Source organism: Danaus plexippus, chromosome 6 (assembly GCF_018135715.1).
Source record: "Danaus plexippus chromosome 6, MEX_DaPlex, whole genome shotgun sequence".
Taxonomy (NCBI): domain Eukaryota; kingdom Metazoa; phylum Arthropoda; class Insecta; order Lepidoptera; family Nymphalidae; genus Danaus; species Danaus plexippus.
In genome coordinates, this window is record NC_083540.1 from 8,698,916 (window position 1) to 8,843,094 (window position 144,179).

General features: G+C 32.9%; 11 protein-coding genes across 21 annotated transcripts in view; 4 read left to right on the forward strand and 7 right to left on the reverse strand.

Moving 5' to 3' along the window:
* The first annotated feature begins 1,081 nt into the window (after positions 1 to 1,081).
* LOC116778937 (17-beta-hydroxysteroid dehydrogenase 13-like) lies at positions 1,082 to 13,453 on the forward strand. 2 transcript variants are annotated; one of them, XM_032673036.2, is made up of 8 exons: positions 1,082 to 1,223; positions 1,901 to 1,965; positions 10,220 to 10,379; positions 10,707 to 10,858; positions 11,302 to 11,479; positions 11,763 to 11,948; positions 12,317 to 12,499; positions 12,573 to 13,453. In XM_032673036.2, the coding sequence occupies exons 2-8, from the start codon at positions 1,907 to 1,909 to the stop codon at positions 12,645 to 12,647; spliced, it is 993 nt and encodes a 330-aa protein (XP_032528927.1). In that variant the 5' UTR covers positions 1,082 to 1,223; positions 1,901 to 1,906; the 3' UTR covers positions 12,648 to 13,453. The 2 variants fall into 2 exon arrangements, with proteins under 2 accessions (XP_032528927.1, XP_061385650.1); XM_061529666.1 differs by having other exon boundaries at positions 1,122 to 1,227; positions 1,905 to 1,965.
* A 316-nt stretch (positions 13,454 to 13,769) lies between these two features.
* On the reverse strand, positions 13,770 to 27,054 carry LOC116779235 (oxysterol-binding protein-related protein 1). Of its 6 annotated transcripts, none has more exons than XM_032673444.2 (10): positions 26,978 to 27,054; positions 23,194 to 23,340; positions 18,989 to 19,209; positions 17,797 to 17,912; positions 16,964 to 17,106; positions 16,246 to 16,446; positions 15,719 to 15,914; positions 15,422 to 15,538; positions 15,047 to 15,261; positions 13,770 to 14,971 (listed from the first exon to the last, which is right to left on the reverse strand). In XM_032673444.2, exons 2-10 carry the CDS (start codon positions 23,226 to 23,228, stop codon positions 14,863 to 14,865), a joined length of 1,353 nt encoding a protein of 450 aa, XP_032529335.2. In that variant the 5' UTR covers positions 23,229 to 23,340; positions 26,978 to 27,054; the 3' UTR covers positions 13,770 to 14,862. The 6 variants fall into 6 exon arrangements, with proteins under 6 accessions (XP_032529335.2, XP_061385646.1, XP_061385645.1 ...); XM_061529662.1 differs by having other exon boundaries at positions 26,967 to 27,034; XM_061529661.1 differs by having other exon boundaries at positions 23,194 to 23,410; positions 26,978 to 27,026.
* A 510-nt stretch (positions 27,055 to 27,564) lies between these two features.
* On the reverse strand, positions 27,565 to 36,373 carry LOC116779237 (oxysterol-binding protein-related protein 1-like). 3 transcript variants are annotated; one of them, XR_009753944.1, is made up of 14 exons: positions 36,012 to 36,373; positions 35,265 to 35,425; positions 34,629 to 34,826; positions 34,207 to 34,351; positions 33,517 to 33,662; positions 32,692 to 32,907; positions 32,050 to 32,164; positions 31,395 to 31,534; positions 30,875 to 30,985; positions 29,878 to 29,970; positions 29,717 to 29,789; positions 29,240 to 29,356; positions 28,992 to 29,165; positions 27,565 to 28,673 (listed from the first exon to the last, which is right to left on the reverse strand). XR_009753944.1 is itself a non-coding variant. In XM_061529659.1 (14 exons), exons 1-14 carry the CDS (start codon positions 36,151 to 36,153, stop codon positions 28,655 to 28,657), a joined length of 1,857 nt encoding a protein of 618 aa, XP_061385643.1. In that variant the 5' UTR covers positions 36,154 to 36,373; the 3' UTR covers positions 27,565 to 28,654. The 3 variants fall into 3 exon arrangements, 2 of the variants coding, with proteins under 2 accessions (XP_061385643.1, XP_061385644.1); XM_061529659.1 differs by having other exon boundaries at positions 28,992 to 29,172; XM_061529660.1 differs by lacking the exons at positions 27,565 to 28,673; positions 28,992 to 29,165; positions 29,240 to 29,356 and adding an exon at positions 29,421 to 29,458 and having other exon boundaries at positions 36,012 to 36,372.
* A 202-nt stretch (positions 36,374 to 36,575) lies between these two features.
* Positions 36,576 to 39,474, forward strand: LOC116779236 (zinc finger protein 189-like). Of its 2 annotated transcripts, XM_032673447.2 has the most exons (3): positions 36,678 to 36,801; positions 36,891 to 37,723; positions 37,837 to 39,474. In XM_032673447.2, the coding sequence occupies exons 1-3, from the start codon at positions 36,796 to 36,798 to the stop codon at positions 38,141 to 38,143; spliced, it is 1,146 nt and encodes a 381-aa protein (XP_032529338.2). In that variant the 5' UTR covers positions 36,678 to 36,795; the 3' UTR covers positions 38,144 to 39,474. The 2 variants fall into 2 exon arrangements, with proteins under 2 accessions (XP_032529337.2, XP_032529338.2); XM_032673446.2 differs by having other exon boundaries at positions 36,576 to 37,723.
* On the reverse strand, positions 38,836 to 40,665 carry LOC116779238 (17-beta-hydroxysteroid dehydrogenase 13-like). Of its 2 annotated transcripts, none has more exons than XM_032673450.2 (6): positions 40,331 to 40,665; positions 40,129 to 40,266; positions 39,721 to 39,912; positions 39,495 to 39,624; positions 39,245 to 39,421; positions 38,836 to 38,981 (listed from the first exon to the last, which is right to left on the reverse strand). In XM_032673450.2, the coding sequence occupies exons 1-6, from the start codon at positions 40,562 to 40,564 to the stop codon at positions 38,836 to 38,838; spliced, it is 1,017 nt and encodes a 338-aa protein (XP_032529341.2). In that variant the 5' UTR covers positions 40,565 to 40,665. The 2 variants fall into 2 exon arrangements, with proteins under 2 accessions (XP_032529341.2, XP_061385648.1); XM_061529664.1 differs by having other exon boundaries at positions 40,129 to 40,259; positions 40,331 to 40,527.
* A 157-nt stretch (positions 40,666 to 40,822) lies between these two features.
* Positions 40,823 to 47,137, forward strand: LOC116778968 (uncharacterized). The gene is made up of 17 exons (XM_032673080.2): positions 40,823 to 41,050; positions 41,170 to 41,397; positions 41,466 to 41,627; positions 41,774 to 41,998; positions 42,197 to 42,397; positions 42,768 to 42,927; positions 43,007 to 43,156; positions 43,483 to 43,610; positions 43,816 to 43,920; positions 44,299 to 44,420; positions 44,769 to 44,898; positions 45,175 to 45,310; positions 45,426 to 45,546; positions 45,622 to 45,672; positions 45,757 to 45,904; positions 46,201 to 46,371; positions 46,838 to 47,137. The coding sequence occupies exons 1-17, from the start codon at positions 40,907 to 40,909 to the stop codon at positions 47,024 to 47,026; spliced, it is 2,571 nt and encodes an 856-aa protein (XP_032528971.1). The 5' UTR covers positions 40,823 to 40,906; the 3' UTR covers positions 47,027 to 47,137.
* LOC116778969 (cholinesterase) lies at positions 47,120 to 58,432 on the reverse strand. The gene is made up of 14 exons (XM_032673081.2): positions 57,756 to 58,432; positions 57,447 to 57,596; positions 56,809 to 56,946; positions 55,747 to 55,893; positions 53,894 to 54,050; positions 53,304 to 53,515; positions 52,878 to 53,048; positions 52,341 to 52,542; positions 51,420 to 51,607; positions 50,608 to 50,900; positions 50,192 to 50,387; positions 49,805 to 49,920; positions 49,020 to 49,173; positions 47,120 to 48,423 (listed from the first exon to the last, which is right to left on the reverse strand). Exons 1-14 carry the CDS (start codon positions 58,050 to 58,052, stop codon positions 48,280 to 48,282), a joined length of 2,565 nt encoding a protein of 854 aa, XP_032528972.2. The 5' UTR covers positions 58,053 to 58,432; the 3' UTR covers positions 47,120 to 48,279.
* A 17,213-nt stretch (positions 58,433 to 75,645) lies between these two features.
* LOC116778753 (magnetosome-associated protein MamJ-like) lies at positions 75,646 to 76,546 on the reverse strand. Its single transcript, XM_061529784.1, has 2 exons — positions 76,421 to 76,546; positions 75,646 to 76,318 (listed from the first exon to the last, which is right to left on the reverse strand). Exon 2 carries the CDS (start codon positions 76,309 to 76,311, stop codon positions 75,688 to 75,690), a length of 624 nt encoding a protein of 207 aa, XP_061385768.1. The 5' UTR covers positions 76,312 to 76,318; positions 76,421 to 76,546; the 3' UTR covers positions 75,646 to 75,687.
* Positions 76,547 to 80,488: 3,942 nt separating this feature from the next.
* Positions 80,489 to 81,805, reverse strand: LOC133320827 (fibrous sheath CABYR-binding protein-like; the record flags this gene model as incomplete). Its single annotated transcript, XM_061529619.1, has 1 exon — positions 80,489 to 81,805. A coding segment is annotated over one exon (1,269 nt), but the record flags the coding sequence as incomplete, so codon positions are not given.
* Positions 81,806 to 86,643: 4,838 nt separating this feature from the next.
* On the reverse strand, positions 86,644 to 87,382 carry LOC116779029 (uncharacterized). Its single transcript, XM_032673169.2, has 2 exons — positions 87,307 to 87,382; positions 86,644 to 87,179 (listed from the first exon to the last, which is right to left on the reverse strand). Exon 2 carries the CDS (start codon positions 87,170 to 87,172, stop codon positions 86,801 to 86,803), a length of 372 nt encoding a protein of 123 aa, XP_032529060.2. The 5' UTR covers positions 87,173 to 87,179; positions 87,307 to 87,382; the 3' UTR covers positions 86,644 to 86,800.
* Positions 87,383 to 143,214: 55,832 nt separating this feature from the next.
* LOC116779017 (uncharacterized) overlaps positions 143,215 to 144,179 on the forward strand; it is a 1,696-nt gene continuing 731 nt past the window's right edge. Inside the window, exon 1 of the mRNA XM_032673153.2 lies at positions 143,215 to 144,179. This exon is cut by the window's right edge and continues 731 nt beyond it. Within this exon, the coding sequence (XP_032529044.2) occupies positions 143,238 to 144,071 (834 nt within the window). The 5' untranslated portion in view covers positions 143,215 to 143,237 and the 3' untranslated portion in view covers positions 144,072 to 144,179.

The following is a 144,179-nucleotide window of genomic DNA, read 5'->3' on the forward strand; positions in this document are numbered from 1 at the left end:
AACTCTTAAATAACATAAGGCTTATGACCACATAATATTATAATATTCAAAATCACTATTTAATATTATTCGATCAATCTTTTCAATCGTATACGGAAATCAGTGTGTTCATAACAAGTTTGCATTGTCACACAAGGAACGATGACAGTTTTCCGTTCAAAAATCTGAGCACTTTGTAGTAAAAACATAGGTATGTAGCAAAAAATTTAAGCCCTTCATAAAAAATATAAAAGGACAGGTTAAGCATAAATATTAGATATATTCATATGTGAAAGTTCCGAATTAAAGGTATCGTCTAACAATGTATATATAATATTATTAATGTATGAATGAAACAGCCCAAGATTTTAATTCCAAGATAATAAATATAAAGAACATTAACACGTATTTGATTGAATGAGTCTATGAATGTATGATTTTATTGAAAATATTTTTTTATTCTCTATTATTAATTAAAAAACTATTTTGATATATATTATTATTTCCATTTACAATGAGGAACGTAACAATGTTTTACCAACTAAATATAAATATGATAAAATTCCAATTAAGTCTTTAATAACGTTATATTAACAGAAATTATTACATCCTGTATTTGTTTTCCGTTTAAATATATAATCATAAAAGGAAAAGTAGGAACTAAAAGTGGTTTCCATGAATATAGCAACAACATTTAAGTATAAATAATAGTAAAAAAAATATTTTTGCATTAAAACAAATATTAGCCAAATTTTTCAATTAATATTCAAATATATAAAATAAAAAATAATAATAAAATCTGATTACATAATGCAACTTCCTAGTCTTCTTCTTCAGGCCGCTCTGTCAATTATATCTAACTATTTTAATGATAATAGCATAATTATACCATTACATTACACTTGTTTAATTAATTGGAAGGTCAAACGAAAGTATTTTTTTATAATTTTACATAAATACCTAAAAGATAAAAATGGCGATTTATTTCCTTATCGTTTACAACTTGGTGAATAGTGATAAAATACTTATTCTAAAATACAAACAAGTTTTAAGTGATTCACACGAGCTGTATAAAGTTAATACTTCTCAATGGTCGCTCCGACCCAATTACTGAACGCATCGCGAATTTCGAATTCGAACAGTCAGCCGCGGTGTACGTCGCTGAGAAGTCGCGTCGCCAATGCGAACTTGCAGTATTTGTATTTATATTCAGTGTTTTAATTAATTTTATTATATATTAAAAAGTAAGTTTGCACTGCTGTGATTATTAAATATATCTTTAAAATTAAACTACGTTATACATATATAGTAAATACATATACTGTGTTTTTATCATTTAATTTTAATCGTTTAAAGACACCGCGATAATTTTATTCCTAATAATTTTTCATTTCGTATGATCGCAATAATTGTGTTATGAAACGAGTATAGAAAATTGTTAACGAAACTTAAGTTCCACAATAGAGGAAATGTATTTGAAAGTTTCTGATGTTTTAGCGTCTTAAATATATACATATGCTATTTGTTGAGAAGTAATTTTTTATTTCTTAGTAATTAAATATTTTTACATATTTTATGAAAAATTAATAAAGTAGTAAAGTAGTTATAACTAGCGAAATGTATTTTTAATTCTTGTAATGCATATGAAGAAGCAAATATATAAATATATCTTTTTGAAGAATATCCTGTCCACCAACTAATCAAATACTGCAATAAAATCTAAAAATTTAAATTTTTTTTTTTCTAAATTTAAATATTTGAAATCACGATAATTAATTTGTACCTTAAAATAATACCAACGATTTTTAATCAAATTCAATCATTCTCTGCAACTTTTATAGATGTATTAATCGAATTTATAATTATCGGTAAAAAATAAAGATGCATTTTGATTACCTACTTTAAAAAATATTTTTTTCAGGTAGCCATGGCGACGAGTATACAGAAAAACGGCGACAGTCAAAACATACTAGCGAAAGCACCTTGGTACGTCTTAATCTTATTTTTATTATAACTGTATAAACCTAAAATATTTTTTGCTTTAAATATGACTAACCATATTTGTATCAACTGATTTAATGGCGACAGTATAAAATACGATGTTTTTTATTCAGCATAAATATTCATATACACATATATGATTGCTAGTCTGTGACAGTCTGACGTCTTTCGAACTGTCAAACTTGTTCGCGCCGTATCAGATTCCAACTAAAACCGGTTTTTATTTTAAAGATCAAACAAATTCACAGACGTAAAGCGAATTAGCGAATATAAAATGATATCTCACGTTTCGATTTCAAGGTGAATGTCGGTGTAGCTTCCTCCGAGTTATAATTATCCATTATTCTACTAAAACAATTCATTTACGCACATCGAAATTTTATATGAATATTGTATGATTTAAAAAATTTACAAACAATCGTCATTGAAGTTTACAGGGGTTCAAACTTATAAAAACTTGCTTTTTGTTTACGCGGCAATCTGATATAGATTTATATTATATAACCTGTAATAAATAAAATGGTTATTAAAAAAAAATTATACACATAGTTATTCGAAGTTAGAATAGAAATATCCACAGTATTAGATAGTACTACGATATTAATTTACTTTTAAAGACTTGTATGAAAGATAGACTGACTGTTACCATAGTAATCAACATTTTTTATTTGTGTACCACATTAGTACACCATATTAATGAATTTACTGCAATAATTAAGTATGCAATTTAGATATATAATTACAGTAAATATTTTACGACATTTGTAGTGACGAAGCATATTAGTTTTTGTTTCTGTAAGAGAATTATATATTTTTTTTTTATTATACTGTTCTTGATATGCCTTAGCTTCGACACGTTCCGTGATAAAGTTTAGTGGGCTGCCTTTTCGTTTGCGGCAAAGTCGAAGGGCATAAATCTTTAGCATACTCAACCTAAGTAGGTATCCAAATATGAGCTGAGGAACTGAAAATTATTACATATTTTTAATTGGCTATTGTATTACATACTTGAATATTATTGTATTTTTAATAAAACTGTGTTTTAAATTTTAATTCTGTGTATGCAACGAGAAAAGCTCACAGAGAGGTCACTAATCCCAAGGTCAATGATAGTTCTAGTAAAATCTCTATATAAGCCTATATGTGTACATGCGCACGCGCAGTTACTCAAGCTGCAACGTCACGTGTCCGCTATTAACCTTATACGTGATCGTATTGGAGAGGACCTATTACCCGGTTCAAGGGTATATATTATGTTTTTTGTCATTTACAACTTTAAATTATATTTACTTCTAGTGTTATTGTGTTTGATAATTGTATATAATGGGAAGCGCTGAGCCATGTCAGTAGAACAGCTATGTGAGGCTGGCTAGAGCGGTGCAATATACATATACAAATGAATTGAACGGAATTAATATATAAATATATATATAATAAAGTTTCGATCGAAATACATTGTCTCGTAATGTTTTGATAATTGTTTTAATAACTAAATGCTTTTTAAATTATTAGTCGTATCATCCCGACGAACACGTATTATGATATAGTCCCTCAATTTACTTGCACGTTTCAATGAAAGTGAAACGATTAAATTTATGTAACAAAAAAATAATAATGTATGATTTGTAGCTGGATTTTTTAGACCTTGAATATAAGTAACAGTTTTTCTCGTCATAGAACTATCCTCATAGCACTTTGTGTTCCCACACAGGGTACAAACCAAGTAGGTATTTTTAGCTATCGATTTAAAAAAAGTAATGTCTTTTTTTTTGTATTTAACAAACAAAAAATTAATTCCGGTTTAAAAGGTTTTTAAGTATTAATTGGTCGTTAATATATAGACCCAACATTGTGTTGTATTTTGTGTTTAAAGTGTCCATTTAGTTGTGTTTTTATCACGTGCCATATTAATTTACACGTCCGTAATAGTAATAAAGTTGTGAATATTTTTCAATATTTTGTACAGAACAAAATATAGAGAAAAATATGGTTGAGAATTTCATAATACACGTTTAAAATGAAATTGTTTTCGGATTTTATTAACCGAGTCATTACGACTTATTTATCAACAAACAACGTGGGTTGATGTAAAGTAATCGAGACGTCGAGATTTTTTTTTTAATCTAACTCTTGCTGTTTAAATCCTGTTTTTATTTTTTAATATATATTGATATTATAATGTGCATAGATTTAATGAAATTCATTTTATAAAAACCGACATAATTGTCTGTATTTTGTATAACAAAAATGACAAATAATTCAATAATCAACGTTGATTACTATAAGTGTATAACACTTGTAGTAATTAACGTAAGATACAACAGTTATTATGCCATTGTTCTGTTTAAATGTAATTATACTGCCACAGTACTCTTATTTATCGTAAGCCATATTGAATGATATTATCTACGTAGGTACTGGATATTTTATTACAAAAAAAATTGTATTAGTTTCACGTAAAAATAATTTTATGTCATTACAGTACAGCAGTTTTAAGTTACGTTTTCAAAGCACAAGGGATCTTTAGGTCAGCGAATCTATCTTGCACATAATCATCATCATGTAAAAAATCAACAACAAACTGAGAATCGGTAGGCAATATTATATATACACTATTTACATATTCTATTAGAAACATCGGGAGAAACAACAAAGCAAACATTTTTAGGGTAGATCGCGATCCGTCTAGTCTGTGACGTCATAATTCCGTGATAATCAAATGAGCGGAATAAATGTTGCGCAAAAGACAGCTCACATCACATCAGGCGCCGGGTACATAAAACATGTAGCGCTTTGTGCTAGTCTTAATTATGTCGCAACATAGGAAATTAATTACATAATGACTGTTTTATGTAGCAATATAGAAAAACATCACAAATAATTACAACTATTCCTATAATGTTAGATGGTATATAAAACTTAGCGTCTTGTACGTCGCTATATAATAAAAAAAATACTAGAAAATAAATAAAAATAGGTTCATTAAGAGCAAATCGAGAACTTCCTTATTTGGAATCGTTCATCACATGACATTGAAGTTCCACCCAAGGATAGGAAGGTGGCGTCATGTCCAACCAGTCTGGAGTGTAATTTTCTAAGTTTGCGTGTCAGCTGTTACGCGACATGGACAAACCGACGCCTTACACCGGCATTATATAAACAACCTTTATCAACGGGGAAACGAACTTGTGTGACCTAAAACGTGTTTGTTACTGTTGTACTATCAACGCTTTTTATGCTTCATTGTTATAATGTCGTTTTAATGCGTTCATTTTCTCTGTGACTTCATATTATTTAAAAATTAATTCATAGCTTGTAATGTGTATTATTTACATAAATGTTTTTCCGCAAAAAATATGACTGTTACACTAGGAAGATGTTATACGAAATAGTTTTTAATTTACAAAGTAATGAAGCAATAGCATACAGTATACAGCTTGGCATGTTTGTACTAAATAACGGATTTAGGCAAGGATACACAATAAGGACGTCTTATTTTGAAACTTTTCCTTCGATTATACAACTTTGTTGCATTAGTGAAAGTGTTGCGTGGCGGTAGACGGTGATAGAGGGTTTAGTGATGAAGCCGAACGTGGCCATGGTGCAAGCCGGGAAGAATGAAACTGTGCTCTGAGTGAGAGTTTTAATGGCCCGCATTTAATTCGTGTATAAATATCCTTAATATCGTTCATAATTCAAAAAAATAAAAAAAAATATTGTTAGTTCTGTGATGTTGGTGGTTATTAAAAATTTTAGGTGGTCGTATAAAAATCTATGTATGATATTCAAATATTTTTATTACATTGAATTTCTTGAATTAGTAATTGTGGAAAAAACGTACAATTTCTACACAGTTTATAGTTCAGATAATCATAGGATACGAGTAATTAAATAATACTTTATTTTATAATTACCAACAACGATGACATTAAACAACATAAACCATTATTCTACGTTAGTATGAAGAATATTTTATTTTATTTCTAGTGATAAATACTATAATTAAGAACATTCCTGTGGTGGAGTAATTTATGTAATGATTGTTACTTAAACAAAAAAAAAATACATAAATTTTTTTGTTTGTTTTACGCAATTCATCTACAAAATACATACATATAAAGATATTCTTTGTTATATTTTAATATGATATCTCGTAAATCCACACCATTCTCAGTGTTGCCATCTGTAGAAAATTCACAGTGTCTTTATTATTATTATTTCATGAAAATAACTATTAACTACGGAAGAACATTGCTGGTGCATTGATGTAGTTAAAATTATGTTAACAATTATGTACGATAAAATCGATTAAAGTTTATGAATAGTCTTTAGGAATGAAACTTTGGTGCTCTCGTAATATTACGATTTAAAGGCTCTTATACACTACACTTAATGATGTCTGAATGTTTCTCTGAGACTAACACACTATCTCGTCTGTCCGTGATCGTCGCGGTAAAGTAGCCGACATGTCTGGATTGTCTAGATATAAATTAATAAAGGGACCATAGTATCCGAAAAACTTTTTTTCATTTAACTAAAATATTTTTTTTTAATTTTTATGTGCACACCACAGACTATACTCAAATATAATGAAATAAAAAAAAAAACTTCAGCATAGTTAGATTTAATATAAATGGTCGTTTTTCTTAATTAATCTAAATTAATAAAAAAATATACATAAACATGTTTACCTAATTAATAACTTCATTATAGTTCAGGATAGCGAACCGGTTATCTTATTTAATTATACGTAAGAAATAAAACACGGAATTCTGGTTTGTAACTTTTTGTGGACATCGTTATGTTTTTACAGGGTTCAATGTTTCGCAGACAATTAATAATTATTTTTGAATACATTAATATTTTTATATTATAATTTACGAGGGAATGACCTCATAATCATGGAATTGAAACAAAAAAAAAACATCAACAAATTAATTTTTTTTTGGAAAGGTCATTATATATATACATATAAAAATTTTTTTGTCAGATTTAATATCTTAGTATAACTGAGGGTAGTTCTAACGTCGCGTCGCTTGCGTTATCATATTTTGCTACCAATGTAGTTTTTTCGCCCCACATAGACTTCATTATAACAAAGGTCATTTGAAAGTCTTCTAGGTTTTTATAATAAGAAAAGAGTTCTTTCAATAATATCTTCGAATATAATCGTTGTTTTTTTTTAATAATTCTAGGGACATATTTAACCCTAATTGAACGTTCAAAAATAAAATATCGGTTTGAGTAATTGTATTTTAAAATTTAAATTTCATTAAGATAATTAATTAAGAGATAGAATTTAATGAATAGATTGAATTTAATCGAAAGCGAAAATTTACCTTTATATTGAAACTTTTTTCTCCGGAACTATACTAGTGTATCCAGATAGCTCTGTATTGATCTAAGTAACCGGTCCTTAGAGACGAGATGAGTGTGTGGGTCAGATGGTATTAATATCGAAGGCATCATGTTCAAGGTCCTCATGAATACCATGTACTAATTATATATTTTTCTCTATAATGGCATTTCATTAAGGAAATTACCCGTTTCCTTGTACTTATGTTAAACGCGTTAGTTGTGTCCAGAGATATAGTTATTGCATCCTGTATCAAGCATACTATTAATAAAAATTTAATGTCCAAACGGATGTTAAGTATCTCTTATTATAGCGGCTATGTTGTTGATAGTGTATCAAGTCATGAGACAATTGTTGCGTAGACAACAAGCGAATCAGGAATTCAAGTGAACCGGCCTGACTGGCTGACAGTCGATTCACATTATATGATTAAATGAGCCAGACACAATTATTGCTGGATAAAGAACTGGGCAAAAAGCCTAATTATATTAATTCAACACCTTTTTTATGGAACACAGATTATAAATGTGTATTCTAACAAAGTGTTCGTAACGTACTTACATACGAGACGTTTCCCGTTTTTCATTCAACTATCATGCAAGTATACTGATTCAAAGTGAATCAGGGTTGCTCTTATAGCACCATAATATATATGTATCAAATAATAATACACGAGAGAAACATCTTTACGTTTCAAAACATACGGAAGAAGATGTAATAAGTTAGTCTATACCCAATAAATGCGCAAAAACTTCTATATATTATATAATGTCAATGAATAGTTAATATAAATTGGATACACAGACAGACTTTTAATAAATTTGAGTGGTAAATAAAATTCTATTATTTGCTTCAAGCGCAGTAAATATGTTTAAGTAAAAATCTTATCAACCAAGAAGTGACAGACGTGGAAGTTGAAATAACAATTAAACAGATATTTATTTATTTATACATAATAATTAATAGATCAGTTTTATATTTTACAATATTAAACTGAATAAATTATACGCCGATAAGCCGGATAACCTGTGTTTTGTAAGTGATACGTCAAGGCGTTTCCTGGACCATGATTCTCGTGAAGATTGCGGAATAAACCGTTGCAACACAAGATGGCGGAAAAAACACGAGCTCTACATAGTTGTGGTAGTTAGGATTCGATGACATTTATAAAAAAATATAAATGTAAATTATGATTAATTATATGCATTTACCTATTGTTCTCTACCGCTATAAACGAATTTACAAATTATGTTGAAGGTCGCTCGCTAATTTAATCTCCTATCACGTGTTACGAAGTTTTTTTTGGTAACCTCTACGTCATCGTTGAATCGAGTTTAATTCCTCATGTTTTGTTGCCAGCTGTAAATATTCGTATACAAATAGGTCGTAGTGACGATGGGAACGATTTGTCAGTTAATAATTCTGATTGATAGCATCCACTCTGCGATGGAAAGTTCTAGATACAGTTTTTGCATACTGTTTTTATTTATTATATAGTTTCTCATAACACTAATATTTTTTATTTTGTATCTTAACTTCTGCGTTCCCAATTAACACCTTTTTAAAGTATTTGAATTACATGACACATGTATTCAGTATATCTTCAAAGATCTCAATATGTTTTTATTCGTCACTAAATAAAAGAGTAATATTCCGCAACCAAGTATAATCTTTAAATGCTTGTAATTTAAAAAAAAACGTTTTCTAATTTCTAATGATAGATAGTAAAGTAAAGGGTGATAGATAACAAATTAGTTTAAATATTCACAAACATTTTGATATTTTTTTATTATTTATTATTTATTATGTTTCAAAATACTCGATATCACTAACTGACAAAATTAGACAAACAATCTTAAATGAAATCTTCTATTTTTTATATTATACTCGCTTTATTGATGTCAGTTTTTGCTCTTAGCTATCTGAATGTAGGACGCCGTTAAACGAAGGTTGATTATTAAATTATATATCAACCAGAAACAATACATCTAAGTAATAAAGTCATAATATACTTCTAAAATGTGGTTAGACAAATTGATAACATCAAAGCCTTTCTTAATACAGAACAACATTTAAAAATTTAAACGGGTGTTTTGTCTTCCAAAATGCATAAAGGAATTAGTAATAATAGTACATAAAATACGACGCAAAACCTAATTTTGATGAACATTATATCAGCCTCCTAACTTCTGGGATTTCTATTTTAGCTGCTTCCGACGCTATCCGCTAGATCTACCTCCCAGAGACTTATTTGACTCCACCGTTGAGTTGTTCTGATAATATCAATTGTGATATATTTTTAAAAGGAATCTTCAAGTTAATGAACCAACTCACTATACACAAATATAGTATTTTTTGAACATAAAAATCGTATTTTTGAATATAATTTGAATATTATAATTTTTTTGTTCCTTTCCTCTGTCCCAAGGAATCAAAATGCGTCATTTTCCTATCTCTCTTTTAAAAATATCATTCCCTTCTCTGACGTCATTTCATTCAGGTTCATTATAAAGTTTATTTGATCAGAATTTACTGCAATAATTTTTTTTCCTATAAACTGAAGTAAACTAATCACGGTAGACTTCATTTAGCTGCACACATAACTGAGTCGAGCAATATAAGCGATCAAAATAAACAATGGAAAAAACCGTTTAATTATACCACGAGTCTATTAAGTCGCGGTATAAGGCTACCAAAACGAAAGAAAAAAATATCTCAAATATAAAGAAAGGAAGTTCTTTTAGAGTCAGTCACAAAGTCACGAAAATCTGCATTCGTTTGTTAGTTTTAAGCCATTTTTAAATTATATATCAGGTTTATATAAGTACATAAGTTTCCCATTCCATTTTTGCATTGCTGACACTTATAACCCTATCTCTAAAGGACTGACGAGCAAGGTATCGGCATGAAGATCTACGAAGGCGTGGTAGTGACTCTGGAGGTGATCGTTCTCATTATCAAGATGTACGCCACTTGGTTCTACCGAATGTACAAGTTCTTTGTGCCTAACGAACCTAAGAGTGTCAAGGGAGAGATTGTACTGGTAAGGAGTCTGCTTTATGTTACTGAAAGTTTTTTTCATTCCGTTCTACATATATGAATATAAAATAAATATTCCTTATTGCAAATATAGCAGGAATTCCCATTTATATTTGGTCATGATGAGGGATTTTATGGAAAATGTCTGGACGATTATAAGTTACTATTTTTTATTTATAAATTATTTATTCTAGATATTTACAAATGTGTCCTATACTGATAAGATACTGCTTTTTTTTCTAAATTAATTGATATTAATTTTTGAAACCGTTACTGAATATTAAAATTCAGTTTGTTTGACCTTTCAAGACCAAAACATTAAATCTGACAGATCACTGGCGCTGGTCATGGTATGGGCCGGGAGATGGCACTCAGCTTCGCGAAGCTCGGCAGTATAGTGGTATGTGTGGACATCAATCCCACCAGCAACGAGGAGACAGTGAATATGGTCAAGGAAAACAAGGGCCAAGCACATAGCTATCTGTAAGTTGTAATATATTACTCATTTTATATAAGCCACACTAGTGACTCTGACTGATTGCATAAAACGCTGCATATCCATCACAGTAGTATAAAGTTTATAATCTTAATAATGGAAATGTTTATTTTTACACTTGTATTATACTTCCTGTTGCAAAATAAAACTACTAACAGTATTTACGCAGGACACAAAAACTATTTATTTTGTTAAAGGCATATTCTTATGTTAACAACATTTTAAAAATGATTTTTTAATATACATATGTATATGGAAGTCTTGTTCCGCACAAGCAATGACTTCCTAACTATACTTCATACTGAGCCTGTAATTGAATCATCTGGTTATGACGTCACTATCGTCGATATCGCGTTTCCTACATCGAAACTTTCAATACGTCGTGTATAGTGATTATCCCGAACAAGCTTTCCAAACCTTTCTCCATTAGATGTGACGTAACCAACCGGTCAGCCATCAATGAAATGGCAGAAAAAATCCGCAAGGAGGTAGGCGAGGTGTCGATCCTCGTGAACAACGCTGGCATCATGCCTTGCAAGCCGCTCCTCAAACAGACGGAGAAAGAAATTAGGGCTACCTTTGAGGTCAACTGTCTCGCCCACATCTGGGTAAGTTATGGTTCATAATAATCTCTACATCTCTGGTCGATTTATTAAATAAACGAACACGGCGTAGACGCTTTAACTTTAACTGAGCGTACATTATTGCTAGGCGTGATAGATTACATGCAAAGAAATATATATATATATATATATATATATATATATATATATATATATATATATATGTATAGTGTCTGTATATCTTTAGTTTATGTAAGTATACCTAAAACATTAGCTATAGATACATAATTGGGACACGATAGTTATGATCGACGTATTCTTGGTGCAGCTCTTCCAAGCTTTTCTTCCATCAATGATGGAGAGGAACCACGGACATATAGTGGCGATGTCCTCTATGGCGGGGGTGCTTGGACTCAGGAATCTGGTGCCCTATTGCGGTACAAAGTTCGCCGTGAGAGGAATGATGGAGGCCGTGTATGAGGAATTAAGGGAGGATCCCAGAGACTTCAGCGGAGTAAGTGATTATATAGTAGATAATTATTCTCATACTTCCTGAGACTCTTTGTACCTGTTAAGACTAAATCGCTATATATTACCATGCTCTATGAACAGCGAGACTATAATTACGCACCGGTCTAAAGTCTTTCGCAAGGAAACCGATTCTATTTGTTCCTCGACTGAGCAATTTTGACGCCCAAATACTATTTTATTTACAACATCCATAGACCGTTACTGACATTTCTTGCAAGGCATCTGTCAATATTGCTGTAATCAGATTTCAAGGCCGTGTGTACATAGCATTACTTTCGTATACAAAAATTGCAAGAGATTATAGCAATATTTTAACTTTTATAGAGCTACAATGATGACCTTGCTTTCTAGATTAAACTGACTTGCATCTGTCCTTACATTGTGGACACGGGCTTATGCAAGAACCCCAAGATTAAATTCCCCACCCTGATGAAGATCCTGTCGCCCAAGGAGGCGGTGCAGGACATCATAGACGCCGTCAGGAGAGAATATAACGAGATCACTATACCCAGCTCGTTGTATTACACCAATCAGGTACCGACCGTTCCAGTAGACTTTCCCCTTCCATCAGACTTGTTTGTATGTCGTTTGTTTTGAATCGTTTCAGTTCCTGCGGATGTTCCCCCGCGAGGTGCCGCTCCACTTCAAAGACTTCCTGGACTCTGGCTTGGAGGCTGACTAAAATAAACATACCGCACATACAAATACAATATAGGGACCATTTGAAACGTCGATCTGACAAATATCCTGAACACGAAATTGCTAGGCCAATAATAATATTAATATTGTCAAAGAAATGATTGGAACCGTACTATTTTTCTTAAAATATTCTATTTCTCCAAACGACCAACGTCTCGCGTTCTCGTGGACGGGAGTTGTCACGTCATGTAACTAGTTAACTGCTAACAGCTTAGTTGTTTTGTTTATGGAGACTGTAAATAAAAATTAAATAAGCTAAGATTAGAATAGAAAATAAATATTAATTTAAGTTATATATAATTGTATGAAACTTTCTATGTCCGATATTAAACGCATTTAAATACATGTCCGACAAATGCACTGAGTATCTCTTATTACGATCATTGTATTAATATAAAGATGTCATAGACATAGAGTGAGGAAGCATAATAAAAGGTCACAGACAATAAACAAAAGATTTTTTTTCTGTTCAATAAAATATTCTTATGTTAAAAACAATGAAATCAAAAAAAATAATAATGCTAAGTACAAAATATTTTTATCCACTGGCAACAATGTCTTGTTTATTTATGTCGTTAAAGCAACAATATGTAGTGTTGTTGATAATGAACATGAATTCTAAGATTCCTCACTTTATGATCTATTCAATAGAAATCAAACCAGAAATACTTATCTGTTGTCTGAGTTTCACTAACAATCTGATTTTTTTGTAAAATTTTAAATATGGGTGATACTATTATTTAAGGGGTCGCTACTCGCTGAGTGAAATCAAATAAACTTATCAAAGAATCTATGTTTCATTCTTCTAACAGTAATTTCCCACAAAAAAGGTTTGTATCTTTTTTTTTATTATATAAATCAATTTAAAACACATTGTTATACTTTTAACTCACTTTTTTGTTTTTAAATCTTAAATATTACCAAGTTTTTGTGAGTTGCCAGTACAATAAATGTATTAAGAAACATTATTTGCTACATGTATACTAATTTTGAAAATTTAATGCGTAAGAAAAAAACAAGGTAAATACATAAGTTATGAAAGAAAGATAAAAGATATGCATATCTTTTGCATGTAAATGACATGAACATGAAATAAAACTACCAGTCTATTTGAATTCTATTTATTTCGGGTATACAATCAATGAATGGCTATCGTTTATAGAAACTCACATATTACAATTCATTAATAAAACATCTAACACAGACTACATTGATGTTTTGATTCAATATAAACTTTACAACACTTATATACACGAATCACGAATTTTGGCTAAGATCTATGAAATTTTTCACATATTACTATTATAATGCAAAATAATTTCTCTATATTTCTGCATCTATATAATATAAAATAATTTTTTTTTTATTTACAACGCGAAAAAAAAAACACACGTAATGTATATTTATATATTTATTAAACTTTGAACGCAATCAAAAGAACAATAAAATATGATATAAATGGATTCATTATTTAAAATCAGGCGTTAATTAGTTATATTTAAATAAATTAAGCTCATGTCAAACAATAAAGCGAAGTCAATGTGAGGTCATTGTTTTTTAATTTAGTTATAAAATTATTTTACATAAAACGTACTTTTTCATGGGACCGTATTATATTAGATCTACTTAAAGCTAGCGACAACACCCTCTAGATGTCTACAATATTTTCAACTACATGTATACTAACGGTGCAAGTCGGCTATGTTTATATCGGAAGATTAATTGTGTGGAGACATATTTTTAAATAAGAAACGACTCTATTGGAGATCTTGGTTTAAACTATGAGTAAAATAAGTAAAACTTTGTTCTGACTTACGAAGCATGTTATGAATAAAACATGTTGTCGCTTTATTTAAAATCAAATAGCTTACATACTGTTTATGCTCTTGTGCATTTAATTTATTTATTGAGCAGTGCTTTGTGTCTATCCAAAGCATATATCTCGTATAATTTAAACTTTATAGGGTTGCCACCTGAAGATTTACAATATTAGACGATATGGTCTTGGTTTTATAAATTGCCGTGTCCATAGCCTCTGTGGCAAGAAGAATACACGAAACATTAGACCGACTTGACAAATTTAAAAATGTCAGGTGACTAATATTGTAAGTTCCTCCTCCTCCTCCTCCTATTGTAAGTTCCATCAAGTACACGTAATAATTTTCTAAGCAACAATCAATTAAATGGCTATTGAAATATTAAAATATATCGACATCCTTCAGATGCTGATAGTTACGGTCCCAGTAGCCGCCGTTGTAAAGCCAGTCCTCTTGTTTCGTATACGGATTTGTACCTTGACTGAACCACCTATGAAGCCAAGAAGATAACAGCCAATTAACTTGAGTAAAAGTTACTATAATAGAAATCTCAATAGTGACGTACCTCGCCTGCCAGCCGTCAGCGCTCTTTTTAAGCACTTTCCGCGCTGTACGCTGTTTCTCTTCTAGACGAGTCTTCTCCGCTGCAGCGCCGTCAATGTCACCAGCCTCCAACAACCTTATGTCGGGGCGCAGGCGGCTGTCTGTAGGACACAGCTGGCTCTTCATATCGCGCTCCAACTCGTTCAGGGACATTGCGAATTCAGTGAACTGGTAATACTGGAAAGAGGTATTGGTGAGTAAGAAAATGATTAGAAGACGATGCTGCCAGTTAGAGAAACCTTTAAAAATGTAGTTGTACAAAATTCTTTCAATATGTTAACAATCGCGAGGACGAGGAATAATGCTGGTAAGTTGATACGATGTTTTGAAAAGTTACCTGTGCGCTATTGCTTGGTCTGGGACGCGCCTCCCACAACGTGGTGGAACCAGGAATATCAATATTATAAGCTTCATCTGGTTTTGGGACTTCATCAGAGTTTTCAGCCTCGTCGTTCTGAGCAAATGAGATAAATTATAAGAATTAAAACAAATAATTTAATCTGACTTAAAAAGAAATAAAAAGTTATAAAATAAGTGGCTTCATTATTTGTAAGTTAATATTTAAAAAAAATTGAGTTCAAAATAAGTTGACTTTTTGAGAAACTACTGCAACCACCTTACTCAGTCTACTTACGTCTTGTATGGACATAGATCGCAGCGCCCCGACCTTGAAACTGTTCAATTTGGCGAGCACCTTCTTAGGAGTGTGTGAGGGCGTCTGCTGTGTTCCCTCATCACCTCGCTCCCGCGCCCAGGTTTCGTGGGCACTCGCGCTGCATACTTTTATAAACTCCGTCCACTTGCCATACAGGAAGCGAAGCCGCTTTTTGCTTTAGATGTAAACAAACTTATTTGATATACATACATATAAATGATTCAGTAAATAGGTAGGTGTGGAGATTGGATTGCGTATCTCCTTCAATTGTAAGTTAGTAAGGATTGTTAAAATGTGTCGCTAGATACCACTGCCTATATCAGTATAGTTGTCAGCCACAGTTTTTTTGTCATATTTTAAGTATCAACTTTTTCGTGTTTATAATATTTTTAAAATCATATCAAGAATATGATACGTGAATTTTATTAAACATTATTTAATTTAACGAATATCGATAGATTACACATATCTCTGAGCTCTTATAACCGCGGTCTGTTATAACTTACTTCTGGTCCATGATAAATCCGTCAACTCTATGGAGGTCTCGGTTATTGAACCCGGCGGGTTTGAATGAGAGGTTGGCCTTCAGGCCCGCGCCGCCGTGACAAGTGACCTCCATGGCCCCGTACTGTTCGATCCACAGCTTACCGACGATCACATTGTGAACGCAGCAGTTCACGTTCGTCCAGGTATAAGCTTCACCCCATCTGCAGATCCGGTGGAACTAACTTAAAATTAACTCTAAAACCGATCATATTCATATTTGAAATCATTTTATTGCAACAAATAGAAACAATATTTTATATTAATTGAAATTTATTAAGAATATTAACATATATTCCTGGAAGTGCTTAATTGCCATAACTAGTTGGTATGTGGAAATAAAGCCGTGGGTGATGAATGCACTCAGTAATAGTTTGATTGAAAACTGTTCTATTATATTGTCTTCTTTGTTTTATGTTAAACAAACACAGATCATTTCAATTTGAGAATTGATTTTAAATTTATTTGCATGGATAAATTCCAATGCAATGTTTAGAGTTTAAGTAAAGAAATTATTTAATAATAATTGTTGAAATAAATACCTTGTAAAAAATGCTAAGAAAACTGGTCGTGATATTATTGCCTATAAGGATATTTTACAAGAGAAAGCAGAAGAGTTATAAACTATAGACGTGACACTTTTGCAAAACACAATTTTTCAAATATAAAAATTGTACTAACCTCGGAAGTTCCACAGTGACGTGTCCCTTGGGCTGTATTTCCACACTCTTTCCGCAAAACTTCAATTTGGGATGAACTGAGCCGTGGAACACGAAGTGAGGACTGTCAGCGTGGAAGGCGGACACTGGAGGATGATGAGATACCTGCAAGAAATAATATTATTTGCTATTCGTTTAATATCAATTAGTCGTAATGTATAGGTCGATGCCATTTAGTGTGCCGTTCTAAGCTTGACCGACGTTTTCGTCGCCGTAAACTAAATTGTAGATATAAGTCCTTTACTATTTTTGGCTACTCATTTATTACACAAAACTATTTTCGTGGTAATGATTGTGTTTTAGTCGAACAGTTTTGTGAATTAGCAAAAAGCTGTGACCAAAGAGCTTCTATAGCAATTCTATATGAGTCATAAATACTGTTTTCGTTCCCACAAACCTCAGTTGATAGGAAAATTAAGTGAAAAGTTATTTCTAGTGTGCTTGCAGTAATTTGTAAGTTATGAACGTCCAAAGTTACCCTCGCAACTTAGCTCAAGTTCAGAGCACTTAAGGCTCGAGTGTCTCTTCGGAAACTTATAATGAGGGACGAGAAACACTGAAAACCCCTTAAGGATTTTACTTCATTTTATCAACTAATCGCTGCTAAGATAGATTGATAATGTCATGAAAAATTAGTATAGTTGGAATGTTTTTTACGGCGACGTAATCTGGTGTCTCTGATTAAGATTCGTTAGAAAATACCGAAAAAATCTGTGAAAAAAAAAAATCTCTTAAAAAGTTATTTCGTTTTAAAAGTTTTTTTATATTTTTAAACGCTATTTATTAATATAGTACCTGTTCACAAACTGCTCTGAACTCTGGTCTTTCCAATTCGTAGGTCTCTCCCAGGAGAGGGTTGAAAGGTTTACCCAGACGCTCCCAGTTTGATGCCAGAGCACTGACAGCGAAAGCTGAAATTCATGGCAGTTACTCTTTTTAAAACCGGAAAAATTATCAGCAATATAACGCTGGCATGTCATAAACTACTACACCATATCAAAAAAATACAAATAAAAAAATAACAAAGATCCAGCACTAATAAATTTTTCATACAAATCTACGCTACGTTTGAAATATTAAATCGTTCCCTTGAAACCTGAATATTTAAGCTTCTTGTTTATATTTCAAGGACCGCTGAAGATTCAGTTACTTTGTACTGAAAGAAACAAAAACTAAACGTCATATTTTTGCCAGAATATAAAAATATATTTCGAAGGCTTTCCTAATCTACCACTACCAATAAAAGGACTGTAAATTATTCATTACGACAAAAACCTATCAATAGCATTTTAATCAAAATGTATCTTTAAATTAGGTACAGCAGTACAAAGAATTTCGGTCTCTTATTTTTAATTCCAACCTGAGCAAATACAACAGAGAACGAAAAGAAATGGCCGTAAGCAATGAACGGAATATTTTGTTCGTGGAGTAGAATTCATTGCGAGCTCGCCAACTTGTTGAGAGTGAAACTAAATGGGCCTATTGTGCACTGGAACTACTTAACGTAAGGAACATAATTAGGATAGCACAGCGTTTACAGCATTAAATATTAATGAGAATACTTACGCCGAAACAATACGAAATATTATAAAGAGCTCGCACTTAATAACATGGAAGTTTATTATTATATAAAATGTGTTCATTACAATTCAGGTCGAATTTTTTAAGTGAGTAAATGACCAACACACAGTAATGTTTATTTAATTAACCCATTTCGTTCATTAATATAGTTTGATTAGCGTGTTCTTAAACTATACCTGAACTTTTATTAATTTATTGAAAGACAGACAGCGTTCGGTTTCTAAATCAGAATACTTTTTACTTGACCGCGACGGAGTCAATCTTTTCAAACAAAACAATCAAACGAAGATAAAACTTTAATATGAAATTAATATTATGTTCCATCTAAAACTTATGTTTTACTAACAAACTAATACATGGCAGGCAGGACTCGAGTTCTCTGAATATTGTCGCGTATAGGCCTCACCAGCAATATGCTCCATCCGTGCAACAGGGTCAGTTTGCTCCGAGGCCAGCCTCAGCAGGTGCGCGTACTCCAGGTACTCCAGCATCCGCTGCAGGAAAGACAGCGGTTCGTTGAACACCACCGGCATCGTGATCTTGGACAGTTCCTTGCCGACGCAGTTCTTCAAAACCGACCACAGCGAGAAATCACCTCGGCTGAATTGAGCCACTGGTAACGAAGTCCTGCAATGTTGACCCTTATTTCAATACATCATAATTGCGATAATTCCCTCCATCCGATATTTACATAAATGAGTCACATTAATACTTGATTAGCTTGATAATACTATTCCCAACAAAATACTAATGTATTTATTGAAGTCTTAGAAAGATTTTAATCTACATGATAGTCGTACTCAGACAAGTTAAAACGTTTTACATCTTCCGCCGCGAGGATATTGCTTTAATAGCTCTAATAACTCAGTATGCGGTTACAGAAAACCATTTGCAGTGAGAATAAGATTAAAAAAGAGATTGTTCTGTTCAACGATAAAAATACCTTTGACGTTTTTAATTTATTAAAAGTAATTGATAAGAAATTAAATGCAGATTTTTTATTAAGATTAAAGTAAATAACGGGAGTAATTTATTCTTAAAATATAATACTTTTATAAAGAAAAAAATAATTAAAAACTATGCTCAGTTAGAAGACTAGATAAAACTTATTTATAGATTATTTATTTATAACAATATACTATCTCTCCGCGATATATTATTTAAAGGTGCGAAGTTAATTTTAAACCTCCGCATCACATGAATAAGTAATACCGTCCGCGGTCAAACGTTGAACTCCTATAATATAAAACCGTACAACACAAACACAATATTTCCTCTGCATACGAATACGAAAGGTTGAGAAAACTAATGTTACAGAACTGCAATATAAATATTACTTAGGAACATAGCACGACAGCTTTAAGGAGGTGAATCAATAAGAAATTTCCTAGCTACAAGGATCTCTCTGTTTTTCTCATTGTATTTTTCTCGGCTCGTTCAAGGTCGGCCGGGTGCGATCAATACTTCCCTCGCTTTGACGGATCAGTGCTAGCATTATGTACATTGTACAGACTGGGCTGTAACACCGATTGCTGTATTTTAATTTACAATTTGAATAAAGATTCCATTAAATCGTTCTATTACGTGAATTGGTTAAAGTTAGGAAAGAAGATTTTATTATTTTAAGCTAGGTGGAAGCCGGTAAAAATATGAGAGCTTAATTATGATTTATGATAACTTAAAGTTAATCCGATTAACTTTTAACAACTCCAGCCGTTTAATGAAATAGTTTACACTTAATCAATTAAATAATTAGTCTAATAGCGATCCATGGAGCGTTTGTTATTTTCGTCTTATGGGTATATATAGATTGTGAGACGGTTGTACAGTCTTTTATTGTATTAAAATTTTTTACAAACTAGTTAATATTTAGCAAAACGAAAAAAATATATTAGGTAAATAAAAAGTTGGCATCAAATGTCAGACAACTGATACAACTGATTTCAATTATTCGGTAGGCTATTATCAAACAGTATGCAATTTAACACATAATTCATATCATGTTTAAACTCGCCTTAACTTTGTTAGTTTATTTTATCCAAGTCGGGATAAAATTTAACTTATCTAACATCCAGGTTCAAGATTTGAACCATTCCTGTTCTACCAACGAATGAGTCCCATAAAAACATTGAGTAAACTAGCTAGTTTATTAGACCTGGTTTATTAAACCTGGTATATATATATATATATATATACATAATGCACCTCACGCTTTATTACACTATGAGGAAAGCTTTGGAGAGGCGTGCAGTATGTGATTTGAGTAAGGTAGGTCTCATTCACAAAGCGGAAGTTTTGGTATTGATCGTTGTTCACGACCTTGTAACGCGTGAAATTCTCCAATCTGCTAATGTATGTCTGGCGATGTATCTGCGGTGATAAATATCTCTACTATCTCGTTGTCCACATAAATAATTACCAAGTTATGTTTGTTCTAAGCGTAACTATATCAGTATTGATATATGTGTATTTGTTTAATTGGGATTTCGCTATGAATCATGGTTTTCCCTAAAGGTAGCAAAGATCACAAGGATTCTTTTGATAACTTTATGTGTTATTGTATATTTTACAACATTTCAATGTGTGCAATGACGTCGTAAAAAGCTATTTCAGTTGCTTAAACGATTTACGTTGACTTATACGTCTAGCAAAATTTATGTACCATAGATTTATAGCTTCGACCATTCGGCGTCTACAGAAGAGACGAAATTACGTATTTACAACAAATATAACCCAGATTTTAATACATTAGAAGGATAGTAAAATTATATACAACAGATATAATAATGAAAGTTATTCTGACGGCACCTCAATAATTAACAAACATGAAACGTGTGCTGTTTGACGCCAACAAGCACCATTACTAGGAAAACTTATTTAAAATTCCATTTATTTTTAATCATAATCAACAATGTCTACAAGTTTTAACGGAAAGTGTATTTTATCTTAAACAATTTTGTGTCTGTGGTTGTAGAATGTGTTGTGTGTGTGTTTAAATTCTAAAATGTTACTGTAGTTTATATCTTGCCAGTCTCATTTATATATTTCGAAGACAAAAACCTCTAGTTCGCAACTGACACATAATTTGTCTGGATATCTACACGTCTACCACAAATTCACATTGTCATACAACATACGAAGTATTTCTCGCGTCAGATACAATGATATAAATTAATACTGTAATGTGCTGAGATTCTTGAATTTAAAACTATTACCGCTCCGACTTTTGTGTGGTGTTTGAAATTGGGGGTAAGGAGATTGGAAACTTTTTTAGTGTAGACGTTAAATTTCTCTACAGCAGAAAGACAACTTAACTGAACCAAAACTATCTATCAGGTATAATTTAATCTTCAACAAGCTCCATTTTAAGCTAAGATATATTATTTTGTATCAAAATTATGTTACCAAAATATAAGGCACGGAGATCGGAGCCGAGACTGGAAAATGAGATCAATAATGCCTTGCGGTCAACATTGGCATCCGGGACTCAGACCTTGAATAAACATGACCTTACACGCGAGTTACTGGAGTTACTGGATTATATAAACGAAATTATAAAAGATATATATTACAGCGTCCATAACAGGAAACACATTAATGTTAGGAATATTTTAAACTCATTTTAATATCAGTCTGTTGTCAAATTATACGAATTAAAAAAATATAATCAATACAAAATAAATAAAAAAAACACTTATAATATATAAAAAGATTACTGAATATGATTTTTTAAATCTTATTTCAGTTAAAAAGAACAAAATAGAATTCTATAGAAGCACAGATTATATTTCAATTTGCGAAACTGTAATCTCTTTTTACATACGTCTGCCATTAAAAAAAAATCCGTGAATTGCGTAAATGAGGTAGGAAAACGTGTTCATTAATATTTACCGTTTTCGAAAAAAAATATTACAATACATACTGTATATATTATTAACCATTGACTGAAAACAATCCTTAAACAAAACAAATCCTTATCTATTGTATGTATTTATGTATAAAGCCATTTATCACCTGACGCTAGATTACATTTTATTTATGAAATAACTCTACAATTAGATACATATTTGGAAATACGTATACATTATTAAAATGTCACTAAGTTTATGATCGGATTGTGTGCTGATCTACGCATCTACAAATACTTTTACAGTAGCATACAAAACGTTGTTATTACGTTGGTATTATTATCTCTACAAAGTACAAATACCCGTTCAACACATCGCATTCTGTACAACTGATAATACTCACGTGTTTATTACGGTACATTTAATTGAAAAAATGTTGGATTCCGATTGTGCATCAATGTATAGCTAGTTACATCTATTTATTCATACAATAATCGAAAAAAATTCAAGTGTAGCAAGCGCATATTTTGTATTTAATATGTAGTAACAAGTACTCATTGAATTAGGTATTTAGCCGGATAGATTTTCACGCTCCCGTGCCATGATTCGATCAATACAGCTGCAACAAACATGGTCGTCATATTGTAAGTACGACGTATGCTGAAATTTGAAGCATTTAGCTAACATATCTTTGTGCTCATACTACTGCATAGAATAAACTACAAGCGTACACTACAGGCCATCCTTATGTCCACACACTCACCTATATACGTTGGGCCGGTGTTCATTATCTTCCATTTTCCTCCCCACTGCGACCCCGCTCCCTACCCAGCTACACTAAATACCACACAACACTAATGTCTTACTTCCTTTCTCTTGTTACTATATAACATCCATTGTTTTCACACTTCTAGAAGATCATTAACTAACAGATCATGCCTTGTTTGTGCGAGTTTAACCATTGATGGCCATGAAACTTACTAAGCTAGGATGACTTGAGATGCAGTGAAAGTGAAGGTTTTAAATGTTTGTAATGTGATTACAGAAAATAATCTCTTTCTATCTAATTGAAAGTTTATTATTTTTTATAAAGAAAAAAAAATTAAGAGCGATTTACGGGAAAGTTTTAAAAGCTTTGAAAAGTTTTGAAGCTATTGAACCGAATTCTGTCGATCTAAAGAACCAATATCAAATAAGTATTGTTAATACTATTTATTGGATACATCCTTCCTATGATTTTAAGGTACAACATGCTCTACAGTTATAAGTAAAGCGTAAGCCCAAATCCTTCGGGCATAAAACTATGTCATATGTAAAAAAAAACATATTTTTTTATAGTGCCTCCAGACATTGCGACTTCTTTTAAACTTACATATACATTCGATTCTTGTTCGACAGATTAAATACCTACAAAAAGAGCTCACACTAAGGCTAAGCCCCTACCACAATAACTTAAGCCTGACCTAAATTTCAACAGAACAAGAAGGCTTTAAACATCTTGTTTTGCTACACTCCACGATGAATATTTATCAATTTAATGAAAATTTCCCCACAGGTATATTTTTCATTAGGATATTAATTTTAAGCTGACAATTACATAGTTTGTACGTCAATTTCTGTCTTAAACTCGACGTACCAATATGATCTATCTGATTGGAGGGACAGCAATGGCTTGCCGTCGTGGCATTGTTTTGTGAACCCAAAGAATTAGCTCTGATTTATAATTTTTGCGTTGATTTCGAAGACCATCTCCACAGGGTTTTTATTTATTTTTTCTTTAATGATTTTTCTAATAGATTTTCAGAAACAAATCCAGGTGAGATAGCTTTCTTAAGATCACACGGGTCTCATATACAGCTTGAGTAGCTAAGCTCAGTGTTGTGAAAATTACTTGTAGTTGCAAACAGTTTCAGCGGTCGTAGTTGCAATTCGAGAGTTTAGTTTATACGTCTGTCTTTAAACCTCCGACTGGTTGTTCCTTGATAAAAAAAAGTAAAGTCATATTACAAATAAAAATAATATAACATTGTGAAACGAAACAACGAATTTTAATTTTATTTACAGCTGTAGATACTACTAGTATTGATTCAAAAAGTCCGCAGTGATATTTAACTTCAAGTTAATGCACCCGTGTAATTATTTCATGAAGATGAGCCATCGCCATTTTAACGACTAAGTTGCGGGTAGACTTAGTGCGATGTATTATTTTATATAACTGGAACGATCTAAGAGGTGCTTGACTAAAATAATCTAAAAAACACTTTCTAAAAGGAAGGATATAATAGCAAGGGTATAGTATATAAATTTGACTGAAATAAATAAAAAACAAAAATAAACATTAATGAAAGTACGCCTTAAGTGAAAAAATAGGGCTTCAGAGGGTAATATGATAATCCTCGTCTTATAACCATTAGACAAGTCGGTTAAAGAGGGATTACATTTGAATTTTTTTACGTAAATTGAGTTTTAACGCCCAATATTATTATTATATTTGTAATATTTCAGGAGGGTGTTTGCTCATGAAGCTCGTTGCTTCCCACGCTAGACGGTTCGGGTAATTGAAAATTCGTAACTTCGACATTAAAAATGAGCTTTTTAAATGAAAAAAATATCACTCGGCTAAATATAAAAAGGGACTTAAATGTAGGAGTTATTTGAGAGGCATTTTTATTATAATAAAATCTTCAGATTATCTCACTGTGGGATAAGTTTGAACTGACACATAGTGCCGCAAGAATCAAGGTATCGATTAATGCAACAAGTGTAAGCTATCTGTTAACTATTGATTGGTTGCGATAAGTAAAAAAACAGGTATTCAAGACGTAATTCTAAGGCCCCTTTCAGATAGGTATAATAGGTGCCTTAGAATTTTGTACACACATAAGCATGACATTTCCACAATGATTTCAATTATGTTATTATGCTGTGAGTTCTCCTTTTAGTTTCTTAGGAGTTTTACATCGATATTATGAGATGGTATGGCCACGTTGCACGCCGGCCTGAGAACTACGTCGGAAAAATTTGCCTTGACATGTCTGTCCCTGGAGCAAGACCCCCAGGACGCCCAAGAAAGCGATGGCTGGACACCGTGAAGCAGGATATGAGAGCCAATGGACTTACCATCGAGGATGCTAAAGACCGTGGAAAGTGGAGGAGTTTGAGCAGGAAGGCAGACCCTGGCTAATGCTGGGATAAATTGCCAGGAAGAAGAAGAAGATTATGAAATGCGTTTCTAAGATCGATATCAGCGTTATATCTACGTAATTCACAATTTATAAATTTCTATTAATGTCCTTTCCGTCATTTCGAAAACTCTTTGCATATCTACGTATTTTAATATTCTTCAACGCTTCTTCGAATAGAAACTATAAGAACTAAATATGAATAATTTAACAATTTTAAATTGGACTAAGAATAAGTATTTGATGAAGGAAGTGAAGAACGAGTTAATTTAGTTAGTACTTAAAATAGAGGCATAATTATTTACGTAATTCCTACTTACATACCTAGAAAATGTAGAGCATGATAAATGTGGCATTTTCCCATGTAAGTGACATGCTGTCCTCTAAGTTACCTTCAGCAATGTAACTATTGATATTCAAGTGTGGACTTTTATGAAATGGGAGAAAGTTCAATTTTAAGTGTCAAATAAGACGAAAAGCATTTATGTTATGCTCGAAATTGACTATGACATCGACTACACAATATTTTTGATTTAAGTGTCTGTGACATACAATTTTTAATATAATAAAATAAAGTAAAGCTTCTGTTTTAAAATACAGTATTTAAGTCCTAGTGGAGGGCAAAAAATGTTCGGGATGAGAGTTCTTATAGAGCAGTAGTTATACAATATAGACTATAGTTATGTAATTTTAAGAAATACCTAGTGAGCCATCACGTCATATTCAAAGAGTATGTCCTACCACACAGACCTGGTGGGATTTACAGGCTAACCTTTAATTCAAAATCATAATTAATTATATTTTGAAGGATAAAAGTAGAAGAAATCGTCATTTGACCTATTCCAAGTAGACTTTATACAAGTGCAAAAAATAATCTTCATAATTTTTGTACGTTTTCATTAATATTAATTATAATAATAAATCAAGTTTCGGACAAAAGAATAGACAAATGTCGTCAGTGTATACCAGGCGTAGCAATGAAAGAGAATGTGACTCATTTTGTGAATTGCTTTTTAACATTTAATGTTTATGAACATTATTTTTCATCGAAAATTTATAATCATCTCAAAAGCTCTAGCGTATATAATGTAAATTATACCTAAGACGCTACGTCATATTCTCTGGTTTTCCGTTTTCAAGATAAAATATAAGTCCCTAAGCTTAAAGGTACGATTTATTATTATTATTTTATAATGTAATTGAATATTCATTTTTTTTTATTCTAGTACACGTAAGACAATAAGCACACAAAGCTCTCTTAGTGTGACCTATAGAAAGTCGCGCGGTATCGAGAAAGGAAAAAAAAGTAACACATTGACAGGCAACATGTATTAAAAGCTGACGGTCCAATTACATAACACTCACGATCCGACTGGCATCTGTGATAAACGAGATCACGGCACGTGTGCGAGCGGCGAGTGCTGCGGCGCAACTGACGGGTGCTGAGAGACAGTGGGTCGCCAGCCCCCGCCCCTGGCGCCCGACGTGGGGCTAACACTCGCGGTACAATGTTACCACGATAATAAAGGGAAATATCTCCGAGCACTGCACGTCTAGATGTAATATGTATGTAGGCTAACTCCCGGAGGCTCGGATTTATGGACCGTGTATTTGTTCAGGTGAATTTTATCAGAATAACGAACGTCTCTGTCAGGTTTGAGTCGGATATAAATTTTCTTCAGAATATAAATTCCGTACGCGTTTTCTTATAAATTTGTCAATACCTAAATTTTCTTGCACTGTCCTGTATTCTAGATAACATTTATCGTTCCGGAGTTCTGTGTGATTAGTTATAAATTTGTCGTTGAAGGATCTCCCCACATATAGTATAGACGATAGTTATTGAATGAAAAACGGCATACGGTGCGTGCGCCGTGATGATGCAGTCTTAGTATGAGCATACTGGTGTTGTTTTTGGAATAAAAAGGAGGAAATAAAAAAAAAAAAGAAAATAAAATAAACTTTTTAATATAAAACTAAAGTGTCAAAAATAATAATACATCACAAACTTATATATCACATACAGATTATATCACAACGTTTGACATTTTGTACGTAATGAAACGATTTAATTACAGTAACTAAATTAAATCGGTTGACTTATATTTTTTTTTCATTCAAAAAGACGAAAGTTTAAAGTTGCCAGTAAGAAAAAAAAATCGTCTTTTAATATATCCACACTGTATACACAATAAATAAATTACCAGGAATGGATTTAGTTGCAAACTGATGCGTTTTAAATTCTATACAATAATTAATTCAATATCAATAATTTCATATATTAATTTAAATTTAAATATTCATTAATTTTATTCGAATCTTAGTAAAAAGTAAACATAAATATTATTTGAGCTGAAATTGCATTTGAAGGAATCGCGAGATTATTTCATGGAATAATTCTGATAGATATTTCATACAGGTAACACTACGAGGACCGCTGACACGAGTGCTGTGGTTGTATCAGACATCCGCGGCCCAAACGGCGCGTGTTTGGGCTCACAATCTTCTAATGCAAGATATATAAATATTCTCCATCGCATACATTTCTGTTAAAATGTATTTCGATAGTTGGAAATAAATTTAAAAACTTATCCTATGTATGGTTTTGTTAGGCTGAGTACACACCTGCGTCATAATTACCTCTCGTTCTGCAATATTCATAATTCTACATGAAACGTTGAGCGAATATTGTGTCGGCGCTAAAGGTGAATGTATATATTGCTCACTCGTTGCCTTGTGTAATAATGTACGTTGTAGCATAAATATATTATATTTCAAACAATTGATGTTTTTAAACATTTTAAATAGTTCGTCTTTATATATAAATTTTTTGTATATGGCAACATTAAAGATTTCTATTTGTATAAGAGATATGAAAATAAAATCATTCAAGTCTTTGATCGTTGTTATCAGGTGCGTGCAATAAATTGAATATACATCAGACCGACTCGTCACACGAACAACGTTACTTATGTAGATATTTATTAATAAAATTAATATGAGACAGCGTCTGCCGCAGCCGACGAGGACCAGGGGAACAGATTAAAGCGACCACTTAGAACTGAAACAAACATAACATAAAACTCGAATTGAATAAAAAAAAAAAACAACAAAAACTAAAGCAATCCCAACCTAAGAGAAGAAAAGTAGGACTGAATGAAATTTTCAGATTACTTATAATACATTTTTATATGACGACAAGAACTTAGCGCCGAGACGACGCGAGAGCTGACGTGAATAAAAGATATCTGGTGTTGACTTCCGATCGCGCTGAGGTAGAAATAAGAGATCACTTTCCTGTCTTTTCATGTTGTCTTGTTCTAAAAGGACTTGAAAACGAAAGTTCTGTGTGAAAGCGTGTGTGTGTGTGCGTGTGTACCTGGGCGTGTTGGTCCTCCTGTAGGGGCGGGCGTTCCTGTACACGTGTCCCCCCTGAGACACCAGCGTGCCCCGCGAGCTGGCCGGGCTCACCGCCGTGTAGAGCGAGCCCGAGGAGCGCGAGGAGGGGGGCGACAGGGAGCCGCCGTCCAGCACCTCCTCGTTGGTGGGAGTCCTGTCACCTGTGTCACGTCACATCTGATGGAGGGACTCGGGATATTTTCTCGTCATCAATTCAATCGATCTCACCGTCTCCGTCGGGGCTGCCGAGCGGCGACCTCCTCGTGAGGTCCGGACTGCCCCAGGGACTGAGCGCGCCCAGCGGACTCGACAGCCCCGCCGTTATGAGCGTGTCGTCGTCGGAATCTGCGGGTGGGGGAGCGAGCGATGAAGGTGATTTAAGGGCTTCAGTGGCGCGCTACAGGTGTCAGGCGCCCGGTCATTACTACTGTTGGTCGGGTTTTAGTTCTGTCGCGAAATGACGCTTAATTGAATACGTCCAGGTGACATTCTTCATGATACAATCTTATCGCGGAGCTGAGACATTCAATAAATATATACAAAGTACAAACTACACATTATATATATATATATATATACACCATTGTATTGTATTCACATACACCATAGTTTAATACAAAGCTAATTCCTAAGAGGGAACTGTGCAAGAGTACGCGACCGCCCGAGGTGGGCCCGGAGCTGGTCCGTCTAAGGTCAAAGCCTCACCGTCGTCATACACGTCGTAGAAGTTCTCTTTAGATTCGTTCGTCGATTGCGAGATTTTTTTCTTTCGTTTGCTCTGAAAATAAAATATATATTACATATTATTACACAAACACACACACACACACACACACACACACATATATATATAGAACTGATGTTACCTTAGTGAGTTCTTCAGCGACGGACATCTCCAGCGCGTGGTGTGTGCGGGCGAGCGCGGCCAGCGACTCCTCCAACACACGGTTCCTCTCAATCTGTACAACATTATATACACAGTCTCATCATAGACGTTGTTATAAAGACTAATAATATCGAAGTGGAACTTCTTATGCGACTTCCGGCAAGGTTGCGTTAGACGTTTAACGCTGCTGGGGGGATAAAAAGAGACAGAGCGAGAGGGAATGCGTGGCGAAGGCATGCGGGCAATCAATTGTGGCTTACAAGTTACGTTAATAAAGTTTGTCTTGAAGCGACACTGAATCTTTAAAAATCAATGTCTACGCTCCGTCTTCATTTCCTCCGCGGAGGGGACTCCTTACAGAGTATATATTTTTTTAATGTACGCAACATTTATTAGTATTAAAACGCCCACGATAATAATATATACAGCTTATTGTGATGAGCCCTCGTCGATTCCTCCGTGATACCATCGAACCGCCTCCTCCGAGCGCCGCGGACCCGCGGACGGCCAGCACTTTTTTCTAATTTTGTTTACAAGCCAACGAGGTGTCGTCACCGCGCTCGAGAGCTTAGCAACAACTCAATAGCACCAGGCTTATAAAGGATTTTAGATATTATTCTTGTTCCGTCCGCACGCAGGGACTCGCAGCCATTCGGTCTGTGCATCTCCTCGCTCGACCCAACAGCACCATGCGGCACGCCGACTTTTCAATTTATGTGTAAAAATTAACTTTGTATGAACCACCGAAGGCAGTTACTAGAGGAGGTATGTGCGAGATAGCTACTTCCGGTCCACGTCTTGTGGCGGGTCGTTCGCTCGGTGACTGGCAACTAAAACCTTTATGTATGGTACAGTTACAAACCTTGTATTTTTTTTATCACCTCCCCACACAACCAGGCACACACACAAACATACGTCACTCCGTCTACGTGATGTGGGCAGATAGAGCATACATATATCTGTATCTTTGTAGTCACCTGTTGCGCGAGAGCTCTCTTGTCCCGGTCCTGTTGCTGCGCCACAAGCGCCCCGCAGTGCCGAAGCGCTGCAAGCGCTGCCTGCCCCGACCCGCAAGCGTGCTGGAAACGCTGCAGGGTGACAAAAATTTTATTTATTATTTAGTTATTTATGGGAAAACACACAGCTTATATTACAACAAATTATTTCGTTAGGGTGGAAACAGTTTGCCCGAACAGTCTCCGCGGTTATATTGACTCGGAGCGTGTCGCGCCTTACATTAGAAAAAATATACAAGGCCACATACTGTACGTAGTCCAACAACACAAGGTTTGATCTCTTAAGGACGAATGATGAATGTCTTATATACTATAAAATTTAAATATACATAGCACTTGTAACTAAACGCGTGTGTGTATTGGTCAGTTACATCTAAACTCTGTATCGGCTGGAACGATTTTGATGTAACTTTTCTTTGCAGATAGATGATGTGATAACATCCAACTGATATATAACCGCTGCCGTGTTAGCGGCCCTCACCATGTACGCGGAGTGGTGTAATGAGTTTCCCACGTTGACGCTCTTGTCGAGAGCCGCCACTATGGCGGCGCACTCCCTGAGCTGTGTGTCGAGCAGCGCCAGGCTGTTGGTGGCTGCCGTCAGGGCGTCCTGCATCGACCCTGGATGGAGTGGAAGAACGGATGAACACAGTGGATGGACGGATTCATTTGGATGAATTACAATTCGTTAACGGACACTGAACAATATCGTGTTTTATGTAAAAATCAGTACATCTATAGGACATCCGTGCTATCTACTAGAATAATATGAGTTTGAAAAAATTATACAGTCACATAGTGTATGTATTTTTAACTCGATTTAAGTTCGTCAGTCCGACAGTTAACAGCAGGAGACTGGCCAAACAACAAACTAATTATAAATACTTTCTTATTAATATCTGTTAATATCACACGTTCACTCATCGGCTCCCGCACGTAACACCCTGTACACAATAAATCAAGCATCCCTCTAACACCCTGTATAGTCAGTTAAATAAACAGTTTTATTATACGAGATGTATAAAATATTGATAGTTGTCTACGCTCTTGTTATTTATTTCTTAACAAATGATAAGGAGGATTTCACATTAGTACTTATGAAGTGATTATATTCGTAGCTTATATAACGAGCGTACCGAGCGGCTTGCACTCGTCCTCTAAGTCTTCGGTGGCCTCCCGGGCGTTATCAGCGCCCGCCCACAGGTAATGCCCGGAATAGGCGATGTGCTCCTTCAACGCTGTTATCCATGACTACAGACCAGTACACACGTTAGTACTCATAAAACCTTCTCACACACAATAATTACATACAAACATTTTGACGAAACGGTAAAGAGATAACTTGAACATTTTTTAATAATTTTTTTTTTAAATTCTTGGTGAGTATAGAATCGAAGCGGCAAATCTTTACATATATAAGGAAGTCGTGTTAGCCACACTATTTATAACTCGTACATATACTTATATATCTGGGTTTGGCTGGAAATCGGTGGAGAGCAGCTCAGAACAACGGAAAGGACATTGGATACTTATCATACGATTGACAAGGAAAAAAAAAATAAGTTGAACAAATCCAGAATCTTCATATCTACTGTCTTTAAGGAGGAATAGAGTTCGCCCCGTCAGCTATACATTTGTAATACTGAAACTAACTCAGACGAAGTCGGGGGGAAAGCCTAGTAGATTTATTTATATATATATAAATCTACTAATATCTTGCATGAACACATCAAACACACACACAGCCAAACAGAGCTTTATCACACATGAACGTATACCTGTCTGCAAGCAGTCACGTTATCATTCTTATCCCCCTGAGGAACAGCCAGCCGATGGTTCTCTCCGTCACTGAAGTGAACCATGAGCAGCGCTGGTTCCGTGTCCGGTGTCGTCAGTTTGGCGCCGTCGAGGTACTTCCGGTCCCTCGCGCGTCCTTCGCGGGCAGCCTCCGCCCTTGAACCGTAGTACAGTAGCACCCCACGCTGAAGAACCGCCTGACATGCAACATTCAAGGAGGCAGTTTTGGAGGTATGGTGGAACACTTTCTTAATATACAAACATCGTCCTATGTATATATTCAGTATAATATTAAATCTCTGTATAAAGTCTACCCTTATTTTATATTGTAAAATGTATATATATATAATATTCTTTGATATTCGCCGTTCTTATATCTTGTATAGTGCTGGCTGTCTACAGTATGTATATATTGAACACAGTGAGTTCATACCAAGGGAAATGTCTAAAATATAATAAGTAGTTTTCTTAAAAACAACGGAAATTTTCATCTCGTCTGCCCGTGATCACGGTCGCTGCAAAGTAACCGAAACGTCGGGGGAATGTACTTAAAGTAACAGAATAACGCGGAGTAATCCGAAAATATTGGTATTATTTAACTGAACACTCTCGAAAGTTTTAGATCTCGTTAAACGGAAAGACCTGTTAGAGAGAAAACTTTTTCTAAAGCGAACTTATTTTCCAGCATACAATAAAATATATTCCTCCCGGTCAAGCCGATACTTACTCTAACTGATATTCCATTTTAAATAGTTAAGAGAATTGCTAGAAGTACATTATTATAAGGTTTCCAAGGTCCGTCTCACCCATATCGGCCTCCAGCCCAAGAAGCGTGACCTCTTCATTAAGGGCCCCTCGTGTCTCTGTGCTGTTCGCTGCAGTCTTTGGACGGGTCGCACGCTCAGCACCTCTCGCATCTCGTTATCCTTAGACAGATCTATTGCTAGCTGGCCTGCCAACATACAATGTGAATGAGTAAATCGTTTTTACACCCCCCCCCCCCCTCCATGGTCACGATACTTTATAACCTGCCAGCGTTTCCGTCGAGCTGAATAAATATACCACATATATCTATTAGGAGATGTCTAAGTTTAATTTCGGCATAACAAAATAAATAATTATTAGGTTTTATCCTAACCGACTAAACACTCAGCAGTACTGATCTTATTAACTTTTCTAGCCACATTTTTTTATGTTGGGAAAGCGTTCATTTTGCTGCAAACCATAACTCCGTTTATTGGTCTCGTGGTAGGGTATGTCGAACTTTCTGGTATAAGATGGAAACTAACCACTAAATCCCATCAACTACTCTGTTATTCTTAGTGACATTCCACGGGGTCGCCTGAGCATTTGACTATGACATTTGACAGAATCTTAGGAAGTGGATACTCATATGTGGAACGAGAGTATGACCCCAATTTACCTCCAGCCGATTTTCCTGGGCAGGCGAACGAGGCCATCTTTTTATCTCCATACTAACCCCCAACCCCTCTCACCTCTGTTATTCCTCAGTGTAGTGTCGACCCCGTTCTGCAGTAACAGCACAGCGACCCTCGCGTGACCTCTGTACGCTACACAGTGTAGACACGTGTTGCCCTGAGCATCCACACAGTTGATGTTGGGAGGACTCGGGGAACTCAGCTGGAATTTATTAATAAAGAATTAATTAAAGATTATATCTGATTTATTAAGTTATTTTTCGAAATAAAGGTTAAGAAAAATTGCTAACTAATAAGACAATTTAAAGAAAAATAGATAAAACACTTAAAAGAAATGAGCGGCTTTAGTTACTCTTAACCATATTATTAAATGATCGTCCTATTAGAACGGGTCTAGTAGTCTCAGAGGTAGCCAGAAAAACAGACAAAATATTATTTAACTGATACAAACAGATCATCCACTTGTATTTATAACATACCAGTTCCTGAACGTCATCAATCCGTCCCTCCCTGGCAGCATTCAACAGCTTCCGTTCCTTATCCCTCCTCTCGGCCAGACCGGCCGCCTCCAACAATCTCTGAACATCTGGAGTGTTGCACACATCCTCCGCTGTCCTACCTTCACCGTTCATTATATTGACATCGGCTCTATAATTCAAAAGCAGGATCACAAGTTCCTGTAAAACAAAGAATGTCTTGATAATTATTTTTGTAATGCAAAGAATGTTTTGATAATTATTTGTATATATTCAGTGTTATACAATTCATATGCTATTAAAAAAATATATATTTTTTTTATTTCTGTACTATATTATGGCCTGTGATTTCATGAGTGCGGAATTTGAAATCAAAAAGCATAAATCATTACCAACCGGCAGCGCCACCTATTGTCTATGTCATGTGACTTTGCATATACAAAATACAATAGTCATATTGTGTTCTTGCAGGACCGATATAGAATAAGGAGCTAAAGTATAGACGAGTTTTTCTTTGTGAGCCATATAAAAGTAGTTTCAATAAAATTTATTCAAACATTCTGATGTGAAGAAGTTATAAACGTCCCTAGATACAGACTTGAATTTATAAGTAAGAATTATAAAATTTTATCTTCATACCTGGTCTCCAATAAAAGCAGCTTTGTGAAGAGCTGTGTCTCCTGTGTCGTTGACCTCATCGACATTGGCCCCAGCATCCAATAGCACCTCAACCACATCCTTGTGTCGGAAATATGTAGCGAGATGGAGCGGGGTCCATCCTAGGTTGGTTTTGTTTTTACCTGTAAATTATATAAGGTTAAATAGAATATTTGTAACAGAATAACAGAATTATTCTCATTTAATATATAATATTTGGGATGTATCTAAAATATATTGAACTTTGAACAGGTCGATTACATATTAATGAGGCATTTAAATGAGATATAAATATTTTTAGTATATATTAAGTTTTGTAGCATGAAATTAACATAACTTGTTAAGAAACATAATTTTAATCAGTCCTTATAAGTTCTCAGTTTATCAAGGACAGTTTAGTCATCACATGACAAAACATATTTTATTATATACTAATGACCTTAAATATCACTTTGCAATTATATTTCCTTTAAATTTTATTATGTTTCACTTTGATGTAGACACATAGAACTTATAAATAAATAATTCTGGCTTTACCTATGTCGATTTTATTATTAAAATGGATTTTATATCTATATTTCTGGAAAACAGGGTTTAAATAATTTTTTCAAGTTATATAAGGCTGATAACAGTTTTAAATCACAATCATATATATTGATGAAGTGGACGATTATTTAATAAGCTCTTTTTATACTTTTAACTTAGGTATAGTTTTTTTATTAAACTTACCTCTACAATCAATGTTCAGGGTTAGTTTGCCCTCTCGTCTAGCTTCTAACAATGCCTTTACTACTGTAAGTTCGCCGTGTCTTGCTGAATACAGAAGAGATTCTTCAGCCTCTTGGCCAGTGTAATTTTCTTTAGACGACATCTCACTTGTTTATTCAAGAAAAAACTCTTTTAAAGCAAATACATAAGTACAGTATTAAATTAAACGCTGAGGGAAATGTTTATTTAGTCTCGTTTAGCCCAAAGAAAAACTTTAAATATATTTGTGCGATAGTTTAATATTTTTGTGCGAAATAAAATATAAACTGACGGTTATAAGCGCCACTAAAAGCTGTTTCTGATAATTTTTGAAGTTAAATCTGACAATACCGTGACAAACGTCTAATCGTTCAGAAAACGTTATCGTCTTGATGGTTGATTTTCAATCATTCTTTTATAAATAACTTAAACATCACTCCGTCTGATTTTATAACATGTATTTGACGACAATAGTTTAAGTTCAAGCAATTACTTTTCGTTGAATTATGATTAATTATTATCAGTCGATCTATCAAAATTCAAAACACCATATGACAGCTGACATGTTTAAGAAGTTTTTGTAAACAGATAGGTAATCTTGAAAGGTTTTCTAAATTATTTAATACAAATTTTAGAGCGTGTTAATAAATGGAGGATAATATGAATTGTTGTCGCATCTGCCTAGATATGGAAACTCCTCATGTATCAATATTAGAAGATCCGACAATACACCTGCACATCAAATCCTGCCTCCCAATAACTATAAATGCAGGTGATCACCTGCCAAAATCAATTTGTGAATCCTGTATATCGCAATTGAATGATTTTTACAATTTCCAATTAAACGCACGATGTTCGCAGGATTGGTTGGAAACATCGCTTCAAGAAAAGACAAGAAAGACAAACGAAATAAAAACTTATGTACAACCTCTTCCTGACTCAGAATATAATTCTGATTCCCTTCTGGAGTTCCTGAATAACACGGTAAACATTGATGAATATCTAAATAATCTAGGTAAAGAAGACATTCCTGGGATAGTGAATATGTTAGATAGAACTGTCGGCCCGGAGTACAAAATGAATAACAAATTAAACAAGGCACCTAGTCCAAAAAAGAAAGAATCACCAAATAAAACCAAAAAACCTAAAAAAATGGATATAGATATCCTAGACTCTGATATAGAGGTCGTGGAAGAGTTATTAAAGAAGGAAATTGAGCCAAAGAGGAGGAATATAGACAAACAATATTCCTGTTTTGCATGTAAGACCAAAGAGGATAACATAAAGAAACTCTCTCACCATTTAAGTATATGTGACAATGCATTACGTACTTGTGTACACTGTGGTGTTTTATTTGACTCCAAGCAAAAGATGCGCCAACACTTACTGACTCATAGTGTGCTGACACCATTAACATGCAACTGTGGACAACAATTTGATACTAAAGAGAGGCTTTTAGCTCACTGTAGGAAGTGTGAAATAGATCACATTTCCTCTATGGGATTTCTATATTCTTGTAAACAGTGTGGAGAGACATTCAGTGAGAGATTTCCACTTTATAAACATGCAAAAGATCACATACAGAAATCACAAGAGAGAGTTTGTGATGTGTGTGGACACACCTTCATTGGAAATGAGGCTTTGTTTAAGCACAGGAAGGAAGAACATGAGAAAGCTGAGAAGGTTTCCTACAGGTGGATATTGAACATTAAACACTTTAGAGTTATGTTAATTTATATGCAATAAAACTATCACGCAATTTAAAATTAATTTCATTATAGGTAAAATTAAATTATATTCTTTTCAGGTGCAAAGTATGTAGTTTCTCTACAGCGGACCGCAAATCAATTTACAGCCATGTACAGAAGCACACAGAAATAAAAGAGCCTAATCGTCATTTGTGCGAATTGTGCGGCCGGAGGTTTGCCACTCACGCCACATTGCAAAGACACTCGTCAAAACACGCTTCAAATATTTCCAAATGCCACATTTGCCACAAACAGTTTGCAAATTTAAAATCTAAGGAGGAACATTTATTGGAACATACAAAGATTGTGATGTGCGAGAAATGTGGTCAGACTGTTAATAGTCTGGATAAACATCAATGTATGTAAAATAAGTATTAAATGAGATGTTTCACTAATTCTGAATCATCCATCACCATAAGTGATCGCTCGGTGCTGGACGTGGGCCTTTTTCAAACTCTGCTACTTTACTTGGTGTTCTGCCTCCTAAATCCATGATGATTTCGATGCAGTAACTGGGACTATTATTATACTAAGATATATAAGGTCCTCAACCTTTAGGCCCTAGCGATATTCGAAAACTTCTGGGCCCCAGTGGCCATCAGATCTTCGGGCTATATATCCAGCCCACTGCCACTTGTGTTTACTTGTGTTACTTGTGCCGCATTTCTATTTTGATTACGTAGTAATACCATCATAGACTTTAAGTTTCTCAGTAAGAGGCCGCGTTTCTGATACATATGAGATTACTCGCAACAAAAATTACTTGAAATCTTTTGTCTTGAAACACTGCGGAAACTTCGACGAGATTTCTTTTCATTTCTTAAAATCTGAAGTGTAGTGGTTAAATAATTTTCACTACATTCTATTGTCATTTATTTTAAAAGCAAGTTAAATAAATAAAAATCCAAAATGTTTACAGTTTGTTTATAATAAATATGACAAAATAAAGCTTAACGTTCTAAAAGATACATTTAATTAATAAGTGAAAAATCACCAAAATTTTGACAGGTATATGCCGATAAAAAAATAATAGTGATTTTCTTAATATAAAGATTTCCTTAGCAAAAACAAAACCACCCGCGGGATCCGAAATTGAAGAAATCTGTGAAGATAATTCGAACCCTGTAGGGCAATAGGTTGTGTAGATCCAAAAGAAGTTTCAGAAACGTCGGTATGCAGATGCACTTCTTGTTTTTGCGGATGCCTGAAAAAAAACCCGATGTCTACAGGTCCTATAACAACTCTTGTCGCCTAGAGTCAGCCGAATTTTAAGATCAGGATTTCTTTGAGGAACATTTGGACCATGTGAAAGTAAAAAAAATTGTTACGTTAAAAGTAATTTTTTGTAAAAGAATATTTAATTCTTGGATTGTATTCTTCTGTATCTGACTGTATCCACTTAATTATCTCACATTAATAAGATATCATGAACGCTCGCCTAAGATTGTATATGTAAACACTAATGACCTTCTATAATTGTTCTGGCTGCTTTTTCAGCACTTATTTCCGAGTAATAGGATACGAAGCGATGTGAGGGCGTAGGGTACAGTCCTGTGGAAACAGTACCCAAGTACACAGAAGTGGTAGTAATATTTTTTGTCCACGTATCCAAGCGAAGTTCTTCCGACAATGAGTCCATCAAACCTGTATAATAATAGTTATATATAAATATAAATCGCTTGAAACCGAGAACATAACTTTTGCTTTACTCTTTTACCTCGGAGTCCAAATTTAGCAGCGCAGTACGACGTCATATCAGCGCAAGGCATTAAGCCCAAACTTGAGTTAATCGCTATTATGTGCCCTTGACGTCTCTCAATCATGCTCGGCAGAAACGCTTGAATTATCTAAAAGCAATTAGTTACTCATAACATATTGTTGGCTTGATATTATCTGCGTGTGATGATGGTACTGCTGAAGCTATTGTATAGATCCAATCGTACCCAAATATGTGACAATAAGTTGACGTTAATTAGTTTGACAACGGCGTCTGGTCGTAACTGACAAATGGGTGCATAGTTCAAGGCGCCGGCGTTACTTATAACCATCGTCACGTCTGCTAGATGTCGGCGCATGTGTGTCGCTAATGCAGATACTTGATCCCTCATTGTTACGTCAAGCGTGTAGCCATAGCACTGGAAATAGAAAAGGATGCCAAAATAAGGCTTAGGAATTAACTTGTCATATCGTCAAACCCATAATAACTATATCTTATACGAATGTATTTTAGTTGAGATTATTTTAAATACTTTTGGTTGATATTACTAAACGTGTTTCGTCACTCACATTTGTGTAAAACAAAACTTTTCATTAAGGTTGCTACGATATATTATATGTGAAGTATAACTAACATCCCCATCTTTTTTTCTTATTTCCTCAACTAAGGCATTATTTCGTCTCTCATCCTTATCCCAGCATATAATTGTTGCGCCAAGTTCCGCCAGTTGTAGAGCCAGTTCTCGTCCAATACCAGATCCGGCACCTGTTATCTTAAAAATATTTACCTTGATTAATTTTCTGTCGTAAGATTTAGAATTCATTTTATTTCCTTACCAATATCGTTTCCCCGCATAAATTCTTCTTGATCGGTGGTATGATCACTCGGATAATTGCCATTACACATGTCGAGGTCAGCTTTGCAATCAACACGAATATGTCAAAAGTCCAAAGTGGTATTGCCGATATGCAGCCCCCGCAAAACCATGGCAGAATCCAAGCTTCTTGGAATGCCCTGTACTTTCTAGCTAGACTGCCCAACGAACGCGCTAGAATATTTCTTCTACGCATAAAGTTGATATAATTAAACTTAGTAAAAGTCACGTCACAATGAAACAACAACAGTAATGTAATGCATATAACATATTGTCAATGTGTTTTTGAGTTTTTTCGACCAGTATTATGATAATTTTTTTTGACATATTTTTTAAAAGTTTTTGAAGGGATCTTTAAAATAATAATTAAAACTATACGGACTTCAATTGGGAATTATTGTTACTTATAATATAATTATACGAAACCAGATATAAATTAAAAAAAAAACATCACTAGCTAGCGAACTGTGTCAAATTGTCAAACTACGGAATACAAAGACTTTTTTAATAAAGTTATTGGTTAATATATAGTAACAAAATGGCAAAGCCTTTACAAAAGGAAAGAGAAAATAGATCAGCTGAAAAGAAAGATTTATCTTTTCATCCGTATAATATTACACCCGAGAGTGCTCACACGTCTATATTGCTTCTTGAATCTGCGGAGTCCGAAATACTTTGCCAGGTAAACTTTGCGACTCACAAAAATAACACCCGACATAAGTTAATATGTCTTGCGATGCTTGAACTAGCTCAGATCTTTACTAAATTGGATAAAAAAATCATTTAACATATTTTTCACAGACTCTTCGGGCAATTACAAAATTTGCAGCTCAGGAAATGCAAAACCGCTATGTGCTTTTTAATCTAAACGCGATAAAATACATTCTGCCACACGTCGAGCATTCCGAATTAAACATAAGGCGTTTTGCTTTAAAAGCTTTGGCTCAGCTCTGTCAACTGCCACGAGGACCGGAGCAAGTGCTAGATAACTCGCAGAACTTAAGAAAAATTGCTTTTATGTTGGTTAAAGTATGTGTTCATTTACTGATATATTGAAATAAAGGCTACAACAACTAACAAATAATATATTGATGAAGGTTGAAGATGTATTTGTTTTGGAATTTGCGTCACTCGTGTTATCGGAATTGACGAGAGAGCCTCTTGGCTGCGAGCAATTGGTGTCGGCTAACATCCTTAATAGCTTGTGTAACCGGATGAAGAACAGCCTAGATCCTGACGTCCAAAAGAATTGTTTACAGGTTACAACGAGAGTTTAAAACCATAGGATTTACGACATTTTATAATATATTATTATGTAGTCAAGTAAATCACATGTGTACAGCTTTGAATCTGGTTACAATTACAGACAATTTAAACTTATGCTGGAATGTTTGTTTCTGAACAGACATTAAGCAATTTGCTCGAAGATCCAATTTGTGCGTCAGAAGTAACCAAGAACCAACAATTCAGCTGGCCTTCACTGCTGGCTCTCATGCAAAGTAAATACCTCGCAATACAGCACGCGGCGCTCAAAACTGTTGATCAATTAATTTGCAGATATAAAGATCAAAATGTACAAAAGACATTTCGTGCTTCGACCGGAGTTTTGGATCTTTGCGATATTTTAGAGGTAGAAAACATCACTAGTAATACCTACTTTTAAATTGTCATACAATGTTAGAAATATACAAATTAATTTAGAAAATTAACACACATTTGAAACAAATTAAAACCAATATTCTGACTTGAAAATGATTATATCTTGCAAGGATTTCAATGAAATAAATTATATTCAAAAAATATGAAAGTAATAGCTGCCATCACTAAGTCGTACGAGTTCCGAGACGTGCACACGCAAGTACTGGGTGTGTTGCGGAACTACGTGGAGACGGAAGAGAACGCGTCGCATCTGTACCAGTCGGGATGCATCCTGCGGCTGCTGGCCTACCTCGAGATGGCGCTGCCAGCGATGAAGCCGCACTGCCTCGCCGTACTCACGAAAATGTCTTTCACGGCCAACGGGCGCGATGTGAGCTTTACTCTAGTGTTGAATTAATGTTAGATACTCGTATGTCCCGTCCTTAAGGTGTAGTAAATTTTGTAAACGGATACAAATAAAACGAATACTTTCGAATGTACTACGCGTTCGTAATCATTTTAACTACATACTTCCGACGTTTCCATGATGAGAGGAGATGGGCATTTTTTGTTCCAGTGATCACGGCCGAGGTAACCGAAACGTCGAGTTTATCTAGTTAAAATAATTAAAACGCTCGTAGTAAATCCGAAATTAATAGTTTAATTTAAATGAATACTCGCGAGAGAGTGTAAATGCGAAACGGATATAATTTCTGAAGGTTTTTTTTTGCATCTTTTTCTAGTTATATTCGATTTTTCAGGCTTTATTCCAAACGGGCACAGACTTGGTGTTCTGCCACCAACTCTTGAGCTCTAACGGGGAACTACTAGCTGATGCTGCTATGGGCGTTGCCAATATGACCAAGCTTCTACCGGCGGCCGTTCGCATGTCTGATACTAATATTATTGAAGCACTTTGCGGTATACTCACTATCAATAGTTTTCTATAGATTGAACAAAACAAAGCAGTTTTTACTTAACATGCCTGGTTTTTTAACAGCAATCTTAGGGGACGACGCTGCTGTGTGGTTCTATATACGAATTAACGCGTTACGGGCGCTGGCGGAACTTTGTCTCATAATACCCAAAGCTGCTTTTAGCGTCATTGAACCAAAAACGTTCGGAGCTTTGAGAAACATTAATAAAAAATGTAAGTTTGTTACAAGTGGCGCCATCTGTGCCGCACTAATTATACTTTAGTCCTTAGAGTTATTTTGATGACTGATTATAATTACCTATAATAGTGAACCATTGTAAATTTCTAATGGAAACATTTAAGTATTTGGAAACTATAAATACTGGCTTCAGCCATTTTGTAGGACTGAACTGGAAGTAACGCTGAACATTAAAAACCAACACTGAAACTGTGCCCCGAACGAGTTGATTTTAACTCAACAATAATTATTCTAATACAAGTGTTCAGTATTATTTTTAATAGGCTTCAGATGCTGTTATATTAAATTAAATTTCTGACAGTCAAGGATACGCCAATAGAAGCTCAGCGTTTGGCCGTTCAGTGCTACCTCAACCTACAGAGCTACCACGTCAGCACTAAAGCCATGCTAAATGGTGACTTTATGGCGGAACTCTTGAATATATTGCAAGTTAATAAAAACATAATCACACTAAATTATACTTTGCCTTAAGTAACATTGAAATTGAATTTTTAGGGAAGTTGTTGTAAATTTTGTTTAAAACGATGCTTAAATAATTATATAGTGAAAAAAAAACATCGGTGTCATCGTGAATTCCTTCTCTTAATTTGTTTTTACTGTGTCCGAGTTGGTAAATTATAAATCGTTTTTCTAGCGTATCGACATTAGGCTCAAAATTATGACTTGCGGAGTGCTGAGTGGTCTTATGAATGAAGATGATATCGCAAAGGATCTGTTTACTTCTAAGCAGGGAGAACAGGTAGAGCAAATAGCATTAAAAAACTTTTTTTTTCTACCAGTTTAGGTTACGGAACCCGTTCCGTATTATTTTGCGTGAGCAATGGTTTTAGCATAATCTTATATAGACTATAATATGAAACCTTATATTCTCGTATAAAAGATTTAAAAATGCATCAAATTGAAACTATAAATGAAGTAAGTTATCCGGATACGAATGAGAGAATATTGATGTCTTTAGCTTGATGTATTATATTGGCATAAGCTAAATAGCAGGAGGCACTTAAACAGCCACTTAAAAACCGCCTAGTATCCGAAAAACTCAGTTAAATTTAATTCACTGACAGATATTTTATTGATAAGATATATTACGTTCAATTTTATGTTATAATATTTTTAGGTGGTATCGGAAAATTTACACGTGGAACACATAGGGTTGAGGACTGCCCTCTGTCAGTTGATATGTGCCAGCGTGACAGAGGACGGTGCTGATGCGTATCTGGAACTCGGAACTCTACATTAGTTAATATTCCTCCAATTATATTAACAAATTGATAGTTATTTTACGTTATTCAAGAACATATTATTTGCACACTTCTCTTATACTTATCAATTTGGCTTCACTACGGATTGATATCAACAAAATGTGTTGTATAGTTTCTGTAACACTTAATGTTCTTCCAATAACACTTTTAACATTAATGAAATGTTAGGTTTACACCTACATAAACATTCAAGACATAAGCAAGATTCGACGCTACAATCTCCGGAATACCCTGTTTTAGTTTCTTTACAAATTGAAACATCATGGCCCGACTTGAATCGGTTAATAATATTTAATGTTTTTTTTTTGCATTTTATATCTCACAGTATGGTTGAGGACAAACAAGCTCGTTACGTCGTCAGCGCCTGGGAACCGGCTCTAGAGACGATCTTCCGCTATCATCCATCCGCTAAATTCGCTTACACCGGACGTTTGGACATTAACGATTTCACTCAGGTACGCGTGTTCGCGACTAAGGCAAGCAAATACTAAATATACTATATTCAGTGACCACAAATAACGAATTTTAAATATAACTGAATTATCATATTGTCTCCGTATAGGCCACATGCCTGCGACGACGATCTTACGTTTTTTTTTTATATATCATCCAAAGGAGCAAACAGCAAACGTCGTCACATCTGCAACACGAGGGGTGTTGTAGACGCGTCGCCGAACTTGTTACACTTTGATTTCCATCATTATCCAGTCATTATTGTTTTCATGATGCAGGAAGGTTTCTACGTCCAAAAGCGCCTGGGATCGTCTTTCCATACTCTGAAACAGCTGGCCGACAGCCGGGATGCCATCTACACGGTCATGTTCATGCCCGGCGGGGAGAATGAGCCGCTTGATATTAGAACGCCGTGTGAGTCTTTCCGATGTGTGGCGGACGCTATGATCCGCGTCATGACGTGAAGCTCTTGTTTCGTTGGTTCCAGAATCCTAATACCTGTGTCATAAAGGTCATTATTCTGTTTCAGATTACCCCTCCGAGTCTAGGTTGACGATGACACCGTCAAGTAAACTACGTTTTTCCGTTTTTCCCGATGATTCAAATTTGCGTACTTACTTGTTGCGCCTGCGCATATGGTTTGGTGATCCGTAAGTCTTGCGATTTGGAAATTCTCCTCGATAAATATATATGTAGTATTATTGAACGTTATATTTTGTTTTCAGTGCAAAGTCCCTTCATTACTTTGAGATAGAGGATGCGCATTATGAAGTAAGGTTAATATTATGAATTACTCGGAAGTTAGGTAGCTGTTAGGAAATTAGTTTGAATTGCTATTAATAAGAGATGTCCGCGTTAAGATATCGAGAGAAATGTGAAGAAGTATCCACCTCCTTGAAAGGGCGGGCTCGACTCTTGGGAGAGTTTGTAGCGGAGCAGATGAGTGGCGTCAGTCAGGACCGGGATTGTTCCATGCCCAGTGTGAACTTACACATAGCGGATATAATGGTAATTGAAGATTTTAATTTTAACATTCCTTGCGTTTTTTTTATCGTAAGTTGTATTTTTACAAGTTTGCGGTCGCACTACATGTCAAGCGTTAAAAATTTCGATTCAAACATTTTCGCAAATTATAATACTCGCTTTTAGTTTAGATGATTGAATAAGAACGCGGGAAACGCTTCGTGTGTGACAATGCAATCTTTTTCTAAACACACTGAGCTCGTATATTTAAATGCTGTGCTAATTTCCTTCTATAAATAGGAAAGTGCTCTACTCTAATAAACAAATAAACCGTGTACTAGAACGAACTCAAATCCTGTGTCATCGGCTTGGGCTTCATCCGCTGTGGAGGGCCTTTGGAGCGAGCTCTGCTGTATAAGGTGTTGGCTGATAGAGTGGGGCTCCCCTGTGCATTGTACAGAGGTACCAGCGCACACGCCTGGTGTGAGGTCGCGGTGCCGGAGATCGACCCTGTACGTACCCGAAGCTAGTATAACGGTTACCAGGGAACATATACAAACTAGTTTATCCAAACGACTTCGTCAGCATGGCTTCCCGAATTGGGTTCGGAGAGAAATTAATGATGTATTATTATTCTTAAAGAAAGCGCCATCTGTTATCTGTGAAACGTGACTTCATACAAAATACAACTTTATCGAAGTATAGGTCAGGAAGCTATAATGTACTTTAAAAATATATATATTCTGTATCTTATTTTTATATCTGAACTCCTTCACAATCTATCACTTATTAGTGCGATTTAGCACATGTATTAAGACTTCGAAATTCTTTACTAGTTCTTTGTGAATGGTCGTTAGGTTTTTTGGGACGATAAAATAGTTTCAATTTGGGAATATGATTCAGTAAAAAGAAATCTGAAATAATTTAAAAATGAAAGATAGAACTGGAATGCGTTTAATTTTCCGTATAATCTAACAGAACGGGCCGCTGGACAAGGACGAGAGGTTTCCGGCGGGGTTACTCCGAGCCAACTATGTAGTAGACCTCATGGAAAATCCCGGTCGACTGCTACCATTGTCATCGCCCGAGGCAATGAGCGTGTGCGGCGCGAAATGTACGCCGTACACTGCTCGCGCCCTGGACCCGGTGTGCAAGTGCGAACATTGAAAACCGGCAATGGATAGTTTACATAGAAGTTAACATACACCGCAATGTATTTTGAAATAATTTTTAAAACGTTGCGAGGGTTCGGAATAAAGATTTTTTTTGTTTTGTAAATATTTTCTTTATTTCATCTATTACACTGGCAGTGTCATAATTTGTTACTTAGAGAACACATTGTTCCACAATAGTGTACCCGTGGCTCTGTGGACGGACGACAATCACATACATTTACTTAATTTAGCCTAAGCTTATTTATAATATTAATATATCATACTAACTACGTCTACAACCCTAAAAGGGGCGTACGGAAAAAATTAAATATAAAAAAATGTTTTAAAAACAAGTAAAAATTCACAATCTATACAAATAAAAAAAAAATCGACCAAAATACTTTTTACTGTCGACGTAAGACCGACTTGAATATGCGGAATAAAATAAGAATTCACGAAAAATACACGCAGACATGTGAACAGGAGGAAGCTAGGTTAATAATAAAAAAAAAGTTAACGGCGGTCACGTCATACAGCACAGGATATTGATTTTCGAAGAAAAACAATTAACAATTAGTCCCACAGAATTACATTAAATCCATTTCCTTCACACACAGCTGTAGAGAAAACTATCGATAGAGAAAAAAATTGTATTTAATTTTTTAAGTAAACTGCATTTTATTATTTCATTCTTACAAATAAATTACCTAAAATAGCGATATTTTAAATATAAATGCAAGGCTTGTACGTATAGATACAGTTTTATAATAATTTCCAATCAAAGCCTTTAGAATGTTAGATATCATAATTTAAATATAAGACACGCTTTCGAAGCCACATTTCTATAGAGAGTGATTTGCTTCTGTCATTGAGCGGGTATTTTTCTATAGTTTTAGTAACGTCGGAGTCATGTCAAGGCGTGTGGCTATTTGTTGCCTTTCGTATGAACCAGGTCAGTCAGTGTGGGGATGTCCGTATAACATGTCTGAGCCTATACCTTTAAGCAATAGACAAGTGAAGTTGTCTTTATAAATGCTAATGACTTAATCATGTACAATGGGTACATATGTGACAGTTAGACACCGGATCTATATATTTACTACGGATATGAAATAGAAGATCAAAATGCCAATCAATTAATTAATTTTCAATCAATCAATTACTTTTCTAAAGATGTACTTATTAATCGTACTTTAAGATTAATGAATGTGTTGTATTACGAGAGAATCAACGACGAGTAGTGCAAGTAGTGTCTGTACAGTAGTGTTATACAGTAGTTTGAGGCACTCCCCGCACCATTTGTGTGCGTGAGGCGGGTCGCGGCGCCACCTTAGGCGGCTCCTTCAACGACAGACAAGAAGACGAGACCTCCGACGTCGCCGAGGACTGCAGAGTTGCCGGATGACTTATCTGTAATATCAAGGAACGGATAAGAGAGTACAATGTTACAAGTGGCGCCATCTGTGCCGTACTAATTATAATATTGTTGACGAATTAAAGCTATCCCCACCCCAACCGCCATTTCTCCTACTATAAGTAATTCGAGACTATAGTAATGGCTGCAAATTGACGAGAGCTCACTCTATAATTGTCATTAGTTGTATCGAGATCTACTTAGAAGCTTTGTAAAACTTTTTTAGAGTGTTCAGACGATCATTTTACTTATTAATAAATTAATTGTGCGCTAAAAACATACTGCAGTCCTTAGATTTTTTTTACGACAGATTACAATTAATTATAACACTGAACCATTGTAATTTTGTTATGCCTACATTTAAGCCATTTTGTAGGACATAACTGGAAGTAACGCTGAACATTAAAAATCTAGACTGAAACTGTACAACGGACAATAAGGACCTGCAGATATATTGAATCGAGGAATGGGATTATTAAAATAACATAAAGTAATTACGAAACGCCGTCTGTATAAACATTCACGACGCTAGGACTGGCCTATTCATATCAAACGAAACTAAGCTTCTCTATATTTCTCGTTATATACGGACCGTCCTCGTAAAGGTTTGTGGCGTGGCGGGCGACTTGAGTGGCGTGTCACGGTACTCGTAAATATTGTCTCTGGACCTCGTGTTGTTGTCGATGCCGCTCTCCTCCACTTCCGGCACCATGAATATGTCGCCATCGTAGAAGCGATCCGACTCTCTAAAAGTAAGAATTATTTTTGTTACAAACGTGAGGTTCCTTCGAAGCACCTAGAGGCTATGGCTCTATGTGTATGAGCAGATTGAACATTATATATACATGTCAGGAAATAGTTATTATTAAGACAGATCAAAATATTTGTAGCAAGCCATTTATGAAGTATTTCTTATTTCTTGTAGCAATATCGTGCTCATACTATAATATATACGTGCTGTAGTACGGCGGCACATACATGGCGGGTATCAGTTTCCATTTGGGTGGCACAGCCCTGGGGAAGGCGGCTGGTGTTAGTATAGCATTCACAATAATACATGACAAGGAGAAGATAAGATTAAAAATTAATATTCATAAAAGATATTAGTTAGTTAGACATCCACGGGCTGCCCGGTTAATACTGTTTGAGTTATTTAGTTAGGAACAAGCATTAAAATACTCAATTTTGTTTCATTGTTAAAGTTACTTACGTTAATGTTACCTTATAGTGAATGAGACAATATTTAGACAAGTACTATTTAGATATATGTGTGTGTGCGTGTGTGTGTGTGTGTGCGTGTTATTAAGGTTAACACTTTTAGTTTGCCCAAAATAGAACGTGTGATATAAATATGCGTATATATAATCTCGCGTGAACCTCTTAGAGTTCCTCCACAGCATACAACACACGACCAGTAGTACTATGAGCACGAGGCAGGCGCTCGACACCGACCAGAACGCGATCTGGAGAGGCTGCTTGGGCTCCCACCAGTACTGGAAGATAAGGGACACATCGTGAGGCGGAGAAAGAATATTGTGGAGGGTTCTAGTAAGATGTTACGGTATTGCATAGCTGAATAGTTAGATTGATAATGGCAAATATAAGATAATTCAGTCCTATCACCCACACAGTATTACATTTGTTTATATATATATATAGTATTCTTAAATTTAATCGACAAACTTCGTATAAACGGCTGGACGCTAATTTTATTATTGCAGGTACCATGAAATCTACTGTGAAATAATGACAGATACACTATACCTCCGTGATGGGTGGGTATGTAGGCACTAGTCTTCCTATGACCGTGGGCAGGTACACAGTCCAGAAAGCCAGCTCTGTCTGTCGATAGTTGAGTTGTATGGACGAGTTGTATGTAGTGTTCAAGTTGAGGTAGCGGAGCTGACCCGCCTCGGCCACCTCGAAATGCAGGCCCAGGATGCGAGACCGCGTCGGGTTACTTGAAACGATTGCTCGGTTGTAGATATTTGACTCATTTTGACTGAGATATCGATTGGAAATTATGTCCAGGATTAATGGGAATTATAAAATTTAATTTAAATAAGGTAGCGAGCTGGGAAACAATAACGTTATGGTGATTGTGATGACGAATTGTACGCTTATTAGTTTAACGGATCGGAAATGACGCCCCATGTTTAATAAGAGTAAGTGTAGCTCACCCATATCTGGCGAAATCTGAGAAGGCTTTCATGAAGAAGTGGCTCATATTCCTATCATTAGGCGTCCAGGCTTGTCGATCGAGTCTTTGGCTCCAAGGGAAAAACTCCTGGTCCATGAAGGGGGCGCCGGTCAGGAAGAAGTGTTCAGTGTCGTGCGAGTAGCGCCTCCACTCCGGCCAGCTGAACGCCTCCACGGTCGTGTTGAGGACGTACATGTACACTGGCACCTTATTCTCCAGCAGCAACTTCACCATTTTGTCGGTCGGCGCTCGATACAGGAAGTCGGACAGCAGCTGCACGATATAAGAGATTAGCGATAAATTAGAAGGCCTAGCCTTGACACGTGGCGGGCGAGGACTACTGGATACATTATTCAGAAACGACTCGGATTCTTTCCACTATGTAACACAGGTCGCGAAATAAAACAAACTCGGAGGTGAATGACAATAACAGATAGGGTTTTTGAAAGCAATTAAAGATATTAATTCAAATCGGTATCCGAGGACAGGATGCTCATCATACGAAGTTGACTTCAATCGCGTGGTATTCAGGGAGAAGTCACTCAGATAATATAATATATAGATACGTTTTTTAATTCTCAGCGCCATCTGTTGTTTGTGACACGTAAGTTTATACAAAATACAACTTTGTTAACGTATTTTTCGAGGAATGACATGTAATTTTAGATTTAATCCTACACTTTACACTTATATCACGGGAAAGTGTCATTGGAATCGGTTCAGTGGTTATTGCGTGACGTGCGGACGTGCATATGATCAGAGACGTGTATATGAGTGGGTCGAGAGCCTCACATGTATGTATTGATCTCGTATGGCGCTGGCGTTGTGGGGCTCCGGGTGGTAGGTGTACATGTAGCGGACCGCCTCGAACACGCCGCGAGGGTTGAGGGTGTAGTTGTAGCGGAGGACCAGCTCGTTCACCTTCTGGATGAACCAGCGCTCGTCGATCGTGTACGACGGAGCCAGAGACTCGTTCTTATCTGAATCATATCACGTAAACATTAGGGAGAAATATTTTGTAGTTTTTAATGAAGTGTTTTTTGGACCAAGATCGAAGGACATTTTTTTTCTGATAGACAACACATATAATAGGTTAGTATTAGGGAATACATATCTGCTAGCTGATAGCGACGGCTCATTCTCAGTTACCAGGTGCTAAAGGTAAGTAAGAGTTGTACTAACTTTACTTGTAGTCTCAGGTCTGATTTTTATGTATGTTTTAGGGGATATTGTAAACAATTTTAAATGAATTCAGCCAGATACCTTTTGTCGGTATTTTTTTTGGCAGACACTGAGGATAGATAGAAAAAAAAATGGCAATATTCTGGAATCGGTTGGACAATTAGCTGATAATAAATCATTTAAACATTATTAAAAGCTTTTGTAAGTTACAAGTAGACAAATTACAAGATTGTTTCAATGAAACAGCATAAAAAATGCACTTAATTATCATGTATGCTGGATGGGTGGATGACCGGTCCCTGTTACAGGTCCGGCAACTTACAAAACACATTTAAATAGCCCCCTAAATATTAAATATAAAAATCAGATTGTCAGTAAGATTGTGATTTTTACTATCGATATTGAAATATAAAGGTTTCGGTTACTAAAAATCGTAATTTTGAATTAAATTTTGTGACTTTTTTTGGTAAGACATTGATTGTTTACATGTGTACTTAAATTTTCAATTTTTTAATTTATATAAATATTTACATAGCACATAAGCCGCTTCCTGTGTAGTGACTCCGGTCATGTAGCGGAAGTTAGGGCTGTACCGACGCTGTTTCAGCAACGTTTCCGGCGTACTGTCGAGGAACCGCCAGTCCCGAGCGCGCCAACCCTCGTACCACTCGTCGCCAGGAAACGTGAAGTTGTCCTCCAACACGGGACCCCAGGGGATGAACCCCACTTGCGGCTGAAGAACATCGATCATTACGTTACTTAGTGATATTTATTACACATGTATATAAAAAATAGGAAATAAAACTGTTTTTCGACTTCGACTGACTTGATTTGAACTAACGAGATGTTTAAATGTAAATCGATTTATGTATTTTAACGATTCGAAAGATTTAAGACACTCTAATCTCATGTTCCCGTGATCATTGTTTCTGGAAACCGAAAAATCCAGTAATTACGATAAATATAGTATTATTGAGATTACTGAGGTTTATGTTATCGGGCTTTTCTCTGATTATTCACTATTTATATCGGCTATTAATAAAAAATAATTTGGTGAAGTGTCATTACTTGAAATTCAGCGTTCCCAAGTTCGTAGAAGCTCCTGCCCTGTTTCAGACAGTTGACCAGCTTCCACGAGGAGTCTATGGGACAACCCAACAGCCTTCCGAACACCAGAGACGTGTTCTGGACGCGGAATTTATCTTGTATTTGTGCCCAATCTGCTAACGCTGATCCGCTCTGGAGAGTACAAGAAAACGATTTTATTGCGTTAGTCGATCTGTATATAGATATATATATATATATATATATATATATATCTATATATATATATATATCTTATGATATGCATAACCGTGCTGTGATAAAAAAAATACGTTAAACAATCTTAAAGCATTAATTATTTCTGATGAACACATCTAAGTGTTATCCAAGATCTATTTTTTTATGTCACAGTCTAAAATATCCACCGATACCTTAATCAGTGTACCAAACCTGTGCTATCACGCGGCTGACTATATCTCTCGTCTGTGGCGCGACCGCCAGTAGTCCGGCGGAAGCGGCGCCAGCGCCCGGTCCGAACAGCGTTATCGAGGAGGCGTCTCCGTTGAAGGGGCCGATGTTATCACGAACCCACCGCAGCGCCATCACCTGGTCCAAGATGCCGTAGTTCCCGGGAGAGTTTTCATCAGCGGTCGAAAGAAAACCTGTAATTTATCACTTCGATATGATTTTATATGGTTTTAAGCGTATTTTTCTCAGGGATTCTCAGGGAAACCGATTTCCTTTTAAATTTTGCACGACATAAACCATCCTTTGTAATGATATCGTTCTTTTCAATCTGTTAAATATCAGAATGATTACTATAAGGTTATGTTATTTTATAAAACAACCCAAACAGCAAACTAGTCTCGATGACAGACGATCCAAATGCCATACAGATGCAAAAAACAACATATTTAATACATTCCAACCTTTAAAATACTTTTAAAAAAATAATTAAGTATATAACCTAAATAGTTCCTAAGTTATGAGCCCATCGGAGTGTATTTATTGTCTTATAATAGCAATATGTTATCGCTCACCGAGGGCCCCAAGTCTATAGTTTATAGAGACCACGACCACGTTGTAGAAAGCTGCTAGCACGTGTGCGGGGAAGAGATTCGACGCCCCCGACGAAAACTGTCCACCGTGGATGTACACCATCACGGGGTACCTCTGAGCTGTAGCACCCGCCTCCGTCTGATTGAGAGATACGAAATTATCCACGTCACTTCTATTTTCAGCCTAGTTTTTATTGTGTTTTTTTTTAAATGAAACTAATATTTTCGGATTACTACGAAAATATTAGCTTCATTTATGAGAGTTCCGGTTTCCAGACGTTTCGGTTACTTTGCAAGGTTGCTGCACGAAAGTATGTAGTTTTTAAAAGTAACAAGATAACTCTTAGTAATCCGAAAAATATTAGTTTCATTTAAATGAATACTCGCAAAAATTTTAGATATCATTAAATATAACTCTATTCTCGTTTCATATTTAGATTTTTAAAGAGTTTTAGTTCATTTTGCTGTAACGTGTCTTCAAATTATGAAAAATTCAAAATACAGAAGTATATATATATATATATATATATATATATATACATATATATATATTTACTTCTGTGTTTATGACAATGAGTAGGGAGGTATCGCATGCGAGGGCCGAAAACTTTTACCCAACTCTATAAATTTATGATAATAGATTATAATGTAAAGCGTAATCTCATTAAATATAGCTCTATGGTATATTCATGATGAAAAGAAATAGGAGTAGTTAAGATAACTAAAATAAATATATTGTGAGGCTCATGTTGATACATTTATTAATGAACCGGAAAATTCGATGAAAATTCAATTGCGATATTTTTTTTGCGTTATAAGGTACTCAGAGCATAACATAAGCCTATCCGATGTTTTTTTAACAAAACTTTAAACGCTGAATATAAAATAATTTAAATATATAAATAAAATTGATGCAGAAATGCGAAAACACAATCGGAAACAATTTAGTTTGAAATATTTATATTAGGCGTCGTAAAATTTATACTATGATCAATTACGTATTGTTGCCTTATATAAAAACGTCCAAGGACATTTTACTATTCAATTGGACAACAATACAAAATAATATACCGTATATATATATAACCAATCCAATCCTTTGAGAATCATGTCGCGGATCACATAATGTTTCTGACATAAATCTAAATTCCCAGCCTAGGTTGAACGTCGAAGTGATCGTAATTATCTTTGATTAAATTCAACCACAGTTGCTAGCAATTATAGTTCCGGCTTTGACCACTTGAGCTCGCACACTTCAAACGTCGGCGCGTCACGTGACTCGTCAGTGACATGTGATTGGTTCAATTTGAATCTACATTAATTAGTCAAATTTAACTTGTGATCTTAGCGCGCGTGATTAACTAGTGCTATCCAGTTAATGGGCAATTTGTAGGGAAATTATGACCGTTTCTGTTTCAATTATATGATTAAAATATTTTCGCTGAGCTAATGTTAGTGATATAGACATTGTCTGATTTTATGAGATGCCCTGAAAGGTTATTGAAATTTTGCATGATATTTTTGGGCGTAAGATTGTGAGAAGACTATTATTTTAAAATTAAAATCATTTCATATCTATATAAATTTATTATTAATGTTAAGTTATTATTGTTGATATATTATCGAAATTTTATTGAATTTTTAGTTTTTTAATTGATTTTTATAAAGCAACCGATTTCCCAAAAAAAGTGACCACACAAAATTTGTAGTTATGCGTTAAGAAGTGTAGACTATGGACTAGACAATTTTATACTATAGTAAGATTTATTTGGTTATAAGTGTCGGAAGCTTCCCCAGTTCATACATCCCAATAGATATTATTGCAAAAAACTCACGTTAGGCGAGAATATGTTGAGATAGAGGCAGTCCTCGTCCATATCTCTGATGCCCTTAGTGGCGCCGGTGTATCGCACAGGTTGGGGGCATGCGGGACCCCAGTCCACCGCCTGCAACAACTGCCAGCCGGGGTGTTGACGGGGAGGCTGGGGTAACAGGATATACTATACTGAATATATATATACATATAACCTTATGGATGGCATACTGTCACGACGAATAAAGAATGTTTGATTAATTCACGAGTTACAGCACGATAGTTCATTGAAACGAATGTGGAACGCGATGTAGACGAGGTCGCAGATTCGAATCAGACTATCGATTAATTTCATCCTATATTCCCCAATATGAATATTATTTCAAGCGTAAGATCGCAGATTTTATGTAAATAAGATAATCTAACAAGAAGATATAGAAGTTTGAATTTAATATAAATGCTTGCAATGAATATTCATGTATGTACTTATCTTGTAGTCGACATAACTGTATAGGTGTCGGTGGGCTGTTAGTAGCTTAGTTTAAAATACATCTGGTCTACAATGTTCTAAAGGACACATATTAAAGCTGTATGAAGCTGATCACAGACGTAATATAAAATTTAAAGTAGGATTGTAATGTCATTGGAAAAAAGATGTCGGTGAATATATTGGCAGTATTTTCTCTGTAAAGTAATGTTTATTTTTTTTTTAATCCTCATTCATTGTAGAAAATTAGATTTTCGTAACTAAATCCTTGTGATACAAAGTGCTATAGCAATAGTTTTATCAATATGACTTTTCATTATACAGTTGAGTCTAGATATATCATAAAGTAATTCAATATATGTAAAAAAAAAACCTTATTTATTTTTCATATTAAGACATTAATAATATACATTAAAAATTTTATTGTAGTGGATTTATGTTTTTTATGGCATTCTACGTTTGAAATAGAATTAAACACTAATTATGAAAAATTCTTGTTCCTAATACATAAAAACAATATTAATTTTGTTATATGTAAATTGAGTTAGAAAAGAAGCATTCTACAAATAAGCCAAGCCATTAATAGAATTAACTCACCTTGAACCTGCCCTCCAAGACGGGCGGTCTGGCATAAGGTATACCGAGGAACACTGAAACTTCTCCTTGAATCCTCTCAACCGGAGTCAGCCACGGTCGGTAGCCAGAGTTAGGGTCGGGATTGTCATATAGATATACCTACAACAAATATAACATACAAATAAATAAGTATTACATGTTAGTATAAATTACTATATGATATAAATAAGTAAAAAAAAAATTATATAAATTTTAATAACACTTTATATGGGCAGTAAATTTAATAGTAAATAGTTAATAATAGTATGGTATTAAAGATGATATTGTCAGATGTACTATCACTGTTTTTATTATTTTAAACTACATTTTGCCGACACTTCAGTTACTTTGCCAAGACAGACAAGAAGGAGTTCCATTGCCAATGAATCATGAAAATTTCACTGTCATCTCATTTGCCCGTGATTAGTTTCTGCAAAGTAACCGAAATGTCGGTACTTATTTAGTTTAAAAATTTTTTTTTATATGTTTACTGGCAAAAGTTTCACATATAATGTCTTGCTAAGTAATTCAAACTCATTTCATTATTTGTTTAAAAATAAAATATGCAAAATATTGGTAATATGCTGAATAGTTTTAACTGCAGGTTGAAAAGTTATTACCTTAAATCCTTGCACTTGCCCGTAGTTAGTGTTCACAAATATATCTCTCTTAAGCTGTCGGGAATCTCTTCTTTCTTTTCCTTGTAGATCTTCCCTCCAGCCTCCGAGCACACCAGGGAATAGCGCGTCCGGATTGTTTGGGTCTCTGTTCTGTTGTAAATTAAAATAATATCGCTTACTTAATATGGCTTTTTACGTTATGCTCATTGTGTAAAGTTCAATGATGATTAATTAAAGATTTTTTAATACTCGTTACATCTTATAAAGTTTTCCTAAGTTTTATTTATAATTATTAGTTATCACACTTACAGTATTATATTTAAATTGTTCGTCCAATGGGTTAGTGTCAATGGGATTGTATGGGAAGCCTCCTGGCTGATTTATATTGGGATTGTATGGATTGTATCTTGAAGGATCTGTTCCGTATCGTCTGCTGTTGTACACATACGTTCTATAGTCCGTGTCCCCTGGGCTCGGAAGCCTCGATCTCTGTTTGTTTTGTGCTCCATAATATTCATTATTGAACTGACCATTGTACAAATCTTTATTCGATTGAGAATTAACATTCACACAGAATACAATAGTAATAAACACCCTTGTAAACATTTTTATTCACTTTATAGAATGTTTAAATATAATTTCATATTGGTACGCTTTTGAGTGAAATATTTATTAAGTATATTTCTGGTGACTCAAAGTTATTATTTTAAGTATTAATTATTAAGGTAAATCACATTTCACGACAGTATTCGTAATAAATTTAAAAAAGTTAAATCACGAAAGTTTAAAATTCAGTGACAATAACTTTCAAACAAAATGACATATAACCCATTTGTATAGAAACAAATATATAATCTTAAAAAGCAGTGCAATAATGGGGGATGAGTAACTTTATCACGTTATCACAGTATTAATCAATGAATTATCAGTTAAACAATGTGTGGCAACGCCCACAGTGCTCACGGTTTTGTTTATCATTTTCAAGTTTCGACATCAAATAAACGTTCACTTTGAAGTTTGAATTACGTTCGGAAATCAAACATATAATAATGGTATTGATATTAATATATTTTAACAAAAGTTTCTGATGACTATATATTTGTGTTTTAAGTAATGAGATAAATGAACATATTTATTTTCAGTATTTTCAATCAACCTATTATAGATTTAAATTTGGAATATATTGTTATAGTAAACAAAGGTGATTCAAGTAAGGCGCCTGTCGGTTTCATATTTCAATTACGATTATTATGGTACTGTCTATCATTGCACCTTCCACCGATTCTTTATTGTTTAAGCCAAAGAAAAAAACAATGTATAATTTTACATCACTTACCTTAAAGCAATAAATTATTTTTATAATCAGTTTTTCGAACAGCAATAATCACGATTTTTCTTTTTTATTCATTTTCATTTTTTTTTTACTTAATAAAACAGCATGTCCATTTGGATGTACAAAATTCTAAAAGAATATATTACCTTCACTTTATAGCATAAAATTTGATATGTTTGCTACTCAGTAAAGTACATGAAGTTACTTTGACCGTCTAAAATGTAGATTCGGGAGCCCGAAATATATTTTTTCTTCTTTTCTCACGAAACGATTTTAAGCGCGTGCTTATAAGGTCAGTTGAATGGAAACCAAATTTTGTAAATTCTTCACGAAAAAAGATTTTTTAAATAAATTGTACCAACAATTGTTTTCGAATATTATTCTTAATCTATTTAATATTTTTAGAGTTGTGCAGTTAAACTCAATGTTATTTCAGAAGTATATATGTTTTTATACAAAATTTCATTAAAATTTGTTCAGTGGTTTTTCATTTTTGTATGATATATTACCAAACACAGAACATAAAAATTTTTACTATATTAGTAGCTGGGATTATTATGCTGAAATGATGAAACTTATTTGGACAGGTATAGTAAGTATTCAGAAACAAAATAGAGGTTACCGAAGAAAGCCGGGTTAGGACGCTTGTTAATATGAATAAGCTTAAAGCAGTTTATTCTGAATAAAAAAAATAAAGACATAAAACAAAAGCAAGAGAATGTAAATAAAGGTATGTGGCCCTTATTATGCGAGTCAAAGAATACAGACATTTGTATAAAAATATTCGGTTACATTTTTGTCACAAATTATTTTCGTGAGCGCCATCGTCAGCGTGCTGTGAGTTTTTAGTTACGAGGGTGGGGCTGCCAGAGATATAAGAAAACATAGAGCTTTATATGAATTATTTAAATTTAATTCGTTACTTATCATTAGACGTATTATATATAGATTTAAAGAATTCAAACATTTATTTAATAAAAAAATATCAAAGGATTTTTAATATTTTTCTATATTTTTTTGACATGCCAGCAATTTTAATTTTTAATGATTAGTAGTATTTATTTGGTTTCGCAAAAAGTGAAATGTATATGACTTAGGGAGAGTACAATAGTCGTATTCATAATTGAAAGAGGGAAAAAATAATTATTAAATATAAATATTAATAATCTCTAAAGGTGATCAAGCTGCGGCAGATCTAGTCATTACTCCTAAATTTTAATCTTACAATAAGATTATAAACCAATAATAATGAATATGAATTGGAATTATTACAATTTTGCATATTTTGCACGAACTTTTCATCCAGAAAAGTCAGTGACGCAGATAAAACAAATGCTATTTATTTTTTCTTCTATATTATGTTGCTTCATTCAAATTGGTATATCTGTAGCTATAATAGGAAGAAAAGGAATAATTTATATAAAACCAATTTGTATAGAACTTGAGAACAGTTCAATATAAAATTTTTATTATGCAAATAATATCTTTAATTCAACGAACATAGAGTATCTATTGTGTTTAGTACTCTGTGTTCGAGGAAATAATATAAAAGTCTGCGAAATGAATAATTTTACGCGTGTATTATACGAGGGGTGTTTAAATGGTCGCAGAATCGCGGGTTGTTCTTGATACAGCAAGAAGGAAAATATATTAAAATATATATATATATATGAGATCGGATAGTTGGATTAATTTTTTAATATATATAAATTATTTTATTTTCTACTCCGCCGCTCTAAATAAAGCGTGTTAATATAGATGTGGTTGTTATTTTTTTTTTAATCAATAATGTGAAATTAATGTGAAAAGAAAGTTACCAGATTAAAATGCTTCTCATTTAGATTTTAATTGTTTGACAGATATATGGCGTCCATGTTAGTTTTTAGTTTTTACAATAGCATGATGACTTTTTGAATTAGACATTAAACAATTATTAATATAAGAAAAATATCAGCCAACATTCCATATATTATTTTAATTGCAATCTCCTTAAAGAACTTTTATAAGCACTTTTGACACACCATGTGAGCATTATTCTGACAATGTAGTTTATAAACCAAATATTTTGTTCCAACATACAGGAAGACTTTACCAGTGTAAAATATATAAACCGTGGAAAAATACACCGGAGTAAAAAGTAAAAGGGGCACAGTATATTGCGTTGTATGTGCGGCAAATGGGAAATATGTCTCCTTATTCCATCTAAATGCTAAACGCCAATATAGCAAGACTTGAAGTGCGGCGAATAATTGCACATCGTATACACTTACTGTATAATAACATAGGCACTAAATGTATATTCTCAATACTTTATTATAATTTTTGTAGTGGAAAATGGTGAGTAGTAAGAATAAATTTAAACTTCGGATGAACAAAAACGTACAGTGATGTGGTAGAAAAAAAATAGCTTCTTATTAGTAGGTATAATTTGCCTTACTAGAGATAGTATTTACTTCCTTTATAAGAGTATATTTAGGCTGATGGTGCTTAGAATGACGATGAAAATTTGTACTAAGTACATTGGATACAAAGCTTCCGATCGCAGATACGATAAATGTCATATCCGATTAAGGTACAGATAATGACAAGGGTGATTTGCGATATTAAGATTCTTCATAGTTATATTTTCATGTTGTGACGTATGGGTGGCGCGGATGGTTTAGCGTGATAAATTCTGATGGCTATACGTTCAAGCTATAATCAGCTTGGATTTTATGGTTATAGGATTTTTTATGTGCTTTTTTTATGTGTTTAATGTATGTTTTACAGTTGCCAATGGGTATTTCTGATTATGTATGCCATATTTCATAGTTGTTTGTGTTACTATGTTTTATGATATTACTGTTAAAGTTTGGTCGCTTATATATATTCTGTCAGTTTGAAAATATTTTGTGTCCAACCATTTATCACCACATCAGTTCTAATGCTAAACTAGAGTACTAAAATTTATATAGTATAGTTTTAATTAATTCAAATTAGTTCTTATTCCACGTTTCAAATAGGTATATTATGGCTGCACGTCGTACCTGACCTTGAGTGATCGGGATTATACCACTGTCTCCGAGGAGATTTAACTGAAGTAGTTGTTACAGGTGCGTTTAGTGATGAGTGAGTGCTTATAAAACACCTGGAGGCTGGAACGAAAGTTTTGATTCTCCAGTCAATTAATATCGGCTGAACTTTCAGCGACGTATTACGTTATGTTAATAATAATAATGTTTAAAGTATAATTACTTAAACTAAGAATTGTGTACTTATATAGTCTTTATATACCTTTCAAAATATAAAAGATTAAAGTTGTACATAGTTTCGATGATAAAAAGCATCACGTATGTATATAAAATTGAAAGTAGAACTCGGAAGGCGTAATGTTTATATTTTATTTGTAATCTCCGTAGCAAAATACCCGTCCGACACAAAGGTAGACCATACAGAATAAAAAGGTAAAACTATTAATCATACATGAACATCTGCATGAGGTCCAAATATACGAGGTTTGAAAGGCCCTAATAAAATAAAAGTGAATATGAGGTTATAGCTTTCGACAAGGGTCAAATTTACCGAGAGTGGAAAAGTTGACTTTGCGAAGAATATCCTCGTGAAATTGTTTGGAACAGCTATATTTGTTTTGCATAGGGCTTCGTAATAAGTCACGTAAAATTTCTATAGAAAATGGATTTTATGGCCCTAAATATATGTTGTTTTAGACTTCTTAATTTTTTTTTTAATACACAGAAAGCTTGTCATACAATAAGAGGCGAGTAGGTATGTTAAATTTGTAATTTTGTAATAATTTGTCTTTGAAAAATTGCATTAACTAAAATTTATGGTTTCTTTGACTTTATACACAGCGAAAACAAACTAAGTAGTATAAGCAATCCAACATTTTTATGAGCATGAAATGACAATGCCAGTACTTTACAACAATATTAAATCTCAGACAGTCTACGAAGAGTCTTAAGAAATTTTAATTTCGTAGCGAGAAGTGATGAAAATTAGTCTTTATAACTAACATATTTATTATTCAAACGAAAATTTGAAAATATATCTTAATATTTTGAGATTCGATAGTACCTATCCTCTCTATTATTCTCTAATTTGGCTTACCGTTTAGAAAGTGTTTGTTAACTAGCAATAATACTCAAGGATGTTCAAGAGCCTTTTAAAACATTAATAAAATCTTTTCCATTAAATTTATTTTCTTGAAATTTTTACGACGATCCGACGGGATACGGTTATATTAATATTTCCTTTCTTTAACAAGATTTCCCCTCGTAATATCACACGGAGGGGTTTAATATAGCGAGAGCCAATTAGGTAGACGGCGTAAGAGTTATTAAGAAAATTTTAGAATTACATACACTGCAGAGTGGAGAATCTTGTTTGGAGCGGCTTATACTACAGTTGCGATATAAATAAAACTTTTCAAATAGAAATGTATGAAAAATATATTAAGAATTAGGCTTTTGATACATTCTCCTTTCACTCATTGGCTATTTGATTACATTCTCCTTTCACTCATTGGCTATTTGATCAATGTTTTAAGGAAATATAATTTTCATTATAACTCAACTATCTTGTTATTTAAAACACTAGTAGATATGTGTGAGTTACAGATCTGTCTTCTACATTAATCTAACTCTAGACTTAATAACTTCGCCCTAATTAGACAAATCAAATATCAGGTCTAGAGAACAGGTAACTTAAAGAGGATTACAGACAAAGCTAACAATATAGTTAAAGAAATTGTCGACAGTAAACGGCCTGTTTCAAAGTATGTAATGCATTTAATACTTGTTTATTATTCTGTCGTATTCCGATCAACGCTTTAAGGAATTTTATAGAAATAAATGGTTCTGTTTCATTGTAGGTGAATAAATAATTTAAATTGTACATATTTTTCATATATTTTTTTCGTGTTATATTACAAAATCTTTTACGGTTGAAAGTTATATTAAAGTATATCCATAAAATATGAGGATTCGTATTAAATATGGTTATTTAAAGGTAATTATATATATTATATTATCATTAAATTATAATTATTCTTGTTTTTGTGCAAACACTTAAATATTTCAAAGTAATGCTATTTAAATTTAATTCTATGCAGTTCTATTCAAGGTTATTTAACATAAAAAATATTAATATTGTACCAATTTCCGTTTATAAGCCCTCATAGTACAGCAAAAGCCTTTCCGCATCTAATATTCGCTGGCGTCAAGATGAAAGCGGGATCTCAATAATTTAGAGCAACAGAGTGGATTCTTACAAAAGAATATTCTATAACACAAACCTCAAAGCATCGATATAACTAAGTTGACAGTTGCCTTGATATAGCTCCGTGCTACAGCGTGCATTTTAAACCTGACTCCCATTCCAAATCGATCGTTCCATCTAGAATTCCGTTGGGACTACGACAATGTGGGCTTCTGTTGAGTCCCGCTGAATCCCGAATCCCGGAGTACACAGGGCTGTCACTGCCTAAAATTTATGATGACGGATAAACTTCGTTTTTTTTTTTTAAAACCGCTGAATAAGAACCTAAAATGTGCAGGGTTGTTACAATCTATTTTTTATGTTGATAAATAAAGCTGTTAATATATTCAATAGAGAAATCAAAACAGAGCAGGAGTAATGCGATTTAATTGATACACAATAAATAAAACCTATAAACCTTTAATGACCCCTCAACTCCAATTTATACTGAATGAAGGACATTGTTGCTTATAAATTACTATTGAAATCGAATTAACATGAAGGCTTTGTGAGAGAATCATGTTTGAAGCCTATAATTTGCAATTTCAAACTCGATTATAAAAGTAGCACTCTCATAATATATGTATATACGTTTACAGCTGTAAAAGTAATCTGTCAAAAATATTGACATTATTAATTATTATTGTAACCTATTTAAATTTTACTCTTTGATCGTATAAAATATTGTAAATCTTCTTGCAGTCAAATATTTTTCATCTATGTAATCATGTAACGGAGCTGGGAGGGAGATCGTAAATCCCAAGCGTGATGGTTGTTACAATCCCAATTCGATTACAGGAGCGGTCGGTTTCAATACACGAACAGTTTGTAAATTATGCGGTTTAGACTAATAGGGGAGCAGATTATTTGACAACGGCATTATAATAAAATCATTGTGCTGTATAAAATAATATTTTTAATTGGAGGCAACATTCGAAATTTAAATAAATGGTCATTGTAACGATAAGGCGCAAAAGAACTCGTATCCAGAGCCGTAAAAACATTTACAAAAAAAAAAAATAAAAAATAAATGGTGAATTTATTTAAATTTCGAATGTTGCCTCTAGTTCACTTCATGTTGATAGCCCTGGTTTGGGATCAATTTAACTATGACAATGTAGATGCAGATCTCCAATTCTACGAATTTCTCTAATGGAGTAACAGATTAACATTGGAAAGGCTCACTCCGCTAGAATAATTTGAAATAAGTAACGCAATACAAAGTATTTGCATCTTTATTATATTATTAACATTAAACAATTTTCAAATAATATGCCTACTAGTTTTTTCACGTGACTCCGTCTTTGTGAACGTCAGAATTGCTCTCAGAAAGAAATGTAAAGGGTTTTAATACAATAAATACACTTAGCAACCTACATTGAAGCCTTTTCATTTTGAATAATCTAGATACCGACCGCAGCGTCATCTGGCGGGCTGATTTGTAAATCTAAACCATCGGGGGCACCACACGAAAACATTCAAAAAAAAATCATTGAAATCGGTCCAGTCGTTTAGGTGTACTTCAGTGAAATATACAGTATACAAATATACAGTAGAATTGTATAGATACTTATAAAGATGTAACAATATGGTCTTGCCAAATATTACTACTTTTCACCAAAAAGGAAAGAGTCTTTTCAAGTGTTGTATTAATTAGATGCCTTTAAAACATTTTGTATGCGCAAAGAGTTCCTTCTCAAATTAGTTATCAAGTTACTAGCGGTTTGGAAAAAAAAAAATACAGAAAATGAAAGAATTAAATTTTAGACGTGAACAATAACCTTCATTAAAGTTTTAAAATTCAGCAAAATTTATTCTTTTTTCTGAGGTTTTCAGTGTGTTTAACATTCCATTAAATATTCAGCAGGCGATGTAAAATTTTTAAAAACTTATTTTTAAAGGTATCAATGAAATTTAAAAACAAGGTTATGAAACTTTAAATAATGAAAACATCAAGAACAATTTATATGAAAATTGTATGCGAAATCAGACTAAACAAAAAATCACGAGCGTTATCTTAAAATTCTACAAAAAAGCTTTTCAAATTCTTTATTATTGTTTATTTGTTCGAAGCTTATTTGTAATTTATAGTGGTAAATTTAAAGATTCCGTACTCAATGAAATATTCACGCGAAATTATACACCTACATTGTTATCGCTCATAGCAGAGCGCCATTTTATTGAACTTTGGTTCTTGGAGATGAATAATTCTACAGTTACGGATCAGTTCCGACGAACTTAGTTCCAGTGCTATTCGCATTTTAAGAATAGTTTTATTTTATAAGAAAAAAATATATTTTTCACGTCATTCCGAACTTAAAATTAGTACGGTAAATTAAATATGGAAACTACAATGAACAGCATTGTGGTAATATTAATGGTAATTTTATACTAGCGTTATTGTATTTTTATAGAGGACTTTGTGCGTAAAGCGTTTACATGTTATAAAGGCTTTAAGCAATACTATCAGAATGTGAGGCTTTATACAAAATGTGTATGTTAGTTCGCTAAATATTATTGATTTATCTTCTGGTCAAATCTGTTGAACTGTCGAATAATTGAAGCGGAAGCTGTAGCCGGCCATTGCAGCTCCATTAGACTGAACCAAGGATACTCATTTGAACGGAAGAGATTTTAGAATAACATTTTACATATTATTCTAAGCGGCGTCTCTTAATGATCTCATAACAGTTTGTTTTAAATATAAATAACCTAAAGACTTTAATATTGTATAATAAAAATATTGATTCAAAGTGAATAGAGTGAGGGATATATTTGTCTCTTCTGGTGGATCTGTATCTATGACGTCACTTCCGTCGCTGTTCACATCAATTAACTTGCACGGAATTCGATACACTAACACAATCATATTCACTTTTACGTGTTAATATATTGAAAATTTCAAGCTGAATATTGTTGTGTCTTTCATAATATATAAAAATAATGTAAGTGAGATATTTTAAGAAATGCAAAGCATTCTATTCCTGTCTCATAATTCTTGCTAACTCGGTTTTCCTTACACTATATTCTTGGTGATAGCATCGTAACAGGAATGTACGGTATTTATGAGCTCAGGAATCTATTTAATGTAGTTCACTGAGATTTATGAAGCCAGATATATATGTGATACCGAAAACACAAAGCCAGAGGAATATATGAGGTCAGAACGCGAGTCGGTACCCGTTAACACTCAGGCTTGTTTCGATAAAAATCTCATTGACATTGATAGACAGATTTAATTATATAGAGATTTGTCAATTTGTTTTACTAGTGCACATAACAAATAAACTAATGGCTGTTACGTTTTGGTTATTTTTGGTTATAACTGTTGTTGACGTCATTTTTTTTGTTAAAGTTTAAGGGTATATGGAATGGTAGAATTGTGTAGGTGATCTGTAATTCTTACACTGGCTTATGATTACAATATTATCTGCAATAATTTATAGATACGAAACAGTTAGACGGCGCAAAGTAGTATAAAAGATTGAAATGCATTGAAAAGCGAACGGGCAATATCGGGAATCAATTTGTCAAGCTGAGGTAGCAAAGATATAAAAAAAAGTCTTAAAACTTTCCTCAGAAGAACTGAAGAATTATCCAAACGGTCTTATTTTCTTCTTAAGCTACGAGTCTAATTTTTAGTATATCAAGAAATCGGAATGTTAAGTGGGAATTTAATTGTTTCTTTGGGAATTACTGTCCAGCCGAAATGTTCTGGGGATAAGAATATTGTACTTTATAAAGATGTAAAATCTTAAAACTGAGGATTTATCTTCAAAAACATTCAAGGTCTCAGACGCCGTTGGCACTTTATGAAAATATATTATTTAAATAATTTTCACATTGTTCATATACAAAAAGGTTTGTTACAACATAACATAGTAATAAACCAAATTAAAAAAAAAATGATTCAATATATCCAAAAATTAAAACCGTGATGATTACTACCTTATGTAACTAATCGTGAGAGAAATAATGAAATCAAATTTTCCTTGTAATGAACAAAATAAAAACTTCATTCAGACGTTATGAATTCATAAAACGTTCCTCGCAAGGCCGTTTCATTTGCCCGAAGCTTATTTTTGTTAATACACACGGGAGCAAATATCGATTCCGTCCCATACACAACATAATTTAAACAAGCGAATATTTTTTTTTTGACTACCCAAAAAAAAAAAAAAAAAAATTGCCAGTCTCACTACTTTCTCTCTTTATTTAACCATCTTTTATTATACTTCTATTATTGACTACTTTATTAGTCATACGAAATGTTTTAAATTTAATCCGTTCATATAAATTATTAAATAGTCTTTAAAACTGAACAGCAGACTGCTAAATTTATTATATTATTTTTATCCAGCGTATGTTTCCATTCTACTTTATATTACTTGGCTCATTGCTTTACATCTGTCAAATCTTGAAAGGTATTTGCAGGGTGCTTATAATTTAGAAGACTAAATTTACATAAGAGGTGGTTCTAAAAATATTTCAAAATCAGGTGTTTTGATTCTTAAAAAGAATATTGAATTTTTAATTTTGTTTTATTAAGACGAATGTTTGTTTATGCTACAGGTTGTTGGCGTTTGACAAGTTGGTTTCGGGAGACCAAACAAAGGGGTATGATAAGCAACATATCATGGCTTTTTGACATAAATCAAGGCTTAAAGTCAATGTGGGTCGTGTTATCTCAAATGTAAATTGATGCAGAATTTAACTTACAAGTTGTATTTAAAGTAGTCATAGAATTTTTAACAGAAATTATATTGTTTTGTGAAAAACATATTCGATCCATTATAATCACTCGACATAATATTCGACACGTGTTTCACAATTTGCACATGAAAGAAATAAAACATATTTTTTATGGAACGTCGTCACAAAACGATCAAAATGTTTATAATAATTTTTCAGTAAACCTCGTATACAAAACTTGTAAAATCCGTCATTCTGGCGTGTTATTGTATTAGTCACAAAAATATGTGAACGTGGCTAAGTATCACCGCGATAGTTGCATGTTGGATTTATGTCCTGCTGGTTTATTCTTAGTAACTACAAATTTAAAGGCTTCCGTCTGTATTAGTGACTAGTGTCCCCGGGGCTTAATGCGAATATTTTACAATTTACACCATATTTGTTGTTTTTTTTTTAGTTTTTGCAAAATATTTTTGTTTGAACAATGGATACGTCGGATTAAAAATGTCTGGTCAAAGTTTAGATGGGACTTGGCTAGGTTTTTCGGCTCTACTAACATTCATGGCGAGTAATAGAGTCTGGTTGGTGACAACGAAGTTTTTTTGCGCTACATCTGCACTACATACTAACGTCTCAAAGTAATTAACCACTTTAGTGCATTTTTGGAAACTAAGTAAATCTTTTCCTTGTATAAAATGGGGTAAACTCAGAGTACGATATTTTATAAATTAATTAAATTGTAAATATTTATATTTAAGAAAACATAGATTTATATAAAAATACATATTACCTTACAGACTGATAATATTAGTTCTTAACCTTTTTTTCACTATTTGCAATATTAATCCTTTCGTCTTTTTCAATATAATAAGGACAGTCAGTGTTTTATTTTAATATAATAATCAATTTAGGGAATATATTTATGATATTCAAAAACTTCGATTTCAATACAGTTTATTTATTCATATAACATAAAAAATAATACAATATTCAGCCTGTCTTAAAGGCCTACGAACACGGGTTCAACGGAAATGGGAGATTATTTGTCAGTTATAATTGGACTTTGGCTAAGGAAGCCACCGGTTGGAGCGGCCTGAACTAAGGTAATCAAGGGAATCGTTGGAAGCAGTAATTTCATTTTTATCTGTAAGAAAAAAATACAAAAACTTCATAGTGTATAGTGTAATTTGATATCTTATTAGAAAAACCTACTAGTAACGTCTCTTTAAATTTGGAAAATTACACCTCAATATGTTTATGACTTTAACAAATAAATTTATTTTTACTTTATTGTTTTTTATTTATGTCAAAGGTGGCCAACGAGCAGACGGCCTACTTGATGGCATTTAGTCATCGTCGCACATGGACGTTTGCAACATAAGAGATGTTGCGGTTGCGTTGCCAGTCTCAGTAATTGAGGAAGAAAGAAATCGTGGGAATCGGTAGTGGCTAGGAAAGTGCAACCGGCTCTCTCACTCATCGGAAGAAAAGCAGCCATCAAAGACTACTTCACGCCGATCTTCTGTGAGGGGGTGGTACGTCTCCGGTCAAGCCAGCCAATATTTGATCACAATAGCCAATAGCTATCATCACATGTAATTATAATTTTACAATAACAATGTACAATTATAAACTTTAAATTAAATGAAATTAAAATCACTTTACTGAAATAAAACGGGGAAATTAATGGATGAATTCCTCAGTAATAACACACGAGCGCATATCACCGATGAACTTGGAGAAAATGTTTAGGAAAAATACTATTATGATATTGATCAGCATTTGGAAACTCTATTGGCTTAGCGACGCTCATTACGAAAAATCACGAAAGTCATTCATTAAAACACAAAAATTAATATCTCTATAATTTGTTATATTTATTCAAACTGCCATGTTATAGAAAATATTTTTTTGATATCGTAAATTTTGATGATGCATGTTGGCTATGTTAGTGTATCTTCATTTCTTCAAATGAAAACTGCTATTTTAGTCATTCTGAATGTGTAAATATCCTTATGATGACTGTAAAAAAAATCTACAGCCACGCTTTGACTCACACACTTTGACGTTGAACTTAAAGATGTGACCTAAAACATTAAGCAACCGTATAACGAGTAGTAAATGTTGTAGTTAAGAATAATGTTATTACGGAATCGTGATATGCATATGAAGAAAATGTAATTTGGAAACATAATATATGTACGAAAAAAGTATTGAAGTGTTATTGAAAACAGATAATATCTAATAAATAATATTTGATTTTTTTTTTAAAGTTTAATTAAATATGTATTAAATAAGTGTACACATATATATATATATATATATTCTTTAAACAACTGAAGGAAAAAGTCATTTAAAAGGCATATTTATGCAATATAACTTATTAGATTAAAAGAAATTATTTATGAAACAGCAATGACAATTCGCTTCGAATGTTCTGTTACGCAGAAGGTAAAGGTTTTAATTTAGAATTAATATGCTCTTAAGTAATGTTGACATATGTACAGTAAGTTGCTTTGAAATGAGGAAGTTAGAAAGGTTGATGTTTATTATAGTTTTTATTTAAGTAGATATTATTTGGCCTCTTTGGTATCTTTTACTGGTAAGTAAAGAAAATATATTTTTTAATTACTTTAACGTTTTGATATTCTAGGTTAATTTTTTTTTAACAAATTTAAATACGTAGTCCGAAACTGTTTTTAAGATAGACACGTTAGAATGCAATCTTTTGGAATACAATGTATTCAATCTTAAAGGCTGATTTCATTACATTTCTATCCAACATAGTATTGCTATTTTATTCATTTTTATGCAGTATTACACCCCCCTTTTTGGGTCGGAACCTAAAAATAAATTAAATCGTGGGCTTTAGCATAAGTAAAGATGTAAATATTATTTATGTAAGTATATAATAAACAGTGCTGTGATATTTCAACAATACCTGGATCGTCCCACAAGGACACATATTTTGTTATTTTACAACATCGTTTGTAAATTTACACCTCTCTCTGTTTACCAAAAAATCTATACAAAGCTAATAATCTACCTACAAAATTGTCTGTCACTTTTTTCTCACGAAGTAGAGGGCACTAAATAAGATAACAAGTTTATCTAGCTAAAGGAATCGCTTCTTGTTATTTCTATGTCGCAGTTAAGACTTACAATGAAATACAGCAACTTCATTTGGCAAAAATATAACGGTTATTCGATGATGATTAATGAAGTGAATTATAAAAGTTCCTCTACGCAATATTATTACCTGAGGAGAGCACTGATATGTAAAAGTAATCGACTTATTACATCATCCATGAATACAATTAACCTATCACAATATCAAAACCTATTAAAGCTGTTAACTACACATAATGAACTTAGATTGTTTCTTAAATATAAGAAGTCGGTCGTTTTTGCTTCCAGGGTACACGGAATGTAATATGTTTAGTGCTCCTAAATCCGTTTTTTAATCCAATAACTTCATTATAAAGAAACAATTAACCGAGTACAAAGTACAAATATATGATAATGTGAAAAAGTACCTAGTGAAGATACCTAGTGAAAAATTTTCTCACAACTTTAGAGAAAAATGCAATTGCGTTTTAGAATTTAAGATCTCTTTTGGAAGCCCCAACATATACTCGGATCACAATACAAATTGTTATACAGTTGTCTAAAAATAACGAAATGAAGAAAAACGACAAACATGTTTGGTGATTTATAGGTAACTTTATTTCCAACTAATGTTTGTCAACATGATGTAAAAGTCCACGGAAACTTCACACACTTGGATATTGTTCGTTAAAGTTATGGCCGTGGTAAGGAAATGATAAATATTTTATGCCAAATACTATACTTGAGCTATTAGGTGATTAATATTAGTTGGTTGGTAACATTTTTAATAATCAAAAAATTAATTTTTTCAACCTTATGTAAATAAGCGAGATAATTAATTGTTTTATTTTATAGTCGTATTTATGTCATAGAGTATAACAGGATTGAGCAGAGAATATTTTGTAAAATCTTTTGCCTTTTGGTTGCAATAATGGTGGGAAACCTTTTTCGTGAGGTATATAACTCGGCAGGATGAGAGGCTTTTTGTCGGTCCCCTTTTTATTCTTGGGTTAACTTACTCCAAATTATCCATAACTGTACTTTTAAAGACAAAACTTTTTTGTTTTAACGTAAATATTATCTTATGCTACTATATTTTTTGTCCTGGATATTCTGATCAAGAATTACTAAACTATATTTTTTTTATTTTTATCAACATATGTAGTGTATATTAATATTTTGTTATTTTCGATTCCTATACACTCCAATATAAAATTCTATCTTATCACTATTATGGGTAGTGTTACATAGTGGTAGAAATTAATTAATTAATGGAAATAAAACAAGCGTTTTCCTTCAGAAAACTTTAGTTTCCAAATCAATAAATTTAATTAAATTTTTATAATTTATAAAGAGAGGTTGTGGAATTTTTATAATTTTCCTGTACCCATCCAAAGTTACACAGCTCCCGATGTCGTTTAACTCGAACAAAATTTTTTTTCAAGAATTATTGAGAACTTCCAGGTAGAATGTTTATATCTCCAGTAGCTCATTGTTATTTAAGTCTGCTATTTCTTTTACTCTAACTATGAAGTCCGTTTTATACTGTTTGTTTATATAGACAGACAATAGTGTACTTTTTAGAGCCAATCTTGAGAAAGTAATAAATAAATAATAAATAAGTAAAGCAAAGAAAGTAAGTGAAATTAATATTAAAGTATTTGTTTTTCTAAGTTAGTGATGCCCTTCCTTGGTTAATTAAGAAACTTTTCCTTTTATATTTTGTTTACAAGACTAAACAAATTCCGGATTTGCAGAGAAGGATAATAATTAAAAATGTAAAGAATCTTACTTACTTTTTGTTATTACATTGTGGACGAGTAAAGATTGTAAATAAATTATACAACATGTTTGTCATGAGTTCTCCTACATTTTTATAACTACCTTTGAGTATTATAGGACAAGCAGTAAAATGCTATAAATTTAAAAATATCTATGCAAATAAAAAAAAAATATTTATTGCGGTCACTATTTTATACGAAACTAAATATCCAACACACAGAAAAAAAAATGAATTTGTAATAGTAACACTGTATAGGATATAATAGACACTTTTTATATTTTAATCATATATAATTTAGATAATATATTTTTTTACTCTCAATAAAAATACAATGATGTTGATCTCCGTGAAAAACTTGGTAAAGACCAATTTTTTAAATTTTATTTTAAGAAATTTTAAGCTGTTGAAGGTTATTAAAACTCAGTTAACTAATAAGCCTTACGCTTTAAACTAACATTAGACTGAAAATGGTGATATAACATAGCTGAAGTCAGACTGCAGTTCGTTATTTGGCTGGCTCGACCGGGGAAGTTACATTCTTCCACGGAAGTTCGAAGTGAAGTAGAACCTAGGATAGGCTTTCAAGTACAAGTTGTATTGGGGGGTCTTAAGTCCCCCTTACTGGGTGGGTAGGTGGAAAGGTGGAAAAATGACCAAGTCGGTCACTTTCCCACCTTTCCACCCATAAAAACTCAAATACATTAAGGTTACACAGCGGCAATCTGCTATACTGAATGAGGATTTTGCAACATAATGAGACTCCTCTTAAATCTTAGCGTCGTCTAATACCACACTGAAGCCAGCCTTATTATTCTTGACGGAAACGAATTATTAAATCCCAGTGACATATCATTCTTTCATTACCCCGGCAACAGTCTTGAGCACTTTATTCTGCAGCGGGCCCGTGTATGCTTATATTGTAAGGAAAATATTTGTTTTAGAAGTCTTGAATAAGAAGATTTGTTAATACTTTATAGTGGAAAGTCGACCGACTTCCCGAACACGTCCAGGAGGCTACTAATTTCGTGGGGGTAGCGATGCTAGGTGATTTCCATGCGTACCACAACGAATAGCTTCGATCATGTACTCCTCACTACATCGGAAGAGCAGCTCACAAGATTTGCAAAGGCTTATGGTTTAACTAAAGTTGTATCAGGTTAAAGGAAGATCCCTGATGTTGAGGACCATGCTGATTCTTGGCTCGACCTTGTACGTATTGCTATCGGAAATGCTTTTAGGCTCTTCTGACTACTGCCTGGTACACTCATGGAAGACGTCAGGTTTAATACTACAAAGCCTCCGTATTGGTTTGGAATGCGATAATTATTCGCATCCTATTTATTTATGCTTCCTTCAACCTGCTTAGATACTATCGACACTACTCTGTGGGGAATGGAATGATAAGTCCCAGCATTGCTATCCATATTATAATGGCAATTCACAACCCCTGTTTAATAAGTAGTTTTCCAGAGCATTAGGCTTCTAGCATCTTGAATATCAAGCCTAGAATACGGCATCCGCTGCGAAGGATCCAGAGTATACACCTTGTGTTTCTTTTTTGTGATAAGTATTACTATAAGAATAATGGGACTTTCGCGAGTTTTATTCATTTAAATTACTGTGAGAATTATTTTATTATATGATATTTTTTCTTAATAGTAGATCTAATCAACTGCGAGTATTATAAAAACGTTAATATTAGAGTAACTATTTTGTGACATAATAGGCACGACCCAAATGAAAGCATTTAAGAATAACACTTACTATAAGGTGACTAAATCAAAGGCATATTTTTGAAGTAACATTTTTAATGTGATCGTGATAGAAAGGCGTTTGCCATCTATCCACTAGCGATAAAAGTAAACAGACAACAGAATATAAAAGTGCAAAAAATAACTAGGAATATTGAACAGATTAAATTACTTATACCACAAATTAGAAACCCACGTTAAGTTTGTAGAGTTTTTTTTTTAATAAAAAATATTTTTCATTTTAAGAACTCAATAAATACGAATAAAAAACAAATATATATGCAGTATTTTTATTTTTAATATAGGGTAGATTATGATTTAGTTAAGAGCCTCGGGTTCTTGGATGACGGGAGAGGGTTGAGGTTCAGGAAGTACTGGTTCAGGAATGACGATTGGCTCTGGTTGAGGTTCTGGGAATACTGGCTCAGGAACGATTATTGGTTCTGGTTGAGGTTCTGGCATGGGGTCGATAATAACGGGACCAATATCGATCGGAGAAACTTCAGGTTGGCTTTTGGAATTGACGTTAATGATGACTTGGACGAGAGGTCTTAGCTTGGGATCAACGATAACAGGGTCAACGTTGATGGGTGCGTCGTCAATGATCACAGGTCCAACATCGATGGGGGATTCGTCGATGATCACAGGTCCAACATCAATGGGGGATTCGTCGATGATCACGGGTCCGACATCGATGGGTGCTTCGTCGATGATCACGGGTCCGACATCGATGGGTGCTTCGTCGATGATCACGGGTCCGACATCGATGGGTGCTTCGTCGATGATCACGGGTCCGACATCAATGGGGGATTCGTCGATGATCACAGGTCCAACATCAATTGGTGATGGTTCAACAATAGCAGGTCCAACATTAATGAAGCGACCGGCGGGACCGGCGGCAACGATGCCAATGAAGGCTACAGTAAGAAGCAGGGATTTCATTTCAAATCTGAAAATAAATTGCCTTTAGTAATTTATATAAAAATTAATGGTTATTTTAAAAGTGTACAAAAACAAATAAATTATTAGCATTGAAGTCAGCTCAATTTACCTGATGTATGTTTTTTTGAAGTAAAACTATAATTTTTTAATTTACTCGATACATTTTATACAAGAAGTTATCTCGTGGATTTAAGCAATAAATTTTTATTGCGACATAAAATGTACAATATAATGGTTAGCTATCTGTCCCACTGATATATTTATGATAGTTTAAATTAATATCTTTGATAATGTTCTCTAATTCATTTTGACACGTTGAATGTTAGTTTGTTGAAAAGTCTTCACTCTTTGATTGGACCCGAACGACCGGATCTGTGCCTCCTTTTTTATGAAAATGGACATAAAGTTGATAGTATAGTTTTGTTAGAAAAGTTAGAATGCTGGACCTCCTATTAAGATCTTTTTTACTTCTAGTCCAAGGTATTCCATTTTTGATCTCTAGGCCTTTCTAGTTGTTGAGTCTAAAGTCATTTTTGTTCATTGTTTGACACTTTATTTTTTGTCCATATCATAAAAAATACCAACTTGCAATCATGAATTAAGACATTAATAAAAGTTAAATTGCTTAAATATTTTTTCCCAGTATTATAATCAAAAAATTTCAGACTCTACGCTCGCTTTTTTTATTTCACTACTACATTCATAAATTAGTATAGTTTTCTAGTATCTAGGTTACACTAAAAAGATATATATTTTTATAACATAGATTATAGATTTTATTGTTGGAAAGATATGCTGGCTCTATAAATATTAAAATTTTAATACGTTTTGTTTTTATTAATTTTAGCAACGATTCAGCTTATTGACTACAAATTTATGTCAGTTATATTAACGCCCGAGAATCCCCACCTCGACAGAAAATTACCACCACTGCATCAATAAAATTTCTATAAAATTAATGTAAAGTTTCTCTTTGTGCAAATGTCTAGATGAAATTCCGATCGAAAATATATTGTTAGTTTAGAGATCAATGACAAAGCCATATCGGTGGTTGGTTGATGTGTTTGTTGTATTATATTGTATGCTATTAAGGAAAACTAAGGGAAAATTAAGGGAAGTAATTAAACTTCTTGGAACCAAGAGGTTTAATTACTGCCGTGCCATAATAACATGAGGCCTCGGCATAGTTAAAACTCATCAGATGAAGTCAAGCTTCCAACCGATTTTTCATGTTCCCGTATGTAATCTGACGAAGTTCTATGGAGGTTGGGTCTGCACAGTCACCTTGATATTTGAGCAAAGTGCATTTATTAGGCTAGTCATCAGCTAAAGGCTGCCTAGCTATCTGTGTATAATCTCAGGGATCCGTAATCTCCAAGTCAAGCCACCATAGGTACAACGTGCCTGGCTGTTTTGTTTGGTTATAATAATTACAACACCCGTTCACCGTTTATATTTTGTGTTTATTGTTCACTCTCCTCGTTCCTCATTGGTATAGCCAAGGATTGGAATAGTTTGTCTGTCTGTATTTCTATCTAATTACAATTTCGATATCTTCAAGAAAAGGGCTGAATAAAATATCACCGAGATAGTGCGTCCACTACCCACATATCTAAATTTTCACCTACCAACATGTGGAATGACAGTCAAGCACTATACAGTTCAAATAAAAAAAAAAAAAAGTTCTGTTTTATATATTATAGTAATTCTGTTACAAATCCCTAAATACTGAAGTTGAAATAGGCAATTCAAATCCAAAATTTGAATTTTTAAAATAGCGTAAAATGTATGAAATAAATAAGCTGTGGTGCAAAATTTTTAAGTTATTAATCAATTAAATAAAATTCCTAGGAATTACATTTTTTGAGAGAAGACCTCACATATCTAGATATATCCTAATGCTGAATAACCAGCCATTTTATACCTCTTGTATAATAGGTATTTTCACATTAGAAGATTTACAAAACATTGATCATCGGTATATATATAAATATATATATATATATTTTAAAACCATTTGCATCTCCATCAGTCAACATTTGTTTAATGTAATTCTAAAAAGCATATTTTCATGCGGATTTTCATGTTTTTCGGATATTTATTTTTGAACATTGTCAATATTGTAGTAGATAATATTTATCGTCTTATCGTCCTTCACTTTTTTATTTTTTTTATTGTTTTATCTGTGACCACGGAAACTCCTACTTATTTTTAATTTGTTTATTTTCATGCAATCGCTTAGTCATTGTATTTCCTGCCGTAATCATTAAATGTTCTATTGCTTTTTATAATGAAATCTCTGTTTCTATTCTGATGAACTCGAAATCTCATGACATATAGCTGTATTTAAAATGTTTATAAAAATTACAATTCGTCGTATTGTTTCCGGTTTATTTTAGTAGCATCTGTGGTTCATGTTCTGTGTTTATGACCAGTTTATTAAGCATGGTTTTGAGGTTATTGTTTTTTTGTAATTTTAATAAAACTATACAAATTATATGAAAATTACTTTTTCTTCTGTCTTAATCATTGACTTTAAGGCTATATTTGAAGTTTCCACTAAGTTATATACAAAACAATAACATAATTCGTCTTGGTATAAACGAGGAAGTGAAACTAAAACAGTTTATTTGTGTTTTTGTCACGATTCTTTAATTTTCAACGTTGACTCACAGTAAACAAAAGTTATTTTAATACTTGTTTTAGAGAAAGGAAAAATTAAAGATTTTTTGACTTTGAAATGACAACTTTTGCTTATGAAAATAAGTTGCATGGTAGAAATAAATTTATTAAATAAATTATAAAATATAATTTATAATTTACATAAATGTATTGGATAATAAATTACTAAGTCTTTAAAGAAAAAAAAATATGTAAATTTGGGTTTAAAAGTCAATAAACACAAACAACGGTTACTGCTGTCAATGTGTCAAGACAAATATAAGTAAACCATTGAGATCCTTAAGGACATTGGCAAAATATTGCACAAATTTGGTATGGATGAAGCCGTAGCATCAATAAAAAAGAAATCCAAAAGATTGTTCTGGATTTTGAAACTGTGATTTCAAAAATACCGCTCGTAGACATTATATTGAACTTTCAGAAATGTCTTCATAACTACCATATCAAGAAAGGAGAGTCTTTTGGTTCGGAGCAAATTGTATAAGAAAAACATCTCTAGTGCGCAATCGACTAAACTTGGCAACAATCAAGACCCTGCCGTCCCCCGTGTTGATAAGAAACTACAAAGTAATAATGGCAAGGATTGATTAATAAAAACAAAGAAACAGAAGTTGTCACCGATAATTCCCCCTTGAAACACTTTTCGTTGACAAACTAAAAAAGAATTAACTTGAGAATTATATTGATAATGGTAGTTTCAATGTATAGTAATTATTTAATCTTTTACTTGTTGTTGACTGCCTCGAGTTAATGAAAAAAATATTAAAGGACTTCCACTATTTTAGAACAATTGTGATTTAAGGCAAAAAAGACGGAACTTCCTTCAACGAAACGTCGGCTACAACGTAAAATACAATAAGAAATGCTTGTAGTACATGTGAAAATCAAAGTTTAAATGTGTAATTTCAAAAATGTTACATATCACTACAGATATATACCGAGATTAATCAAAGGGCTACTAAAATAAAAAAAAATCCTTATTTCAACCGGGAAGCTGGCTGGCACTTAACTAATGGGTTTCCTTCGTAAATACTATAAAATCCTTTCTCCATGTTCGCTCAATTGGTTTGTAACCAGAGCAGTATGCGGGAAAATTAAAAAATCGCACCATGTAGAGGTCACAAATTGAAACTGACTGATAGACATTTTTATCTCATCTGCCCGTAGTCATAGTTACTGAAAAGTTGTCGAAGAGTATAATAAAATCGCATACTAAATCCAAAAACATATCTAATCTTATCTTATCTTATCGAAAAATACTACTACAAAGATATCAAGTAGATCTTCATAAATAGCAGAAACTTATAAAATATTAGGACTTAGCAAATATTTTGCCTTCAACTTTAACTGTCCAATGCCAAAAGATTTGTTAATTAAAAGCGAAGATCTTTCATAAGGGAAAAGATTATATAGAGAAATGATAGTCTGACTATTAAATTACAATCAGGCTGATGCTAAACAATGCAAATAAACTTAAAAAAAAAGAAAGCAGAAATCATAAATAAAATAATTTATTTAAGCACTTAAATTTGATTAGTGGAGCTTAGTTTAGTGCCTCCGCTTCTTGAATGACGGGTGAAGGTTGGGGTGCAGGGAATACGGGCTCAGGAATAACAATTGGTGAGGGTTCAGGTTCAGGTTCTGGAACTGGGTCAATAATTACTGGACCAACATCAATTGGAGACACTTCGATTTGATCTTTGGAGTTAACATTGATGATGATTTTAACGAGCATAGGGTTCAGTTGGGAGTCAATAGTCACTGGTCCAACAGAAATTGGGAATTCGTCAATGATAACAGGTCCGACATCAATGGGTGCTTCGTCGATGATCACGGGTCCGACATCGATGGGTGCTTCGTCGATGATCACGGGTCCGACATCGATGGGGGATTCGTCGATGATGACAGGTCCGACATCGATGGGAGATTCGTCGATGATCACGGGTCCGACATCGATGGGTGCTTCGTCGATGATCACGGGTCCGACATCGATGGGTGCTTCGTCGATGATCACGGGTCCGACATCGATGGGTGCTTCGTCGATGATCACGGGTCCGACATCGATGGGTGCTTCGTCGATGATCACGGGTCCAACATCGATGGGTGCTTCGTCGATGATCACTGGTCCGACATCGATGGGAGATTCGTCGATGATCACGGGTCCGACATCGATGGGTGCTTCGTCGATGATCACAGGTCCAACATCAATGGGGGATTCGTCAATGATCACAGGTCCGACATCGATGGGGGATTCGTCGATGATCACGGGTCCGACATCGATGGGGGATTCGTCGATGATCACGGGTCCGACATCGATGGGGGATTCGTCGATGATCACGGGTCCGACATCGATGGGGGATTCGTCGATGATCACGGGTCCGACATCGATGGGTGCTTCGTCGATGATCACGGGTCCAACATCGATGGGTGCTTCGTCGATGATCACGGGTCCGACATCGATGGGGGATTCGTCGATGATCACGGGTCCGACATCGATGGGTGCTTCGTCGATGATCACGGGTCCAACATCGATGGGTGCTTCGTCGATGATCACGGGTCCGACATCGATGGGTGCTTCGTCGATGATCACAGGTCCGACATCGATGGGGGATTCGTCGATGATCACGGGTCCAACATCGATGGGTGCTTCGTCGATGATCACGGGTCCGACATCGATGGGTGATTCGTCGATGATCACGGGTCCGACGTCGATGGGGGATTCGTCGATGATCACGGGTCCGACATCGATGGGGGATTCGTCGATGATCACGGGTCCGACATCGATGGGGGATTCGTCGATGATCACAGGTCCAACATCAATGGGGGATTCGTCGATGATCACGGGTCCGACATCGATGGGTGCTTCGTCGATGATCACGGGTCCGACATCGATGGGTGCTTCGTCGATGATCACGGGTCCGACATCGATGGGTGCTTCGTCGATGATCACGGGTCCAACATCGATGGGGGATTCGTCGATGATCACAGGTCCAACATCAATTGGTGATGGTTCAACAATAGCAGGTCCAACATTAATGAAGCGACCGGCGGGACCGGCGGCAACGATGCCAATGAAGGCTACAGTAAGAAGAAGTAATTTCATTTAAATTCTGAAAATAAGTAATATTTATAATTATTTTTATATCTATACATTATTTCTTTTTGTAGAGTTTAATAAGTAATTTAATAATTAGTGAAATTGAGTACCTGGATGTGTTCGTAGATGTTTCAATGAAACTATGCATTCGTAATTTATTCCAAACATTTTATACAAAAAGTTATCTTATGGATTTAGACGCAATTTTTTTATTGCCAATAATTTTTTCTTATAATTTACAATATAATTGCATGTTATCTTTGCCGCTGATATATTTATGACAGTTCAAATTAATGTGATTATTAAAAATTTTGTCCAATATATTTCGATTATTAAATTCACACACAAACTGGGCGTTTTTGTATACTTTCGTTTCCTTGAATAAGAGTACTGAAAATCCATTTGAGTTTTCCGTTTTCCATTTATCCTACCGCTATTCTCTGTTTTCTTAAATCCTAAAAGGTGTTGAGAAGAAAGCTGTTAATCATCAATTTTCCCATCTGTTTAATTGCCCATAACATAAAAATACGTTATGAGAACCATATATTTAGACATCAATAAATTTTACTGAAATATTTTTATAAAGGCAAATCTTGTCTTCCAGGTAAATTTCGGGTTACAGATATACATGGATCGTCTTAAGTATTTTTTGACAAACTTCAAAAATATAGAACATTTTTAGTTTGACTATTTATTTTCTATTCGTTTGTTACAGCAATGTTTTCATGTGAAATTATTTTATAGATTATTTAAATGATGTTAAAATTTTGATTTTTTCAGACAGGGCAATAGGACACTATTTAATTAAACCGCTTTGGTATTATTACCTAGTAGTAGAATTGAATATTGAGATATTGTTAGTAAAATTATCCTCGTCCTTCAGGTAAAGACGAAATAATTGGTAAACATGGATTTAAAATGTAAGATTCTTTTAAAACTCGAAAGTTTGGTTTCATTAGTATTTGTTAAATATAATATTATCTAAACGAAGTATATGTTCATCTTCGTCAAATTAAGGCAGAAACCTAGCGAATAATGGAAAATTTCATAATCCGCTAAATTAATTTTCGTTAGAATCGCAAATAATTTAAGTAGCTGCTAATAATTTAGAACTAACAAAGTTTGTTTTGTATCTGTTTGTGAAGTTATCTTTATAAAATTCAGATTGCAATTTAATTATCGGTGCTTAGAGCAATCACGACTTTTTTAGTTTCAAATTGTCTGTAGCTGTTAGCCGTATTGACTTTTACAGCGTCACTGGGAGGAGCGGGCGCAATCTACAGTTGGTGTATTTGTAATAGTATATTACATACAAAAATCATATTAAGAATTACGTTTGAGACAGTTTTATTGTTTGATATGTAGACTGGAGTAGAATAACCTTAAATTAAAACTTGTTATTAAGTACCTTCGCTCCTCACGTAGAGATTTCTCACACTGTATCTCGTAAACGAGTAACTTTGCAAAAGATCTTTGATGATATCTTTTTGGATATTATTTGAAGTAAATTAAATAGTCTCCAATTTTATTCTTATTAATTTCTGTTTATCGTTAAATTGCAAAAAAAAGAATACAAACAAAATAGGTAAATGAATTGTCTTCGGGCTTACAGTTTCTTTTGGTAATTTGATAATAAAATTACATCGGAGCGATTTTATAGATTTTGTACTTAATAATTTTCATAATAAATATGTTTAATTTCATTAAATTTTTACTGACTTTTATTGAGCTCGTAAGTTGATCTAGTCTAATTATGCATAAGAATATTAAAAAAACATACTGTAGGATTAAGTTTTTCTTTCATATTGTTTTATCCAGATACATATTTTTTGTATTCTGGCCGATAGATTTATTATATTGTAATTCTCGATAAGAATAATAGAAGGAAAAGGAATAGACTAAAGTGTTGGGACAGGAATGAGGGAAGGGGAATTTAGGGCTTCTTGCACTCGGTCGACTGGCACGAAGCTAGGAAAAAAACAGCTGTAATCACTACATTATCGTATTTTTGGAGAGATGTTTTTACCATCAGCCATCTTTTCCCTTTTTTGTTGATATTGTTAGAAACAATAAAAAAACTAAGTTATAGATCGTTTATATACCTACAATCTGCATGTATACAAAACAATTTTTATTAATTTAAATATATATGCATATTTCAAACAAATAATACTTGTATATCTTCCTACAATAACGTATCTTAAAAGATTAATACTGATAGCAAGGTCATGTATAGGTACACGTTCACGTAACGACTTAGGATTTAAAGTGCTAAGATAAAAACAATCGGAATAAAGATTTATGATGTACTTTAAGTCCCCATACTATCGCAGACAGAGGATTATATTATTAAAGTGATATTTACTAAACACTTTTTTGTAAAGTTCAACCACAACTAGATAAGAATAGCTAAAAGTATGTTTATTATAGGCCTATTAGTTTATGTACTAATTTTTACCGTTGTCTTTAGCCACGTTGACTTCGTAATTGGTTTCATAGAGAAACCAATGTGTTCTTAAATAAATATATATGTCAGCCAAGCCGCTAAGCTATCTATCATCTGTGTCATGTGACTTCATACAAAATACTACTGTTATGAAGTGATTCCAAAGGAACTACACGACATTTCGGGATGAATTATAGCCCATATGTTGCTATGAAGTGTTAGCTACATCACTGGAAAGTGTCATCAAAAGTCGGCTCTGTAGTTTCTGGGTGATTGACCAACAAACGTCCTTACGTTTGTATGAATATACACATATCTTTGTGTATACGTTCACCCTTTTAGTTTATAATATAAATAAGCACTATATATTTACGTTTGTCATTAATAAAATTTTTGTTGCTCGTAAAGTTTTTTAAATATCATCAAGGAATGTGACGTTATAAATACAATGCCATTGTTTCTCCTTATGAGTTAAAACTCGAATTTCTTTCAAAACTCATTAAATTTTAAATTTTTCGGTAAAAAATCATATACTGTACAAATACAGGTAATTTTATATTGAAACTTTTAAGATCCGAAAGACCTTTTACAACAAAAGTCATTCACATTTATTCGCACACGTACACAACTTTTGTCTTGATAGTTTTAATGATTATGAAAAACATTAAATATATTTATTTCTTTGTTTATTGAAACTTATATAATGTTGTGTTATTATTAGCAAGTGTTTTGATGACAATGTTTTAGTTTCGAGTCTCATCGTCTTTAAAACGATTATGTGATGTTAGTCATTTTATAGGGATATTATACTTCTTTTGATTTTTAAAAATCTTGTTATAAATATTCTTTAATATCTGTTACGTTTCAAATATTTAAGTCTTAAAAAGTTATTGTTTTTTGATATATTTCTTTAAGTTCATATATTTTTGATTTATTGCGTTTGTTTTTTTAAAGAGAAAATATAAAGAAATAAAGAACTAGGAGATACACCTTCGCATTTTTTCAGTCAAATATTAATTAAGTGGGTTTAAAAATTTGCATGAAAACCTTAATCTAAATAATAAGTAACCACATAACGATCGTATGTACACATCTGTATATGTACATATGTAAAAGAGGATTTTGTCCAAATTCTTAAGAACTTTTTTGTTGCGAACAGTTGTTATGGCTTATCGGTTAAAGGCTACTCGATCAATCATTAGTAGCGTAAGATTTGTTAATTTGGACAGATAGTTACAAAATAAATTAAGTGTTAAAATCTAAATTAGTGATATCAGCTACATACAAAGTTAGTATTCATTGTTCAGTGACCAGTAGTTGTATCTCATTATGAATAACCCTTTAGCATTTTGCCATATCATACTTTTTAAATGATAATACTGTTCGGAGCTCAATAACAAACTGCAATTTGATGGTCTTAAGTAACATATGAGTTTTTTCAATGATATTCGTTACTTTAACAACATAGCAATGAGGGATGAGGAAACAAAGTTAATTCGTTCACCACCGCCAACTAGTTGGATCAGTCCAATGAGCGCTTGTTGCGAAATTTATACAAATTTATCTTAAGACACATCTGCCAAGCTGAAGGCTTAAGAGAATTATTGCAAATATAATTTTGTTCGAGAAATTTCTAGTTGCAGAACAGACAATACCATAGTAATAAAGAAAATAAAAAAATAGGAAAACTATGATTCGTCGCTCAACTTTTGAAGAAAATATTATATCCGTAAGTCTATTGCTGTGTTGAACAAACCTTTTGATATTAACACTTATTTAGAATAAACAATGAAGTACATACAGTTCCAGTAATTAAAATTCAATCACAAAAATATATTTGGAATGCTATAAGGTTTTATTTTTAATGTAGGTTCTTCGAAAACATGATTGTCATAAATATGATATGTATCTTGAGTCTATAAATCTGTGTCTAAAGCGATGAAAATTTAAAGAAATTGTTATTTGTATTTTTATTAAGACTCCAGATATTTTATACCGTAACCATAGAGATAAAATTTATATTCAATCCGGAAAATTAGTGGCTGTATACAGTTTTATTAAAATAATAAAATTTAACAGCGCTCTCGCGATAAAAATAATAAGGAAGTTGAATCTTGCTATTGAACGTTTATTGGCATATTTTGCTGTTTTCAATTATAAAACTCACTGACTTTATTTGATTTAGGATAATATTAAATAATGATATTGTAAACCCTTCATATTGTCTAAAATAAATTTTGAAAGGTAAAAAAATATTTAATTACTTAGTTAAGGCTATCTGCTTCTTGAATGACTGGTGAAGGTTGAGGCACCGGGAATAGGCCCTCAGGAATTTCGATTGGTGCTGGTTGAGGTGATGGGAACGCGGGGCCAGGAGCTGGAATTGGAGATTGTTCTACTTCTTCAGGTACCTGGACAATTTCAGGATTAACTTCGACTTGGCCTTGGGAGTTCACATTTAAAATGATTTGGATAACCGGTGCAGGGATCTCTTTTTGTTCAACGATTGCTGGTCCGACATAGGCGGGGCTGTCAAGGTCCAAGTCTTCAATTGGAGTCGGTCCCATATTCCCTGGCTGTATGGGCCCAGCTACGGCTACGGCCACGAGAGCAGCGGTAATGAGGAAGAATTTCATAGTTGCGCTGAAATTGACACATTATTTAAATACGCTTTATACTTTCCAGAAACAGAACGAAAAAAATGTTTGTTTGCAAATCAATTATTATTATTAATAATATATTATCTAACAGAATATGTACTACAATTTACCTTTAATTAAATTTTCGTTAACAAACTAATTGTTATAGTTAAAAATCGATAGTTTTATACTAAATTATTATCTCGGGATTAAAACGTTATTATTGAATGTAATCCCTTTTTAAATTATCATGAATTAGGGATTATATTATGATCGATCATGTAAAATTTTTGTTAATGAAATATAATATGTTCGGGGGATTTTATTTTAAATTACATATATTTGTTTTATTTTGAAAATATAATGAAGTTAATATACCTATAAAGTTGATAGTTATCGCTGACATTGAATGTGTCATTGTGTATAATCAGATATATTTTTGATAAGAAATAAAATGAAGTGAAAAGTGATATGTTTATAAATTCATTTGCGAAAAATTTCAAAGTTATATGAATCACTTGGTGTTATTTTAATCGTAATTTAATAATGATTATTTTATTGTTTCTTAAGTCTTGTCTGTATTTGTGAAGAAGTGTTTTGATTACTATTAACATGTATAAAACCTGATGGAATAGTCTCCAAAAAATCTTTAAAATTACTCCGTTTCAATAGTAATATTTGATATATAGAATGCGATTCTCATTACCTGGATAAAAGAGCCAAATATTAGTTCTTCATTTTCTCTGAGATCTCAAATATAGTGCTTACTATTATCTGACTGAATTACACTTAAGCTCTAGTCTAAAACTGATATAGAAGTCTATGACCGCTTATGAACAGGTGGATTAACTGCTTCTTCTTCTTTTATGAAAAAATAAATTTAATCTTTAATGACAATTTTTTTGGGTTTAAGTAAGTAAGACGTCAATCCTACAGCTTGTTTCGAATATTTGATGTGCTTTTTCTCACAATGATTATAAAACATTAAATCCAATTCGTATAAATACAAATGTTCACTTGGATACTCTTAATTTAATCTCGTCTGAGTATATGGAACATCTGCGTCTATCTCATAAGTCTTTTCTGTATAGCAAACAATAATATACTAAAATTATTGCAGTGGCAAGCGAAATAGGTCTTCTTAAAATAATTTTATTTCATATGTAAAGGTAAAAAAGAAATCTGAGCTCGGAAATTTTGATTAAATTGAAGTATATCAACGGCTTAATAAAATCATCAGTTGATAGTTTTTTTACACGTTCCATCGACATGACTAATTAACAAAGAAATCACCAGCGGCTGTCATGTAGTGTTCGTACCTTTCACTTAGAGATGGACGACCACAATTTCAATGCAGAAGTTGATGTGTTTTACTTTGCTGGTGCATGAAGGTATCGTAAATTCAATTTGAAATAATAAATATTCAAAAATTTATACGCGCTATAGTCCGAGAGCTTTAAGGTATTGCGAAAATGTATGGAAAGACAATTTTTTACGCGGCGATGTTATTGGATAAGTGTATAGTCTTATTCTATGTTATAACTTGTACGTTGATCTACGGTGATAAATAATTGTTAGCTATAATACCCATATAGCATATATTAAAACTAAATTACCTATGTACATATAGAGAGACCAATCGGATATCGAATGTAAATTAATCATGCCTACTAGGTCATACCTTGCGGTGTATACCTAGGACACCGCAGTATTTGGTAGCTATCCACAATGTTCTGGTATTTCTCAATTAGCTGTAATATCCTAATTAATATGTTAGTGATAATTTAATAATAGAACAGAATAAAAACATGTCAAAATCAGTTAGAATTATAACCTATTATTATTATTAGATAATCAGTTAATTAAAATTTTACCGTTTGAATTTTGTAATAACATTTTCATTACTTGATTCTGAATTTATATTTAAGGGAATAGTCTAAACGGATTCGTCTTTTTCTTTAATTTCCAGGATGATTTTGTCGTTGAATCGTGTTTAATCACGAAACGTTGATAAATGGGCAGATCTACGTTGTACCTACATATGAGAGCCACCGCAAGCACGTATAAAAAGGTACGGATGGAATACAAAGTGATTGATAACGTACGATATCTAAAACGACGTGTTTAATTGATTTTAACCTTCAACTTATTAAATCAGGTTTGATAGTACAGAACTTGTGTTTAAGATCCTATTTCAATAATCTCGTTGTATTTGATTAAGAATACATTATGTTGGTTTAAAAATATGTTTATATTATTATTGAATGAGGCTTGGGAAGGGAAGAACAATTTCAACAACTTGCACTATGAATCATCTTTTTTCTCCGACTGTACTCGATATTAAGCACTCACTCGTTTGCAGGTAGGGGTCAATATTCTGGAAGGCTGATAGGTCTCGACCGGGGCCTACCCATCTCATCATCATACTATAGTACAGGAGCTAACCATTTTTTAACAAAATTAATCTATTTGTAATAATAATAAAATACTTGAGTAATCTTGTACTAAGTTTCAAAGTTAGATCACATCTTATATTAAAAGATCCATATGTTATGTAATTTTCAAGTTTTTTAAAAAATCAATTTATGAATGGATATTGCTTTGTGGTAAACGCATACACATTGATTTTAAATAATTTCTCCGCTTCATTTTAAGAACGTATTTAAAAGCTCTCATGCTATTATTCTTGAAATAGAATGCCGTTTGCCGTTCGATTCCCGTTTCTAAATCCAATTCCGTTCACTTCAACAGAATTTACACAGGTGTTTCGTTCTGTTGCTTTGGAAATTATATCTAGATATTGGAAGAATAGAATATTGAGTTTTCAAAAAAGGAAGAAAAATATTGTAGAGTTTTTTCTCGGGCATCACATTTCAAGAAAATCTCATACACTTATATAAATTGCATTGAATAAGGTACATGTAAAATCAAAATGAGTATTTTTTTTTTTTGTTGATGATAGTAAAATGTAATAATATCAACAAAATAATCTAAGCGGCAACCGGGATTTCGATGGAAAATAGGAATAAAATTTTTCAAATACAGTTTCAAGTTTGTCAACGAAATACATTTCTCAAGACGAATAAAACTCTACACTTGATAAGTTTTAAATATCGGAACCATCCCGCGGCGAGAAGAAAAATAATGACACAACCGAGTCTTACTTCCGGCAAAACAAGTGCTTAAAAATAAAATGAATGAAATGTTGCACAAAAGGGAACAAGGAAAATGTGTTTCCAGAGAAACATAAATGTTTTTTTTAGATTATTGCTGAGTAATGTACCGTTATCACAACGGAACCGAACAAAAAGGATCCTTGAGATATTATAATTTATTTTAAGTTATAGAATGAGTGAACTAACAAATGAGTTTAAATGTAATCTTTGGGAATGTGAATTCACGGGAGGATAGGCTGCTATCTTTGATTATTTGGCTAGTGCTTTTCATTGCAAAATTGCAAACTCAATCAGAGGCGATAAATAATTCGTGATATCGGTCCAGCCCCAGGCTAGGGTTGACATCTGTTGACTATGACTTGAATTATTGCAATCACAGAGGATAAATTGCATTGTTGTGTTTTGGTTGTTTTGTAAACATAAAAATTCTTAAAAAAAAAACCAAAACATTAAACAATAGGTTCTTCATAAAATAATGAATAATAAAACTGTTAAAGTAAAATGTTTCAGTTGTAATATGATTTGAAGTTTCTGGGTTATTTATGTATTTATTAGAGTCAACCCTCGTAAATTTATTTGACAACCCTAAAGATCGAGGTTTCTTAGATAAACAGCGGAGGCCAATCCATCGTTCGTATACCATGGCTTACACAAACTTTGCAAGAAAAATATTAGTTTTATATCCACTTTGATTTGCTGTTCAAGAACGTTTAGAAGTACAGGGAACAGTCTGACTTGTAAAGTTTCAAAGGAATTTGTATTTTTTGTAGTCTTTGACCTCTTAAAATAGTATTGAATGATTTTGTAAGAATATTTTTCTAATTTCATATAATTCTTTGTATTTTAATAATCAAAATTCTACAAATTATCAAGTACGAAATTTAGATTTTGTACTAAACATTAAAAATTTATATGCAGTCTTGGCTTAAGCAACGTAAATGTACAAAATAATTTCAGATTCCAAGTAAAACTATCCTCGATATGTTTAAATATGTACATAATTTTTTTTTATACCTAATACTGTACTCTGATATGATAATTTGACCCTACTATCCAAAAAGTCGTTATAACAAATAATAAATAACATAAAACTATATGCCATACTTAATTAAGAAAATGATTATATTGGCTAAGCACCTCATAAAAATCCTAAGAACGAATTTTCACTGTAACAATAAAATATTAACGAACTATGAAACTTCTCGTCTCTAAAATTAAATTTTAAAGTGACACTATTGTAAGCAACTCTGACTAAAGCTGAACGTAATACGTCTTTTTCGATATTGCTTCATAGTGTAGCGTAGGGAGGCGGATGAATTACGACACCACATAGGATTCTATTCTATTATAAAGGAACACTCTTGTGCCTTTTGGTCTAAACAAAAGCGTTTTGCGATAAACTGTTCCTGTTTTTAGAATTTCCGATGAGCCAGATAGCCTTTCAATCTGCATGTATTCTGATTTATCAGGCGTTTGTTAACATACGTGCTATCATTAGTTTGATTGAAGTCCTGTCGCATTTAATCATTACCGTCTCTCTGGTTGTCAGCAATCAATATTATCGTGTAAATATCATGCAAAATTTATCACTAATATGAAATAATATATTGAAAAGATTGATATTTTTCGGTGTATATAATAAATGCAAATTAATATTTTCTTTCACTAAACTAAGCCGCCATTTTAAGCCACACTATAAATTCGACAGAATAATGGAGTGTCGACAGTAACGAGGTTTGGATCAACGCTGCGCTGTTTCGGCCGATTTAATTATCGAATAGAAAGCCCACGGATTCTCTCCACTATACAATTACACAATTAAGAAGTTAGCTTGTTTGTTAACTTACGACTCACTGTTTTGTGTTACCGTACGCTGTGTTTTAGCGAGATTGTTATATAGAATTTGTGAAGTTTACAATACGGAGAAGAAATTTTATTAAACGCCTGTTAAAAACTTAAAGAAGAGTGAATAATGTCAGCGTATAATGGGTTTCGTTCGTCCGCCAAAAGCCTTACGTGACGTTGCTGTCTGGACGTTAATTTATCTAGAGCAAACACAGATTATTATGTTAATTACGAAATACGGCGAGCAGAAGCATTTTAAATAAACGAGAGACTTAAACCGTTACTAAACCATGCAGCATTCTAAACATTTAAATTTGCTTCTTTAATTTTTAATATTGAGCTTAGCCATTTTTATTACTTAAGACTTTCATTTAAAATTATTTTTGGGTGATACGAAAAGTATGAATAAAACATTGAAGTTTATTTCAAATTATAAATATAATAGTTAGGTGTTTTCAAAAGCAACAATCAAAACTTTTTAGTTATAATGAATTAAATTATCCGTATTTTTTTTTAATGTTGATTCAATGTTATTAATGGAAATAATTGCTGTATCGAATCGAGACATGTGATGAAGATTACTTTTATCGCAAAAACTTACAAACGCCAAAATATGTGCTTATAACAGGGCGAAGCCATAGGCTCTAAGGCAAGAGCACGATAATGCTCTGCGTTTGAGGGCTGAATACTTTGGACTTGACCTCTTCCGACTGTTATCGTTTTCATTATTAGAACATGTGTTGAATAAAAGGACAATCAGTTATTTTGTGGTGGTGTTTATAAATAGCCTGAAATATATACCACGAGTAAACATTTAGTAGATGTAGATTTAATCTTCTAAAAAACCGTTTAAGACATAATGTATAGAAGTATTAAATTAATTATTTAATTAATAAACAAATACACACGCGTGTGTATGAAATTTCAATAAAATTCTATAGTCTTAAAATAATAGTTATAAATTTCTATTTATGTTGTCTGCCATTATATTATTTGAAGCCCCACTTCTAAGAGTAACTAGAAAAAAATTCTTTAATAAGGTAAGTTACGTGATGTACCCATGTTGTAATTACTTATATATTAAAACACTTCATTTATTCAGTAAATATATAAATGAAACTGATTACAGAGCAATGTACTGTAAATATATAATTATAGAGTGCTTGTAAATTTGAAAGACGAAACTACAAGAGTATAATAAACATCAAGTCGAAATTTAAACTTCAAAAGCTGGAAAGTCAGACAAAGAAAATTTAAACAAAGACAATGCAAGAAAAATCCAAACAATATTTTCATGAAAGAGGTCGACGAGACCTGTCTTTTGAAATAACAGAGTGACTTACAGCTCATTTAACGAATAATTCAATAATTAAACAGTTGCCTGGCTATAATAATTTCATTTTTCAATATACTTGCATTTTTTTTTAATGAAACCTACACAATTAGAGGTATAATGTGATGTCGTTACAAAAAAAAATATAACAAAATTTACACCATTTCTTTTAGCTTAGAAATCATTTAATGAAAATTTGAAATATATTCTTTTGACGAATTTTATAAGGAAGCATTGTATCAGATTTTATCGTTAATCTTAACAGTAGCAGATTGCACATTATAAAGATGTTGATTTTCGACAGTAATACTATCTCACAATAATAATTCTTGTTCAATAAAAATATCTGTATCTGTGTCTGGTGTCACCTCGTCACCTCGTCTCAGACACCTCGTCTGCCCGTGATCACGGTTGCTACAAAGTAACCGAAACGTCGGGATTATGTAGTTTTTAAATAATAAAATTCGCGTAGTAAATCCGAATAATACTAGTTTCATTTAAATGAATACTCGCGAAAATCTTAGATCTCATTATTTTTAATGAATTTATTTTTAAATGTGAAGACGAGATGAAACTTAAAGCTTTTATGGTTTTTCCATCGACGCAATGCTGGACGAATAATCGAAGTTTTGAAAAAAAAAAATAAAAAATTGTGAACGGAATTACAAATTTTAATATGGTAATTGAGACCATTTAGTATACATATATATACACACATATAAGTATGACAATAAAGACCTTTCGAATAATTTAGAACTCGTGGTAATATGGTTACTTAATGTTTACGAGTGTTATTTGGATTTATCTACATATGTAAATAAATTAAGCTCACTTTGTTGTCTTTGTTGACCAGAACAACACATTCTATACTTTAAGACCGACAAATGGATTTACTACTTAATAGATATATCTCGTGTTTGCAGAGGAACAAAATTTGTTAATATATATATTAATATATCAACAATCACGGAGTGTGATTCTATTTCAACGATTGAACGACGTCTATAACTGAAATCGAAATGCCTTAGATTATTTGTCCCTGCGTATCGGATGCAGACCACGTTACCTGGTTTGATCGATTATTAAATGTAATCAGTTGATGTAAACAGGTAGCCATTTCCTTGTTAATAATTAAAATTGACATTTTCTATATTTTTTTATAAAATAAAAGCTCTCGTTCATAAGTATATATAACAGGAGATTAACCTAACAAAAGGAATTCGTATACCAAAAAGTAAATAGGTTTTTTTTTTATGTCAAAATTTTTAGTTTCCGCAGCTCAGACCTCGTCGGTCAGATAAAACTATCGTAAGGATTTAAATGAAACTAGTATTTTTCGGATTTACTACGCGGATTTTATTATTTAAAAACTACATAATCCCGACGTTTCGGTTACTTTGCAGCAACCGTGATCACGGGCAGACGAGGTGTGAATGTCTGTCAGTTGGTCCTTGTTATTTATCATCTACCGCCATCGATTTCTTAATTTTCTGGCGTACCGCTCTGGATGCCGGCAGAATGCGCTCACGGTGTCTTGAGGTCCTGCGGTGTGGTTTCGGACATGGGATTTTATATTTTTAAGAACGGGGTCCCAGGTGTTTGATAGATTCCAGCCATCTTCTCTATTGAAATTGGGATGTTTTTTAATTTCAATAGCCTCGCGAATTAATCTCGGTATATACTTGTCTTCCCGAGCGAGGATTTGAGGTTTATCAAAACGAATGTAGTGGCCTGGTTTGTCCATTGTGTGTTCACACACTGCTGACTTCGACGCGCGCCTGTTTTTGATGTCTGAGATGTGTTCCTTAACCCTTGTACCGATGCTCCTCTTCGTCTGTCCAATGTATGACAAGCCACAGTCACAGTCGAGTTTGTATACACCCGCTTGTTGTAAAGGAATGTTACTCTTGATTGGTCTCAAGAATTGGCTCACTTTCTTATGTGGTTTGTAAATAGTTTTAATGGAAACCTTCTTCAAGATGTTGCCTATTCTGTCAGTAACTCCCTTCACATATGGTAGTATCGCAGGTTGTCGTTCAACTGTGGGTGGCTTCAGGTGGTTCTTGCGATGCTGGCGAGGCACGGGCAGGTTGTTGATGGTGAGAGCATGTTTTACATGCTGCAGCTCGGCCTCTAGGTGGTCAGCATCACAAAGGTGTTGGGCTCTCTGTAACAAAGATTTGCCAACGGTAGCTAACTGTATAGGGTGGTGGTGCGAGTTACCGTTGAGGTACCTGTCCGTGTGTGTGGGTTTCCTATAAACAGTATGTCCCAAAGTATTGTCAGGATTCCTAATGACAAGTATATCAAGGAAAGCTAAAGAATTATTTGCCTCCAATTCTATAGTAAACTGAATCTTACTATTGATAGAATTAAGATGGTTCAGAAAAGCAGATGTTTTATTTTTATTTAATATTGTGAAGGTGTCATCTACATACCGTTTATATATTAAAGGTCTTATAGGAGGAGAGCAAAGGGCTCGCACCTCGAAGTCTTCCATGAATATGTCAGCGACAACGGGGGAAACCGGCGAACCCATTGCAACTCCATCTACTTGTATGTAGAATTCATCCTTCCACATGAGGTAGCCAGATGTTAGGCAATGCTTTAATAGTTCTGCATATTCTATAGGCATATTGTTATCCTTTAACTTACCTCTTACAATCTCAATGCAGTCAAGAACAGGTATACTAGTGAATAATGACTGTACATCGAAACTGACCATACTGTCATTGTCGCTTAATTTTAGGTGTTTTAAATCTTTGACAAATTGGTAGGAATCCTTAACAAATGACTTTGTGTGGCCCCGGAGTGGTGATAATATCTTTGAAAGAAATTTAGCCAGTTTATAAGTTGGTGAGTCAATCTGGCTTACTATTGGGCGTAATGGAACATCTTGTTTATGGATTTTAGGCAACCCATACAATTTCGGAGGTTTTGCACACGATGGTACGAGTGATTTGATATCAAGATTAAGTTTTGAACTGTATTTGTTTATTAAAATTTTGTTTCTGTTAAAACTTTAGTTGTCGGGTCTTTGTTAACTTTTTTATAAATAGAATTATCTGAAAGTATTTCGATTATTTATTATCATAATCACTCGTATCCATTATTACGGTCGCGTTCCCTTTATCTGCACGGAGGACAGTCAGGTCTTCATTGTTGCGAAGTTGTTTGAGTGCAACCGATTCCTGACGAGAGATATTTTGTCGAGGCAATTTGCTCCGGCGCAGAACATACGAAACATCCTGCCGGATTGCTTCAGACTCTTCTCTCGTGACATGATTTTTATGAAGACATTCCTCAACGTTACAGATAATGTCTTCGAACGGTAATTTTGATGGCACTGGTGCAAAATTCAATCCTTTTTTAAGGATCTCAACGGTTTCTTTATCTAAAGTTTGTTTTGACAGATTGACAACAGTTACCGATGTTTGTGTTGCCCGACTTAAATTAATATTATAATTATTGCCATTACTATTACAACTTTTAATTTTTTCCGTTAATTTTTTAAATTTATTAATTTTATTATTTTTCAATTGATTATACGTGAATTGTTCACGTTTATTAATAATATCAAAACATTTTTGCCAATCTGTCTTTGACAAACATTTTTCGATTTCGTAACTCAGACCATCAATTTCAAAATCTAACTGCCGTGCATCCGACCGATGTTGTCTAATAAGATGACAAAGTAACCGTTTACTTGCCTGATGGAGTATCCTGCCGCTATGTTTGATGTCTTTTTTTGGTGATATTTTGACACATGTTGGTATGATGTCGTGATCCCGGCATCTCTTGAGGAAATTCAAGGATGGTAATAGTTTGGCTTTCTTCGTCTTGAGGTACTCCAACCGGCGTATTCTATTTGCGATATCCAGTCCGTACTGGTTCACATAATGAGATCTAAGATTTTCGCGAGTATTCATTTAAATGAAACTAGTATTTTCGGATTTACTACGCGGATTTTATTATTTAAAAACTACATAATCCCGACGTTTCGGTTACTTTGCAGCAACCGTGATCACGGGCAGACGAGGTGTGAATGTCTGTCAGTTGGTCCTTGTTATTTATCATCTACCGCCATCGATTTCTTAATTTTCTGGCGTACCGCTCTGGATGCCGGCAGAATGCGCTCACGGTGTCTTGAGGTCCTGCGGTGTGGTTTCGGACATGGGATTTTATATTTTTAAGAACGGGGTCCCAGGTGTTTGATAGATTCCAGCCATCTTCTCTATTGAAATTGGGATGTTTTTTAATTTCAATAGCCTCGCGAATTAATCTCGGTATATACTTGTCTTCCCGAGCGAGGATTTGAGGTTTATCAAAACGAATGTAGTGGCCTGGTTTGTCCATTGTGTGTTCACACACTGCTGACTTCTGAAACTGGCGCGCGTCGAAGTCAGCAGTGTGTGAACACACAATGGACAAACCAGGCCACTACATTCGTTTTGATAAACCTCAAATCCTCGCTCGGGAAGACAAGTATATACCGAGATTAATTCGCGAGGCTATTGAAATTAAAAAACATCCCAATTTCAATAGAGAAGATGGCTGGAATCTATCAAACACCTGGGACCCCGTTCTTAAAAATATAAAATCCCATGTCCGAAACCACACCGCAGGACCTCAAGACACCGTGAGCGCATTCTGCCGGCATCCAGAGCGGTACGCCAGAAAATTAAGAAATCGATGGCGGTAGATGATAAATAACAAGGACCAACTGACAGACATTCACACCTCGTCTGCCCGTGATCACGGTTGCTGCAAAGTAACCGAAACGTCGGGATTATGTAGTTTTTAAATAATAAAATCCGCGTAGTAAATCCGAAAAATACTAGTTTCATTTAAATGAATACTCGCGAAAATCTTAGATCTCATTATGTGAACCAGTACGGACTGGATATCGCAAATAGAATACGCCGGTTGGAGTACCTCAAGACGAAGAAAGCCAAACTATTACCATCCTTGAATTTCCTCAAGAGATGCCGGGATCACGACATCATACCAACATGTGTCAAAATATCACCAAAAAAAGACATCAAACATAGCGGCAGGATACTCCATCAGGCAAGTAAACGGTTACTTTGTCATCTTATTAGACAACATCGGTCGGATGCACGGCAGTTAGATTTTGAAATTGATGGTCTGAGTTACGAAATCGAAAAATGTTTGTCAAAGACAGATTGGCAAAAATGTTTTGATATTATTAATAAACGTGAACAATTCACGTATAATCAATTGAAAAATAATAAAATTAATAAATTTAAAAAATTAACGGAAAAAATTAAAAGTTGTAATAGTAATGGCAATAATTATAATATTAATTTAAGTCGGGCAACACAAACATCGGTAACTGTTGTCAATCTGTCAAAACAAACTTTAGATAAAGAAACCGTTGAGATCCTTAAAAAAGGATTGAATTTTGCACCAGTGCCATCAAAATTACCGTTCGAAGACATTATCTGTAACGTTGAGGAATGTCTTCATAAAAATCATGTCACGAGAGAAGAGTCTGAAGCAATCCGGCAGGATGTTTCGTATGTTCTGCGCCGGAGCAAATTGCCTCGACAAAATATCTCTCGTCAGGAATCGGTTGCACTCAAACAACTTCGCAACAATGAAGACCTGACTGTCCTCCGTGCAGATAAAGGGAACGCGACCGTAATAATGGATACGAGTGATTATGATAATAAAATAATCGAAATACTTTCAGATAATTCTATTTATAAAAAAGTTAACAAAGACCCGACAACTAAAGTTTTAACAGAAACAAAATTTTTAATAAACAAATACAGTTCAAAACTTAATCTTGATATCAAATCACTCGTACCATCGTGTGCAAAACCTCCGAAATTGTATGGGTTGCCTAAAATCCATAAACAAGATGTTCCATTACGCCCAATAGTAAGCCAGATTGACTCACCAACTTATAAACTGGCTAAATTTCTTTCAAAGATATTATCACCACTCCGGGGCCACACAAAGTCATTTGTTAAGGATTCCTACCAATTTGTCAAAGATTTAAAACACCTAAAATTAAGCGACAATGACAGTATGGTCAGTTTCGATGTACAGTCATTATTCACTAGTATACCTGTTCTTGACTGCATTGAGATTGTAAGAGGTAAGTTAAAGGATAACAATATGCCTATAGAATATGCAGAACTATTAAAGCATTGCCTAACATCTGGCTACCTCATGTGGAAGGATGAATTCTACATACAAGTAGATGGAGTTGCAATGGGTTCGCCGGTTTCCCCCGTTGTCGCTGACATATTCATGGAAGACTTCGAGGTGCGAGCCCTTTGCTCTCCTCCTATAAGACCTTTAATATATAAACGGTATGTAGATGACACCTTCACAATATTAAATAAAAATAAAACATCTGCTTTTCTGAACCATCTTAATTCTATCAATAGTAAGATTCAGTTTACTATAGAATTGGAGGCAAATAATTCTTTAGCTTTCCTTGATATACTTGTCATTAGGAATCCTGACAATACTTTGGGACATACTGTTTATAGGAAACCCACACACACGGACAGGTACCTCAACGGTAACTCGCACCACCACCCTATACAGTTAGCTACCGTTGGCAAATCTTTGTTACAGAGAGCCCAACACCTTTGTGATGCTGACCACCTAGAGGCCGAGCTGCAGCATGTAAAACATGCTCTCACCATCAACAACCTGCCCGTGCCTCGCCAGCATCGCAAGAACCACCTGAAGCCACCCACAGTTGAACGACAACCTGCGATACTACCATATGTGAAGGGAGTTACTGACAGAATAGGCAACATCTTGAAGAAGGTTTCCATTAAAACTATTTACAAACCACATAAGAAAGTGAGCCAATTCTTGAGACCAATCAAGAGTAACATTCCTTTACAACAAGCGGGTGTATACAAACTCGACTGTGACTGTGGCTTGTCATACATTGGACAGACGAAGAGGAGCATCGGTACAAGGGTTAAGGAACACATCTCAGACATCAAAAACAGGCGCGCGTCGAAGTCAGCAGTGTGTGAACACACAATGGACAAACCAGGCCACTACATTCGTTTTGATAAACCTCAAATCCTCGCTCGGGAAGACAAGTATATACCGAGATTAATTCGCGAGGCTATTGAAATTAAAAAACATCCCAATTTCAATAGAGAAGATGGCTGGAATCTATCAAACACCTGGGACCCCGTTCTTAAAAATATAAAATCCCATGTCCGAAACCACACCGCAGGACCTCAAGACACCGTGAGCGCATTCTGCCGGCATCCAGAGCGGTACGCCAGAAAATTAAGAAATCGATGGCGGTAGATGATAAATAACAAGGACCAACTGACAGACATTCACACCTCGTCTGCCCGTGATCACGGTTGCTGCAAAGTAACCGAAACGTCGGGATTATGTAGTTTTTAAATAATAAAATCCGCGTAGTAAATCCGAAAAATACTAGTTTCATTTAAATGAATACTCGCGAAAATCTTAGATCTCATTATCGTAAGGATTTGTTTATCTCAACAGAGTTTAACGACTAAGATAATTTATACGTAAGATTATGATTATATAAAACATTTATTATGTTTTTAAAATGATTCAAATACACGTGTTGTTTTGTGGATTGCAGTATTTAACCAAGGAACCCCAAAATCATAGACTTGTTCCCGTATTGGTTAATTTAATATTAATTTTGAATGTTAAATATGTTTAATATGAGAGAAAAAAAGTTTGTCAATAGATTTTAAAGGTTTGAAAAAAACGTCAAAAGAAGACGGCTGAGATAATTATGCTGGGCGCTTAAGTCGCTTACAGATAATTCTCGAAGACAAAGAGCCCAGTTGTTAACGGGAGATAGTTTTTAAATATTACGTTATATCTATACACCAATAATTTATTTGTAACTGTATTTTGATGATCATTGTATAACAGTCGTTGTGATTGATAAATTTAATAAACGGGAAGGACGATTGACGAAAATTGTCCTCCCTAAGACAATTAATTAATCATATTAATATTAATTAAAAAATATACAGAACCAAAGTAACATCAAATATATATATTTTTTGATTGTATAAATTTTTATCTATAATATATATCACGTATAATTTATTTCAGATTAATTTTTTTATACATTATTACTAGCCTGGACGCATATAATAAATCTCTAGGGTCGGGTAATAACCTAAAGTCCGTCTCTATGTCTTAATTAGTTCAGACCGAGTCGTGAATAATTTCAACATTTTATACCAAAGACATAAATTAAGCTTTAGCCGTCTTGTTTAATGCTGGGATTATCAATATTACAATTTATTATTTCATGAAACTTACACCTATTTTGCGGGACTCTGTTATAAATATATTTTATGTAGAATAATAAAACAGATTATAGTAATAAATAGTAGCCGTGGTGGCCTGGAGGTTAAAGGTCCGCCTCGCATACCTGAGGGCGCGGGTTCGAAACCTGGCAAGTACCAATGTGAGCTTTTCCGAGTCATATGTACTTTCTAAGAGTATTTAAACACCACTGACAAACGGTGAAGAAAAACATCGTGAGGAAACCTGGTCTTATAATTTCAAATTATAAGATTGAAATCGCCAACCCGTCTTGAGCAAGCGTGGTGATTAATGCTTTAACCTTCTCCATGTGAGAAGAGGCGCAGTGGGCTCCGATAGGCTGATGATGATAATGAAAATAATAAAAAAAACAATCCGTTTCTTTTAATGTTTGAATTTAAATTTATACTGTATTCATTCTCGTTATAGAATTAAATTGAAAAAGCGATACTGTTTTTCTTATAAAGGTGGAACAGAGAGAGAAATAAAGAAATTTATTAGTTTTAGTTTGTGGAGGTAATGTAATATTGATTTTCTATTCGTATAAATTGTTTTGTCAATAAACGAGATTACGGAATACATTATCGTTATCAACGTTTCAGTTCTCCGAAGGGAAATCATAGAAGAGACAATAAATAGAAAATTTTTCCGCATGTAAAAATTCGCTGGAGACCATTCCGCCACAAAGTTTTGAGAGTTTTGTAAGTGGATCATATTTTAAGTAAACGGTTAGACCTCTTCGCTTTATCAGGGCTGCTGAAAAAGTTTATTTGTTACGGATCGACCTTCAGATAAAGTCGTGATCATTTCATAAAGGTTATTTTCGCCGGTGGCCGACGGTCTGGGTTTTGAGGACAAAGTTTTCCTTATTTAAAAGTCAGAGCCTAATTTACAAATAGCTTATAATCTGTTCAGAGTTCATAGTTCATCGTCAGTCATTCATGGCGATTACAATAAAATCATTCATAATGTAAATGATCTGTTGTTCGTCCTTGTGACTTTGAAAACTGTATTTCAGAGATGAAGTTTTGATTTTCAGACAGAGAGTGATAGAAAGTCCGGTCATTGGTACACATAAATTGCAATCACTTCGCAGTGCCACTAAAATTCTGAACAATTGCTACATAAAGTCGAGTCTAGTTTCACTATTTCAAAGTTACAACAAAGGATCTCTTCATTAAACTGGAATTTAAAATATTATTTATAAAATATTAAAACGATGCGTTTATTAAAAAATATAAATTTGTTGAATTAAAATAAACGTCAGTTTTATAAATAAGAGATAAAGCAACCTTAATCACTGTCACAATCTGTAATATCGTTAAATTATACAGGTCTGTAATTTCGTAAAACAAGAGCCCGACTTCCTTATCTTTTAGAATTATTATGGTCATATGAGCTTGTAAATTTAATCAAAAATGTCAATAATATGTTGATAGAGCGACTGTTTTGTTTTTATAATTCGCTGTACATATATATGGAGAGATAACAAATGATATTATTTAAATAAGTCTACAATCTATAGTCTCAAATAAGTATAATTACTATGAAACATATAAATGAATAAAAAACATTAATCCAAAGCAAACGCTTGTACTTTTTTAACTACTTATTAGACAGTATATTTGGCCATGCTGAATGAAAACTATTATGTAAACTAAAGTAACGAGGAAGGTGATTTATTCCTTAGGGAAATTATATTAATGAAATAAATACGGTATCGCCTGAAATATTTCCTGCGGTTCTTTCAAGAGTTTCCTTTCAAAGAGTTTTAGAACTCGACTTGTTAAGTTCGTAATACTCACTCACAGAACACACTGTTTTCTTCACCATGTACGTTTCCGTAACCGCTAAACTTCATAAGAATACTAACTGGTGTTTTTTATTTCACATTTTTATTAGTTGAATTCTATATTTTAAGGATTTCGAAGCTACAACATTAAAAAGAAACGAATTGTCTCCATATGCATTTTTTTTATTTGAATACTATTCTAGAAATTACGGGCAAAATTATAAAAAGAATCACAAATTTATTAAAACTCTCTACTAGACGTACGTGAACACAAAATGATTTACTTAGAATATATGATGTAGGTATATTGGGATTATTTTTGAAACCTTTTTTGTGATTGTTTTAATCCAGTAAAAAAGTTCAAATAAGGGAAAGATTATTTTGAATGTTACGATAATATAAATGAAGAATCCGGTTAATCTATAAAAAAAATTTTAGTCGAAATTCCAATTATTTACATGAACTAAAAAAAGAACATTTAATATTTTTTGGTTATTTTACTTTATAAAAATATTATCTTTCTGGGTTGAGTAGCAAAAAATATTGATAAAAATATCAAATAGCGGGTCGAGTAATAAGTGCCATTTGCTTAAATACTAAAGAATAACATATCTCTTCAACCAGAACACGTAATATGTCAAGAGTAAGACCACGAGCTTCGTACATCACTATAATGATTTATGATTCCTCTCTAAGCCCTCTGTAACAAGGAGTGGGAAGAGGATTATTTGATGGAATGGAGAGATGAAGTAACCGTTCAATATTTGCAGCTTACTGAGCATTTACCAACGAAATTGGAAGAGACCGTGTAATTACTTTTTATTGACCGCTATCACTATTTCATAATTTGAGAATAAATATTAATTGTCTGTATTAAGCCTTTTTACAGTTGAATATTAATGTATGGGACGAAGTTTATGTGAACTGATTTAAATAGCTTCTATGGTACAAATAAAAAAATTCTTTAATATATTACGCATGATAATAAGTTGTATCTATTTAATAACATTTATATATTTATATATTTTTATCTGCTGATAAAATGCTGTAATGTGTAAGGAGTAAATTTAAAGATAGTGTTGCTCCAAAGTATTTTGTTCAATTTTATAAGCACCTTAATATAATGCCTTATATCGCCGAGAGCCTTAATGGTTATTAGAGCTACATTGGTTCTTATTCATTTGGCTGACACTTAATCCAGCTGCTAAAGGAATGATATTTGCTAAAGTGGAAAATGACCTACTTAATTGATGTTAGCCCTAACATATTAAATTTCAAATTTATCGTCATTGTATTGGTAGGCCATTATCCGAATCATTTACAATAAGACTAATCAATCTAAGACTATCTGGCAGGAGCTGGATGCGAGTAGTCGAAAATAGATCTCAGTGGCGTGCAATTGGAGAGGCCTATGTTCAGCAGTGGACCAGTATAGGCTGATGATGATGATGAATCAATCTAAAGTAATTTTCATAGTCGTCCAAATCCTACTACATTGATTGATTAATTCTATACAACTTCCTTTTTATCTTTTCTGAACCGATTATTCCAAGAAATCTTTTAGTAATTTTTACTCTATGCGATGGTAAAAAATTACTATCAATTCTCACTTTAACATTTGCAATGCGTTTTATTACCTCTTAGAGTAGTTATATACCAGGGATTGGTTCAACGACTTACCGTTTTTAAATTAAGTTCATTGATTTGATTTGTAAGTTCTTACTGTTATTAATGCTCTAACCTTCTCCATGTAAGACGAGGCCTTTGCTCAGCAGTGGGCTCTGAAAGTCGATGATGATGATGATGATGATGAATGTTATTGTTTAAAGTATCTTAATTAAAAAATATTAATGCCTTTTATAATAGCAAAATAAAGTCGAGATACAAACATATAATAAATCTGATGTTTTATGACATTCTGTTGACAAAATACAAGTGTAGATGATACGTTACGTTTGATGTAATACTATGAAATATGTAGCGAACCCAGTATTTGGGGCTTACTTTCCAAACAAGAACAAAGTTGAACAAATACTTAGCAATCCGTGAAAGTCGGTTCACCGCTTAGTTTGAAATTACAAGCTATGATATAGTGGTTACAGTTATATAACTGGTGGGATTCGCGGGATCGTTAAAGGAGAAATATGTATAATCTACAGAACTAAATCAAATTCAGTGTATGATTTATGAGTAATCAAAGTAACGAGGTCAAAATATTCTCTCGTTAATAAATACGTAACTGAATTAATGAAGGACTAAATACTTTAGAGTAATTTTATTTAGTCTCGTCCAGTGCCCTCTAAGTTTCTTTAAATCCGGATTACAGTTCATCTCGCAGGGGATTCCAACTTTATGTGTAATATAGGACGGGAAAACCGCCAATCGGGATAAGGAAATAATTTGTCTTCACCGAATACTATCGGAATATTAATAGACGGCAATAAAATATGGCCCTTATTAAGCTAAACGTTAAACACTCAAAGTAGAGTAAGGGGATAGATGAGTATAATTATGGAGGCGGGGCAAGGTCATTACTACAGAATGCTTGAAGGAAACCAACGTTTTTATAGCAAATTACCTTTCAGAATAAAGTATGGAATGTATTACTGGAACAACATTTGATCTTCTTATGAAATTGTATTACGTAATAATACAGACTTAATAAAGATGTTTAATACTTTGACCAACAAATAATTTATGCTCGTTAAAATGTTACGATAAGAATAAACTGCTCCACGGATTATAAATTCTTGAATATAATTCTAGTATATTTCTGTCAACGGTTTTAAAATACTTTGTTATAGTGCTCAGTCTGACCGCAAATAACTTTTTAAGGGATATGTATTATAAAATATAAAATATATTAATGGAACGGTATCTGTTATAATGTTAAGTTATTCAAAAGAATTAAATATGTCTTACAGACTATTGGCGGAATTGTTTGGTAAAGGGCGGTTATGCTGGGGATTTATTGTGGAATAGTTTTAGAAGACAGCGGTCTAGCTGAATAAAGTTATTCTAATTCCAACAATATTTAACAATCAAATAGCAGATGTTTAAGATAAATAGATACGAACTATTTGATAAGTTTTTAAATGAATGATATTTTAAAATATCCTGTTTGGCAATTGGTTTAGATAAAAGATAATTTCTGTTGTTTAGTTTAGAATCGCTTGACAACTTCTACCACACAAAGTTATTTTAAACTGATCAGATAAAATTAAAATACAGATATACATATTTTCTAAAGCTGACTCTGATATAAGTCTTCCCATCTTCATAACTAAGTTAGCACTTACAGTTCATTAAAGGCTGTACTCTCCGCCATATTTGTTGACTGTCAATGATTTTTCCATTTTTTTAAACCTATATCTTCTTTAGTATAATTTGTTTTACTATGCATAACTTGAACACACTTTGATACAAGTATATTTATTATACATTATTAAACTTTTTCTATTCTTCATTGATTTCTTGTTGGAAAAATGGAAAAATTAGATTATGAAGCTATTTCACAGAGTCCATTTTTTTTAATATTATCTAATTGATTACCAAGAAACTATTACGTCACTATTTTAGTTTATACCAATCACACAGCGTCTAGTCCTTAAACTGCTATCATAATTAAATAACTATAATGATATTTATATTCTTCTAAAGTTATCTCCTAATGATTTTCACCAATAAAAACTCTCATCTCGACTAGCTCTGGTCCCAGTGGCTTGAAACTTCCATTTCAGGTTTAATTTTTTATCACCATTAGTTGAAATATTTTTCGAGTGCTGGCTACGATAATTATAAAGAAGCGATGGTTAAGATGTAAATTAAAAAATAACTGTTCAGGAATTGTAGTAAGTAATATTCAGTTTATGTTAGTGGTTTATTTAACCTTCCTGTCATTCCTCAGTATTTCATTTAATTGTAACTTGAATTTAAATATTGTATAAGTTTAAAGGCATTTATGTTTGAGAATTGATAATATTCTTTATAATCAATTATCATATGTATTGTAAATGCTTTAGTGGTGAAAATTACTTCCATCTAAGCACCGAATGGAGTAGGTCTGTAAGGAAAATATATCATTTTTAGGAGGCCAGCTTAACATAACTATTGAAGCTGCGCGTTTAATATTTATAACATAATTTAAATAAAACGTTTCTAATTATTCCATTGCAACTTCACACTGGAAGAAAAATCTGCTGGTGATACTAAGTGATACTTAGTTTGTTTATAGCCTGCTTTGCTGCACAAGATGTATGATAAATTTTAATTACTTAAGTCCATTTTCTTTTAGTTGGAAATAATAAGAAATTCCAAATGTCAAGTTTAAGTATTTTTGAACGTATTTTTTTAATATTATGTTTATTGTCTTAAGAAAGTCCACTTTGGCAATTTCTTATTTACACAACGATCGTGTGTTAGTCATAATTCTATCGTTAAGTGTTATAATTTCAGGACTATAATAAAGTGATGCAATAAAAATAATATTTTTGGTTATACCTTTAAAGTCAACGAGTACATTACTAAATATGTTATTGAAATTTAAAATTGTTATATATTTTAAAAGCTTTATGATGACAATGTATAATGATATAATAATATGTTTAATAAATTTGTATAATAATAAAAGTGTTTTGATTCTGCTTGAAATTACTTAAGACGGTTACAGACGACTTTTGAGATAGGAACTAACATTTGGGTTAATGTTTCCTGAAGCGGCTTACATAGCGCAGTACATAGTCTCTCACTATGCAAGATATGGTTAAATAAATAGCAACAATATAAACAAAATTTTGTTCTACGTAGACCAAAAAATAAACATTGTCGCAAAGAGTACTGAGTAGTAAACCGGAAGTGAAAGTAATTGAGCACTCGAAATTGTTTTGATATGTGTATCTATAATATGTAAACATATATTTTTATAATGAGATCTAAGACTTAGACTAAGAAAAAAAAATAACAAGGACCGACTGACAGACATTCACATCTCGCCTGCCCGTGATCACGGTTGATGAAAAGTAACCGACACGTCGGGATTATGTGGTTTTAAAATAATAAAATCCGCGTAGTATATCCGAAAATATATTAGTTTCATTTAAATATATTTTTATATTGGAATATATTTATTTGAAGGTTTTATTTATTTTGTAATATTTAAACGGGCTTTATATATACACAGATTTTCATTGAACGTCAGATTTTCTAGTCTATATCAAATTTATTTTATTGAAATCAATGTAATCTAGACTCCTATGGAATTAGTCGATAAGCTGTAGTTGTAAACGGAGGGATCGTAAAATTAATTGACACAGCTCAAAATGAAGTTGTGAGTAACTCTAAGAACTTATGGTATATTTTACGAGGAACATTTCTTATCATCCTTTATCTCGTTTATTACATTCATCAATTTCAGAGCATAAAGGAGAGGTAACCACATTACGTTGGAAACACCGGCTAAACGGTTCTTGACGTTTTTCCAAAGCTGAAATGTCTTTATATTGAAAGACGTAACTAAGTTAAGGATCTAATTTATAGTGCAATTTACATAGAGATTGACTGCAATGTTTTATCTTAAAGAATTAATTAATAATCTTTCTATTTTTTTTTGTTTTTAGTAATTTATAACTTGAAATTAAGATTCTGACGATGTTTTAGGATGGCAAGTGTAATTTTATTTCCCAAAGTACCTTTATTGTATTTAAAAAGTTGATCTTTGTAAGTATTTTTTTTCATAGTTAAATTTTATCCGAAAATTATTCACTGAATACAACCTATCGTCTGTTGAAGCGAAAAACATAGTTCAATTATTTAAACACCTGTAAAATGTTATTGATAAAGAAAAGTAAGTTTAAAAATAATATAATTTGACTTAAAGTGCCTTTAATGATTGGTTTTATTTTAATATTTTTAAAAATCAAACTTAATAGGCATATCCGTAACGTAAAAAAAATCTAAATACTTTATGCTGATTGGCTAACTGGTTAATTGGGTTAGAAGAAAAAAAAACATTCATTATTTAAATGTTCTTAAATAAAACTGAGCAAAATAAATGCTAACATTTTGATTTTTATTCCCTTGGACGAAATATACATTCTGATTATTAACACAAAATACTAAATCTTAAGTCTTGTGACTATTTGAATTATGAACAAAGCCCGACTTAATAGACCATTTCATCTTAATAGGTCTAGTTCAACAAACAGTACCTCAACCGTAGTGCAAACCATACACACATTCTTGGGTGAGGTTGACACATCATCTGAACTGAACTCGACTTGTTGCTCTCTGGCTTAACGCCAGCTGAATGAGGAGGTCCATCGATGCTGCAACTGTTAATATGTGATATATAATCTATTCAAAGCAAGTAAAGCAATTATTATTTACTTTATTATTTACTTTATATAATAAATATTACAAAATTATAAAATGAATGAATTTTCTATGTACGTACATATGTACGTTTAATAAAAGATCGCATAGAGTTGTATGCTTTATATATAATATGATATTTAATAGTTTAACAATAACCAAAAATTATAAACACATGTCTACAATGTATACACGATTATATTATACGGCTTAAAGAATTGATATCAATTTGTATTTTTATACTTTTCTAAACAAAATACAATAATAAGTCATTGGAATATAAAAAAAAGTATAGAAAAAAAAGGATTAAGATTTATTAAATCATGAGTTCATAATATAACGTTGAAAACAACGAAACAAGTAGTTTATAATTTAGCCTAGTTTTTTGAGCACTATTATTTTCTTCTATTACTTTTGACAAATAAATGCGAACTTTTAGAGGATTTTTTTTTTGGTGTCGGGTTGGAAAATCCTCATGGAGAGAAGGGCGAAGGGGACTGTCAGATTCTTACTGACTAAAAAACAACCCGTGTTCCTCATGTACCCGTGTGTCAGAAGGGCGAGTATCGCCGAAGCATTCGTCGTTACTCCTGACAGAAGGTATTAAAATAACAAAATTTAACCAATTTGCCCTGTTCAACATTTTTTCTTTTCTCAAATATTATAAACAGCTTTCGTACATTTTTGCAAACAGGTTGTTGGAGTTAATTTAACAATTTAGACGGTGAATTAATTGTAAATATATCTTTTAAATTTAAATCCAGGCTAGGTTTAAAGCATTATTTAATAATTTTGATGAAATCGTTCGTTAACAATGGAAGCAAGTTTGTTAGGAGTTTTAAAATATTAACCATGTGTTGTGTATTTTTCTAAGATCAACATTAAGCGGTTATTACTAGAATTATTTCTCTGTCGAACAAGATTGTTGAAAGCATTTCTTCTGCTTTCTTTCTTCTCTGTTTTTTTTGTTCTTTCCTATTTGCCTACCAGAAATTTTTATGGCTTAATCTGAATTTAAGCTTTCAAACTCCGGGAAGGGGAATTTGACGGTCTAGTTGTTTTCCCGGGAAACGTCTATCCCCCTTAGTACACTGTAGTTGGCACAATTATGGCTTAATCTGAATTTAAGCTCTCAAAATCCGGGAAAGGGAATTTGAATGTGTAGATGTTTTCCCGGGAAACGTGGTAGACGTTTCCCCTTAGTATCCTATAAAAAAAATATGCGGTTTAAATAATTTTCACAAAAGATATTTGATGGTGACCATATTTTTACAAGTAAAGGGTCTTCTCTTTTATTATTACTAATACTAGCGCTTAGTTATTTTTTTTTAAGATATGAAAATTGTTCCTATCGCTTAAACGCAATAGACAAATATACTGTCTCCGACTTCTTTTACAAATTTTTTAAGGTTCCTGAGTTAACCAAGCCGTTTAATTTCTTTGCCTATTCTTAACTAAAAAAATATTATGTTTAGTTGTAAATCCTGCGGGTCAGCTTTTTGTAATTTGTTTATAGTTGTTTTCAAATGTGTGATATTAAGCATCTAATTAATACAGTGTATTTGTGAGCTTTGCTTGTTCAACTTTCTAAAGCGTCTGTAAACGAATGTCAAACAAAACGAGCATAATGACCTGGAGACGTCAGAACTCATTATTAGCTTAGTGAAAAATGGAATATGTGTTTGCTTTTCAGTTCAAAGTGAACGAATTTCGTAACTTCTTTAAAACTGCCATAAAACATTCGGGGAGCAAAACAAACAAAAATTTTAGCGTAACGAAATGTTCTATATTTTTAAGAATTTTTTTTTGGTTATATATTAATGTATTATCCATAAATGATTAAATTGTGGTCAAAATTAAACAGATTTCATTGGTTTGGACTAAAAAAAAATACACGTGGTAGTACGATTTGTTCGTGATTGCTGGCTTTAATATTATTTTAGTGTCTGTCTTAGTTTAGTCGTCATGGTCATCATCAGTTTATCATCACATTATCAAGAGAAGGTAAGGCATATCGGAATTTTTCTCACTCGCATTGAAGCAGCCAGATTTAATAAATATCTTACAGAAGACCTCCGTCAAATGATGACACGTCTTTCTGTAACATAAAGTATCCAATTGTCTTCCAGGGGATTGAGTGTGCGAGCAGATTAAAAAACTAGGTACAATGAAAAACCAGCTGAAAAATTTGTTTTGAGGTTTTTAAGTGCTGAGTGTAGAAGGATCCTCAATCCCTCCTGTTGTAGCAGCCGCATCCACTCCAATTTTCTACTCCAGAATGGCTTAAACTCTGGAGTTTTTTGTAGTTCGGCACTTTATTCTCAGGATTTTAATTATGTGTGAAGTCATCTTCACGTTTTGTCTTCCCAATGGTCGCAGACAGTGCGGTTTTAGTGGTATTTCCTCGTCTAAATACTAGTTTACATATCCAAGAGTACCTTCAGATGAGATTTGTCCAGGGGACATTAGTGTGGGGTTCTATAAGAGAGGAGTAAACAGGTGGGTTGTAAACTCGGCAACGCTTGAATGATTCACCAAGTATTTCAGCATTTTGTAGGCTACAGTAATAGCTCGGCATCAGACGGGCCGTATGTATGTTTAGTCCCGGCATGGTAGGAAAAAAAAATGTAAATGTATCGATGTTTTAAAGGATTCCACAAACAAAATTATATGTTAAAGTCCCTTGGCGAGGGAATTAAGGAAAGATTAATTAATTAATTAATTACGTAACGCGTGATGCATGACGGTGGCGCAACCCAATACGTTGGAAAATGTTGGAAAATGCTGAATTTTCCAGAGGTTAAAGCCAGCAAGACCGCAACCCGAACTGGTTATGTTAGGTTGTTTCGATAACTTGGATTGGTATTTTTTGTCACCTTAAGTCTATTTTTTATTTAATGAACTATGTTAATTTAACGTTTGGCTTCGTAATAAAATTACTAACATAATTTTTTGCCAGATTTTCGATTATCGTTTCAAATTTATAAAAGACGAACTTCTAATTTCCTTTTCCGATATAAAAAAATGAACAGTTTAGCAAGATTATGCTTAAATAAAATAAGTTTTGGTCACTTTAATAGTGCTTTGGATTGTACCATACTAGTGTATTAAATCTAAATACAATCGCATAAATGTTGAACGGTATTCAAAAACTTATTTAAATATTTATAAATAATAAATTTGGGTTTAAAAAAAAAACATATTCACTTTTATACACACAGATTAAAATGGAAATAGGTTTTAAAATATTTTTTATAATCTGGTTTGCGATCAAGTAGAATTTAAAAAATATAATTACAATATAATATAGCGTTATTCTAAGTTGTTTCTATGATATCTCTCCTAATTGTATATGTGTATATGATATAGTTTATTGTGGAATTACTTTTAAAAAACAAAAAAAGCATCGTCCTCCAATGACCGTTCCTAAACCATTTGTTAGAAATATAATGCCACAACGATCTATTAAAAAGAGACTGTTAGTGGTGCTCTCGTAATAAAAATGTTCATTTTATTATATTGTGAAGTTATTTTATAAAATATAATATAAAACTGAAGGAAAAAATATACAGACCACAAATAACGTTAGCTGTAAACAAGCAAAATACAAAATCCAAGTATTAAGCTTGGACCGATTATTGTTTTTGTCATATTAAAATTATTTTTGATTTTAGAGATAAACCTAACAATTTTACCTGCTATTAATACCTCTAAAAAAGTTACATGAGAAAGTAATCGTAGTTTTTTATGTGCCTCATAAATATGACTTGGTGTTTTTTTCCTTATTTAATAGCTTCCATTATTGTCCATGACAGAAAAATTATTAATGCAAACAGAAACGCATACTTTGTGAAAGTGAGTGTTGTATTCGACAGATATGACAAAACAATATACATACAAACTATTATAATTACTATACTTGTACTAGAAACGAAATTGAAAAGCAATAACAATTTTTGTACTATTTATTTTTGTCTTAATATACATAAGTGGGTATTTTAATACCCAGTTCCTTTAATTCCTAGTTTTGTACCGCTTTCCATCACATTAACTTTGTATAATTAAACTTCGGCATATAATCAGTATTAATCACTAAATACTGCAAATAACGAGAATTGCTTTTAATTATTGGAAATGTTATTTAATTTAACCTTTTTACATAGCTCGAAACGGTTTGAGTTAGTCACATTGGACGGATAATGTCCGTTGTCATTTTTAATTCGTCCGCAGTAAATTGCAAAACGCGTAGTTCTGTTTCAAAAGTTTGTGAAAACATCTTGAAATTCATCACGAAACTTGTGTATGCAGTTTGCAAAAATAACTCAACTTTCAAAGGATCGTGGATACTCTAGAATTGAAAAATTTCACTTTAAACTTTAAAGTTTTCTATCTGCTATAAGTGTACACGACTCTGCTTGTTTTAAACTGTAGTGCATTTGAAAAGCAAATTAAAAACTATTTTTAATAGAATTTCGAATATCATTTTGCTACTTCAGGAATATTTAAGTTATCCATAATATTATCTTTCCTTTCTCCGTATTTTCTTTTAAATATATTTATATATATTGTTCTCCATGTTCTTAATAATCTGTATTCCAAGGCGTCTTCAGACAGACGTTTAACAAAACGAGGCCAATTACGAAGACGTCTATTCATTACTCGACAGCTCATTATTGAAAATAATTAAAAAAAAATTGATGACTTGACACTGGTATTGTTTTGGAACGTCTTTGAGCAGCTTTATTCACACACACATAGGCAAAATGCTTTTTTAAGGATATCCAGAAAATTCCCATTTTCTTAAACACGTTTTTCCTATTTTCCGTAAATTTGTCTTGGAAAAACTTGCACGTAAATTATTCAAGGCTTAATATATAAAGCTATATCATGTTAATTATCAACCCAGGGGCTTTAGCAACGATATATGCAAATGGTTTTGTGTTTATGTGTTGGTAGCATTGCATGCCTCAGTGCTGTTTGTGTTTACTGTACCCTTAGTAGGAAGTAGGATTTAATTATCTGAAGCCATAGATTTTGCTTTTAAACGGGAAGCATTTATTTCTCTTTCTTATTATTATCTGTTTAGGAGGAAATTTAATATTTTTATTTGAAAATCCAGGAAAAAAAAATTATTAACTTCTTTTCGTGTACATTTAGATGACGAGATGAAACGTTACATATCTGTCTTAATAAAGGAATGTTTCGTAAAGCAATAAATATATTAATTAAATATTAGTTACTTATAATTTACAGTTTTATTAATTTTGTGGCAAATTTTAATCCTAAGCCTTTAAACCTGTTTAAACCTGAGTTAAACGTCTCACTTGTCTGAATTGGTTTGTTTATTATTACAACCAAACAACACCAAAAATACAAGAAGTATTATTTATTAAAATTTATATAATTGAAAACTGTTTTTGGCTTCTTGTTTTGAAATTAATTTTTCCAAACAGGAACCAACAAAATGTATAATCCAAACACATTTTTCATAAAGTTGATTAAAACTAAATTTTTCATTTATATGTTTTATAAAAACAAGTCATTTAAAAGCAAAAAAAAAAAAATGTTTAATCATAGTTTACTGTGTACATACGAATGTACATTTTGATAAAAATTTAATATATTTTTAGCGGTCGATGTAATTTAATAAGACCCTGCTATTTAATAATTCCGTCCGCCTACCTTATTAACATATCGGACTACCTTGGACATACTCAAAGACCCTAAATTATGCGTCGTCGTGCCCGTGATTGAATGAAAAACATACCTGTGTTTTGGTGAATTTTATTCAAATTGATTTAAAATCATAGTATCGTATCAAGTTTTCATAGTTTTAAGTTGTTTATTAACAAATTTAAGCAATATTATATCTAGTAACATATTTGTTCCAACGTTAATTGGCCTTAATATGATGTGGTACATTATATATATATTCTTAGAAACAAGGTAAGAATTGACTTTTTAAAAAATAACATTCGATACAAATCCACCGCAAATTTATTAAATTTACACAAAAATAAAAACAATTCTAAATGAATAACTTTCAACTATCTTGATTTAAACAAATCGTTAAATGAAATCCGAATATAATACAATCGAAAGATTTAAACACACTTCTAAAATCTACTAACGACTAAACTATCACACCAACGCGCGTTACGAACGAAAAAAAGAGCCCTGATGTCCTCTGACAACGGCTTATATGTCGTTTGAGTCTCTCCTACCCTCTCATATTCCTACATTGATTCTCTTCTACCCTCTCATATTCCTACACGGCCTTTCCTGACATAAGCACGTCCCCGGGCTCCTTTGTGTTTAACTTTCTTGACGTCCAAAACGTAGTATTAGCACCAAGGGCAGGAAATTCTTTTCATTCGCACTAGAAGTATTCAGTTTTGAATGTCTTGACATTCCAGACGGGCTTGATTGCGGCTCAGTCCCCTCCACAGGCAGGTCAACCTCCGGAGGCAAGTTGGCGTCATGACACAACTCTTCTCCCTCATTGTCTACGTCTGAAATTGAGAAATATAACGGCAGAAATCTTTTCGATTTTTGATTTAACTCAACAGTAACATCATGGTTAACGTCAATGTAAAGTGAGCTAAACAAACATAGCCCACACAAAGTGGTTGTAAAACATCCCAATAACCAACCACTTGGGGCGGGACTTGTCGGAAGATCGCCCCCTCACACCTCGTCAGAGACCCACAAGGAATTGCTTGAGGCATGACTTGGTGTGTGTGTGAAGGTTATTATAAAAACATATTCCAAAACATACCATCTGATACAGGCAATGTTGGCCGACCAACATCCCATAAATAAACTCATGATCTTTTACAACCACAGCTCGATAGACAACTCAGTATCAAAGTCAAGCTTCCGAACATACTAAATTAATTCCTAACCAAGAGACCAGAACCTCAGGATAACGTATCCGATGCACTCCAAGATAAACAATTATCCCAGGCCTATGGTCCCTCCTGGGATAACCGAACCCGATGCACTCCAAGGTAAACGGCTATCCCAGGCTCAACGTACCTCTTAGGATAACCGGCCCGATGCACTCCAAGGCAAATGGTTATCCCAACCTAAGCGTCCCCCCCTCCGGGATAACCGGCCCGATGCACTCCAAGGCAATCGGTTATCCCAGACACAACACCACTTCTAGGACAACCGGGCCCGATGCACTCCAAGGCAAACGGTTGTCCCAGGCACAGCGCCACTTCTGGCATAGCCTGTCCGATGCACTCCAAGACAGCTATCCCAGACCCAGAGATCTAACCTCTAATACAGCGTGTCCGATACACTCCAAGACAAACGCTCACATCGTAACAAGAAACTCATGTCTCCTCGCTTTAACCCCAATACATTTAGAGATTTGTGTCAAAACAAAATTAAAATAAATAACACAATGGGATTAAGTTTCAATAAAATCTCAAAAGGAGTTTTAGTCAAAATTTCAGGCAGAATAAGGCAAATACCTCACCATCAAAGAAAGCAGAACACACATCGGGAGTCCATTCTCACTTCCACGGGACCATATATTCCGCAGCTGCTCGAGTCGATTTGCCGTATGAGCCAGCTAACATCTGCAGCTCATATCGGCAGTGTGATAGTGTCTTCATAATCCGGTATGGTCCCCGCATACATGAGTCCAGCTTCCTTGTTGACTGAGCCACCTTGGTAACAAAAATTAAGGAATTTAGTTCAAAAGAGTGAGCTGTTTACGTCTTTAGTTAGCATAGGCATCTTGACGAGTTTAGTTGGCACGAAGGAGTTTAGATGCCCTCTGACGACTCATTTGACGAAGGACTTCTCGATTACCACTTGAGCCTTCAACAGTAACGTCTCGTATCAAACTACGTATGAGCGGTGTGGCAGCTTCAGCACCTATAAGCAGGTTTAAAGCAGAATATTGAGTTGTCTTGCGTTTTGTTATGTTTAGGATTAGCTGTAACCTCAACAAAACAGCTGGCCAAGTCCTTGACCCAATTAATAAAATCAGTGCTTTGAAACATTGAAACATGCGTCCCCGATCAGTGACAATTAATTTTGGAGTTCCAAAGAGAGACACCATGGTAGTGAAGTGTTGCTTTAGTTCGTCAGTGTCTTGTCGGAACATGGGATACAATAAACAAAATTTTGAAAACGCGTCTATAATAATAAGTACATGACGGTGACCGTCAGTTTCTGGTAGGGGGCCCAAGGTGTCCATATGGACTGCCTCAAATGCTACGTCTGGTTTTCTCCCATGAATGAATGAGCCGTGAAAGAGCACGAGCTACCTTTTTATGAGAAAGGCAAACCAAACAATGGGAAATGTATTTTTTTTTTCTTTGCAAATGTTCTCAACCCTGGGAACTAAAAGTGTTTTGTTATCAAGTCTACAGTTTTATCAACCCCTTGATGATCATGTTCGTCGTGAAAATACACATAAGACAGTCTATGGCCTTTTGGAATATAACAACAAAAATTAGGATTTTCACCAATAGGTGAGAGCTTGACTTAAAGGATGTCATAACGACTGAGGTTTAACTGCCCATTCACCAGTTTTTGTCTTAGAGAGTGAGTTTTCTCGTCAGAAGCCTGAGCAACTTGCGCCCAATTTAGCGGTCTTTTAATGGTACATAAGTTAACCGGATTGCGGCTAAGATAATCTGCATGGGACAAAAAACAACCTTTTCTATATTCCAGGTTAGAATCGAATTCTTGGAGGTATACCCACCACCGAGCCACCCTTGGCAACAAGTCTTTCTTACGTTGGGTAAGTTTTAACGTTTTACAGTCAGTAACCACGATGAAGTGTGCAACCACAAGATAATGCCTGAAATACTCTAATACCTTAATCACTGCCAGCGTCTTCAGTTCGTACGAGTGCTACTTCCTCTCAGCCCCCTGAGTGAGTCTACTACAATAAGGCAGTACTCGTTTACGATTTCCCTTATGCACTCTCATCATGACGACTCCGTAACCAATCAAGCTCGCATCTGTGTAGTATTTCTATTGGCAGCGTAGGATCATAAATGGCGAGTACTGGCTCACTTGTAAGACAATCTATGATGTAGTCACGAGCGGCCTGTTTTTCAGCACCTCAATGAAAGTTAATTTTTAGTAAGTGCCGCTATGCAAGCAGCCCTTTGGGCAAACCCAACTATATACCGCCTAAAATAGCTAGCTAACCCCAGAAATTGCCTTACTTGCTTAAGATTTTTTTTGTTCGGCTGAATCAATTAAGGCCCGCACTTTCTGACGACTTGGCCTATCCTGACCTTTAATAATCGTACGACCCAGGTATTCAATAGTGGTAGCTAAAAACGAGCATTCCTTTATTATTTGCTTTTCAAGCAAATCTGTTATTATGTCACGACCACGGATCGTTTCAGCGTGTGAGAGTTGATATGACCGATTATACACAGGAATGCTGGATTTAAGTTTAATTGACATGCTACCTATGTTTACGGTTGATGTAGCAGTTCCCGTAATCAAGTACCGAGAGAATTCATTAATTATCCTCTTAGTAACCGTCTCTAAATAGTTACCTACCAGAGGTGTATCAATTGTCATCGAAACATCAGACTGAACAATCATCACCATTAATTCATAAAATATGTGCATGATTCGAGCCTAGATAACTTAACGCCCTCACTATTTGATAAACTCCCTGATAACCGTTCGATTTTGGGTCTCTTACTACACAAAGCTTCTTTTTGCCCCAACTGCCCACAGAAAAAGCACCTGATATCACTCAGATTACGTTTACGTGAATACTCCAGAGATCGTCTATCTGTCGTAACGTTTCACAATTCCGAACGCGAGTATAGTTGTCTCGCAACACTAATTGTATTTGGTTTAACATAGATTGAAAAGAATTCGACTAAATCATTCGGAAATAGTTTAGCATTTGTCGCCGTAGCCCTAATATTTGGATCAATGACACTGCGAATAATTATAACCGAAATAAGCTCCTCATCGAGTCCTTGCACTATACGTAAGCAAAGTATCGACCGGCGTACATATTACGCGTACGTTGGATAGTGATCGGAATTCTTAGACATAACTTCAAACAATATTCCAGCAAAATCTGGTACTTCAGGACATAAACGTTTGAATTCTTTCTTAGAATTGGTCCAACTACGGTAGCTAGACACCCATTTATTGAGCCAAGATTTCGCATCCCCTAACAAACAATTTCCTATTCGTGAAAGGCATTCTAAATCATTCCAATTGTTTAAATCTTTCGCGCAATCAATTTGTATGCACTAATCGTCAAAATTGTGTAGATTTGGGTCAAAGTTCGAAATATAGTAATACCGAGATTTTTCAGCCGTACTAATTGATCTGATGGCACTAGCAATGCAATCGGTAACACTCGCCTGTACTAATTCCAACGGTATACCCGCGTCGCCTACTTGTCGTGATCGAGCGAGGTCTCGGATCCTGATGATGATAACATTCTGAATGGTAGCTTCACGTCAAGTCACATGCGTCGGAGAAACCAGATGCCCTATCGACGATAATTCACGCATTCTATAGGGTACACGACGATCGGAAACGCGAGATATATCGCGGACGCGCGTTGGTGTCTGCAACTGTCGTGATGACTGCCTATTACAAACGCTACCGGGCGTCAAACCTTTGTAACGCAATTTCTCATAGTCGTGTGAATTCACCGACGCGCGGTGCGGCATGGACGAAGCCCTTGTTTTCGCCTCTAACGTTTTAAGACGAGACATCATTGCCTCCATATCAAGTCTCAACATGTTATTCTCATCAAAGGATTACTCACGGGAACTATTACCCTGACTCTAGCTACGATCACGACGAGGATTACTATCAAGACCACTGCGGCTACAATTGCGTTCACGTTCAGACATTTTAGTAACAAAATAAAATAATTAAATAAGTATGATCGCTAGAAATTAACGTATCAACAAACAAACGCAATAAAAGCTTACTCACCGCTTAATCAAAGTAATTAACACAAATTAATATTCTCGATAATAACGTAACACGATATTTAAAATAACTCAGTGTCTAAAAAAAAGTTATAAAGAAATATTTAATAAAACACAAAAAAAAATAATGTGTGGGTAAATTGAAATAACAAGGCCTTACCAAACGGGGTTCTCAAGGTACGTATCGCACTTCTGATCTTAGAAACAAGGTAAGAATTGACTTTTTAAAAAATAACATTCGATACAAATCCACCGCAAATTTATTAAATTTACACAAAAATAAAAACAATTCTAAATGAATAACTTTCAACTATCTTGATTTAAACAAATCGTTAAATGAAATCCGAATATAATACAATCGAAAGATTTAAACACACTTCTAAAATCTACTAACGACTAAACTATCACACCAACGCGCGTTACGAACGAAAAAAAGAGCCCTGATGTCCTCTGACAACGGCTTATATGTCGTTTGAGTCTCTCCTACCCTCTCATATTCCTACATTGATTCTCTTCTACCCTCTCATATTCCTACAATATATATATATGTATATATATTGATGGTCATCAGAGTTTTTGAATTTTTGATATAAAAATGTACATATTGAGAACAATTCCTAAACTTATATTAGAAGCGTAAATGTTTTAAATTTATTACTGCAAATAATTTAATAAAGGTTCGATATAATTTCCATCTCAGCTGCTTCGAAACTTGAGTCTTTAGCTTGTATTGAGGATAAATTCCTAAAAGTTGTACGGCGTGTTGAGTGTAAAGTTTTCCGCAGTTCTAGAGTTTTATGTAACCTACATATATCAAGTATTACTAATTTCGCTTAGTTCTAGTATGTATTAATAGTTTTGAGTTTAAGTTCTCGTTATAATCGGTTTACTTATGGTGTAGTCCATTTCATGATGCAAGTTTTAAGTTGCTTATAAAGTTTTTACCTAAAAGAAGCATTGACCGGCAGAAATTTAACCATTTATGCTTATACATTTAATTATATTTAAAAGTTAGAAACACGAGTAAAGCGTTGAAAAAAAAATATCTTAAATTATGGCACCTACTTTGAATACCTTTCTTATTTAACTCTTGGTGCATTTATAACCCATCTTTAAGATTCGCTTTGCATGGGAAATGTATTCTACATTAATGAGAGGTAAAATAAACTTCTGAACTGAAATAATCATTAAATATTTAACTGTGAAACAATATAAATATATGTAGATAATAAATTTTTAAATTGTTTTTTTTTTTAATCACGCTTCACAAAATATATTGTTGGATCATAATTAGTTTAACATTTCAACAACTTAAACTTCAGTGCCTTTATCTTTAATCTCACTATAGTTACGTCATAACTTTTTAATTAGATCGTTAGTTGAACTTTAAACACTTGAATATGATAGTCTAAGAATATTATTTATAACTTTAAAGAACAGAGTTAACACTTAGAAAAGGTTTTTTGTTGCATATTCATTATCTCTATAATAAATACAGTGTTTGATAAGATTTATAGAAATGTTATTTCTTTGAAATAAAATAACAAATCTTCAAAATTAATGCAATCAACAACGTTAGTTCAATTATCATAAACTTAATGCATTACTTTCAATGTGTTGCGAAGTAAGTCGTCTGGATGTGAAAAAAAAAAATGTGTGTGTGATCTGTGTGATTATTACAATGACTATTCCAGAAGATCCTATCGTGATAGACTTTATATAACCTAGCAAAGTTACAGTAAACTAGAACAGTATCAATTTGATGTGCTAACAACAGTAACATAGCATCATTTGCATGCATGGTCCCTTTGAAAGGCTCTTTGACATGTATTTACATGACTCGGTGCACGCAACTATTTTGTCCTTTTGATATTAACGGTACATTTTCGGTCAAATACATCATGTAACCCATCTGTTAGTCTAAACATGTCATTGTTGTCCTCATTCAATTACAATGAGGAAAATATTATTGCAATTTATACACGCTTGAACAAAAAGAAAAAATCTTTTAACCTGATAATAACGTACACAGAGTCAAAATATTTTAGGTATTTATTCTATAGGGCATGGAACATCAGTTTTATTTTAATATTTTGTATTCAAAAAACATTTTTTTTAAATAATTCTTTTATATATGTAGATACATACATACAACAGATGTTATACAAAGTTAAACTGTCGCTTTTCCTATCTGACATGCTAGAGTAAACAAAACAGAAATATTGTTTAAGCCTCAATACTTAATTTAATTAAATGACAGTGATTCGGTGCTGAATAGTTTGAAACATGGCACATATATATCGTTTGGATGAAATGTTTGAATACTGGTCTATAGTAAACCTTTTTTCTTGAAATCGATTTGTCTTTTCCGGTTTCTCACCATTGAAAGTTTACAGAATCCTTAGTAACATTTTATGCAAAATCACGAAGTGGTGAAGATAATTTATTCCGTGAAAAGGAGTTCATTACTTTTATGTATTACAAATTAGATTCACCAATTCAGCCTTTAAATTTTATTGATATGAGTACGAGGTATTATAATTTGTGTATTAAGATGTTTTGAGCAGGCTATTTCTATACCCAGTGGACTTACCATTTCAAGTTTGTTTTTTTTTATAATTTTTATTTTTAGAACGTTATTACTTAAACCTCTTAGTTTAATATAGCTTTATCAGCAAATTATAACGACTTATATTATTATTATAAGTCATTATAATTCGGATATCGGATTAAACTGCTGTACTTTTGATAACAGTTTAAAATATTATTTTAACAAAATTGTTGTAGTTTTGTCATAGGAATGAATGAATGAGTGAGTAAATAAATGAATGAATTAATGAATGAATGAATGAATGAGTGAGTAAATGAATGAATGTACGAACGAATGAATGAATAAAATAATACAAAACATTAAAAAAAATACATTTTCTGTTTCGTACCTGACACGAAGTTTTACTTCGTATCATTCGTCTATTTCGCTCGAATACGTTAATAGTTTCATAAGTTTATCAAAATATGTACACATTTTACTAGAGCTTAACGGTTCTAAAATAAACAAACTTTAAAGTACTTAATTTATCTAAAACTTGTTATGTGTTTTAAGTAATATAATAGTTTTGTGAATGGTTTCTAATTAATAAAGGATACTTGATACATAACACTTATTTTTTTTTTGATACATGAATAGTAATTATAGAGCTCACATATGGTTAAATTTTGAGCGGATCCTCCATGTCATTATTTGAACAATAAATACTCGTTTTAATGTGATGTACATTAAATAGTAATAAACGCGAATAAAGAAATGTATAAAAATTTAACTTAATAGTTACTTATACAATTTTAAACAGTCATTATCTAGATCTGTTTGGCTCAATCCAAAAAAGTACTCAAGTGAATGCAGATCGTGTTCCTGAGTTGACTTCAATTCTAGTTTCAATCCCGGATGTCGTGTTCAAAGAAAGTTCTTAATCCCCGAGAAGGGTAACCGCACACGGAGCCATTACATTAAGGACGTATTGCCTTCCAAACTGCTCCGCCAAATTTGTCATGTCATATTGATAATGCTTGATCTGAAAAGATGTAGACACTGAAATATTGATTATGAATGAATTTAATGAAAACTCTATATGAATAAATTACCTGATAGATGTGGAACATCGGACATTTTACACGGTATCAGATGTTATGACAATGATTGAGGTAACATTATCTTTTACGTATAAAATGTTGGTTTAATTACTTGTTTTAATAAAATAAATAGATTGAAAACTTTAAAAGCTGTATTTATTCAATGTTATTAAAATATCGTATATTGAATTATAATTTTCCTGAATTTAATTTCTGGAGCTTTTAAATATATTATTTTAATCGCTTTAGACTTTTTTGCTCTGTTTTCATCACTAATATACAATATTACTCTAAAATTTAATAAACTTTGCACATATTCATTAGTATAAATAATCATTATTCCCAGAATTATTTTCTTGAATAATACTGTCGCACCGGCTTAACGAGTGGTTTAGCGCATATTGTGGAATGTTCCCGACATGGAGACGGAAGTGCCATCTCGTGACGAATGGACGAAAGTATTAGCTACACGTTTACTAGAACATTCCTATTGTTAATGTTTGTACACAAGTAGAAATATAAATGAGAATGTTTTGAAATATTGTAGTAATCGGATTGTTGTGTATAGACCGTAGGTCGGTGTTGAGTCAGTCTTTTGTAAAGAGAGATACAAGCGATATTGCCTGCGTTCTTAGTAAAGTAAATATTTGTGTTTTCTGTAAAATACTGTATTTGTATCGCTAAACAAACCCTAGATTTTGGGCCCAAAGCCTTTTCACGGTATGTAGTAATTATGATTACATGAAAATCGTGTGTAATACTAAATTTTAACAAAATAGCAATAAACTAATTCTGACTATAATATAATCAAATGTTTTTATTTATACACAATATATTCATGTAATTAAAATGTTATTAATTCGTTACTACTAGATCATGTATATAGTATATATTCGTTCAGGACCGCAAAAAAAATCCTTAAGGTCGATGTATGTCTTATGTATTGTTCTCTCGACAGATACAATTTCAATCGAAACGACCAAAGATTCCTGGATCTCTGTGTTTGCTCCAATTCTTGTTTTCAAACTTACAAATCTGGACACTTGAGCTCACTACACATTTCATAATACATAAGCAACTTGAAATGTTTCCCCACCCTTGTTATTGTGTCAGCAGTAAATCATTCGCTGGATACTTTTTTGCGAAATGTTGTTATACATAATAATTTGTTTGTTATGTTTGTTTTTCGTCGATGTTTAATAAATAATTATAATTAAGGACGAGAATATGCTTCTACTGTGGACTATTACATCCGTTTTTAATTATATTTGTTCAACAGTCATGTTTAAATTAGTAACTTATATATATATATACTTTAATTTCCACTTCAAACCTTAGCTATTATTAAATAATATTTTCTCTTTGTAATTTACTACATTACGAATGAAAGCTGTCAAAGCTAGAAAAAGTCTTGATCGATTTTTAAATGAAGCTCATCGTTGGAGAAACTTTTGAAATTATTTTCTTTAACCGCAGATCCCACGAAACAAACTGTGACAGATTAATGTCTTTCAATCTTTTTTTATCAAACTTATGTTATAATGTGTCAAAGAGTGAAAATCGTTTAGCGCGAAAATTCTGACAGGGATCAAATAACGGACAAAACTTGTCCGTCATTGTGTTACCTGACGAGGGTGCACAATGTAACTATTTTCTTTATATATGAAATTTCATCTTCATTCAGAACGGATACAAATCTTTTCTTCATCTCTGCGGTCACAAGTATAATTTTCACTTATTATTTATCGTTGTTGTGCTGTAAGGAGTGATGGAAATGTAACATAAACCTAACTTAAAATAAATATAATCATATTTGTTAGTATAATAATCGTTTATAGTAAATATACTTTTTATAATTTTTTTAATCAATATCTTTAGACTCCACCAAATTTTGCTACTGATACTTAGGGAAACTATATAAGACTTACTAAGGTCTCCAGAGCAGTACATGCCAAAATGACATCTCGTCTGCCCGTGATCACTGTTGCTGACAAGTTACCAAAACGTCGGGATTATGTAGTTTTTTAAATCCAAAAAATAATAGTTTTATTTAAATGAATACTCGCGAAATTCTTAGATGTCATTAGATTTCATTACGTTATTTAGGGAATTCGTCTTCTCATTACTTATATATTCCACATTTTCCAAGCATCTCTTGACTGTAAATATTTTGGTAATATAACCATTTATACCTTCTAATATTAATTTCGAATCGTCAATATGAAAAAAAAAAAAACAATTTACAGACGAGAAAACAAGAGCAACGTAAATAAAAAAAAAAACGAAATGCGATGCAGAAATTTGTTATACATTTTGTAAAAGCCAGAGATTTTACTGATGAAGTAAGTCACGCTGATACAGCGCATTTACGAGCTTAATAATTTTTTACTGATCGGCGTTATGTTAAAATTTTTAATACGAAAAGAAATAAAATATTTCCCAACCGGATATTTTACGCAGAGTCAACTTTCACACAATTTATATTGAATTAAATTTAACATTTTTAACCTGAACTGGACCGGAAACCTTATTAACTTAATATTAGCTTCATTTAAATGAATAAAACTCGCGAAAGTCTTAGATCTCATTATGTTGGACATATTAGAAAGAAATGTACTCATTCATATTCAATGATCATTCAGAAATAATACCTTTTTGAACCAATAAACTTGTTATTTAAGAGATAAGTGATTTATAGATAAAATATCTCAGCTAGGAATAAATTGTGAAAAGAATTAAAAAGCAATGACAGTTTGATTCTTAATTTATTAATCAAAAAGGTAATATAATATGTTTTATTTGACTTTGGAAGTAAACGAAATATGATAAAAATTTAGTCAACTTTTTTTTACGATATTATTAAATAAAAATGCCATCCAACTTCAGAATTTTAATTTAGTATTTGCTTTAATCGAGGACCACGTTAAAGATTACGCAGCGTAGTAACATGCCTAAGGAGGAGCAGTCTAGCTGTGTATTGTTAATTGTATTATTATCGGAAATAACTTTTGTACAGTAATCTATTACAGCAGAGCTTTTCACTTCGTCAACTACGATCCCTCCTACTTACAATACTAACAGATTAGAATTAATTTAGAACTAAACAACATTACTTCACTAACATTAACACCCAAATAAAAACATAATTCAATTTTCTTGTTAGAAAACTCGATTATTCTAAAGGGGAACAAAACTTAAAACCCTCGAGCTGGGACTAGCGATACACCAACAGTAAAGGGCAAAAAAACATTAACATTGATGTAAATAATGAGATCTAAGATTTTCGCGAGTATTCATTTAAATGAAACTAGTGTTATTCGGATTTACTACGCGGATTTTATTATTTAAAAACTACATAATCCCGACGTTTCACGACGTGATCACGGGCACCTCGTCTGCCCGTGATCACGGTTGCTGCAAAGTAACCGAAACGTCGGGATTATGTAGTTTTTAAATAATAAAATCCACGTAGTAAATCCGAATAACACTAGTTTCATTTAATTGATGTAAATACTTCCCTCAACATAAGATAGACACAGTACACAGGATAGACTCGATATAATTGGCATAGCCCTCTTGAGCAATACGATCTTCTATTTGAGTTTAAACAAGGTGCTATCCGAGATGTATTTATACCATAGACCGTTCTAATCCAGCTAGGATGTATCTTAAAGGTTGCAATTCGGAAAAAACGCGAGTGTCTGAAATATGCATGAACAACAACTTCAACTATACTTTTCTCAGCTATTTCAAATTCTTGATATCTAAGATACAGATAAAGATTTTGAGATTGCAATTTAATCTTTAACCAAGTTTATAAAAATTGTTACCAAGTTCATAACAAAAACAATATGGCGTTGTTATAAATCGGTCACAATCAACAAAGCTGTGAGCTAACTTCCGAGCGTAGAAAATTACTAAGAAAGAAAAACTTAGCTAAGAATCTCTAAAGGCATTTATTTACGGGAGTTGAATCGAGCTGTGGTTAATTTACTACAGATCGAACATAGGCTGGCCCGACCGGGTAGTAAGCCTATCTCACAGAAGATCTGCGTGAGGTAACTTTTAATGACAGCGTTTCGTCCGGTCACTGAGAGAGCCGGTTGTCCTTTGCCTTTTCCCATCCTTTCCTCTCCCTCTTTCATAATCAAGGTCAGCAACGCATCCGCAATATTCCTCATGTTGCAAATGTCCATTGGCGACGGTGACTACCTTAGATCAAGTAGGCCGTCTGGTCGTTTGCCAACTTTGATATAAAAAAACCTTTATTTAATTGGTCATTGGTATGGATTGTAATTTTTATAACGAAAAAATGCACTGAATATATAATGATCGTTTAAAAACTGTACATTAACGAATCCTGAAGGTACTATGATGTCCATTCATACACCAAAAACATATTAAAGGAACTGCGGTTTACAAATGTCTTTGATGCTACGAAATTATTATTAAAAATTATCAGGAAAAGCAACGTGTTTTTACATTTTCAACAAACAGCAACCCGCGCTTAAGACTGATCTTCTTATTAATAGCACTCTTCGATCAATTTCACGGGAGAGACTTAAATTACTTTCATCCTTGTAGTAATAGGTTCGATATAATTCACTATAGCCACGTTATGTTTCAAGTAATGTAACGATAACTTAGTAAAGAAATTGTTTTTTTAAACTCATTAGTTAAGTAGTCGTTTAAGTAAAGCATGAACGTGTAAGGGAATTTGTCTTAAAAGTCGTTATATTATTTTACTTGTCATTTTAACTTGTCATTTTAACTTGTCATTTTATGAGCTTTGATGTCTTGGAACTGTAGTTCTCTTTCATATAAATATAAATGGTTGCCTTTCCTGAGTAATATATTTAATTGCACAAGAAATTATGGAGTTGTGTATTTCATAGAAAATATATATGTGGCTATTTAATAGAAAATATTTTCATCAAAACTCACTTGGAACCGTAACAGAACATCATTCTTCTTTTGTGTTTGCCATAGCCTTTAAACCAGGTATTTTCCTTATAAATAATGCGAATATTGCAACTAATGCTATGTTATTTCTCTTTGTATATTAATTTTATATTACATAGTCACTTAATTTCACCAGTTTACAGACCGTCGATTGATTTTTCAAAATACAGATAAATCGTACGTTGTCAAGTATTCGTCGTTTTGTCAAAAGGAAAGTGGACAGCGATTTCATTGTCGACTCACAATAAAAAGACTTACTTGTATTCGCAGAAAGTACATTCATATACAGAAAAATCCACTTTTAATTAATACGTATATTTAATTTTTTTCTCCCTTACCATTTTGTATCCATTCTCACTAAATTAATAATTCTGCGAGGTCAATCCGTCCTGCTACATTTACGTTATCATGCCCATTTGTTCTGGGTTAGTATAAACGAGGAGTACTTACAAACGCCGGAGTGCCTTCCAAAAGAATCAATCTTTAATCTCTTTGTTTTCAACTACTACTAAATACTATTCACCGCTGTATGGCGTATAACACGGAATTACCATACTGTTGTAGAAATACAATAAGTAGCAAGTAAAACAGCTGTTAATCGTGTATGGTGAAGAATTAATTTGTTAAAAATGTGTAAATATCATAATTTATTGAATTTTATAAAGTTTAGAATTAATGATCTCGAGGGTTTTCATCTGATAAAATAAACTTCTTAAGAATTCCAAGTTTCAATAGAAAGTCAGTGAGTGAGGGAAGATTATTAACTTTGATATAAAAAAAATATATATATTAAAAATTTAAAAACAAATATTGAAGACTAGCTGTTGCCCGCGGCTCCGACCGCGTGTTGGTCGCTTTTCGCATAACCATATATATATGAAACTTAAAATTGGCCATAACTTCTTTTTCCCTTAACCGATTTTGACGAAACGAAGTTTTGACAATGCGCCAAATTTTATGTAATCCAACTGTGAAAAACGCGTTCAAATCTGTTGAGTAGTTTTGAAGTTATAACGTACAAGACAGACTGACAGACAAAAATTCCAAAAAATGATTTTTGGTTTCTATGACTCTTCTTTATTTGCCTCCTATCAGTTTTTTGGAAAAATATTTAATGTACAGACATTAGATTTTTACTGTCTTATTATATGTATATGATAATGTAGTTGTTTAAAAAAATGTCACTGAAAATTAATATTTCATATTAAAATAAAACAAAATTTATAAAATTTCAGAAATCTGTATATGTTTATCATATTGAAACATCTAGTTTTATAGAAAGATTTAAAATTATGCTATTGTAGAAGTATTCCCATTCCAAGCTTTGAAGCAAGCACAGTAAAGCATATGCTTGGTTTAGTGTTATGTTCGAAAACAAGACTCCATGTGAAAAACAGATGCAGGGGTAATAATAATAAGTCCTAGGCGGGTTTAAAACCAAATTCTCGTCTATGCTAATTAAGTGGATTTGCATGTAACATAAATTAATTTCGAACTCCCCTACGTAGTAACTTATTCGTTTTGTAGAACACTCTAGATTGAAAACATTATTATTTAATCATTCTACGTATATACTATGTAAGGTTCTTTCATTGTACAAACAAATCACGTTAGTTGTGAAAACATAAATATAAAAGACAGTGAAGCCATCTCATATATTACCGAGTTGAGTTCTAGGCTAAGTGCCGACAGAACTCGATAAAGTATGTATGTAGCTCGAACTTTGGCTAAAACTTAAGATACAAGAGAGCAGCATATTTTGAAACTGGCTTAATGCACGGCTTGGTCCAGCTTTAAATTCTATTTTAATATAACTTTTGCAGCTTAATTTCAAGCATATAATTAATGCTTGAATATTAACAGAAAATTTATTTCTAAGCTTCTATTTGTTATTTAAAATTTATGCCTAAATTCATTCATATATCTTCGTTAGATATATTATACTATATTTTTTATGGTTCAGTATTTTAGCTTCTGAAACAATTTTATACAAAATTTTATAAGGCGTTCTTATTGTTACAAATTTGTTTTTGTGCTTAGTATTAACAAAGTTATCTTTAACAGGTACGATATAAAAGTTTTCTTTAGCTTATATTATATAATTTAAGATAACGAATTGACGGGATTTGGATGTTATTTAAATGTTAAATAATTTAGAACTCAAACAACAGCTCGCGGCATTAGCAAGTTCATTTCAACCAGTTTGTAAGTTAAAGAATGTTAATGAGAATGTCTTATCTTGTTGAGTTTATTATGTAATTTAAATAAGTAGTTTAAAACGAGCCAGCTCTTTAGAGTACTTATAAATTGTGAGATTCTCGACATATCAAAGTTTTTAATCGCTGACTCCGATAAATTAAAACAAACTGGCATTATTTGCTTGCACGTAGGTGAAACAGGCAATAATATTTTTAGACCTAAATAAAAAAAACTTGTTATGTAGTGTTTTTATGATTGTGACTACATTGCGTTGGTTAAAGATGTAAAAAAATGACTTTCAGAGCAATAACGAAATATAAAATATTTTTTACAAATTGCTTATACTTCTGTGATAAAAACATATAATGCGAAGGTACCTTTATAATTATAAACCTTGAATATAGAGTATGAAGTAAAATAAGAGAGTTTTTAAAATTCCATTCTATTGAACCACATGGTGGAATTCCGGGAAGGGGATGCAGGAATTAGGTATAAAATTATCAATCCAAATCCTGACCTCTACTTTACTTTCTAGACGTCTCATTTTTGTAGCTATACGTGTTTATGACAGTGTTGAAGGTTTGATAAATGTTGGGTAACTTTTTATTTAAGTGTAGACAAAATGTCTATCACAGCTTTTGTTTGTTTGGTATTTCTATATTTCTTCAAAAAAATAATACTTTAATAAGTAAATAATATCAGAAATAAGCTTAAAATAGTGACAAAGCGTATAGAGATGGATATAAATAAAATGAAAATGTACTCATTAATGTAAGTCAAGGGTCATAACAAAGGAATTTGTACTTTGTCTCATCTGGAGATCTATTTGCGTCAAATATGTAAATATCACGTGGTTATACGGATTGTCACATAAGACTGATTGATCGCTTCGAAACTGAAATTTAATGGTCTTAATTTTAATGGTTTTGATTGAAAATATATGTCTATTAAACATATATCACCTATTAACCCAACTGCGCTAGATGGAGACTATGTTTTTCGAGGATGATATATAGTTAAGCCTGAACGGCTGGTCGCATTAGCAGCTTTTGAGAGTTTCCTTTCGATTTTAAGAGTTTTGGATCGACTAAGTAATTTGAAGCTGTAATATAGCTATTCAAAAGTGTGTATCCAGTCAGTTTATTTAAATGTAGTTTTATATTAATATGTCACACCTCCTTTTTTAATTTTTTTATCATAATAGTTTCTTCATCTCATTTTAATTCAAATAACAACATTTTATCAAGACAATAAGAGTACTTACTAATTAGCATTCCGTAAATCTGTTGTTCTTCATTACATTATTCATATTTAATAAATCAAGATCGGGTTTTTTTAATAGGTTCAATCTATATATATCTACACAGACATGACAATAAAGTATATAACAATTTTAACAGACAAGTGATCCCATGTGTTAACAGCTTAAACGATTTCCACATGTAAACATGTCAAGTAGGTATAAGTTGGCGAATAAGACATGTTTAAAATACTGGTTATAAAGTAAGCCCTTTTTTAAGTGTGCGTTTGTTAACCACAATTAATGTTTTTTTAATAATTTGTGACTTAAAGATATATTAAGATAAACGTGTTTATATCAGCATCAGCCTATCGGAGCCCACTGATGTGCAAATGCCACTTGTCACATGGAGAAGGTTAGAGCATTAATCACCACGCTCCCTCAAGACGGGTTGGCGATTTCAATCTTATATATAATAATAATTTGAAATTATAAGAGCAGGTTTCCTCACGATGTTTTCCTTCACCGTCTGTCAGTGGTGTTTAAATACTATTAGAAAGTACATATGACTCGGAAAAGCTCACATTGTTACTTGCCAGGTTTCGAACCCGCGCCCTCACATATGAGAGGTGGGACTTTAAGCTCCAGGCCACCACAGCTTATACATCTTAATATATGTTTTGTACAAATTACTCTGAAATTAAGAAAACATGTTTCATTTACGTGAAAAGGACGTACTAAAAATAGCAGTATATTAAAAAACTCGTCAAAAAAACATCTTTGAATTTTTTACTATTAATTAAAAAATAAATTAATATTACTAAAATTTATTTTCAACTAATATGCTGTGTGATAAGAACAACAGACTTCTACTAAATAGCAAAGGCCTTGTGCATTTAACCGTCAGTTTGAACCTTTCACTCCACTTTGACAAGCTTCGATTGTCACCAATTCTTCTGGAAAGGTAACTTTGGAACATCGTGTAGCCCTGTCTGCGCTAATACTTAAACACGGAAGGATTTTTAATATTCAAGCCTTCATGAGACAAATAGGTCTTTTGGTTACTTAAAATAAATACTACTGTATGTAACGTGTACAATATTAATATAAAGTTAGACGTAATATAATGTTAATCAATTCCATAATTCGAAACTAATTAACGTACGAATCTGTTATGCGTTCAAATACTTAGGTGGCATTCTAGCGTCAAATTACAAGCGTCGTTGTATTAGCTACAGCCATTAGTCTGTCTATTATAACAGGCAGTGTAAAATGTAAACCATTTCAGCTTAAGAATAGTTTAAGGTTAGGCTAATAACATAGGCGTAAAGTAATAACACGTAAAGATTTCTTTTAGCATTTAGAAACAGTCTCAAAATAATATTAGTGTGACAGTCGTCATTGATAAAACTCGTCAATTAACTTAAACAAGGGTGGCTTGATTAACGAATATACGTGACTCATTGATCTTAAATAAACACACATAACAGACTCTGTATTTCATGTTCATTAGAGTGATGATTACTTCATTTATAGTTCATGTTCTCTGAACCAACAAATTTGAATTATATAGAAATTATACCGTGATGTTTTATACATATTCACATAATAAGAGAATTGATGTCTTAATAGAAGATCGACTTCAGTACTGTTTTATACTGTTTTTACTGTTTTACTTTTTACTGTTTTATACTGTTTTTACTGTTTTTACTGTATTTTAGTCTCAGTCTTAAAAAATAATATATGTCTGACCCTAAGTCATTATTATAAGTTTTCAATACACGAAAAGATATTTCGTAAATAAACTGCATTGCTCAATTATTTTAACAGGAGGTGGTTTTTTTTTAACGTGTAACAAGCAGTTACACAATTTTTTTTTTATTATAGTTACTATTTACGAATATGAAAATTAAACCGGGCTCTAAACAGTAATAATTTTATTTACATATAACAAAATATACAACAGTAATATCTGTCATATTTTTTCAAACATTGAAGTAAATGCTTTGAAAGTAACTGTTATTTTCCATTAAAAGTTGGTAATCAGTAGAATATTGAATAAGTCCATCAAACTAGTTAAACAACTGAGCGCGGTACAATGAGAGTTGATGAAGGCTTTCAGAAGTTTGGAATTCACAAATTTGCTTACACGTTATCTTACGTCACGTTCACGGGGAATATTTTTGTTGAGGTAAAAAGGAAGATAAATATAAAGAGACTAACATTACTCTTCCTAATTAGGAAATATATCATAAAACAGTCGAAGCTCATGTCTCTTGAAAGCAATTTGTACATGGGTCAACTAGACCAAGTAAGTACAGAGGTAAATATTATCCGTCCTTAAAAGAAAAACTATTGACACCTCTGGTTCATAAAATCATAATACCCAATTCTTAGATTCGACTCCATTTAATATAAAGCAGTTGTAATGTCAACAATCCCAAATACATAAATGATCTATAATCCTTTAGTCTTCGAAGGGGAGCGGCCTGTTTGTATATTTTATTGCTAACACAATGTGAATTTTTTAACAGACTTTTTGTCACTTTAGAATAGAATATTTTGTAGCATCAAGAGACCGAGTGATGTTAACCGTAACACTGTATTCTTTTCAAACAAATGCAAAATATGAAATAAAATCTTCTTCGCTAGGTTTTCGCTAATGGCTACGACACGGAATAGTAAAGGAGGCTTTAGAAAGTTAATTATAAAGATAAAACTGTGACAAGACATACATTTGCAACAACCCGTTGGTTTCAGATAGGATTTGAATTCATTAGATGCATGTGACCGGTTCCATTTTGTTCATTCAAACAAAACCAGATACTGTAAAAAAATATTAACTAACTATAATTTAAATTATCGATTTATATCTTGAAATATTATGCAAATAGATACGACATAAAATTTTCTAAGAGTATACTTTTCACGTATTATTTATACGTAATTGATAATTAAAGAGTGATATACGGTGATACTCAACCCTCCAGAAAACATCTGTTAAATATTTAATGATGGCATAATGAATATCATTCAGCAAATTAATGAAGCGCTTCAATTATCTTTCATTAACATCGAAAAATTAAAATTTTAGTCACTGAGCAATTTATATAAAATTCAATTACAAGCTTTAGAAAATTTCATATATAAGTTGCGTTCTATGTTTATCTCGCAGTTTCCACATATATATTTATTTTGAGTTAAAGTATATCCGCCTTAATATATAAATATTATCATCTGCTCTGATGTAGGTAGGCTTTATTTTTTTATAGGTATAATAATTACGTCAAAGAGAATTATTACATAACATACCATTTATATCAAAAATGGAATTTCTCGAACAACTACGCATTGTTTTATTAGAATTGTACCATTGCTAAAATTCTTTACGCCTAAACATCGTATCAAGAGCTATGCTCGAAACAAATGAAAGCGCTTAAACGCTAGCCATTAAATATTCTAGAAGAATCTGTATCTAAACGAGCTTCATATAACATTTTAGAAATATGATTCACATATCCAAAGTTTTGCAAACAGTTATTTTGATGATAAAAATAACAGACACCATATAAGTAAGAACACAACATACTTTTCTGTGATATGAAAACATTATAATTGATACACAAAGCAAACAAATGAGAGTCATGGTTGAAGGGGTTTCACATAACCTAACGTAGTAGCCATAATTACTGAACCCACGGTTTAAGTGCCCGCAACATTGTTTGTATTATACTTGCAATAAAAATTGTATCTTTACAATGCTGAAATAAAGTAATATGTTTTGTTCAAATAATACAATTGTTATGAAGAATGTTAAACTGCAGCTAAATATGTTTTAACAAAACAAAATAAAATAGTATTCATCTAGATATTAATATTTTTGTAGTAAAATAATTTTATGTTTGTATGTGCATATAAATATGGGAATAAGTGATATGTTTCTAAGGAAATTGCAATTATTTATTGTAGATTTAAATCGTCAGATTTCTTAAATAATTAATTGAATAAGTTAATGCTGATATCCAAAACAAAAAAACCATTATCACCTTCTGTGAATATAGCATTTACTAATATGGATCTGGCCTGGACGAGTGATTCTGTGTTATTGTTAAGGTAATATACCAAGTATTGAAGATGGCTTTAGAATATTTTTATTGTATTATGTTTTATAAATAAAATATGTACTTTCAACGGACATCATATATAGATTTGAATTTTTGATGACATTATTAATTGTTTTTTGGTGTAGTTAAGAAACAGGAATGAAAAATAGGAGCTGTCTTTAGCCAAACAAATCAACGATTAGCTATCAATCGTCGTTGACAAATAGAATTAAAAGCTACATAATTGTAGTCTAGTAATGTTTTTGTACACAAAAAGTTATACATAAAGACAATTTGGTTTAAAAATATCTAACGAAGCTCTTTCTCATACTTGATTTACTAATACTTTAATTTACTTTTAGCTTTTAAAAAGCAAATATTTTAACAATACCAAGAAAAGATCTACAAATTATTGGCTTTACATCCAAAACATCATATACGATGTATTTCGTCGTTTATGATACCGGATAAAATAATGTGAGAAAATATTATTATGTTTGTTCTAACGTTGCCAGTTATTGTTTACGAAATGAGGGACAGCATTGTTAATGCCACATTATTTATATGTTTGTCTTAAAGAAACAACAACAACAATTATACTATAATAGTTTACACGTAAACCATTTTCATATCTTTGCTTTCGTAGCTAAGGTGTTGCATGAATTCACATGGAAATATAGCAGTTGTTGAGTGAAAGAAGATTAAAGTCATTATGTTGTAACACAAATAGCAGCCAAGTAACAGAGTGTAAGCTTCAAAGTTCGCGTAGACGAGACTGGAGCGAATTACCCTGAGAGCACTTTAACGTAACATATTTATAAACTAAATACTACGTGCATGTTGAATTTTTAACTTTAGTTTATAAAGTGTTTTAAAACAAAATGCACCTGGCAGTGGTTAGATTGAATACGTCACAGAAATTCCAGGATCAGATTTATTACATATTATCTATTATAATTATTTTATTTTTCACGTAGGGTGGTAAATATTTTATATATGTACTGTAATTTGCTTTGTTTGTAACTGGCTTTGTAACATTTCAGTTCTGGTTCAGTAATAATTAGAAGGGCCCGGCAAAAATGAATTACCATAAAGATGAGGAGCCATACATATGTGTGTCTCCTTAAAAAAATATACTTCAAAAAGAATTAAAAGTATTCACAATAAAATTTTAATTTACTTCATGTGTGTTCATAAACAAAATCTTCGTATGAAAGACACAAAGTTAAGTTACAAACTACTATTTGTCACCAAACACATGTACTGATTTATCAAATTCATATGTGTGAGAAAAAATGCAAAGCACAACATATTTTTTTATAAAAAACTATATTTTGTTTTCTTGTCGTTAAAAAAATAATATAATAAAAAGCTGTGAAAGGTCTTTGGACGTCTGTGAAATAATTTTTTTTTTAAACAATGGAAAAGAACATATGAAGTATATAAATTCATACAAATAGTAATATGTTATCAATACAATGTCATATAAAACATACACAATTGTAATGTACTTAATTAAATATTAAATAAATTTTATAGAAATTTATATCGACACAGTCGAGTGTATTTTAACTGAATCAACTAAATGTACCTATACATTGCTGCACATAGCTTCCCCTAGCGATAACTTCACGGCTGTTTCTCCAACTCTTTGGTTACATATCACTGTACACCAAAAAGTGTGAGGATAAAGTTCTGACAAATTTTTATTCCAGCTACCACACTCAGAGCGTGCGCCAGACGGTAATCATTTTATTCCGATTATATTTATCGTTTACACCCAACTAATAATAAATGAAGGGACTAAAAAGCAAAGTAAATATCGTAAATCATTTCAAAATTAGCATTATTGATATTATTAAGAAATGAATCATAGACGATTTTGGCACAAATATAATTGAAAATAATATCTCGTATTGTTTTACCATATCTCAAATATATGATAACCCATCTTCACATGTAACCTCTTATCGTAAGTTTACGTGTTGGGTTGATTACTTACGGTTTTTCCCATTGTCACTCAATAACTTTGATTCAGTCAATATGAAAACTATAAAAAAGTAGAGAAAATACATTTGAAATGAAAAAAAAATAGGTTGAGCTGATTTAAAATGCATTAGTCAATTAATTGTCATTAATATGAGGGAAATAACGTAGGGTAATTTTACAATACTTACGTTTCTTGTTCTAACTTTTTCCAAAGAAATTAATTATACGTAAAGTAAAAATGTAATGAATCGCTGTCTCTAGATAAAAGATATGTTATAAAATATACTGTAGCGACCGCGACCTTTAACAGGCTAATAGAACTAAAATAATGATTGTTGGTGTCTATGTCTGTTCGTCTATGCCTATATACACGTTTATCTCAGAAACATATTTTGGTAAGCTACACTAAACATATATTATTTAAGTCATGTCAAACGGCTCATACAAAATGTCAATTTAAAGAATCTCATCACATTTAATTAATTTATTTATTGATCTATCCATATACCTAATATCCCTCTGGTTACTAACATCGCCGGAAACTTAATTCCATACAAAATATCAAAATAAATTAAAAATCAAGACATTTTTACAAAAAACAGAGGCTAGAAATGATGTTGATATAAAATTTTTAAATCAATGTAAATTTATTTGAGATCTATATAATCAACCACAGGAAAGAGCGAGCTCTGGACTGTGAGCTTAGACTGAAAATAACATATGAGCTAGGAGTAACAAAGCGCTGTATATAAACCGAGTCCAGAGACTCGTTGCTGGTTATAGTTTTGAAGTATTCATATATTGCCGTATAGTATATGCTTATTTGTTTAATTGTTAGTTGAACTGATTTTGTGCTTTTAACTATATACGAATGTACTAAAATTGTAAAGGATCACTGTCTGAACATTGAAGATTTATGAGAAAAATATTTTTTTTTGCTTGGGGTGAAGCATTGTTGTAAGGTTTGTTTTTTTTTTAATACAAAAACTAAAATATATATCAAAATTTCTGCCCAAAATCACTTTTAAAAGGCAAAGTCGCGAGTATAACTAGTTGTTAATAATTACCTGAGGTAAAAGTTTGAACTTTCATAGTATTCGCTTTGGTTCTCAAATATATTTTTATCTTATACTAATTAAAAGTGAAAAAAAAATAATCAAAAATAACAATTTCATGGGAGTTGACCGCCCAAATACTCTTGCAATTAACTGTTGTCGACAAACATTAACAGCGATAGCCCAAAAACTCACACCATAGACTGCTTGCTCGGGCCTGTGCCATTCGAGGTTATGCTCTTCATCCGGTTTTCGTCCTTTGTGACTTAAAATGGTGAGCCACCGGAGATAGCTTTAAGGGTCCCCTATAACTAAATTTCGTGTGATTTAAAGAATGACCAGTATACAGTGTATAGGTATGTACAATAGCAAGGGGAGTCGATAGGATATGAGGATGCATGACATTGGAAGATATGAATATGATAAACAAGTAGCAGGAAAAGTTACAAAAGTTATTTGAGTATGATCTGATAAAGTAGAGCTACAATTTTTATTTCTACTTTCATTTTATATATAACTTAATGTGAAATATGTAAAAATTGTTATAAAAATTTACATTTTACAATTGGTTTCATTAGTACAAAAATATTAACATTGATTAAATTGTTAATTGTAGAGTCAGTTTTTTTTATTCAAGTGTTTTAAGCAAAAAGACGTTTTATCGGTGAATAAAATTTATTTAGCTTTTGATTTTTGTAGAGTATACCTATTTTAAATTCATTTTATTTTATAAAATAACATATATGCATAAAAATTTAAACTGCGAATTCATAACTTGGCATTAATTAAAACTATACAGCTAACTGCTGTTGCTGCTCACGAACTTTATAATGCCAATGGATTAATTAAGAAAATATTACTTAACTTCATGTCAAATGGTATAAAAGTCTAGGATACTATTGAGTTTTAAATGCAATATATCATAGGAATATCTACGAAAAAATGTCAGAACATAAAATATTTTTTTTTTAATACAGAAGAAAAAAAAAATTTATTAATTGGTCCTTAAAATTTTTTTCCATCTTTTTTTTTTTAAACAACTTAATGTGTATAAATAAAACAATATAAATATAAATCTTCGCTTAGCTTTCACTTAAGCTTGATAGATTAATTATCGCAGTGTTAATTAAATTCTCTTATGTGATCGAATTAATGTCTGATGATCTTATTATTAAGGTCTTATTAAGGTCTATAAAAGTCTAATGACACTGAGAAAAAAAGGAAACAGGAACTTTTCTTCTAATATTCTCCTCAATAAACTTACCTATGATGATTTTTCGTCAGTAGATCATTTGCGAAAGTGATGGTCAAGCGAAAATAAAATAAAATATCAATTTTGTTACACATTTCATTAATAAATTTGGGATCGCTTTTTGATTACGTCTATTATAATTACGAATTAATTGTAATATTTATAAATGTTATGGTTTCAACCGCTTCAAGAGAAGGAAAACCACAGTGACTGACGAAACAATGGATCCTTTTTCCTGGTCCTATTAACAATAAATACAAAAAAAGACGAAAATATTATCGATTTAATGTAACAGATTTTACAAAACTTTGTTGCTAATAATTTAATTTTGCTTTACGTAAGTTAAATGTGGTAATGTCGTTAATTTAGTAGATTTTTCAGTTTTGAATTAAATTTTTATATAGAAAATAAATATATATATTATTTTGAAAAAAATAATTTGTATTTTAGAATCGGTAACCTTATCTTTAGTCTCGTTTTAAAACGCAATTAGAATGCACTGTAAGCAACTTTATTGTAATAACTATAACACGGTATATGTTAGTAAATAATCTTATTTGTGAATTTTCATTCCTTAGACTTATTTAAATTGCTTTAATTTAATACATTTCTAATATTAGTTAATTCGTTTACATTGATTTGTTACACACCAAGTCTTGTATAAAGGTCATATTCACTTCAATAATAATTTCCCAGTCTTGATAATACAATTTTAATGATTATTGCTTATACAATATTTATATAACAAGCAACATGGAATTTTTTTGATTGTTTTAGTTTCAAATAATTTGTTTCATTTATGTATTGAAATGAAAATAAATTTGTTAGTTTTGCACGAAATTTAATAAAACCTATTGATTAATATTAAATAGCGACCTGTTCCGGTTGTCCTGCAGGCGTTTGTCTGCTATAAAATTTTATATAAATGCAAATTCTTTTACTTTTAAAATTAAACACTTAGCTTTAGTAAAACAATATGAGCCACTTTTCCTATAATTTTTTTTTCGGGTTTTTAATTGAAATTTGCTTTAATTGAATCCTAAATAGATGACAAAATTCTCAGTAAATATTTTCAGTATTTCAATAAATTATCTAATGGAATATTTTAAAGTCGGATCCTTTAAATATTTACCACATACCATTTCGAATATTGTTTATTTATATAGACAACAATACTATAAGCCGTTAATCGATATAGTCAAATTAAAGACTAATATATATATAAGCCTATAGAAAACATTTGATAAAGACAGTTTTAAAATGAATCACATTAGTAGTGGATACAATGTAACCAGCAAGAAAATGTTTAAATATTTTAGTTAATCCTTTACTGTACTCTAAAAAGTAAGTATATAGGATCATAATAACTATACAAAAATATATCTCACGAACTTCAAGACTATGATTGACAGGAGTAAGTGTAGAGCTGTAGAAGCATTTGTATTTTTTTTACGATTCATCTGGCTACCAGTTTCTTTAATTATCATATAAAACAAAAGATATGTAATTTTAAACATCCTTAATTCATATTTTATAAAATGTTATTCATATTATTTTTTTTACAAAGCACCTATCGTGAGAGTCAAATAAACAAAAGTGTAATTTTTTTATATTATTTTATTAATAATATTAACTTTTTTTACTTTACTTGTTATCACCAACATAGCACTTTAAAAAAGCCCATGACGTTTATTATGTATGTAGACACGTAGCGGGATTTCCAATAAAATAATATACCGATAGTGCGACGGATAAAATACGACCTGCGGTCAAATAAAGACAGTTAATTTTGAGCGGTTCTTCGGAGCAGTTGTGGAAATTAGAAGACATGCTCGCGATTTTGCTTCTTGGACTATTAGCATGCGAGGGCATAACTTCGTTTAAATTCGTAAGAATGAGGCATTACGGTACAGAAACCGGTCTCTTCAATAGTTACAATACTGATTTCATTTCCTTAAATAGAAAAAAGGAAGATATATTTAGAAGAAAAGAAGTAATGGACAGAGAAATAACAAGAATTAATAGGCAGAAGGAGGCTCTTGATAGAAGAATTGAATACCTTTCCAGCCATATTGAGCATCTTGATAGAGAAATAGAAAATATCGATAATGAAATAGAAAAATTAGGCCCGATTTACGAGTATTCAAATAATGACGGTCAAAGACTAGCAGATAATGAATATGTTTTAATTATGTCATTGCCGGGGTATGAAGAAGAAGAAATTACTTTAAATGCACAAAAAGGTCGGCTGGAAATAAATGCCTTTCATGTTTTACTTGGCAAGCCCTTAATTAGTTATACATTTGTTAAGAACCTGCCTGACAACGTTGACCCAAATGGATATTGGTCATATAGTGGAGGTGTTTTACGAGTTATTTTTCCGATAAAACAAAATGGGAACATTATGTCAGAGAAGAATATAAGTCCTTTAAAAAATAAGGTTAACACAGATTCAGAAATGACATCTGATAAACAATCTAGCACGGAGAAAAAAAAATTGGATCATATTTTTGATAATCACATAATGAGTACAACTGAATACGCTAAAGATTCGTTTGCCGGCAATAATGGAGACGTCACCACTTATAACCCTCTATTTACGAATAAAGAAAGAAGTGAAGGAATGGATGATTATAAAGAAAATTACTTTGACATAAAATAAAGTACTCATCAAATGTTTCGCTGGAAAGATATGAAATGAAATATATAACAGAAGAATAGAATAAACGTTATTAGTAGCGGTTTTTTTCGTGTATTAAAATTGCTTTGC

What these genes read in the sequence shown, in the direction of transcription:
- LOC116779236 (XM_032673446.2), top strand. Translation starts at nt 36,678, where the DNA reads ATGGAGGATAATATGAATTGTTGTCGCATCTGCCTAGATATGGAAACT. An exon ending in GCTGAGAAGGTTTCCTACAG is followed by an intron (nt 37,724 to 37,836) that starts GTGGATATTGAA and finishes TATTCTTTTCAG; the next exon opens with GTGCAAAGTATGTAGTTTCT.
- LOC116779237 (XM_061529659.1), bottom strand. Translation starts at nt 36,153, where the DNA reads ATGTCGTCTAAAGAAAATTACACTGGCCAAGAGGCTGAAGAATCTCTT. An exon ending in CTGCTTTTATTGGAGACCAG is followed by an intron (nt 34,827 to 35,264) that starts GTATGAAGATAA and finishes TTTGTTTTACAG; the next exon opens with GAACTTGTGATCCTGCTTTT. An exon ending in TACACTGAGGAATAACAGAG is followed by an intron (nt 33,663 to 34,206) that starts GTGAGAGGGGTT and finishes GTATGTTGGCAG; the next exon opens with GCCAGCTAGCAATAGATCTG.
- LOC116779029 (XM_032673169.2), bottom strand. Translation starts at nt 87,172, where the DNA reads ATGAAATTCTTCCTCATTACCGCTGCTCTCGTGGCCGTAGCCGTAGCT.
- LOC116778753 (XM_061529784.1), bottom strand. Translation starts at nt 76,311, where the DNA reads ATGAAATCCCTGCTTCTTACTGTAGCCTTCATTGGCATCGTTGCCGCC.
- LOC116779238 (XM_032673450.2), bottom strand. Translation starts at nt 40,564, where the DNA reads ATGCGTAGAAGAAATATTCTAGCGCGTTCGTTGGGCAGTCTAGCTAGA. An exon ending in ACTTATTGTCACATATTTGG is followed by an intron (nt 39,625 to 39,720) that starts GTACGATTGGAT and finishes AATTGCTTTTAG; the next exon opens with ATAATTCAAGCGTTTCTGCC. An exon ending in TGCTAAATTTGGACTCCGAG is followed by an intron (nt 39,422 to 39,494) that starts GTAAAAGAGTAA and finishes ATTATTATACAG; the next exon opens with GTTTGATGGACTCATTGTCG.
- LOC116778968 (XM_032673080.2), top strand. Translation starts at nt 40,907, where the DNA reads ATGGCAAAGCCTTTACAAAAGGAAAGAGAAAATAGATCAGCTGAAAAG. An exon ending in TATTATTGAAGCACTTTGCG is followed by an intron (nt 42,928 to 43,006) that starts GTATACTCACTA and finishes GTTTTTTAACAG; the next exon opens with CAATCTTAGGGGACGACGCT. An exon ending in CTTCTAAGCAGGGAGAACAG is followed by an intron (nt 43,921 to 44,298) that starts GTAGAGCAAATA and finishes TAATATTTTTAG; the next exon opens with GTGGTATCGGAAAATTTACA.
- LOC116778937 (XM_032673036.2), top strand. Translation starts at nt 1,907, where the DNA reads ATGGCGACGAGTATACAGAAAAACGGCGACAGTCAAAACATACTAGCG. An exon ending in ATCCCAGAGACTTCAGCGGA is followed by an intron (nt 11,949 to 12,316) that starts GTAAGTGATTAT and finishes CTTGCTTTCTAG; the next exon opens with ATTAAACTGACTTGCATCTG. An exon ending in CGTTGTATTACACCAATCAG is followed by an intron (nt 12,500 to 12,572) that starts GTACCGACCGTT and finishes GAATCGTTTCAG; the next exon opens with TTCCTGCGGATGTTCCCCCG.
- LOC116778969 (XM_032673081.2), bottom strand. Translation starts at nt 58,052, where the DNA reads ATGTTTACAAGGGTGTTTATTACTATTGTATTCTGTGTGAATGTTAAT. An exon ending in CTATAGACTTGGGGCCCTCG is followed by an intron (nt 53,516 to 53,893) that starts GTGAGCGATAAC and finishes GATAAATTACAG; the next exon opens with GTTTTCTTTCGACCGCTGAT. An exon ending in TTGGGAACGCTGAATTTCAA is followed by an intron (nt 52,543 to 52,877) that starts GTAATGACACTT and finishes GATGTTCTTCAG; the next exon opens with CCGCAAGTGGGGTTCATCCC.
- LOC116779235 (XM_032673444.2), bottom strand. Translation starts at nt 23,228, where the DNA reads ATGGAAGATAATGAACACCGGCCCAACGTATATAG. An exon ending in GATCTATGTCCATACAAGAC is followed by an intron (nt 15,539 to 15,718) that starts GTAAGTAGACTG and finishes TCATTTGCTCAG; the next exon opens with AACGACGAGGCTGAAAACTC. An exon ending in GACCAAGCAATAGCGCACAG is followed by an intron (nt 15,262 to 15,421) that starts GTAACTTTTCAA and finishes ACCTCTTTCCAG; the next exon opens with TATTACCAGTTCACTGAATT.